We start from the raw sequence: 144,179 nt of genomic DNA, 5'->3' as shown, positions 1-144,179 counted from the left end.
CTGGACCATTCCTGGTCATTGAAGGGCCTCTGAAGCTCCCTTTCCCAGCGTTCTCTCGTTTGCAACTACCGCTTATTGATAGGTTTCAGCAACTGTTGATACAGTCTTGAGACCATGTGTCCCCCTTCTGATACATCGTACCATGCGTTCAGCATCCCCCAAGGTCCTCCCCATTTGGCAGTTCTGGCCATCTTTTCTTTATTGACTGAACCATGCTATTGTGTAGTATGAACTGACCGCTGTGTATGTTGTGCTCCTCCATCAGCTTTTGGAATTCCACCCATTGTCCTTCCTTTCTCAGGTCTCCTATCTGAGCTAAGCCTTTGGCTTCCCATTGGGATCTGTATATTGCGAGGGTCCCCGTGTCCGCTCCTACGAAACCCGCAAGGGGGATCTGCGCGGAGCAGGGGTTCTTCGCCCCCTGGCCTTTCCAAGTTTTGTTCCACAGGGTCAGGCCCAGTTTGACCATATTGGGTAGGGTCCTGGTCAGGGGCTTGTCGATCCACAACACCTCCCTCAGGTAATGTTGCTTCAGCGCTGGCTGGAAGAGAATTGAGTCTACTGAAGTCTCATCCCCTAACCACCTAACCACGAATTACAGTTGCCCTGCAAGGTAGTATCTTTCTAAGCCCGGCAATCTGATGCCTTCTGCTTCATGGTCTCTTTTGCAGGGTATTCAGCGCGATCCTGTTCTCCCTCCACCCCACAGGGATTCCCTTGCCATTTTCTTCAATTGTGTAAAGAAAGCCTTAGGTATAACATGTGGGATGTTTGTGAAATAGTATAGCATGCGTGGGAATACGGTCATCTTCAGCAGGGCTGCCCTCCCCACCATTCCCAGCAGTAGTGTCTTCCAGAAGGTCAGGGCCTTCCGTGTTTTACAGAGGGCTACCTGTGTATTGAATTTGTGTGTGTGATTGCTGTCATGATACACTTCTATCCCCAGATAGTGGAAGGAGTGCGGTGCCCATGTAAGTCCTAGGTCTGGCAGTTGGTTCGGGGGACCCATCTTAGATCGGCCAGGGGGAATAGTGAGGACTTATCTTTGTTGATAGCTATCCCTGACAGTCTGGTGTATGAATCTATTGCTTCCAGTAGATATGATAGGTGCTCACGCGGGTTCCCCATGAAGAGGAGCATGTCATCTGCATATAACAAGGTTTAGTGTATGTCCCCATCTATGTTTATCCCGGTGTCCCCATATTCGGCCCTGAAGAAAACCGCCAGCTGTTCTAGGGCCAGTATACACAGCATCTGTGACAGTGGGCATCCCTGCTTCGTGCCTCTATAGATCCCCCAAGCCTCTGAGATATATCTCCCAGTTTTCGCTGTCGCTGTGGGATTTTTATATAGCAGCCTTACCCAACAGAGGAACCCCTCCCCATTCCAAAGTGGGCAAGGACACTCAACAGCCAATCCCAATTCACAGAGTGAAAAGCTTTGACAGCATCTACTGACGCTATGGCGCATTCAACCTGTCTCTGGTTCGTCTGGTCTACCACATGGTGGAATCTTCGCAGATTCCATGTCGTGCTCCTTCCCGGAACATAGCGCGTTTTGTCAGAGTAGATTAGCCTGGGTACCACCTGTTGAAGTCGATTGGCGAGCACTAACGTGAGGATTTTGGAGTCTTGATTAATCGGGGAGATCGGCCTGTAGGAAGCACAGTCTAGTGGTGACTTCCCAGGTTTCAGGATGTGTATAATGATCGATTCCGAAACAAAATGCACCAATGAATAGGTTCAAGGGTACTCATACACGAAGGGCTCCCACAATTGGTTTGAAAAAATGACTCTTCGAAATTGTTATCATAGAGAAAGATCTCTAGAGGACTTTTTATGTTGTAATTCCATGAGTCAAAAACACAACAACACAATTTACAGAGAGAGAATAGACATCATCAATGGTTTGTTGGACCATGACAGAACATAAACGTAAATGCTTTAAAACACAATTTACCACCAATGTTCGGGACAAAGTTGAAAATGGTGTGTGTGCAACAAACCCAACCTCTGTGGAGGTTTGTCAAAACAGACACAGTTCAATTGTGAAACAATTCAAAGCGGAATTCTAAAGACAACGTAAAACAACTAAGAGGCAACAGATAAGATTTTTCATGTGTGAACAGCAATCAATGTGCTGTGAATTCGGGGAGTAGTATGTCTACACCAGGTGTTTCGGCCGTTTAGAATTGGGCTAAATGAGCCTCATCTTTGGGACAGCCATCATCAGGACAAGGTTCTGAAGACACAGGACGTCTAAGCTGTGGGGAAGGGAGATCACAATCAGGTGGGTGTATGAGCCGCAGAACTAATTTAAATTGACTGAATCAAAAATGTGTAGTCACAAAATAGAAAACACACAGTTTACCTATGTAGCAATTGATAGGCACTGTATTAGAGATCCATACGCCACACTGGGCTGGTCTCTAGGTACTCCTGTTGTGTTAAACAGAAAAAAGGAGGGGGAGTGAGTCTAAACCCCAACCGTTATGTACATAATAAATATAAATGTACACAAAGCATAAAACGTGTCTTACCTTTCACCGAATAACTACAGGTGAAAAGGTCCAATGTGTTGTAAAGCGGTCAGCCATCAAAGGTATGGCTGCAAGTAAACAGAAAGTCACATTTAAGTGTCTGAATGTAACGACTGCTCATGTGGAACTAAAAGTGCCCATGCTGGCGAATTTACCTTTGGTGGTGGGCCAGATAGGCTGTCAAAAGGCTGCGTGCAGAGAGCGGGGCATCTTCGAGTGACTGAAGGAGCACACTGCACAGCGTGGGAAAAAGCTGTTGCCAAGGCGGCATGAGTGTTTTATATGGCAGCCATGTTAGGATCAGGCTGAAATCGAGCAGCCAGAGAAAAAATGTATAGCGCTCGAACTGGTGGAGCATAGTGATAATAAATCAATTTAGAGGGCACACGGGATAAACATCTGTCTTAAAAATTAATTTAGGAGCTAAAATTAGCCAACTGGTTGTCATGGTAACCGTCATGTGACTCATACAAAAAAATCATGCATCAACAGAGTGTAAGATTACCTCATGGGGATGTTAACAAATTCGTTGAAAAGTCGGCGCATGATTAGAAAATGGGCCCAATATGTACAGCTCTTGGAATGCATAGGCAAATAGTAAAGCAATAATAAATACATGGCACATAATGCAGGTACATAATTGCATAGTCATAGAAAGCCGCAAAATGCATTAATAGGTACAACTCTTGGAATGCATAGGCAATAGTAAAGCAACAATAAATACAAGGCACATGGTGCAGGTACATAATTGCATAGTCATAGAGAGCCACAGAGTGTACTGATTAAATACCAGCCGTGGGCAAAAGAACATATAAATTGTACTGCTATCCTAAATAGATGGCAAAAGAGAGCCGCAACAAAATGCTCACTAAATGTGCACACAGACATAAGAATTGGACTGGATGGAAATCGATGTATAGAAAAGCGAAAAAACAGTGGCATTTTTTGGAAAAGCATTCTAGTAGGCATACCGGACACATAATTTGGTCTAGATGTAAAAATATCTAAACAAATGAATGTTCAAGAAACCAAAACACAACATTTTTGAGAACAGTGTTACAATGGACATTCAAGTGTGTCAAAGATGGTTTAAAGAAAAACTTCTATTCCACTGAAATGTTTAAGCCAGAATTTACGGTGTTAAGTCTGTGCACCCACCGTTGCTCTAACTGAGTCAATGTTTTATTCAAATCCCCACCCCTCCTTGTCGGGTTCACTTTCTGAAGAACAAACCACCTTAAATCTGTGTCTTTGTGATTTTTACTAGTAAAATGTTCTACTAGGGGCTTGTCTGGTATTTTGTTCCTGATGCAGGAACGATGCTCGGAAATGCGCATTTTAATTGCACGTACTGTTTTCCCCACGTATAGAAGATTGCATGGACACTGTATGATGTATATAACACCCTTGGTGTTACAATTGGTGAAATCATTCATAGTCCATTGCACCTTATCGTGTTCGAATGATTTCTTTTGTAGGGTCAGAGGGCAGGCGACACACTGGCCGCACTTATGGTGTCCAGAGACAGGTGGTAGATCCCAGAGTGTGCGCTGTGGTTGGGAGGGTGGCTCTATGAAAGTATGGACGAGAGCATCTTTTAAAATCCTGTTTTTCTTAAATGCGAAACATGGTACATGCTGCAATGTGCCGGGATGGGTTACCAAGTGCCAATTCTTTTTAATCGTTTTCTGGATCAGTGGACTCAAGGGTCCAAAAGTGGTGACACACACAAGTCTACCCAGGTCTTTTTTTGGTTTTGTGCTCAAACAGTTCTCTCTGGGAGTGTATCTTGCTCTTTTTTTCGCTTGGTTGATGGCTTTTTTTGGATAGCCTCTTTCAATGAGTCGTTGGGTTAATCCTGGGATTTAATCCTGGCAATTAAAATGCGCATTTCCGAGCATCGTTCCTGCATCAGGAACAAAATACCAGACAAGCCCCTAGTAGAAATTTTACTAGTAAAAATCACAAAGACACAGATTTAAGGTGGTTTGTTCTTCTTTTCTTTAAACCATCTTTGACACACTTGAATGTCCATTGTAACACTGTTCTCAAAAATGTTGTGTTTTGGTTTCTTGAACATTCGTTTGTTTAGATATTTTTACATCTAGACCAAATTATGTGTCCGGTATGCCTACCAGAATGCTTTTCCAAAAAATGCCACTGTTTTTTCGCTTTTCTATACATCGATTTCCATCCAGTCCAATTCTTATGTCTGTGTGCACATTTAGTGAGCATTTTGTTGCGGCTCTCTTTTGCCATCTATTTAGGATAGCGGTACAATTTATATGTTCTTTTGCCCACGGCTGGTATTTAATCAGTACACTCTGTGGCTCTCTATGACTATGCAATTATGTACCTGCACCACGTGCCTTGTATTTATTATTGCTTTACTATTGCCTATGCATTCCAAGAGTTGTACCTATTAATGCATTTTGAGGCTTTCTATGACTATGCAATTATGTACCTGCATTATGTGCCATGTATTTATTATTGCTTTACTATTTGCCTATGCATTCCAAGAGCTGTACATATTGGGCCCATTTTCTAATCATGCACCGACTTTTCAACAAATTTGTTAACATCCCCATGAGGTCATCTTACACTCTGTTGATGCATGATTTTTTTGTATGAGTCACATGACGGTTACCATGACAACCAGTTGGCTAATTTTAGCTCCTAAATTAATTTTTAAGACAGATGTTTATCCCGTGTGCCCTCTAAATTGATTTATTATCACTATGCTCCACCAGTTCGAGCGCTATACATTTTTTCTCTGGCTGCTCGATTTCAGCCTGATCCTAACATGGCTGCCATATAAAACACTCATGCAGCCTTGGCAACAGCTTTTTCCCACGCTGTGCAGTGTGCTCCTTCAGTCACTCGAAGATGCCCCGCTCTCTGCACGCAGCCTTTTGACAGCCTATCTGGCCCACCACCAAAGTTAAATTCGCCAGCATGGGCACTTTTAGTTCCACATGAGCAGTTGTTACATTCAGACACTTAAATGTGACTTTCTGTTTACTTGCAGCCATACCTTTGATGGCTGACCGCTTTACAACACATTGGACCTTTTCACCTGTAGTTATTCGGTGAAAGGTAAGACACGTTTTATGCTTTGTGTACATTTATATTTATTATGTACATAACGGTTGGGGTTTAGACTCACTCCCCCCTTTTTTCTGTTTAACACAACAGGAGTACCTAGAGACCAGCCCAGTGTGGCGTATGGATCTCTAATACAGTGCCTATCAATTGCTACATAGGTAAGCTGTGTGTTTTCTATTTTCTGACTACACATTTTTGATTCAGTCAATTTAAATTAGTTCTGCGGCTCATACACCCACCTGATTGTGATCTCCCTTCCCCACAGTTTAGACGTCCTGTGTACAGAACCTTGTCCTGATGATGGCCGTCCCAAAGATGAGGCTCATTTAGCCCAATTCTAAACGGCCGAAACACCTGGTGTAGACATACTACTCCCCGAATTCACAGCACATTGATTGCTGTTCACACATGAAAAATCTTATCTGTTGCCTCTTAGTTGTTTTACGTTGTCTTTAGAATTCCGCTTTGAATTGTTTCACAATTGAACTGTGTCTGTTTTGACAAACCTCCACAGAGGTTGGGTTTGTTGCACACACACCATTTTCAACTTTGTCCCGAGCATTGGTGGTAAATGGTGTTTTAAAGCATTTACGTTTATGTTCTGTTATGGTCCAACAAACCGTTGATGATGTCTATTCTCTCTCTGTAAATTGTGTTGTTGTGTTTTTGACTCATGCAATTACAACATAAAAAGTCCTCTAGAGATCTTTCTCTATGATAACAATTTCGAAGAGTCATTTTTTCAAACCAATTGTGGGAGCCCTTCGTGTATGAGTACCCTTGAACCTATTCATTGGTGTATTTTGTTTCTGATTTAACCCTCCTGGGTAGAATAGGTTCCATACCAGGAGCCCGAATTTTTTTATTTTAATGATCGATTCCGACATACTGTCTGGCAACTGCTCCCTCTCGAATGCCTCTTGATATGTTTTCAACAGTCTCACTGCTAAGGTGCCCTTGTATTCCTTATAAAACTCACCTGGGAGACCATCGGTTCCCGGGGCTTTACCAGATGGGAGCTCCGCAATTACAGTCTCTATCTCTTCCACAGTGAGGGGAGCCTAATAATAATAATAATTTGGCATTTATATAGCGCTACGAACCCTCAGGTATCTGAGCGCTGCTTATATTACCCACGGTGTGTGGTGCTCATTTATCGACCTCGGAAGGATGAAACGCTGAGTTTGGCGCTGCCGGGATTCGAACCTGCGTTCGCAGGCTCTGCACTGATGTCAAAGCGAGCGCTCTACTCGCTGTGCCACTTGACAGCCTAGAGTATCTGGACCTGTTCTTCTGCTAGTTTGAGTAATCTGATCTCTGCCAGGGCGTCAGCTATATCACCAATCTCTACTGCTGGGTTGGGAGCATATAGCTGCTCATAAAATTGGGAAAATATAGGGGGTGAGTGGGTGGGTGCAGGTAGAGGGGGGTGAGTGGTGAGTGGTGGTAGGTAGAGGGGGGTGAGTGGTGAGTGGTGGTAGGGAGAGGGGGGTGAGTGGTGGTAGGGAGAGGGGGGTGAGTGGTGAGTGGTGGTAGGGAGAGGGGGGTGAGTGGTGAGTGGTGGTAGGGAGAGGGGGGTGAGGGGAGGTCGGTGGGGGTAAGGGGAGGAGGGGTGGATGGGGGTAGGGAGAGTGGGGTGGTGGGTGGGGGTAGGGAGAGGGTGGTGGTGGGTGGGGGTAGGGAGAGGGTGGTGGGTGGGGGTAGGGAGAGGATGGTGGGTGGGGGTAGGGAAAGGGTGGTGGGTGGGGGTAGGGAAAGGGTGGTGGTGGGTGGGGGTAGGGAGAGGGTGGTGGGTGGGGGTAGGGAGAGGATGGTGGGTGGGGGTAGGGAGAGTGGGGTGGTGGGTGGGGGTAGGGAGAGGGTGGTGGAGGGTGGGGGTAGGGAGAGGGTGGTGGGTGGGGGTAGGGAGAGGATGGTGGGTGGGGGTAGGGAAAGGGTGGTGGGTGGGGGTAGGGAAAGGGTGGTGGATGGGGGTAGGGAGAGGGTGGTGGATGGGGGTACGGAAGGGGGTTGGGGGAAGGGCAGGGGTAGGTGGGGGTAGGGAGAGGGGGGGTGGCTGAGGGTAAGGGGGAGGGGGTGGGTGTGTGTAGGGAGAGGGGTGGGTATGTGGGGGTAGGGAGAGGGGTGGGTGTGTGGGGAGGGGGTGGGTGTGTGGGGAGAGGGGGTGAGTGGGTGGGGAGAAGGGGTAGGGAGAGTGGAGGTGGGTGGGGTTGGGGCGAGGGGGTGGGTGGGTGCTGGTAAGGCGAGTGGGGTGAGAGGGGGGTGGGTGGGGGTAGGGTGAGAGGGGAGGTGGGTGGGGAAGGCTGGATAGGGGGTTGGTGGGGGTTTAGAGGTAGAAGGGGGTCTGGGGTAGGGTGGGACTAGGGATGGTCAGTGGTAGGGAGAGGGGGGTTGGTTGGGGGGGTAGGGTGAGAGGAGGGTGGGTGGGGGTAGGGAGAGAGGGGAAGTGGGTGGGGGTTTAGTCCAGAGAGGGGGGTGGGTGGAGGGAAGGCTGGATACATGGGTGGGTGGGTGAGGGTTTAGGGGTAGAAGGGGAGGGCGGTGGGTAGGGGTAGGGAGAGGGGGATGATGGGGGTAGGGAGAGGGAGATGATGGGGGTAGGGAGAGGGATGGGTGGTTGAGTGTAGGGAGAGGGGGTTGAGTGGCTGGGTGTAGGGAGAGTGGAGATGGGTGGGGTGGGGGTGGGGCGATGGGGTGGGTGGGTGCTGGTAAGGCGAGTGGGGTGAGAGGGGGGTGGGTGGGGGTAGGGTGAGAGGGGAGGTGGGTGGGGGAAGGCTGAATATGGGGGTGGGTGGGGGTTTAGAGGTAGAAGTGGGTCTGGGGTAGGGTGGGACTGGGGATGGGGGTGGGTGGGTGGGTGTAGGGTGAGGGGTGGGTGGGTGATTGTAGGGAGAGGGGGGTGGGTGGGTGAATGGGGGTAGGGAGAGGGGGTGGGTGGGTGAATGGGGGTAGGGAGAGGGGGGTGGGTGGGTGAATGGGGGTAGGGAAAGGGTGGATGGGGTAGAGAGTGGGGTGGATGGGGTAGGGAGTGGGGGTGGGTGGGGTTGAGGAAGAGGGGTGGGTAGGGAGAGGGGCGGTCGATGGGGGTAAGGGGAGGAGGGGTGGGTGGGGGTAGGGAGAGGTGGTTGAGGGTAGGGCAAGGGGTGGGTGGTACTAGGGCTGGGGGTGGGTGGGGGGGCAGGGTGAGGGGGTGGATAGTGGTAGGGAGAGGGGGTGGATGGTGGTAGGGAGAGTGGGAGGTGGGTGGGGGTAGGGAGGGGGGTGGTTGGGGGTCAGGAGGGGGGGGTGTTTGTCAGAAGAGGGGGGTAGGTGGATGGGGAAAGGGAGAGGGGGTGGGTGGGGGTAGGGAGGGGTCAGTGAGAGTGGGGGTGGGTGGGTGTGGGGAGAGGGGGTGGGTGGTGGTAGGGGTGTGGGGAGAGGGGGTGGGTGGTGGTAGGGAGAGGGGGGTGGGTGGGGGTAGGGAGAGTGGGGTGGTGGGTGGGGGTAGGGAGAGGGTGGTGGATGGGGATAGGGGGAGGGTGGTGGATGGGGGTAGGAGAGGGTGGGGGAACGGTAGGGGGTGTCAGGTACTGTCAGGTGGGAGCGACATATTCTTTACATACAGTATCATATACTCATTTACATTGGGTTAGGGGAGAAACATATTTAGTATAGAAAGGTTTTGGGAAGTTATTATGGGTTATATTTTTAAACAGCGAATTGTGCCCTTAACCTTCATTGCAGTCTATGGAAAATGCCCCAAGCCAAGATGGAGGTTCTCAGTCTAAATTCTAATTGGCTGGAGATTGTTTATAGGGAGGACAGTGAACATTCTAAACTGCCTTTCATCGTCTTTGCCCAGCTGAGAGGTCGTGTGCTTTGCTGCTCCTGCTTAACTTGTTCAAGGGTGTCAAGTTTCAAGCAGTCGAGCGGCATCTTTGAAAATAAAACAGGAGTCGTGTATGGAGTTTGGTGGAGACACAGGACAGGAGTGAGAAATTTCCAATTTTCCGAGAAAAGAAGTTTTCAAGTCTCAATCACAAGATAAGTGACTTTCCATGTTTTGATGAACTTTGTAAAAAGGTTATATTAATTTAAAAGGATTTAAATCGCAAATCTGTATCTAAAAACTGAAGCGCGTACTTTCGTTTTCTTTCCTACGTATCATTTCAAACTAGCGCGTGATTTTTTTCCTGCTACTTTGAGCCTGTGTGTGTGACTCTGCGCGTGAGAGTGAAGCGCGAGCGTGAACTTTGGACTCGCGTTTACTGTTCATATACGCGAAGGTTTTTTCTACGTGAGTTCGCGTGTGTGTTATATTACGCGTTTCGTATCTGCGCTTGCGCAAGAACAAATCTATGTGGAGCTTTCGCGCGAGCTCTCAGAAGTGTCACGTGATTAAATAAAAGCGCATGTGCTTTTTCCCGCGATTTGGTTTTTGCGCGTATGCGTATTTTTTCGTGGGTTGGACTTTAGCGCGAGTGAGTTTTACTTGCGTCTTGGACTTTAGCGCGTGTGCGTCTTACCCGCGATTTGGATTTCCCGCGACTTGGAGTAAAGCGCGTGTGTTTTTTCTCCCGCGGTTTGGATTTTCAGCACGTGTGCGTATTTCCCGCGACTTGGATTAAAGCGCGTGTGTTTTATCCCGCGGTTTGGATTTTCAGCGCGAATGCGTTTTACCCGCGGTTTGGATTTTCAGCACGTATGCGTTTTACCCGCGGTTTGGATTTTAGCACGTGTGCTGGATTTTCCACGTGAAGATTTCATCGCAAGTTTAAAATTCGTTCCTGAGTAAAAGATACTCTAAAAAGAAAATATAAAAACAAATACAAGAACTTAAAAGAACTTCCTTAAACTTATTTGAAGAACTTTAGACCTTGTTCAAGAATCTTGAGGTTGAGAAGACGAACTACAAAGTTAAATATTACATTCATGAACCTGCTGAGAAGGCTGAATGATCTTTAAGATTCTGGTCAACAAGTAAGGAAGTCTTGTCTGCTTATCACTTCTCTGGGCATACTGAAGAGAAGTACCAGGTATGGTTTTTTGACTATTTTGGTAAAGGATATAGAGTTTAAGGTTAGTATAGTAACCCATTGAGTAATGAGGTGTATTACATGTTTATGTTTTAACTACAGGTGAAGAACCCGTGAGTTGATATCTTCCAGCCTAGTGTTTGTTTATTTGTCCCTTCCCCCTTTCCCCTGGAAGTGAGCTAAACTGAGCGGTTATATATATTATCAGCTCAGAGTGCCTCATTTTGGGTGGATTGTCGGGGGTTCAGCAGCTTCCGCAGACACCAGGATCTCAGCCTGTCAGAATGAAAGGCCTATAAAAAAAGTGTCTGCCCAAGCTGTTATGAACCCCGACGAGACAGCCATGGAGGCATTGGGAGTAATGGTTAGGGAAATGAGAGAAGAGTTACGAGTGGCTCATCAGGAATATTCAAGTCTTTGTCAAAGAATGGATGAGTTAAATTTAAAGGTAACTCAAATACAAGAAAGAGAAGTTGAAGTTTCGGAAGGTGCAGGAAACCCACCTGAGTTGGTGAGAGTAGGAGAAGAACAAGAACCTAGACTTCCCAGAGGGGCAGAGGGAGGTTTAGGAACTTTAGTTATGCCTGTTCCTTTGGCCACTCCCGAACTTTTTTTAGGAGATTCAAGAAAGTTTCAAATTTTTCAGACTCAGTGTGAATTGCATTTTTTAAGTCGTCCAGAGTTGTTTTCCACAGATGCTTCAAAGGTAACATTCACCTCATCATATTTATCTGGAGAAGCTTCTGCGTGGGGAAGTCTTTTGGTGAGTCAAAAGAGTTTGGCTTTGAATAATTATTCCCTTTTCCAGACCGAATTTAAGAAAATGTTTGATAAGAGACAGTTATCTTTAGAGGTTGATGGAGAATTACTGGAACTGCGCCAGGGAGGAAAGGAGTTGATTTCTTATATCACTCAATTTAGAACTTTAATTTTAGAAAGTAAATGGCCAGAGGAGAAGAGGGCTTCCTTATTTTATAGGGGCTTAAAGGATGAGTTAAAAGATGCTCTGGCTGGAGTTTTGGAGCGAGCAAATACTTTAGATGCCTTAATTGATTTGGTAGTTCAGTTGGATTTTCGTTTAACAGAAAGACGTTTAGAGCGTAGACGTTCTCAGGGAGAGGTTAGGTTTCCAGGAAGAATGGAGAGGCCTAAAGTTGAGGTGGTGAACAGAGAAGTGAAGTCAAAGATAATTGACCAGCAGAGCCGGGTGAGAGGTCTGTTGTCCAAGGAAGAGAAGGCAAGAAGAAGGGAGAATAATTTGTGGTTATACTGTGGTAGGAGTGGCCATTTTCTTGAAAACTGTCCTTTTACCCCCAAGAAGATCTCCAAATCTTCAGGCAGAGTACAACAAGTGGCTAACACAATACAGACAGCGGTTCCTCACATAACTGTGAACGTATCCTTGATGTTTGAAAAAGTAATTTTAGGTTCTGGGCCAAATATTATTGATTCAGGAGCTACGGGTAATTTCATGGATAGGGGATTGGCAAAAACTCTAGGTGTTCCTTTAGTTGCAAAGAAAGAAATGGAGCAGGTCAGGGCAGTTGATGGGACATCTCTTTCTTCAGGTCCAATCACTCATAATACAGAGTTACTTGAGATGGAGATGACTGGAGGTCATAAAGAAAATATCTCTTTTGAGTTAATTGACGCGGCAATCTTGAAAATTATTTTGGGTATGCCCTGGCTTACACTTCATAATCCCAGAATTGATTGGAGTGCAAGAATTGTATCCTTAGAATCAACCTTTTGTCTGGAACATTGTTTTTCAGGAAAATCTTTTGAAGAGAAAGAAAAAGTTGTGAATTGCGTTTAATTTTCACTTGCAGAAAGAGGGGCAATAGGTTTTGACATTGGAGCAGTTGTGGGTGAACTTCCAACTTGTTATCAGGATTTTTGGGATGTATTTGATGAAAAGGAAGCTGGAGAGTTGCCTCCTCATAGACCTTTTGACTGCAAGATAGAGTTGGAGCCTGGAGCTATTTTACCTAGCAGTAGGGTTTATGCCTTGACAGAAAAAGAGAATGGTTATTTGAAAGAATATTTAAAGGAAAATTTGGCTAAGGGATTTATTCGGCACTCTCAATCACCGGCAGCCTCACCATTGTTCTTTGTGCCTAAAGCTGATGGTTTTCTCAGAACTTGTATAGATTACAGGGCGGTAAATAGAATGACAGTGAAAAATCGGTATCCTCTCCCTCTCATTTCAGAAATGTTAAATCAAATCCAAGGTGCTACCATATTTTCTAAGTTGGATTTACGTGGAGCTTATCATCTTGTAAGGGTCCAAGAGGGGGATGAGTGAAAGTCGGCATTTAAGACCAGATTTGGCCTGTACGAGTACCAAGTGATGCCTTTCGGTCTTTGCAATGCCCCAGCGGCTTTTCAATTTTTTATCGATGAGGTTCTTTGGGAATTTCTTGATGTTTCTGTTATCGTCTTTATTGACGACATTTTGATTTTTTCCCAGAATTTGGAGAAACACAAAATTCACGTTCGACAGGTCTTAAGAAAATTGAGAGAGAATAATCTTTACGCTAAATAGGAGAAGAGTCAGTTCCATACGGATTCAGTAGAATTTTTAGGATTTGTGATCACTCCTTGTGGCCTGGAAATGAATCCAAAAAAGGTGGAAGCGGTTTGTGATTGGCCTACTCCAACTAAGGTGAAGGAGATCCAGAGCTTTTTGGGATTTGCCAATTTTTACCGAAGTTTCATTGAAGGCTTCTCCAGTTTAGTAGCTCCAATTACTCAACTTTTAAGAAAAGGAGTTCCATTTGTTTGGGAAGCTAAAGCTGATGAGGCTTTTCAAATTTTGAAGGAGAAATTCATTACCTCTCCTATCTTGATTCATCCTGATACTTCCAAACCATTTTTTGTAGAGGCTGATGCTTCCAATGTGACAATGGGAGCAGTGTTGTCTCAGAGGCATAATGTTACAGGACAATTGCATCCAGTGGCCTACTTTTCTAAGAGATTTTCACCTGCGGAACAAAATTACACCATTTCAGACCGAGAGCTTCTTGCTATCAAAGCAGCATTTGAAGAATGGCGACATTTTTTAAAAGGAGCACGTCACACTGTGACAGTATTAACTGACCACCGAAATTTACTTTGAAGACAGCAAAAACTCTGACACCTCGACAACTTAGGTGGTCCTTATTTTTTGCGGATTATGACTTTATAGTTACTTTTAAGCCAGGTAATCAAAATAAAAAAGCAGATGCTCTGTCACGGCAGTTTCCAGAAAGTGAGGTTAAGTCGGTCTGTGAGCCTCTTCCATTGATCGCTCCAGAACGTTTTGTTCTTGCTGGGATTGAAAAGGAGAACGAAATCTTCAAGAAAGTACGGGAATCCATTTCTGAGACACAACTTGAAGATTGGGTTCGTTTGGATCCAGCTCGCAAAATTAAAGATGGTTTACCTTATTTAGATGACAGACTCTATTTACCATCAATTGAACTTAGAGAAAAAATGTTGAAGGAGTGTCACGAATCAGTTTTGGCAGGACATCCAGGGTATCAGAAGACTCTTGAGTTGGTCAGAAGAAATTTTTGGTGGGAAAAAATTCGACAAAATACCCTTAATTTTTTTAAGACCTGTGAAGTTTGTGCTAGATCTAAGAATCTCATCGGAAAGCCTTCTGGGTTATTGGAGCCGTTACCAGTTCCACCGCGGCCTTGGTACTCAGTGTCCTTAGATTTCATCACGGATCTTCCACAAGATAAAGGGTGTACATCGGTATTGGTTGTAGTTGATTTACTCATTAAAGAAGCACATTTCATTCCAATGAAGGGAGAGGTTACCGCTGATAGTTTAGCTCACAGTTTCTTGCAAGAAGTGGTAAGATTACATGGAATTCCCAGTCAGGTCATCTCAGATAGAGGGTCTCAATTTATTTCTAAGTTTTGGAGAGCTTTTTGTAAGAGATTGGGAGTTGAGGTATGTATTATCATCAGGTTACCACCCCGAAACCAATGGGCAGGTAAAAAGGATTAATCAGGAGTTGGAAAAATATTTGAGGTGTTATCTGCAGATGGGTGAAGAGTGGGTAGATTTGTTGTGGGTTGCAGAATTCGCATATAACAACTGTTGTAAGGATGCCACCTCTATGTCTCCGTTTTATTTGGGACGAGGTTTTCATCCTCGTTTTCTTAGTATTGAGATCAATAATGATTCAGGAAACCCAGAAGTCGAAAGGAGTCTAGAAGTCATGAAAAGAAATTTGGAAAAGGCAAAAGGGGTGTTGGTGGAGAGTAAACAAAAATACAAAGGGTTTGCTGACCGTAAAAGAAAGATTAGTCCTCAATATAGTGAGGGAGATTTGGTGTGGTTATCAACCAAGTTTTTGAGAATTAAAGGAAGAAATAAGTTTTGTCCTCGTTTCGTAGGACCGTTTGTTGTCGAAAAGGTGATTAATCCAGTGGCTGTTCGTCTTAGATTACCCAGACATATGAAAACTCATCCAACTTTCCATGTTAGTTTATTAAAACCTGTGGTTAAAGGAACTAGATTGAAACCTACTCCTTCAGCAGTTGTGATTGAGGAAGATGCTTCCGAAGAATTTCTGGTTAAGAGAATTCTGGACTCTAGAAGAGTAAGAGGAAAGCTACAGTATCTCATTGATTGGGAGGGTTTTGGTCCTGAAGAGCGCACTTGGAAGAAAGCAAGTGATGTGCATGCTCCTCGTTTCGTTGAAAAATTCCATAAAAAATTTCCATTGAAAAGTGGCCCAGGGACTGGGCGTTAGGAGGGGGGTACTGTCAGGCACTGTCAGGTGGGAGCGACATATTCTTTACATACAGTATCATATACTCATTTACATTGGGTTAGGGGAGACACATTTAGTATAGAAAGATTTTGGGAAGTTATTATGGGTTATAATTTTAAACAGCCAATTTTGCCCTTAACCTTCATTGCAGTCTATGGAAAATGCCCCAAGCCAAGATGGTGGTTCTCAGTCTAAATTCTAATTGGCTGGAGATTGTTTATAGGGAGGACAGTGAACATTCTAAACTGCCTTTCATCGTCTTTGCCCAGCTGAGAGGTTGTGTGCTTTGCTGCTCCTGCTTAACTTGTTCAAGGGTGTCAAGTTTCAAGAAGTCGAGCAGCATCTTTGAAAATAAAACAGGAGTCATGTATGGAGTTTGGTGGAGACACAGGACAGGAGTGAGAAATTTCCAATTTTCTGAGAAAAGAAGTTTTCAAGTCTCAGTCACAAGATAAGTGACTTTCCATGTTTTGATGAACTTTGTAAAAAGGTTATATTGATTTAAAAGGATTGAAATCGCAAATCTGTATCTAAAAACTGAAGCGCGTACGTTTGTTTTCTTTCCTACGTATCATTTCAAACTAGCGCATGATTTTTTTCCCGTTACTTTGAGCCTGCGCGTGTGACTCTGCGCGTGAGTGAAGCGCGAGCGTGAACTTTGGACTCGCGTTTACTGTTCATATACGCGAGGGTTTTTTCTACGTCAGTTCGCGTATGTGTTATATTACACGTTTCTTATCTGCGCGTGCGCAAGAACAAATCTATGTGGAGCTTTCGCGCGAGCTCTCAGAAGTGTCACGTGAATAAATAAAAGTGCATGTGCTTTTTCCCGCGATTTGGTTTTTGCGCGTATGCGTATTTTTTCGTTGGTTGGACTTTAGCGCGAGTGAGTTTTACTCGCGTCTTGGACTTTAGCGCGTGTGCGTCTTACCCGCGATTTGGATTTTCAGCACGTGTGCGTATTTCCCGCGACTGGGAGAAAAGCGCGTGTTTTTTCCCGCGGTTTGGATTTTCAGCGCGTGTGCGTATTTCCCGTGACTTGGAGTAAAGCGCGTGTGTTTTTTCTCCCGCGGTTTGGATTTTCAGCACGTGTGCGTATTTCCCGCGACTTGGATTAAAGCGCTTGTGTTTTATCCCGCGGTTTGGATTTTCAGCGCGTATGCGTTTTACCCGCGGTTTGGATTTTCAGCTAGTATGCGTTTTACCTGCGGTTTGGATTTTAGCGCGTGTGCTGGATTTTCCACGTGAAGATTTCATCGCAAGTTTAAAATTCGTTCCTGAGTAAAAGATACTCTAAAAAGAAAATATAAAAACAAATACAAGAACTTAAAAGAACTTCCTTAAACTTATTTGAAGAACTTTAGACCTTGTTCAAGAATCTTGAGGTTGAGAAGACGAACTACAAAGTTAAATATTACATTCATGAACCTGCTGAGAAGGCTGAATGATCTTTAAGATTCTGGTCAACAAGTAAGGAAGTCTTGTCTGCTTATCACTTCTCTGCGCATACTGAAGAGAAGTGCCAGGTATGGTTTTTTGACTATTTTGGTAAGGGATATAGAGTTTAAGGTTAGTATAGTAACCCTTTGAGTAATGAGGTGTATTACATGTTTATGTTTTAACTACAGGTGAAGAACCAGCGAGTTGATATCTTCCAGCCTAGTGTTTGTTTATTTGTCCCTTCCCCCTTTCCCCTAGAAGTGAGCTAAACTGAGCGGTTATATATATTATCAGCTCAGAGTGCCTCATTTTGGGTGGATTGCCGGGGGTTCAGCAGCTTCCGCAGACACCAGGATCTCAGCCTGACAGACAGCTGTATTATGCTCTTTACAAGTCTGTTCATCCTCTCCACCAATCCGTTTGATATAGGATGGTATAGGGATGTTGTTAAATATTTGATGCATCTGTGCTTGAGGAATTCTTGAAACTCAGACGATATAAACTGGGATCCGTTGTCTGAGATCAGTTCCTTGGGATCCCCTTCTCTGTTGAATATTTCTGTCAGGAATTGTGTTACTTTCTTGGATGAGACGTTAGTTTCAGCTATTCCCCATTCAGTCCACTTCGAGGTATAATCTACGAGCACTATTATATATATTTTCTCACTTTCAATGTTCTCGAAGGGTCCCATAATATCTATAGCAACTTTTGACCAGACCTCCTTGGGTGGTTCTATGATTTGGAGAGGGACTAGGGCTCGGGGTGGGTGGGGGGGCTAGGGAGAGGGGGTGGATGGTGGTAGGGAGAGGGGGTGGATGGTGGTAGGGAGAGGGGTGGATGGTGGTAGGGAGAGTGGGAGGTGGGTGGGGGTAGGGAGAGTGGGAGGTGGGTGGGGGTCAGGAGAGGGGGGGTGTTTGTCAGGAGAGGGGGGTGTTTGTCAGAAGAGGGGGGTGTTTGTCAGAAGAGGGGGGGTGTTTGTCAGAAGAGGGGGGTAGGTGGATGGGGAAAGGGAGAGGGGGTGGGTGGGGGTAGGAAGGGGGCAGTGAGAGTGGGGGTGGGTGGGTGTTGGGAGAGGGGGTGGGTGGTGGTAGGGGTGTTGGGAGAGGGGGTGGGTGGTGGTAGGGGTGTGGGGAGAGGGGGTGGGTGGTGGTAGAGAGAGGGGGGTGGGTGGTGGTAGAGAGAGTGGGGTGGTGGGTGGGGGTAGGGAGAGGGGGGTGGTGGGTGGGGGTAGGGAGAGGGGGGTGGTGGGTGGGGGTAGGGAGAGGGTGGTGGATGGGGGTAGGGAGAGGGTGGTGGATGGGGGTAGGGCGAGGGGGTAGGTGGGGGTAGGGAGAGGGGGTAGGTGGGGGTAGGGAGAGGGGGTGGCTGGGGGAAGGGGTGAGGGGGTGGGGAGAGGGGGAGAGGGGGTGAGGGGGTGGGGAGAGGGGGTGAGTGGCTGGAGAGAGGGGATGAGTGGGTGGGGAGAGGGATGGGATAGGGAGAATGGAGGTGGGTGGGTGCTGGTAATGGGGTGGGGGTAGGGCAGGGGGTGGTGGGGCTCAGGAAAGTGTGTAGGGAGAGGGGTGGGTAGGGGTAGGGAGGGGGTAGGGAGAGTGGAGGTGGGTGGGGGCAGGGAGAGTGGTGGTGGGTGGGGGTAGGGAGAGGGGGTGGGTGCAGGTAAAGAGGGTGGGGTTAGGGAGGGGTTATATGGAGGTCAGTGGGTTGCAGTTAGGGGAGAGGGAGGTGGGTGGGTGGCTAGGAGGAGAGGCAGAAGGGTGGGTGGGGAATATGGGGAGGGGGAGGGGGAATGGGTGGGGGGTAAGGAGAGAGGGGGGTGGGTGGGTGAGTGGGTAGGTGGGTAAGGGGAGAGGGGGTGGGTGGGGGGTGGCTGGAGATGGGGGTGGGTCAGTGGGGGTTTAGTGGTAGAAGGGGGAGGGTGGTGGGTGGGGGTAGGGAGAGGGTGGTGGATTGGGGTAGGGAGAGGGTGGTGGATTGGGGTAGGGAGAGGGTAGGGAGTGTGGATGGGTGGGGGTAGGGAGTGGGGCTGTGGGTGGGGGTAGGGAGTGGGGCTGTGGGTGGATGGGGGTAGGGAGTGGGGCTGTGGGTGGATGGGGGTAGGGAGTGGGGCTGTGGGTGGATGGGGGTAGGGAGAGGGGTGGGTGGATGGGGGTAGGGAGAGGGGTGGGTGGATGGGGGTAGGGAGAGGGGTGGGTGGTTGGGTAGGGAGAGGGGTGGGTGGTGGGGTAGGGAGAGGCGAGGTGAGTGGGTGGGTGTAGGGAGAAGGGGGTGGGTTGGTTAGTGGGGGTAGGGAGAGGGGTGTGCGAGGGGGGTTGGTGGGGGTAGGGAGAGGGGGTGGATGGGGTAGGGAGAGTGGGTGTGGTGGGTGGCGGTCAGGAGAGGTGGTGGGTGGTGGTAGGGGAGAGGCGTGGGTGGTCGTAGGGAGACGGGGGTACAGAGGGGGGTGGATGGTGGTAGGGAGAGGGGGGTTGGGGTAGGGATAGTGGTGGGTGTAGGTGGGTGGTGGGTGGGGCTAGGGAGTGGGGGGTAGGTGGGGGTAGGGACGGGGGTGGGGAGTTGGGGGTTTGGAGAAGGGGGTAGGGAGAGGGGGTTGATGGGAGTAGGGAGGGGGGGTGGGGGAGTGGTTGGGGGGTAGGGGGAAAGGAGGGTAGGTGGGTGGATGGGGGTAGGGGGAGAGGAGGGTGGGTAGAGGGGTGGGGTAGGGGGAAAGTGGGGTGGGTAGGTGGCTAGGGAGAGGGGGGTTGGTTGGGGGGGTAGGGTGAAGGGGGTAGGTGGGGGAAGGGAGAGAGGGGAGGTGGGTGGGGGAAGGCTGGGTACGGGGGTGTGTGGGGGTTTAGAGGTAAAAGGGGAGGGTGGGGGTAGGGAGAGGGGTTGGATGGGGTAGGGAGAGGGGGGTTGGTGGGGGGTAGGGAGATGGGGTGGGTGGATGGGGGTAGGGAGGAGGTGGGTGGTGGTAGGGTGAGGGGGTGGGTAGTTGGGGGTATGGAGAGGTGGGGTGAGTGGGTGGCTGTAGGGAGAGGGCTGGTGGGAGAGGGGTGGTGGGAGAGGGGGTAGATGGGGGTAGGGAGAGTGGGTGGATGGGGTAGGGAGAGTGGGGAGGGTGGTTGGGGTGAGGAGGATGGGTGGGTAGGGGTAGGGAGAGGGTGGTGGGTGGGGTGGAGAGGGGGTAGGGTGGGTGTGGGGAGGGGTAGGTGGGTGAGGGAGGGGTGGGGGGTGGTGGGGGGGTGGGTGGCAGGGGTTGGGTAGTGTAGGGTAGGGGGGGGGGTGGGGGGGGGTGGTGGGGTGAGGGGGTGGATGGGGTGGGGGGGTGGTGGGGGGGGGGGTGGGTGGGGGGTGGGGGTGGCTGGTGGGGGTAAGGGGAGGAGGGGTGGGTGGGGCTAGGGAGAGGTGGTTGAGGGTAGGGTGGGGGATGGGTGGGACTAGGGATGGGAGTGGGTGGGGGTAGGGTGAGGGGGTGGATGGTGGTATGGAGAGGGGGGTGGATGGTGGTATGGAGAGGGGGGTGGATGGTGGTATGGAGAGGGGGGTGGATGGGGTAGGGAGAGTGGGAGGTGGGTGGGGTTAAGGAGGAGGGGTGGGTGTAAGGGGAGGGGGGTACGTGGGAGGGTGTTGGGAGAGGGGGGTAGGTGGATGGGGAAAGGTAGAGGGGTGTGTGGGTGAGGGAAGGGAGAGGAAGTGGGTGGTGGTAGGGAGAGGGGGTGGATAGGGGTAGGGAGAGTGGGTGGTGGGTGGGGGTAGGAAGAGTGGGTAGTGGGTGGGGGTAGGGAGAGGGTGTGGATGGGGGTAAAGATGGGGGTGAGGGTAAGGGGATAAGGGGAGGGGGGTTGGTGGTGGTAGGGAGATGGGGGTGGCTGGGGTTAAGGAGGGGAGGTGGGTGGGGGGTCGGGCAAAGGGGTGGGTGTGTGTAGGGAGAGGGGTGGGTGGGTGGGGAAAGGGAGAGGTGGTGGGAGGGTGGGGGAAGGGAGGGGGTTGGGAGAGTGGAAGTGGGTGGGAGTAGGGAGAGTGGGGGTGGGTGGGGGTAGGGCGAGGGGGTGGGTGGTTTCTAGTAAGGGGGGGTGGGGTAGGGCAGGGGGTGTTGGGGCTGAGGAAAGGTTGGTGGGTGGGGGCTAGGGAGAGGGTGGTGGGTGGGTGGGAGGTAGGGAGAGGGGGTTTGGTGGGGGTAGGGATGGGGTAGGGAGAGTGGGGGTAGGGAGACTGGGGGTGGGTGGGGGTAACGAGAGGGGGTGGGTGGAGGTAGGGAGAGGAGGGTTGGGGTAGGGATAGTGGGTGGGTGGGTGTAGGGGGGTGGGGGGTGATGCTGGGGAGATGGGGTAGGGAGAGGAGGGTGGATGGGGTAGGGAGATTGGTGGGTGGGTGGAGGTGAGGTAAGTGGGGTGGGTGGGGGTAGGGAGAGCGGGGTGGATGGGGGTAGGGAGAGGGGGGTGGATGGGGGTAGGGAGAGGGGGGTGGATGGGGGTAGGGAGAGAGGAGAGGTGGGTGGGGGTAGACAGGAGAGGGGGTGGGGGTAGAAGGTTTAGGGGCGGTTGGTGGGGGTAGGGAGAGGGGGGTGGGTGGGGGTAGGGAGAGGGGGGTGGGTGGGGGTAGGGAGAGGGGGGTGGGTGGGGGTAGGGAGAGGGGTGGGTGGGTGGATGGTGGGTAGGGAGAGGGGCAGTGGGTTGGAATAGCAGGGTTGTGGATAGGGAAAGGAGCAGTGGTGGATGGGGTAGGGAATGGTAGGTTGTTGGGTGTAAGGGGCGTGGGGGTAGGGAGAAGGGGTGTGGGGGTAGGGAGAGGGGTTGGGGAAGGGAGAGGGGCTTCGGGTAGGGAGAGGGGGTTTTGTGTAGGCAGAGGGGGAAGGAATTCATGGCAAAAATTAATGGGGTGGGGAATTGGAAGAGGCTAATTGGAAGTGGGGGCAAGAGGTAAAGTTTGGAGACAAGGACATGAGGGGATATGGTGCAATGGGTTGGTTAATTAATTAGTGGGAAGGGTGAGTGTGGGATAGAGCAGCAGGATGAAGAGAGGAAGAAGAGGGGAGAATGGGGAGAGGGAGGGTGAAGGTTATGAGGGTGAAGAGGCAAAGGGATCGTAGATATATTGAAGTGGGATTGGGTTGAGTGGGATCAAGAGGGAAGAGGGAAGGCAGGGAAAGGGTGAGTTGGAGGGGACACAGATGAGGGGAAGAGGATTACAGATTAAAGGAGCAGGACAAAACTAGGGTAGTGATAGGATTGGAGAAATGGGGTGGGAAGAAAAAAGTCAAAATTCAGAATGAGAGAGTTTAAAAATGGTTGAAATGTGAGAATTGAAGATTGAACGTTGGATAAGAAAGACAATACTGAAATAGGGTTAGGTTAGGGGATTGGGAGGTTTCAGTGGGGAGCAGGATTTCAGGGTAGGGGTCAAAGGAGGTTTCAGGTTGGTATTCAGTTTGGTATTCAGTTCAGTTCAGTTTCATTTGGTTCAGTTTCTTTATTTACTTACCTTCTTCCCCTTGCCCCCCACCCCTTGCCCTCTTCAGGTCATTGGTTCTGGTTACCTCGATGCAGCTTGCCCAGCAGTGATCCTTCCTGACCAAGGCCCTGGTCCCCAATGCTACAACTCCCTGGCAACCAGACTTTTATACCAGGAATGTGTCACAATGGGAAATGTATCACTTGTCATGATGACATTGCTTCAGTGTGGGTGATACCATGTGGCCCCTGATTGAAGGGGGAAAAGAGCAAAACTAGAAGAGGATCTACCACTGGCAAATCTACTGAAGATAATCAGGCTATGTTTGAAACTGAATAGAAGGCTTGCTTGTGTATTGTTTCCAGCCCCAGTGATGCTCATCTTCCCTCCACTGCAGTTCATGTCTCTCATGTGCACCCTCTAATGTCTTCATGTCCTCTACACCTTGTGACATCACAGAGCTATGCCAGTGACATCATCAGCGTTCTGATAGCCTGATACTGCTGAAGAGACATGGAGACATTTAAATGCATTTTAATTAATGGACACTTCTCAGAGATCATTTCAAACGAATGCCTCTACAGTCACTGTCCTATCTTCTCTCATCACATTGTTCAGGATCTGCCTCCAGGTGCAACTGGGGTAATGAGCTTGATGACGTTTCAAACTATTCTGCCAGTGTGCTTGCTCCCAAATCTTTAATAATCATGAAACAAACCCTCTTCCATTGAATCCCACACGTGTGTGCCTCCATTTATAGAATAAATGTGAACCACGCACAGAAAATCCGAAATTCAGTTTCTGTCCTGTCCATTTCATTTACATTTACATGTTCTGACCTTTTGGCAGTTTTGTATGAAACCTATTCCTAAAGCTCTCGTTCACCTGATCAGCCTCTTGGCACAAGTGCCCTGGCAAAACTAGGGGGAGGATGCACTCACATCCGGACCTGGAATCCAATTCCAAGCAACATCTTCTGGCTGCTTCATATCCGCTGAATACACCTCAATGTGGACAAGCTTCTTTTTGGGTGAAAACTGACCAATTTCCTTTCCTAGCCAGGGAAATGGCTTAAGAGACTTGTGCTGAAAAAGCCATTATTCCCTACATCTCACTTTATTACACTCTATTTCCTACTTATTTATGTTTCCAAAATACCTTCATGGTAATATGGTGGAATAGCTGAGTGTGGGGCTCACTTCACCCCTCCTGCTTCTAAATGGAGGCCTTGGTTGTCCACTTGTTTCTAGTTCAGCCTATCTTTGGGTCTGGCAGCACAGATCCCCTTTGCCTGGTTGCACTGTGTTTCCCTCTTTCAGGTAATACTTGTGATGTCGGGACTCTAACCTCAGGGCCAGCTGAATATGAGGACCAATTTTAAAATCTGTATATTTATCAAGTGTACAGAGGGCATCCTAACAGTCAAAGGGTAATGCGGAACTGTGAAATATTTAAAAAATAAAATGACAATTTGCAGAATGAGATCGATTAATAGCTGACCCAAAGCAAAGGAAAAAGTAAATGAAAGGATGAAAAAGCAGGCATAAAGCAATTTATAGAAGTATTATTGACAAATGATTGTGAGAAAAGGCAAACCCATTAGAGCCAAACTATTGAACTTAGTTCTCAAAGGAAGGGAAAGCAACACAGAAAAGATACGTTTTTAAAATCCTTTGCAAGAGAAGAATGCTACGCGACAGAGATTCGCAGCCAGGGAGCAGAGGCTAAAGCCTGATTGTGGTTATTTGGAATGGTTAAAACAAACAATGTATACAAGTCTAAATATGGATTTTCTATGATTTTTCTCCATCTCCAGGATTAATGAGCCTGATACATGTTCTCTGTATGTGCAAGTGCTTTGAAAGCATTGCATGTTAGCTTAAATTGAAGATGTAGCAAGTAGATTAAAATGGTGGTTATGTTTGGAATTCTTCATATCTCCCAGCAGGGATCGGGTTTAGAGTGTTAATGGACACGGAACTTTAATAGTGCATCAACCTGCTATGAAAGTCAGAATCTACTGAAATATTTATGAAAAATATGCTATTTTTGAAGCAATATTTATTCCTTATGCCTCCTGGACCACCATCAAGCACTGTCCCCCAATATTCCAGGGCCAGAGTTAAATTAGTAATTTAACCCAGTCTTAGAATATGTTGCAAGTGGTTTTCGGCACTATTTTAACAAAAACACTCTCTAGGATGTGAAGTCATCATGAAGGAAGACATAAACAGATTCAAAGTTCAAACAAAAATAGTTTATTACATTAAATGCCAGGATGGTAGAAGGCCTAACTTGCCATATGCTAAGGTGGGTTTTCCCTACCTAAAGAGACTAAGGAAAATCTGAGTCAGTAAGTTCAACTTAAAAGCCTGTACGTTTCCAAAACATATGCTTTCCCTCACAACTAAAGCTCAATAATGTGTAGAGATGTTAACAACAAACAAGTAGTGTTTCTAAGTAAAGTTCTGAGCTTCTTCTAGCTCTCGGCTTGGTTTCCAGCTCCCCTTCACCAAGTTCAAGACAGTTCCACAAAGTCTTGGGGTTCCCTTCCCCAAGAAGAAAATGCTGTTCCAACAGGGCCTCCAGGTTCCCTTCCCCAAGGCCACAGGAAAATTCACAAGGTCGTAGGTTTCCCTTCCCCAAAACGTCAGCGTGTCCAGCTTGTCAACCCACACTTAGTCTCAGTCTCTTAATATTCAAAACCAGTTCCAGGTAAACTTTACACTCCTTCTGATTCCTTGCCGGTTTACACAGATTGATTTCTTCTGCTTCACTTCAGCAATCTCTTCCATACATGCAGATTAATGGTCTGTATGTTTCCTTGTTTTTCACAGATAGGGTCTCCTCAGTCTAGGCGCAGTGGTCAGACCACATGGCCCACCCATTTCAGGTCACGTAACCAATAACCCTAGGCTTTCTTGCCCATACATGTTTTTTTGTAACTGCATCTGTGTTCGGGTTCACATTCACTTTGCTTTCTCCTCACCAGTCTTTTGGCTTTGCCACAATGTGTTTTCCTCCTTGCCAGTCTTTTGGCTTTGCCACAATGCGTTCTGTCATACAGTTCACTCCGTGGTGCTCTCTTTCCTTCACCACATTACTTTCACACTCTTTGTTAATGTTGATTACTTGCTTGGCCTTGTATTTCATAAGATTAGTTATTTGCCTTTTAATGCATGTAACACAAGCATGCCTTCCATTCATAGGCTTATCAAAACTTTCCTTTAGTTTGGTATTCAATAGTTCTCAATTCACGATCTTTAAGTTACAGTTCAACTTATTTGTATTGTTCACTACAGCCCCTCCCTTTGGGTTCACTTTAACTTTCATATTTAATTTAATTCATTCTGCAATTACATTTGCCCTGTAGTAGCCCCCAGGAGTGCCCCTTTATGAGTGTTTCCCTTTGCTCACTCAGAGGTCCCTGGCAGCTCCTCCTGGCGGCTTCTTTCCTCTTCTTCTGTTTTGCATACATGTCTCCGTAGTACTGCGAGCTGCGCCCGTACCTTGGAATTCTCTCTGTGGGTGGCCATAAGCTCTGCCCGCCTGTCGCAGATGCTGCCGGTACCTTGTAGCAATAGGGTCTCGTCTGTGCCCCACAGCTCCTACTGGGGGCACCAGACCAGAGAGGCTCTAACCACTGTGACCCTTCCATGGCCCTATCGGGACTCGGCATCGCAGTCTCTCTGTGGTCTTTGCTGGCGTCCTGACCTCCAGGCAGGACCCTCCTCAGTGGCATCCTCCTCAACAGGATTTCTCTCCTCGCAGACCCAACATGCTCGGCCCAGCTTCTCTCCTGCTGGCCTCCCCTTCCTGATTATCTGCTCTACCTTTTACACACCAGCAATCATTTAATAGGTTGCAAGTGTGAGTCCTCAAGTCCAGTTGCCTGACCATAGTTAGTGGTGTTCTCTGTACATGCCTGACCCTCACAACAGTCTTCAGGTCTCTTTCTCCGTCTCAGTATTAGAGTGGTGAAATGACATGTTAGTGTGTACCACTCCTAGTCGCCTTTTCCTCGTCCCAGAACTATAGTGGTATGAATGAGGGGAAATGAAGGGACGCGATTGGCTAAAGCCTATAAAGGCAGGGGGAGGGTAAGGTTGGTTATTACAAGGAAAATGGGGATGCCATGTCTCGCCTGTGGACATCCTCTCCCCAAACCCCAAGGACCCTCCACCCAGGTGGTCCTCCCTCGCATCTCCAGGGTCCGAATCCAAAAGTGATGGCCTCTCCCTGGTCACTTGAGAAGAGGATCCAAGCGGAGTAGATGTGAGGATACCCTCAGGGTTCTCACAAGGGCTAATCATTAAAAGCATTTCTATAATCCCTAAGATTAACCTTTTTCTTTCCACCATATACAGATAAAAATGGACACAAAACATTTAACACTGAATTTGTACCATTTTTAAAAATGTTAAAAGTATAGAGATACATTTTCACATAAAACGTCTTATATCTAAAAATACACCACTCTTCAGTTTTTCAGTTGTTTTGAAAAGATAATCAAAATATGGCAGCAATACAACTCCTAGTCATACATGCTCCAGTCACGTCTATCGTTCATACCGGAGCAGAATTCCTACAAAAGAAAATAACAGTCTACAAACCAACGAGACCCCTCCGATCGAGCAACAAAATCCGCCTGGAACTCAAACCATACCTCAAGAAAAAACTTGGAGGCACCTCCTTCTACCACTTAGCCGCAAAAACCTGGAACAACATCCCAAAGGAAATAAGAAACACTGAAGATCACCTAAAATTCAGGAAATCACTAAAAACCTGGCTCTACAACACCACAGACTAAACCTGAAAAACGAAACTGGTAAAAAAGGATAACTAAACCGAAAAGACACGGACATCCCTGACCGGGGACAGTAAAGCCCACGGCAGCTGGACGGGTGACATCGGATAGAGAGGAACACAGGCGGCACACACGGAGATTGAGTCAACTGACCCAGACAATCCCACCAACTCCTTCGCCCGCACCGTAATTTAATTACCGCCAAGTACCACGTTGGGGTGGAATTATAGAGACATTGACAATCCCCACACTACCTGAGAGGTTGTCATTAGCAGAAGCACTGGCCACGAGAGTCTAAATGGAGGATAAGGGGAGCCACAAGAGAGCATGTTAGAGGTGGGGGCCAGAGGAGTAAGGAACTTGTAGACCAGTCAGACCCAGATCAGGACAGAGTCGCAACAAGGGAGACTACGCAAGCCGAGCGCTTCTATTCAGGATAGAGATGCAAACTAACCAACCCTACTAACAACTTCCCTTTCTGCATACACCTCTTAAACCCAAATCCAAACACAAACAAAACCTACAGCACAACAAACTGCACAAACTTCACTACATTGCAACAACAAAACAAAACACACATAGCCTTGCACAACAGTACACAACGACTACCGGCCGCAAACACCCCAGGCCCAGCCAACGGACCCACCGGGCTGAGGCCGCCAACAGCACATCACTGCTCTCTTGCATTTTCCCTGCTTCCTCCCACTAACTCAACCCCCCCTCTCCCTTTTCAGAGCTGCCAGAGCGCCAAGGGACCACTACGGTGGTGATAGTGTGCGGTACAAATGTCCTTTAACATTAACATACCTAAATCCATATTTAAAAAGTTTATTTTCAAACAGAACAAAAAGTCAAGGTCTAAATTCCTATTTCGATAATGTGTAAATACGTAATTTCTAGTGTAGGCTATATATACACACACGTTATGGTTAAGTTGCACTAGTAAAAACCTATGCAATTCAATGGACAAACGTTGTTACATGGACGTTATAGTTACAGGTAAAACCGGAAAACCCCAGAAATTCACCAGTTATGGTAAGCTAAGCAACCATAACTCGTGCTACCCCTCTGCACTGCAAGGACTAACACTCGTGACATCAAAGATGACATCACAAATATCATTCATATGTACAGATGTTGCCAAAGGTATCTATGCTGATATTGCGTTTGTTTCGAAGTAGTGGTTGAAGTTTTCCAATTAATTTTGTTAGTTAGTTTTCATTTCAGGAGCATTGCACTGTCTACAAGAACTTCCAGGATTACTTTTCTGCGGTAAGTTTTAAGGGTTGAGTGTGATTTCTTCCCTCTATGTATAAGGTTCTGAAGGACTCCGTGGTGGAACATTTTTTGTAAAATTATTTTTTTGGAGTGCTTCCTTGTGGTGACATTACCATTTGTACATGCTCTGTTATCCGTAGTGCGAGTTTCACTCTTTTTAGTGCATTTCTTTTCGGTTTCCTTACTTGTAAGGTGCTTTTGTTTTAGTTAGTGACTGTATTCGCTCTTCTCTTTGGACTTTCTGTACAAATTCTGCCTGGGGTGGATGACTACATTCTATGCTTTTAGGTTGCGCTGATCTATTTCTGCGTTGTTTTCTATGGAGTTGCTGTTTGGTAGGCATTTTGTAGTAGCTGTTGGAGAAAAAAAGAATGTTTGGGTAAGCAGATTTTGAAATGCATATGTGTGCAATGTGCATGAGTGGTTGAATATGAGGGTAGGCATATAAATGGAAGTGTGTCACTGTGTAATGGGCTCTATCTTTTGGTTGGGAACGCTATATTACTATCTGAGGGTTAGTATACTGGTGGCGAGATGATATCATAAAGTGAGGAACTGTAGAGGTGTCATGAATAAGAATGAAGCAAATACTGATGGGTTGACGCAATTATGTATCTTACAATACAAGAACACTGCACTCTCTCAGTAACACGTAAAACACTACAATGGTATTGTACTTACTTTGTTCGTTGATGAGAGTAGGTTTATTCTAGGTTGTATTTTCAAGTTCACACGCCAGTGGCTTTCAGGACACAGGTGGGTACTGCAACTGTACAAGAAGATCGTAAGAAAATATGTTTGGTAATGGCATAGCGATTGCATTTGGAGAATACATTATTTAAAAGTGTAGGGGGTGTCTTGGCAGGAAGAGATAGTGTGTGTGTGTATAAATGGATGGCTTTGTATATGAATGGGGACTTGGGAGCATCAGCATGTTTGGTAAGGGGCTAAGTGGGTTATTTGTAAGTGTGTTGTATGACGTGCACTTTAGCAAGTGTATGCATTGGTGTAGGACTATTTAGCTTGAAAATGGATTAGTTCTCATTGTAGAACGGTGAGAAAAAGGTTTGGAATGATTTTCAGATTAGAAAGGAGAATGTTTTCGTGTGTGTGCAATTCCACGTACTTTTCTGCACATATATGCTTGCCACATGAGTGGCGCAATTATTTCAGTTGTTGAATTTATTTATGCACATTTATGAATGGTACTGTTGTCAATGCACACATACATTTATTTGGTTTTTAAGTAATGTTGCATTCTGTGAAGTGTGCAAGGTAAATGGCAGGCACCCTGTTGGTATGCATGCAATGTATGTACTTGGCTTAGTTTGATAGGATACATTCACTGATCCTTTTCTGTGAGATTTTTATGAATTTTATAGGAGGTGCATTAGTGGGGGAAAAGGTTGTAATATTGACAGAAAGAAAGAGTAACCATTTGGATATTAAAATGGCTGATATGGGCAAATGCCAACTTTGAAAGCACATACCACTGTAGGTGGTATTTGATGGTAGGTGATGGGAGAAATGACAGTATGCTTTTGAGTACGTTATGGAGGTTCAGTGGCAGGTACCCTGTTGGGAGGCACTTATAACAGAGTTGCAAATGTACTGTATACAAAATATTGATACCTCCAGGTTGTGGTGATGGGTGGCGATGTGGATGAATCTGGATGCAGAAATCGTAGATAGTTTTACAGTACTTTCCAGTGGAGGTGCTTTTGATTCACAGGACACTTGTACTCTGAGTGTTTAACGATTAGTATGGATTGTTGAACAGAGATGGTAGTGTTAGATGCAGAGGTCTTGGATGTGAATGGTGTATGAGTGTGTGACTACTTAACAGTACCCAATGAGGGAATGCTGCAAAAAGAGTCTTGCAAAGGGAAGAAGGACTTCCCCTGCTTTACTGGGGCACGGCCATTTACAGTAGTTGGGGAAGCGCACATGCCACATGCTGTCCTTCTTACTATGCATGGCATGGAAATGGGACTGCGGATTATCCAATCAGGTGTTGAGGTTGTGCTTAACAGGAAGGGGTGGTAATACTTTTTTTATTGCTGTGTACTGTGATGATGGCAGTGATGCAGAGAGTGAGAGTGCTCACAGTCGATGATTTGTTTGTGGGTGAACTGCACAGATATGCCCAGGTTAGCAGCATTGATGAACATTGTGGTGTGGAAGGATTGCACACTTTGTGGTGCAGTTTGGCTCTACCGAGTTTGCAAGCTGTGATTGCAGAGTGAAGAGATATGGCCACTTGGAGTACTGTTGACATACTAGTGCTGCATTGTGGAGCACTGCATGTGGCTTTTCGCACTGCTGCAAGTTTGCTTGGTGAACTGAAGGAGGTGATGAAAGCAGTGATGCACCTATTTCCCACTGCAACAGTCATTTTCTCATGCATACTACCAAGACCAGTGTGGAACATTTGCGATGTACTTTCTTCCGAGGTAGAGAAGGAAAGGTGTCTTGTAAACGGCAGCATGTCTGCATTTCTGTTCACTGCTGGCATGTTCTTTTGTGCCCATGAGGACCTTAGTGCATCTAATGTGAGGTTTTTCAGTGGAGCAGATTTGTTTTGTCCCCCATTGAAAATGCTCTTGTGTTCCAAAATCTAAAAGCTATTTTGGAGAAACTTGTGTAATAATGTAAGGAGGAGAAGAAGAGAACAATCCCCAACCAATACAAAAAAGAGGTTTGTTTACATGCATCTTTAAGAAAAAGAAAAAAAAAACAAAACACTTTTCACAGCTACCAATAAAGAGGGATCCTCTAACCTGGTTGAAATGTGTTCCCGCACCCACGCATAAAGGACAATATACTGTGGCATTTGAAGATGCGCACATGCCACGTGAGGGTCTTTTGAGGGTGGCTGGCATGGAAATGGGACAGCGCAGGTGTGGGGATTGGTCAATAATGTTTCCTGAGTGTTGTGTGTAAGGACAGATTGTGCCAGAAGGTCTGTTTGCAAATAGGAGTGCACATGGCTATGGTTATGGCTGTGCCATTCAGGAGGCAGAGTGTATGGCTTTTGGGCGACTCCTGGATACATTGGTTGGAAGTGTATGCAGAACGCTGTGGAGTGGCTGCACACCTTGGGTTCCATCATGTGGATGTCCACTGGTACAGAGTACGTGGGATGAAGTGGCTGCATGTGGGTCCTCTTTGTGCCACTTTGGTGACGCTCGATCATCCAGACATTATTATTACTCATTGTGGAGTGAACAGTTTAGGACATGTTACCGGAATCTCACTGCAGTTTGCGATAAAGGAGACACTTCGGCAAGTCATGAAAATCTTTCAAAAGTCACGAGTAATTTTTTTCTCTCATTGCCAGAGACAGATGTGGCTGCGTTCTTCCTCATTTGGGCCGCAAAGGGAGAAAGTGAGGCACATTGTGTACAAGGCTGTTTGCGCCTTTTTGTGAGACGTTGGCATGTTCTCCTTCCACAATGAAAACATTAAGTTTCATAATACCAACATTTTTCATAGAGATGGAGTCCATCTTACTGATGCTGGCAATCAGCTGTTTCTGCGTGATATCCAAAATGCAGTGCAGTGCTTCTTGCAAGTATTGCAATCATTTCCCCAGTAGGTGTTCGCCACTTCAAACCTTCCAAACACAAACAGCACAAAAAGGCTCTTTTCAGAGCCACCACTTGCGTGAATGTGTGAAATGTTTGTGACGGAGCCACGCCTCGCATTTTTTACCATGCTGTCCGCAAAGTTTATAGGTTGCGCGGTGGCCTGTACCCTTTCATTGGAATTCTAGTTTTTGAACTGTGACAGTTGGCTATGAAAAGAGCCTTTTTGTTTTTTTTTTCTTTTCTGATTGTTTTGTATTTCTCCTGTTCTTGGAACACACGGCACAGAAGGAAAGGAAGGGAAGGGAGGTTAGGGAAAGTGCACCAACCACAGGGATAAGAAAGGCCAAGTGGAGAGAGTAAGATGTTGGTTGGCCCTTACTTAGGTAGGGGGCAGTCCTTGTGATGCTCCCAGACCGAAGCTTCGAAAGCACTTCAAAGTTGCTCTCCCCTGCAGAGAACCACGTCGCAGTACAGGCACAATATAGTGACCTTTGAAAGTTAAGGGTCTGCTGTGGTGCGTGTTGCCTGAAAGGCTGGTTTAGGGATCTGCTGCCCCACTGTAGTGTCCCTAGTGGTGGCAGGTGTAGATGCGGAGGATGCTGTAGAGGAAATGAACCTACTGACTTATTCGAAGGGGACAACCCTTCAAACTACTGCCTTGTGGTTCGATTTGAGGTGTCTCCGCATGGAGGAGGTGCCGTACTTGTACTCAGTGCATCTCACTTGGTTAGCATGAGATTTGGGCATATCTCCTACAGTGGTAAATAGTTTCCACACCCAGGACTCAGGCTGGCTGCAGGCAATGGGAATTTCTCTACTTCATCCTCGTTCTCCTCTTGATCTCTATCTACATTACCACCCATGTTCCCTTGTCCAGGCCCTTCAGAAGGAGGTGGTGGTGGTGGTGAGGGTGAGGGTGTGGGTGCTGCTGAGGTAGAGGCAGTAGCAGCAGCCATGGTTGCCATTAGTTGCAACGGTAATATAGCACAGCAGAATTGCTCAGAAAGCAATTTCAGCACGAAGCAATGTGCACCGTTGCTCTGTTCTGGAAAGCCAAACACAGAATGCAGAGCAGCTCTGGGGTGTGGCCTTTTATAGGGCTTCTGTGGAGCACCTGGAACCGGAAAGCAGACCTAAATCTTTCCCAAAAATAGTTAGATGTACAAGGGCAGAGTGCGGGACCTCTGTAAGTGTGCACTTACAGAGTAACACTCCATACATTGCAGAAAACAGTACTTTCTTGATGTCCAGGGGCCCGGATGGTGTCCGGCAAATAAGGGCCCACATGCAGTGTGGGTGCAGTCCCAGGGTGACATTGCGAATGGGACGGCTGTCCGCAGGACGCGTATTGGACGGAATACTTCGTGCGCATGTGCATAGGTGTCCTTTGGACACTGTTGGGATCTCCGGACTAATTAAAAGTGCGACACATGTGCGGCAAACAATTTGGGACAAGCTGGGTGTTTGTAGGGTACAGCAGGCTGGATGTTCATGTGCACAGCTACCCGTATGACGTTGGTGAGCGCCTCGAACTACCAAAAGTATGTCACAAGTTTCACTCATTCTGGACAGGGGCAGGGTTGCCAGGACACAGACGCAGAGATACACATGCGCGTAGCTGTGCAACGGACAAATGTGTGCACCCACAACTGATTACAGGTGGTTCACAAGATGTGGCTGTAAGGGAGAATCCTCAAGAATGTGCTAATTTCCCTTACCTTTTGAGACCCCCAGCAGCTTTGCTGGATTTCTAGGATTTGATGTTTTACCTCGGAAGAGTGTGAGCCTTTTTTTCCCACTCTTTCGTGTATTTTGATGTGTGTTTTACTTTTGACTTTAATAGTCTCTTTAAATTTACAGATCCAGTGTTAGGGAGATTTCTCACAGAAGTGCTAAATTCTCTCTACCTTAGAGCCCTCCAGCTCTTTTGCTATATTATGGGGCTTTGAACTTTTCATTTTCAATGTGTTTTACTTTTGTGTTCTTTGGTTATCGAGTTTTAAAAGCAACTCCAGTGGCATCATCTTCTTCTATGTGTCACATAGCACCTTCAGTGTAGTGGCACAGTGGTGTCTTTCAGACTCCCCAAGGTTTAAATACCTTCCCTGAGACTGACTACTGTTTCCCAGGCCATGTAAAGTTTAATTGACTTTACTAGTCTCTTTAAATTTACTGACCCAGCACACCCTATCTTACTATAGATATAGTACTCATGTAATAGTAAAATGTTACCCTTTCCTACTTGAAATGACTGGTGGCAGTGGTTTAGATCACCACTAAATCAATGATTTTCCAGACCGCGAACAACGGTAGCTAAAAATCGGGTCAGCCATGTTTTTCAATATGGCGCCCAAAACCTATCTGTAAAAACAGACTCTGGTCAACTTTTTCGCCATTTCTTTTTGGAAAGGTCCTTCTTGTGTTTAACCCTGCATGCCAAACCAGGTTTGGTCCCTTTGTTCGTTGGCTTTTGGCAGGCTTCAGTGCTGAAGCCCTCCTCTGGCGCCTGAGTGTCTGGGGTGGACAGGATGTGAGAGAGGAGCCCGAAACTCCCTGAGCTTAGTCTCCTAGGAGACCTGAATGCACTCTGGCGTCATTGGCTAGCTGGCTGTCCGGCAAGGACAGCCACCCTGCTGTGTGAGTGACAGCCAGGCTGGAATGTATGGGGGAAAACTGTTTAAAAGCAGGTCTCTGGGACTTGGAAAGCAGAGTCGACCACTGGAACGAAAGAACCGAAGACGAGCTGAAAGAAGATGAATCCTGCAACTCCTGGACGACCGGTGAAGCCCTGCTGCAGGTCCGAATTGCCTGAAACTCCATTGACAGAGAAGCCCTTCAAGGTTAACTTCTTCCCTTGAGTTTGGTGGAAACAACCAACTCGCAAGCCACCTGGACACCGTCCCCATCCTGGTCGAATTTTCTTCAGAGTGCTGTTGAAAACCGGATAGCCAGGGGGATGGAAACCAGCTCGTGGACTTTGAGGCACTCACACCTTAAACCAATGTTTTGCCAAGCTTGTGGCCTCTTCCTTGGGCAGTGCAGGAACCTCCTGACGTCCTCCTTCTTGTCCCCACAACTGAAGCTCAGGAACAGCGAGATCTGCTTGAACTTCCAGGAACAACTGCCTCAGCTACAGCTCTTCTTCACTTTAAAGGTACTGTGCAAACGCGATCCGGAAATCTTTTTGGCCATGGTGAAAGTTTGTGAAACTTTCCCAACTTCAAAGGATGGTCCTTCCCTAAACCAACATCTAACTTTTCGTCTGACCAAATTCTTCTAAGATCTGTGGAAAAGACTTAACCGTTTACTACCAGAACTGTGCTATCCTATACAACACTCTGAAACATTGACTTTGGCCCAGGCCTATTGAATTGAATTGCTGGTTGTAGTGAACTGAAACCCTTTGCCCTGCCTATGAAAGTATTTGTGCTGTTGAGTCTTATAGCCTTGTCTTTTTACCCCTTTTTAAAGTAACTGAAGTGCCAATTTGCTCCCACTTCAGGGGAGCTGAACTTGTTCAGAAACTGATTGGTTGTGTATTGTAGTATATTAGATTGTGATATTGAGCTGCTCTTACTAGTGGGATGTTTTCCAAATGACTTTGTAAATAAATGTATATTCTTTTACCAAGAAATCTTGAGTAAGTGTTTGTTTGTATCACTGTATTTGTAGGTCCTTTGTGTAACTTGTTCTACTGCTCACTTTACTCTTGAGTTAAGTCTGGCTGCTCAGCCACTGCTACCACATTACTGTGTAGTACAGGCCTGTACCAAAGGTGAAATTGTACTGACACCTGTAGTCTTAATTGTGTGTAGTGTTCCCACTGGGTTCTGCATATGATTCTGCCTAACACTGGTGTACAGTGGTGAGGATACAGTATACTTGTTACATTTAGAGTGCTACTCTTACCTTTATTCAAATAACCTTCAAAAGGCTAAGCACCACTAGAAAAGCAATTGTTTTATCATGTCTGATATGGATAACTACAGACAGGAGACCCTAGTCACTTTAATAATAATAATAATACTTTAATGTGATATAGATTGAAAAAATTCAAACTTTACACATATTACTTTTACATAATCAGAATCAAAATACAAAATACATAATAAAACATTTAAAACATTTCACTCATTTTTAAATCCGGATGCCCATCACTTTTTCAATCTGGAGCCATACTTTGAATAATGCTATAAAGAGATGCATATTTGCTGTCTTAGTACAATGCTTGGCTGTCTCCAGTCTTTCAGGTAGATTACATATACGACATATTCGTTCATCAATTGAGATAATTTCCCTAGGTCCCACATTGCACAAGGTCGGTAGTTGCTCCAGACGGAAGAGAATAATAAACCGTCTTAGCCTTGTGGAAGGGCATAGACATAGATATGCCTGAGGTTTCATAAAGTTGTAGAGTCGAAACTTTACAAAGGCACATGACTTTAGACACCCTAGATGAGAAAAGTTTTCCAACCAATCCCAGAGATCTATCTTTTTCCCCAGTGCTGTCTTGATCTCCTGGGAAATAGATGTCCCTCTGTCAGTCCAGCCAATATCTCTCAGAAATTGGGTCATACTTTTCTGAAGAGGAGAGGTAGTATCTTTTTTGCTTAATTCTATCTGCATGGTAACCAACAAAGGGTTAGAAGAACTATTCTTCATCTTGAGATAATAGCCCGCTCTCTTTTTCAATACCATTGCTTTAAGTGAGGGTAAGCCCAACTCCAGCCTTATGAGGGCCATGGGAACACTGGGGGGTAATCCCAATATGCGTCGCCAAAATTTTCCCTCTACCACTTGCAGCCAGGCTAAGTCAGAAGAGGTTAGTGCTTCTAGGCCATACGTAATCATAGGCGCAAACTCCTGTATGTACAGGTGTCTCGTCCCCCATAGTGTAAAACCAGCCTGCCTCCTGGAGAATGACGCAATAAGAGCTGTAACTTGCTGCGCCCTAGTTCTCCTATTTTGTCTACACAGTGAATAATCATCCCATGGTTCAATTTCAACTCCTAAATATCGATAGGAAGGGGAATACAATATATTATTATTCTGCACCCAAAGCTCAACACGAGAGGCTTTTTTCTTCGTGAATCTAATCACTTTGGTCTTGTCAAGGTTAATATCTAACCCATTTATCTTTGCGTACTCCCATAATGCTACCGCTGAGCGCCTAATACCAGCAATAGTGTTGTCGAAAATGACCAAATAATCTGCATATGCCAGTACTGCACATGTTGTATCCCCTACTTTAGGTGGGCAGTTATTCACTTCTGCCAACACTATTGGGATGTCATATACGTACAGATTGTACACCAGTGGAGCTGTTACACATCCCTGTTTTACCCCCCTATCTTGTCTCACTTGTCTAGTCAAGGATCCCTCTTGATTTAGTCTGAGGCACACCATGGTGTTATAGTGCAGCTGTCTCAAATAGTGCAAAAGACTAGGCGGGCAACCCATAGCTTCCAGCTTTTTCCATAACCTGGCTCTCGGTATAGAATCGAATGCGGCCTTAAAGTCGATATAAAGGGCGTATAGCGGGGGCTGTCCTTTAGTTAGTGCTCTAGTTCATAGTGTGTCCATCACCCACAAATTATTTGTGGTAGAGAAACCACGCCGGAATCCACATTGGAACCTACTAAGAATATTAGTCTGTTCAGCCCAATTCTGTAGTTCCGTAAGCAATAATGCCGCAAAAAGTTTTCCCGTGGCATCCAGCATGGAAAGAAGCCTGTAATTATTTGGATCCTTTCGGCATCCCTTCTTAAACACCGGCACCAGTATCGCCGTTTGCCAAGAGCGGGGAGTCATCCCCTGCGCAAATACCTTTTTAAAAAGTATTGACAAAAGAGAAGCCCAAAACGCCGGGTGTGTCTTAATAACTATATTGGCTAGCCCATTCGGGCCAGGAGCTCTAGATGCTTTCAAGGTTGCTATTTTATTCAGTATGGCCTCTTCCGAGGCCTCAAAGGGGGGAGGGAAGGGATTCTGAACTCTAGATATTATGGGTACGTCTACCTCTCCAGTGTTGCGGTCCAGCAGAAATCTTACCCAGGTTTCCTCTCCTATAGGATTGTCCAGCTGACCCTTGGCCTTCTCTCTGTTCTCTTTCAGAAGCTGCCATATATTACACAAATTTCCAGCGCAGATAGTATTAACCAACCTCTGATTTCTAGCATTCCTCTCTGAATCTCTGATAGTTCTGATACTGGCTCTGTATTTATTTTTAGCTTTTCTGACTTTGTTGTAGTAAAAGGAACCCGCTATATTCAGTCTCCTAAGCCCCCGCAATTCTGCTCTTAGCCTTCTCTTAGCATCACGAATATCTTTATTATAAGGCTGAGTGGTACTTCCGGGATTAGTCATAGCGTTTTTCCTTGAAGTCGCATGGAATCCTGAAAATTCCAGGATCCATTCTTCTATTTCATTTGCGGTCAGCTGTTCAAAGTCGGGTAGGGGGACCTGTGCCTGAGAAGAGAGTGCTTCCGTAGCCTTTTGAATGTTTCTCTCCGACCAGATAATTCTAGTGCCTGTGCAATTGGTTTGTATATTGCCTATATTACACTTTGTGGCGGGAGAGAAAAAGAGTTGCAGGGAGCACTCAAGAGCCGCATGGTCACTCCATTCATTGGGTATGATTCTCATATCATTTACTATCGGCAGCATTTCAGGACACATAAATATGTAGTCTAGAGTGCTGTAGGAAATGCCATTAGACCATGTCTGTTTCCCCGGACTATCACCCATTGTTCTTCCGTTAATCATGGATAAGTCCCATGTCTCAAAGAATTGTAGCCATCCCAGCCCTTCACTCTCTCTTTTGTCATGGATCATGAGACATTTTTCATTCAGGGCTGGGTATTTGGCGACCAATTGGTCATCCTTCATATGACAATTAAAATCACCCATCACCACTACCGCTAAATTGCCGGTTCTTTGAGTCCAAAAAATCAATAACTCATGAATGGCTTCTTGTAGGGTTTCCCTTATCAATGCTCCCGGGGGATTATAGAGGTTGATCAGTAAGAATCTACTGTGTCCATTATCCGTGGGATAGTCAACCTCAACCGCCAGATGGTAATCAGTGGCGTTGACTAGGATCTTCCGCGAGTTGACCGTGTTTACCACCCCTATAATAAGTCCCCCATAAGGGCGACCCTTATCCCCTCTTTTGGCAAATGTCTGATGTATTACAAAACCGTCCAATAATAGGGGATTCATTGCCCATGTTTCCTGGAGACATATACAACTATGCTTCAGCAGTAAATCCATTGATCCTTCTGATCTCAAGAGATGGGCAAAACCCCGACAGTTCCAAGAAACGAAGGAAAAGCTTCAGCGGTTCTGTATCATTCTCGGTAGAGCTTCCATCAATGTTTTGAGGGCTTGTTGTATTTCAGCCATCGCCGTATTTTCTGATGCCTCTTGATTGACCACATTATCTGGTTCCACTAGCTTGTCCAGTGGAGTTTGTAGCTCCTTGGTCATATAGTCCTTAGTTTCTTTAGTAAGATCACTCTCCTGTGGATCTACATCAATAGCAATATCTACGGTTAGTAGTTCTTTTTTAAATTTTCTGATCAGCTGAGCTGAGGCTAGGAAAGTGCAATGGATGGCAGAAACATGTGGATTAGGGACCTGCAAAGGTTCGATGAAAAAGAAGTCGTCAGATTTCATGACTCTTAACTGCGGAATATGATGTAGTCGGGTTAGGAATTCTGATCTTGCCAGCCAGGGATTTTTACTGCTCGGGTAGAGGTTCTTAATGTAGCAGATACGATTCATGTTGCATTCCTCATCCGTGCTAATTTGCTCGGGCCGTACCGGCTCTGGTGTTACTTCTATGCCAGCTACGCCGATTTGATCCTCCAATTCAGCTGTGACAGTCTCATCTTGGACATTGTCTTCATCAGTGACGCCATCTAGGACTGCCTCCTTAAATTTTTCTCCTGGTACTAACCAGTCGGCCAAAGGCCCCTTGGCTTCTACGGCTCGTGCTGCTGCTCTCGCCTTTCTTTTTCTAGCTTTTTTGGAACATGGTTCCACGGCTGCTTTAGGTCTTACACTGGGGGATATGGGATTCGTTGCTACTTTCTTGCTTTTCAAAGCCCTTTTGGCCAATTTTCGTTGTTTCCTCGTAAGAAAAATCCCGGGGCTGTGCATGATTTCAAGATCCTCTACAGTTATTACTGAAAGGTCTTCTACAGGGGGATTGACCTCCGAGATCTTGTCTAGGATCATCTCTTCCACCCCTTCTTCCATTCTCTCCTCTGCTGCTTTCATCTCCTCCATGGTATGAATCGCATCCGAGAGGTTCGCTTCTGTCTCATCCTGCAGGAATTCCTTCTGCTCTAATGCCCTCGTAATATTATTCGTATTTGTCAGTATACTCCCCGTCATTTGCAACAGTATTTTAAGTGCAAATTGTAGAGACGCTATAGATGATTGAAGCTCCATAATGGCCGTGTTGTTAATATGCGGATTTGAATCTTCATTATCCTCCTTCTCAGGATCATCTTCCATGGAAGCCATCGCTAGATTAGGAGATGGCGAGAGACGTCCACAGCTAGACACAGGATTGGCTTCCTCTAGTGTTATATTATTACTTTCTTTCTGGTAAATAGTATTGTTCGATGCCTTTTCTAAATTCTGCGTTACCATCCCTCTCTGAATACTCAAGCAGAGATCAAGAAGTGAGTTATTATCAATATCCTCATAATTTGAGGAGTTACTCTCCTTGTTCCCAGGCTCGGCTGTTGCCTCATTTATTGTTGAGTTAGTCTCTGGATGTGAATTTACTCCAAAAAAGTCTGTGATGGCTCCTTGTGCCACAGGCGTTGTGTTAAAATTCTGCCGGTTAGAGTAAAGGACCTTCCGTCCACAGAGTCAAGCCGCACTGTCATTCAGCCACAAACCGCCGCACAGCCGCTTCCGACTCCCTCACAATAGTTTAGTCACTTTAACAGTTGATAAATTGAGAGAAATGTCTAAAGCTAGGAATCTCACTGTAAAAGGCAAAAAGGTTGAATTGATAGAAAAAATTGTTGGAATACCAAATTCTGAGGAGTGGGTCTGAAAGCCCTAACCCTATAGCAAATGTGGAAAATGTTGATGGGGATGATAATGTTTCTGAGGGTAACTCAAATGTTATTGATGAGTTAGATGAGGCAGAAGTGTCTCAAAATGTAGGCCCGGTTTTACCTCTACCTGCTCATAGCCCTCAACCTTTGACCACAGGGACCCCATCAGGTCCAACACTAAGTCCTGAATTAGTCTCTCTGGAAATGATGAGACTAGAATTTGAGTTTAAAAGAATCCAAGCCCAAACTGAAAGTAAACATCAAGAACTTAAGCTCAGAGAAATGGAGTTGAATCATGCACTTGAAATGAAAAAGTTGTCTCTTGAAACTGGTTCTCTCCCAAAGTCTTCTAGATCTTCCAGTCCTAAGAGGCCTTGCATGCCCAAAGATGCAGTAAGTATGTATGAGGTTAAGCTCGATATTTTGGATTGGTTGTCTGCTTTTGAATATAACCATGGGATTCAAGACATTACAGGGAATCAGCTGACTCCTTGGATTTTTTCTAGGCTACTCTCTGTTACAACTGATGTGGTAATGGAGTTGGGGATATAGACAGAAAGGAGTATGAAAGTGTAAAACTAGCTTTGATATCTATGTCTGGGAAGACCCCTTCCCAGTATCTTAAGAGGTTTAGAACCCTCAAACAGCATGATGGTACCCCTTTGGCTACCTGGGTGACTGAATGTTTGAAAAACGTAGATGGATGGGTTAAGGGTTACAGAGTTAACACTTGTGAAGGTATGATAAATCTGTTTATGTTGGAATCTATTTATGATGCCTGCTCTCCTGGGCTAAGACAGCACTTGGCTGACTCTAAGGAAATTGATCCAAAGAAGTTAGCAAGGGCTGCTGACTTGTGGGTTACCAACAGGGCTACTCACAAGGATTCTGGAGTAACTCAGAAGAAGGATGAGGGAAAGCAGCACAAGAAAGATACCAAAGAGAATTCCAATACCTCTACTCCAAAAGAGGGCCCCAAACATAACAAGGATAAGCCACAAGGGAAACCAAATCAGGCTAGTGTACCTCCTGGTGCCAAACCAGAGGGAGGTCAGAACAAACCCCCATTCATAAAGACATTTGGAAAATGTTATGCTTGTTGGTCAACTGACCATGTGAAAGGGGATCCCAGATGTAAGAGTAAACCTTCAGGGATCCACACTGTGTCCTTAGCCTTCTCCCCAGAGGATGAAGTACCAATGGCAAGTGGAAACTTTCACTTACTGGCTGAGGAACCCATGAAAGTCTCAGTCAGTGTTTCTTTAGTATCCCTGGGTCTGTGGGAACAACATAATTTAACTGTATCCCAGATAATACTAAAGATTATTACAAAGACAGTGTTCTTGTGAATGGTCAGGAGACCCCTGCCATCAGATACACTGGGTCCAGCATTACTGTAGTTGATGAATCTTTTTTCAAGGTAGAGGATGTTGCCAAGGCCCTCAAATACCTAACTAAGCTTTCTGGAGGCCCTATCCAAATGCATCCATAGTTACAAGCTCGCATCCAGTGCAATGACATGACTGTCAAGATACCTGTAAGTGTGCAGAGTGAAGTACCTGGGAGAGTCCTGTTGGGGAATGACTTAAAAACTCTTGGAGTTGTACCAAGCACCCACAGGCCCCCCAGCAAAAGAAAACAGGAGAAGACTAGGAAGGCCAGAGAGAGTACCTTAAAGGGCTCTCAAGAGGAGATTATAGAGGAAACTATAACTCCCAGCACACAGGACTTACTGACTGCAATTTCAAAGAAGAAGGAGGAAAAGGGGAAACCTAAAACCTCCAGGAAGAAACCAGCCAGCACAACTGTGCTACCAACAAGGACATGCCCGAGAGGACTGTCAAAAGGCACACATGTGACTCCTCCACCAGCTGAGGCTGAGTGTGTGGAACAACCTTGTGTGATTGAATCAGCTGCTGAGGAATCAGTGCTGGAAGAGGACCTTGCTCCTGTTGGAGATCTGGATCCTGCAGACCATCCTGAGCTGCAGTCTTTACTGGCAGAATATGGACCCTGTAGGGCAGACCTCAGCAGAGGTCAAAGAGAGTGTCCTACTCTTGAAGGTCTTCACCAACAGGCAGCTTCCCAGCTGGATGGGCAAGAACCAGGGAAGCATAGGTTGTACTGGGAAGATGGCCTCTTCTACAGAGGACTACAGAAGACTTGTAGTGCCTCTTGAAAGCAGACTCCAGTTCCTACAGTTAACCCATGAGATACCTTTGGCTGGTCACTTGAGTTTTAAGAAGACCAAGGAAAGGCTCTCTTCATATTTCCACTGGCCTAACTTGGGGTCTGATGTAGATAGGTTATGTAGGAGCTATCACACTTGCCAAACCTCTGGCAAGAGTGGAGCCATGAATGTGGCACCCTTGGTGCCTCTCCCAGTGGTGGGAGTCCCTTTTGAGAGGGTAGGAATCAACATTGTTGGTCCCTTAGACCCTCCAACATTTTCCGGAAACAGGATTATCCTGGTTGTCGTAGACCATGCTACTAGGTATCCTGAAGCCATACCTATGAGGACTGTTAAAGCACAGGCTTTTTCTAAGGCCCTACTTGGTATTTTTAACAGGGTAGGTTTTCCTATGGAAGTTATCTCTGACAGGGGATCTAATCTTATGTCCCACTACATGCAGGCCATGTGGAAAACCTGTGGAGTAACTTACAAGTTCTCAACTGCCTACCATCCTCAGACAAATGGATTGGTTGAGAGGTTCAACCGTACAATGAAGAGCATGATAGGGGCTTTAGAGGAACCCCTTAGGAGAAAGTGGGACCTTCTACAGCCATGCCTTTGTTTTGCTAATAGAGAAGTCCCTCAGGAGGGAGTTGAATTTAGTCCCTTTGAACTTCTCTATGGCCATCCAGTTAGAGGGGTTGGAGAGTGCTCCCTCCCCAAAGCCAGTGAGAGTCACTGATTATGTGATAGGTCTCCTGAGAAGATGTCAGAAGCATCAGATAACTTGAAAGCAGGTCAGGCTCTGGTGAAGCATTAGCATGACCAGAAGACCAACATGGTTGAGTTTACTCAAGACCAGCTAGTTCTAGTTATTGTACCTACAAGGCAGAGGGCCTTACAGGAAAAATGGATAGAACCCTTCAAGGTTGTGGGAAAACTTGCAGGGGTCAACTATCTGGTGAACTTAGGCAATCCTAAGGAGGTTCCCAGAGTCTTTCACACCAACCGTCTAAAAGCTTATTTCTCAAGACCAGAAGTGGGAGCTTTGCTTCTAGCTTCAGCTCAAGAGGAGGAGGAGAGTGAACCTCTACCTGACCGACTCAGAGGCCAGCCTTTAGATGAGAAAATAGAAGGAGTTCATCTCTCTTCTAATTTGACACCTGAACAACAGGAGGAGGGCACGTTTCTGTTAAATCAGTTTGCCTCCCCGTTTTCACTATCACCAGGCTTGACCCCTTGGGGACAGTATGATATTCTCACTGGTGACTGTTTACCTGTTAAAAGCAGAGGTTACAGGATGTTAGACCATGTAAGAACCCACATAAAGGAGGAGGTTAACAGGATGCTTGATCTCGGGGTAATAGAGCCATCTACAAGTCCATGGTCTATTCCAGTTGTACTAGCGCCAAAGGCAGGATGCAAGGAGTTGAGATTCTGTGTGGACTATAGAGCTCTTAATACAGTCACCAAGACTGATGCCCAACTTTTACCCAGGACAGATGAACTGGTGGGCAAACTTGGTTCAGCCAAGTACCTCAGTACATTTGATCTTACTTCAGGCTGTTGGAAAATAGCACTGACAGACCATGCCAAGGAGAAAACTGCATTCTCAACCTGAGCAGGCCTCTACCAGTTTAAGGTAATGCCTTTTGGACTAAAGAATGCACCTGCTACATTCCAAAGGATGGTTAATCAAGTTCTAAATGGGATGGAGGACTTCTGCATGGCATACTTGGATACCATTGCAGTGTTCAGTCCTACTTGGAAATAACACGTTGACCACTTAGGCTATGTTTTGCAGGCCCTTGAGCAGGCCCATCTGACCATAAAGGCAAGTAAGTGTCAAATTGGTCAGAGTAAAGTAGTCTACCTTGGACATGAGGTAGGAGGAGGTGAAATCAGGCAATTGCCTAGCAAAGTACAAGCTGTACAAAACTGGGCCACCCCTACTACTCAAACCCAGGTGAGAGCCTTCCTAGGCCTCACTGGTTACTAAGGAACTTCATAGAGAACTATGGGACCATATCTTCTCCCTTGAATGGTGTCTCCTCTCCAAATTCCCTAAAAAGGTCAGGTGGAATGAGGACAACACTCAAGCATTTGAAGGCCTAAAGAAAGCTCTTTGTCAAGCTCCAGTCCTAAGAGCGCCTGACTACAACCAAACTTTCATTGTGCAGACAAATGCTTCAAATACAGGTATAGGTGCAGTTATAAGTCAGCTGGATGAGAAAGGTAGAGAGCACCCCATTTGCTTCCTCAGCAGGAAGCTGAGGGAATCTGAGACAAGGTGGGCAACCATTGAAAGATAATGTTTTGCTATTGTGTGGTCACTGAAGAAGTTTAGACCATACTTGTATGGATTTACTTTTGTGATTCAAACTGACCACCAACCCTAGAGATGGTTGTTGCAACTGAAAGGGGAGAACCCTAAACTACTGAGATGGTCAATCAGCCTTTTATTTTACCATTGAACACAGGTCTGGGTGTCATCACCAAAATGCTGATGGTCTCTCCAGGATGTTTGACCGACTGGAGTAAGAAGATTCATCCAGGAGTGGATTTAATCCTCCTGTCCCTTACACTGGGGGGGGGGGGCGAGTGTTAGGGAGAATTCTCAAGAATGTGCTAATTTCCCTTACCTTTTGAGACCCCCAGCAGCATTGCTGGATGTCTAGGATTTTATTTTTTATCTGGGAAGAGTGTGAGCCTTTTTTTCCCCACTCTTCCATGTATTTTGATGCATGTTTTACTTTTGTGTTCTTTGGTTATGGAGTTTTAAAACAACTCCATAGGCATCATCTTTTTCTGTGTGTCACACGGCACCCTCAGTGCAGTGACACAGGGGTGTCTTTCAGACTCCCCAAGGTTTAAATACCTTCTCTGTGACTGACTACTGTCTCTCAGAGCATGTAAAGTTAAATTGACTTTACTAGTCTCTTTAAATGTACAGACCCAGCACACACTATCTTCCTATAGAGTTCTGAAGGGGTTGCCTAGCATCCCCTGAGTCAAAACACTCATGTAACAGTCCAATGTTACCCTTTCCTGCTTGAAATGACTGGTGGCAGTGGTTTAGATCAAACTACCATGATTTTTCCCGACCGCGAACAACGGTAGCTAAAAATCGGGTCAGCCATGTTTTTCAATATGGTGCCCAAGACCTATCTGTAAAAACAGACTCCGGTCAACTTTTTTCACCATTTCTTTGGAAAGGTCCTTCTTGTGTTTAACACCAAACCAGGTATGGTCCCTTTGTTCATTGTCCTTTGGCGGCTTCACTGCTGAAGCCCTCCTCTGGCGCCTGAGTGTCTGGGGTGGACAGGATGTGAGGGAGGTGACCGAAACTCCCTGTGCTTAGTCTCCTAGGAGACTTGAATGCACTCTGGCATGATTGGCAGGCTGGCCGTCCGGCAAGGACAGCCACCATACCGTGTGAGTGACAGCCAGGCTGGAATGAATGGGGGAAAACTGTTTAAAAGCAGGTCTTTGGGACTTGGAAAGCAGAGTTGACCACTGGAACGAAAGAACCAAAGACGAGCTAAAGGAAGACGACTGTTGCAACTCCTGGACGACCGGTGAAGCCCTGCTGTGAAACTCCATCGACAGAGAAGCCCTTCAAGGTTAACTTCTTCCCTTGAGTTTGGTGGGAACAACCAACTCGCAAACCACCTGGACACCGTCCCCATCCTGGTTGAGTTTTCTTCAGAGTGCTGTTGAAAACTGGACTGCCAGGGGGAAGGAAACCAGCTCGTGGACTTTAAGGCACTCACACCTTAAACCAAAGTTTTGCAAACCTTGTGGCCTCTACCCTGGGCAGGGCAGGAACCTCCCAACGTCCTCCGTCTTCTCCCCACGACTGAACCTCAGGAACAGCGAGATCTGCTCAAACTGCCAGGAATAACTGCCTCAGCTACAGCTCTTTTCCCTTTAAAGGTACTGTGCAAGCGTGGTCTGGAAATCTTTTCAGCCACTTTGAAAGTTTGTGAATTTTCCCCGACTTCGAAGGCTTGTCCTTCCCTAAACTAACATCTAACTTTTTCGTCTGACCAAATTCTTCTAAGATCCGTGGCAAAGACTTAACCGTTTACTACCAGAACTGTGCTATTCTATACAAGACTCTGAGCCATTGACTTTGGCCCAGGCCTATTGAATTGAATCGCTGGTTGTAGTGAATTGAAACCCTTCGCCCTGCCTATGAAAGTATTTGTGCTGTTGATTATTATAACCTTGTCTTTTTACCCCTTTTTAAAGTAACTGAAGTGCCATTTTTCTCCGAGAGATTAACCTGTTCAGAAACTGATTGGTTGTGTATCGTAGTATATTAGATTGTGATATTGAGCTGCTCTTACTAGTGGAATGTTTTCCAAATGACTGTGTAAATAAATGTATATCCTATTACCAAGAAATCTTTAGTAAGTGTTTGTTTGAATCACTGTATTTGTTGGTCCGTTGTGTAACTTGTTCCACTGCTCACTTTACTCTTGAGATAAGTCTGGCTGCTCAGCCACTGCTACCACATTACTGTGTAGTACAGGCTTGTACCAAAGGTGAAATTGTACTGACACTTGTAGTCCTAATTGTGTGTAGTGTTCCCAAAGGGTACTGCATATGATTCTGCCTAACAGTGTCCAGTAGTGGCGTCCTACGGATGCCTCCATTGTGATTGCGGATAGGCCGGGCAGGTGCGGTGTCCGTAGGACACCTCCATTTTTGCTTAGTTGCGGTCATCCTCACCAGTACTGTGCGCCGCTGAGTCATAATGGGATTTAAAAAAAAGGAAAAGCCACACATACACTCAGCAACAATTTACATACAAACCTTTATTTCCACACATTCATAGATACTATCAGGAAAGGGAAGGGGTAGCAGAAATGGATACATGTACAGGGGAATTGGTGATTTGTACAAGTTGGTTGTGAGGGGAGGAAGGGATTGAGGTCTCATCGTAATATCTCTGATCACACGAAATTTGCAGGGATGGCGGGCTGGGAAGTGGGGAAGGGGTACACGTGCAGGTTGGGCAGTGGTATTTTATTTTCTCCATAATATGTCCTTGTACGAATTTTGAGTAATTCCTCCATTTTGGCATCCAGACTGTCCAGTTTGCTATTTACAGAGTTTCCTTCACTTCCTGTGGTCGTGTGCTGTTGTGGAAGAGGTGCTGCTTGTGGTGCATTCCTTTCATTTCCAGTACGTTCTGTTAAAGAAAAATAAATCTGTTAGGTGTACATGAAGCAATATACATTAAATGTTTTACTTTTCAGACTGTGGTGCTTACCAATGGGGTTACTATCGTCACTCATTTCGTCATGAGGGAAATTCTCTTGCAGCCATTCTAGGGTTTTGCCATTGCCGAGTAAAAAAAGATACATCATGTTTTTCTACTACTGTTCACTGCACGAACAGTGCAATTATAAGAAAAACTTTAGTGTACTTACCACGTTGCAGTGACGTTCTGCTCTCAGTACTTTGCAGTCCTTACTCTGCCAGTTGGTTCTTTGTTCCGATGTAAAGCAGCAGTGCAGTAAGATTGTTGAATGCAGACGTTATTTCTCTTGTTGGTGCATTCCATTATGGTGCATACCCTATGCATTCGCTCTGTTTGTTTCATAAGTACACAGTTTGTAGACCTACTCTATTTTCCCTTGCAATGCACATGGTGCTGTTTGTATATGTTCCTTGTCTGTGCTGAATGGTACCACTATGTAAGAGAACCCCTGCCTTTCTCAGCAGGTTGGATGCCACCCGATGTCCGCGAACAGATGCATAGTCTGCGACCACTGTACTCATTAACATGGAGCCAGCGGGTTCAGTATGTTGTATGATACAGCTATACAAACTAAGGTTATCCTGGTAAAAACCTATGAAATTCAGTGAAAAAACGTTTTTAAAAGGGACGTTATGGTTAGGTTGCGCTACTAAAAACCTATCGATTCAGTGAAAAAACTATGTTAAAGGAACGTTATGGTTAAGGTGTGCTACTAAAAACCTATCAAATTCAGTGAAAAAACGTTGTTAAAAGAGACGTTATAGTTCAGTTGCCCTAACAAAAAGCCAACAAATTCAGTTCAAAAGCTTTTTTAAAGGGACATTATAGTTACTTTGCACTAATAACAACCTATCAATATTATGCTTACAAGTAAAACCGGAAAAAAAAGAAATTTGGCAGCTATGGTAAGCTATGCAACCATAACTCGCTCCACCACTGTGCACTGCAAGGACTACCACTGATGACATCAAAGATGACATCACAAATGTCATTGATAAAATCACTGATGACAGAACATGTCGCTGGAAGTCGGATGCAAACGAGTCTGTGCGGAGTTCTGTCAGATATGCTAGCGCCCCCTGGCGAGAGCACTGAAATGTGCCACCCTCACCTTCTGCGACCTCCCACGATCCTCCTGCACCAACGCACACCTCCTCCACGTGAGATGGCTTTGCAAGCGAATACCCTCCCTCTTTAAGCTCATTTGCCTGGTTATAAATTCTGCCCATGAACTGGAGCCGCCGCAATCTGCCTTTGACTCTATTTCACGCTCGATCTCCTCTCGAGCCCAAACCTTCCTTAGGCTTACCCTCGTCGCCCCAGTTCCGCCAGCGCAGCGTCCTAATCTTACTTACTGTACTGTCTCCCCGTCAATGGATGCCAAAAACTTTCTCGTGGTGGAGGGGTTTGCAGTCGCTCTTCAGTGACACCTACTATCAACCGAAGGAGCAGTGGAGTAACTTTGCTGAAAATGCTGGGGCGGGGGCATGACATCTGAAGAAAAGGTACCCCAGCCAAAATGAATGGTGACAAAATGGTGTGCCATGAAAGTTGGGGGGACAAACACCCCTGTCCCCCCCCTAAAATGACAGGTACGATGAACCTCCGCGGCCATTGGCTGTCCCCATTCTGCCTCTTTCGGTGTTCCCAACCACCCCTCTACCACCGGTTCATGTGTCTTCCATATGTTCCCTGCCTAGCCATTATAAAGCGCCTAGAAATGGGATTTCGCTCTCCACCACCTGACCTTAGACACGTTGCTTCCTGTCCTCAGCAACACCATTGTCACATAAATACATGGACATAAATACATTGAATAGAGCTCAGGCAATCTTTATTCAGAGAAATAAAATGTTTCCAGCAAAGCCTGTGGTGTAAGCGTGTAGCGTTAGGGCACTATATTAATGAACTAAGTACATCAAAATGTAACAAAATACAAAAAAAGACTGATAATAAAAATGTCCCTCTAGGCAATACTAAAATATCGCAGTTGCGATCATTGTGAAAAATATCTCAGTCGGGTATTTTCTGTACTCATGTAGATATTTCTCGTGGCTAACTATTCGCTCGGATATTCACTGCGCCGGCTAAGCAGCGCATCACCAGTAGCGGGCAACGTACATAGCACTGCAGAGGTCGAAGGTTATGCTTCTTAAATTAGGGAGATAACACGTGCTACCTGGGGAGAGAGAAGAGGTTACATCATAGCATAAAGTGCATTACTGTGTGGGGGTCTCCAGGAGCAGAGAAGCATTGAGGCTGTAGCTCATCCTAAGATCTCCATTCCCGCTTCTGTGATAATGATGGCAGAAGGCCCAGGCTAACATAGCTGGGGCACTACAGGCATGGCAGCGTTCCCCCTGAGAATACTGCCAAACAGTTACTATTGGGTCTATACCTACAAATACAGGTTCCAACATGGTGAGTAAGAACTTGATTAGTACTTATTGTTTTTTTGTTCAAAAGGTTTTTATTGTTAACAAAGACCATACAAGGCATAAAAAATAAAATGATGATAGAATACATCAACTGATTTGAGCATTTGAGTAGTCAATGAAAAAAAGAATATAACATTATCAATTAAGATACACAGGAAAATTGCTTGGTTATGGAACCGAAGGGGATGATAACCCCAAAGCATGTTGATATATGGGGAGGGAGGGAGTTGGACATACACTACGAACGAGACAGGACATAACAGACAGACACAGGAAGGAAAGAGTGGGATTAACAGAAAAGGAAAGAAGGAAAGCGAAACAATGCGCAAAGATTAAACTAAATATACGTTTGTTAATCAAAGGTAAAACATTCTATGAAGGGATTCCATTTTGAGTCATATTTTTGTAATAATGGAGGGGTATAAGCATTACATTTCTCTAATCTATGCATATTGCATATTGCATTCAGCCATATCTTGAGATGGAGTTGTCCAGATTTTTCCAGTTGGATGTTATCATTTTGACCTTGATTGGTACTGATTGATGAATTAAAGTGCGCAGTTACGGGTATCCACGACTGATATCCCATGGAGCATTTCTGGCATAGTGATCTAAAAGGATACTTGGAGAAATTACTGATTAGGATTTTCCATTGTGGGTTTTAATCACACAAACAATTTGATATAAAAGAATCAATTCATGTATTTATTTATTTATTTATTTAGCCATTTATATAGCGCACCAAGCCCGCAGGCATCTAGGCGCTTTTCTTGGCAGACAACAAGCATAGCGAGTTGTAATTGTTAATGTGCCTATAATACAGAAAAACAGAGATCAAAAAGTACACCAATAGATCAAGCACCGACAGTTATTGGTCTATATGGCATGGTGCAAGTATCAGTGCCATGCACTCCGAGTGGGTGTATACTTAGGGACCGAACCTAAGTAGGAAAGGACACGGATGTTGCCTAGAAAGGATAAAAGATATTCGTGAGATGCAGTAACTTGAAGGTTCTGCATGATTGAGCCATGTGGACCCTTCAGTTATCCCCCCTTTTTTTACTCCAATAGGACACTATGTGGAAATGTCACATTACTGCATGCAGCACTATGGCACGCGGTAGTATCTTATGCAGTTGTGGGTTTTTTGTGGAGGAAATTTCATCTACACAAAAGCAGGCGTAAACAATGAGTTTGGGTAACTGGCTCTTAGTTTGGATGAGCGCCAAACATGTGGTATATAGAAATACTTGTTGTACCATCACCGCCAAACATGAACTCAACCCCTATATCTCGTTGTTCTAAACAAGTCACAAGTGGTGTTCAATTTCCTTGTTGTGGTGCCAGTAGAAGAAACTTCAGAACAGACTTTTTCCTGAGGTCCCTCAGCTCTCAGGTAATTGTTAAAAAAAGACCTTTCTAATTGGAGTCTTAGGTTTCAGGGAAATGGTCTCCAGTGAGACAACGCTGGGGTCATAGCTAAAGTCAGCTAAATTGTGATTAAGCCAAATGCAGATGCACAAAATTAGGGGTAGGGCTGCTAACTAATCGGCAAGCTACGGTATGTCCAACTTGTGGCACGTGTTGTACACAGCGGTTGAAATGAGGTCCCTTAGTAAAAAGGAATGCGCGGATTGGTGGGCATTGTGTGAGCTGGTGGTGGAACAACCTCATGGAAGGCACCAGGGAACCCCCAGGCCCAGCAAAGACAGCTTGTAACGTGTGAGCTACAAAGTGAATATTTGATTTCCTCCACTAAAATAGTATGTTATTGTGCCTTAAGACTGCCAGTATCAGGGCAGCTGGTCGCCCTCCCACCCCCCCTTAGGCTCAAGACACATTTCAAATGAAAAAGCTGAAAGGCCCTGACACCTCTCTGGGACTCTCTCTAACTCCAGACACTTGTTGCAGCATTGGGTCAGCACCATGGAGCAGTGTGTGTCAGAGGTAGATTCCATGGCTGCATGCCACAGGAATGGCCTCTAGTAAGTGCTTCTGCAAGCACTGTGTTGATGTGAGAACTCAGTGCTTGCTCCCGAGCAGCCCAAGAGAATGTACGAGGGAGTGTGAGTCTGTAGGCAGAGAGTGAGTGCAGGAATGGGTGCAAGCGCCCACCACGCCCTGATAAACTTGCAGCAGCGAGCACCGCCTGCACCAACCGACGTATAAGACTTTGAATCCCGCCTCATTAAGAAAGAAACTCAAAAACTCATAGTATTCCTCCTGATCTTCAGACCACCAACTTACAACCCCAACTTTGGAGCCAAATTAGCTAACGCCACCACCATTTTATCAACCTACCACAACAACCTAGTCATACTGGGAGATTTCAACATCTGGTTCAGAAAAGAAAATGAAACCACAGCAAACTCACTCTGCACACTCCTGGAAAGATTGCATTTCAAACAAATAGTAAATGGATCCCCTCACAACGCCGGACACACCTTGGACAGAATTTTCTGCAGAGGACTATGCACACCTGCACCACCTACATTGATGGTATGGAGCGACCATTACTTGATACCATTCTACATCACATTCCAAACCTGCCTACCAGCCAGAAAGGTACTATGCCGTGCCAGCAAGAATAGAAACTCAAAGAACCTAGACCTGGAGACCTTAAACTTACTAGACTCAACTCTTCCCAGCAGAACTGAGCCCACCAAAACAACTGTAGATGCAGCAGAAAACACACTCAACAGCTGGATCACCAAGGCCTTAGACCACCTGGCACCAGCAAAACCATTCAAGCCACACAAAAAAAACTGGAAACAAAATAGTTCACAGAAGAACTCAAAGAACTAAAAACATAACAACCGCAAAATGGAAAGATAATGGAGAGAACAATGCAACCGACAAGACCAAATAAAATACCAAAGACAGCTCAGACTATATAAATTAACAGTCCTCAAAGCAAAAAAATACTACTATGCCACAAGAATAGAATTAGCAAACAATCCACAAAAGAACTCTTCTAAATCATCAAAGAGATTTTAAAAAACTCATCTTGCAAGAATTCCATCATCCTGACACAAGCACTTTGTGACAACATCACCCAACCACCTGAGATCAAAAATAGATACAATCCAGGAGACCATCAGCACAGCCCGGGCTAATACAACCAGAATGCCGAATCAGAGACACCGGGCGAAAAACGGACAACTGCAAACCTCACCTGCCTAGAACCAATCACAGAAGAAACCTTTGCCACACTGATCAAGGACACCAACCTTGCAGGATCCCCAAGGGGCCCCTGCCCCACTGGCATCTTCAAAGGAATCCTCAACCACAGAACCCCAGCGACACACTTCCAGAACCTAACGAACCTGTCACTCAAACGACAAATCGTACTGTCTGCCGTCAAATCAGCGTACATCAAACCACTGATAAAAAAGGAATCAGAAAGCGTAGAGGACCCGAGCACCTACAGACCGATATCCAACCTGCCCTACCCAGCAAAGATCTTGGAGAACCATTTATACAAGATCATACTTAAATACATCGAAACAAATGAAACATACTTGCCACCATTCAACTCAAACACCAAAAATATATCCTGTAGAGTCCCACAGGGATCCAGCCTCTCTACTCTGCTTTTCATCATCTATATGCAACCAATGATGAAAATCATTCGAACCCACAGTCTATCCGCCTACATCTACACAGACGACACACAACAGATTGTGAAAACAAACACAACCCAGGAACAAAATAACCGCCTCAACAACTGCCTCACAGACATCTACAATTGGATGAGAACAAACAACCTTAAACTTAACCTGGCTAATATGGAACTAATGCTCTCAACCACAGGATTAGACGTAGGCAAACCGCAACTGGACTGGCCGGCCGGCATGGGAATGCAACCAGAGACTACCGACATAGTAAATAACCTAGGAATACTCATGGACAACAGAGTATCCCTGAAACCGCAGGTCAATGCAATCACCAAAAAATGCTTCTTCCTCCTAAAACTACTCAGAGCATTACTGTCCTACCTCTCCTTCCCTCACAAAACTGTTGGTGAGGTATGGTATTCCAGAGGTCTGGGCGTTATAATGAGCTTACCCATTCAGCTCCCAGTGCCCAACAACCCTTCCCAGAACAAACGGAGGACTCAGGCAAGGGCAAGTTAGAACTGTTGTTTATTACACAAACCGACATGGATCATACAGGACATTCAAAAATCTCGAGTAAGCAGTAATTTTGCAAATATGCACAGCCCTATGTATTGAGAAACGATTTCATTCAGCTAGACATCCTCAAAGCGCTGGGTTGGTGGAAAGACACAACGGTATTTTAAAGAATAAACTTGCAAAAACATGTGCTGATACCAAACTAAAATGGCCAGATGCCTTACCTATTGTGTTATTAGCTATGCGTACCACACCTCAGACTAGAACTGGGCTTTCTCCATTTGAAGTAGTAATGGGGAGACCTGCTAACATTTGGGGTCTCCCAAAACCTAAAGCCCTGAAAGAGGTGGAAAATGTATTGCTTGTAGACTACTGTAACCAGTTAACTAAAAACCTGTATTTCATTTATCACCAGGTTTACTCAGCTTTACCTGTACGGTTCACGGGCCCAGGACACGATATACAGCCTGGAAGTTGGGTCCTAGTGAAGGCCTACGAGAGGTCTTCCTGTCTCGCGCCTCGCTGGCGGGGACCCCATCAGGTGTTGTTCGTCACCAGGACAGCAGTGCGGGTGGCTGGAAAGAAGAACTGGATTCACGCAACGCACTTCAAGAAACTTCCTCACCCGACGCCACACATTACAGAAGAAGCAGAACCCCTCGCTGATGCTACAGTCTCTGATCTTGGAGTAGCAAACAGCGCTGTGAGTGCATCGGAGAAGTTCTCTGAGCCTGAGGAGCTTGGGGAACAGTCCATTTCATCTCCGCACTCTCTTGAAAAATCACTTCCGGAAAACACTGTTTCGAGCTCTGCGACTTCCGTCGCCACTGACACATCGCTTCCCTCAGGAAGTGACGATGTGCTTCCGGACCAAACAATTTTGGGTACCATCAGGTACAACCTTCGACCAAGGAAATAGAACTACGGCACGAGTTTCGTGCATCTGAAAAAAGGAAGTGATTGGAAAATTGTCTTGTTATGAGAAAGTTTTGTTGAACAAAAAGGGATCCTGCTGGCTAGGGTTGGGAAGGACTAAGAAATCATGCGACTGTAGTGTCGCCAGCAACGAACATTGGGGCCGTCTTTTACCATAATCTTTGCAGTGGTCATGGCGGTAGCAGCTTTGACGGGGAAAGCCTCGACCCATTTACTGAAGGCACAAATAATTACAAGAACATATTTTAGATTATTACATCGTTCCATCTCAATAAAATCTAAGTGAATAACCTCGAAGGGAACAGAAGGGGGCCCAAAGCTTCCCCTTGGAGTCACTGTCCCCTTACCCACATTGTGCTGTAGGCAGATCATACAGTTCTGGACGTGCCTCTTTGCAGTTTCCAGAATCTTGTAATTTACCCAAACCTGTTCTAACGTTTTCGTGATCTGCTGGGCACACACATGCGTAGGACCGTGTGCCATCATAACCATTGCCAATACATAAGAATCAGGAAGCAACCATTTCCCTTCGGATGTATCCACCCAACACCCTTCGTCATCCAGTTTCCCCATTCCTTCAGCCCACTTTTTAGATTCTTCCATTGTGGCATCAGTTTGAATATCTCGCACAGACCCAATACCTTCATCCATTATGCGACCGAGGTGAGGTGTTGCGTTTGGGTTTTGTTCAATAGAATATCAACAGAGTGAGGTACCATCAAAATCAAATCATGGCCTAGGACCATTCCCTCACTCTGTTTTACAGACGCGGCAGCAGCAGCGACAGCCCGCAAACATCTTGGCAAAGCGCATGCGACAGGATCAAGGGCGGAGGAGTAGTAGCCGCACGGCCTATTCTTCCCTCCGTGTTCCTGTGTCCCGTGTTCCTGTGTTAACACAGCCAAAGCACATCCATCACGTTCATGCACAAACAACACAAAGGCCTTGTCATAATTTGGAGTACCCAGAACCGGTGCCGAACATAGCGTGGTTTTGAGAAGCTCAAATGATCATTGAAGTTCTGATTCCCATGGCAGTGGCAGAGAAATGCCCTTCTTCGTCAGAGCCAACATCGGTTTTATCACTAGTGAGAAGTTCGGGATCCACAACCTACAGTAAGAAGCCATACCTATCAGGGCTCTGACTTCCTTCTGTGTATTTGGAACAGACATGCCAGAAATGTGTTTTATTCTTTCAGGTGTCAATCTTCTCCCCTCCTTTGACAGGAAGTAGCCTAAATAGGCAACCTCCTGACAACAATATTGAAATTTTTTAAGCGAAGCTTTGTGACCATTTTTAGCTAGATGAACGAGCAACAGTACAGTGCCTTCTTTACAGGCACTCTCAGAGTCTGCAGCCAAAAGCAAATCGTCAACATATTGAAGCAGCGTACAACTAGGTGGCAATTCAAGGGTGTTGAGCTGCTCTTTCAAAGCTCTACTATAAATACTGGGACTTTCAGTATACCCTTGAGGTGCCCTTGTAAATGTAAATGAGCGTCCCCCCAAGGTGAACGCAAACAGATATCTGCTTTCTTTATGTATAGGGATACTAAAGAAAGCGTTTATTAAATCCACAACGCTGAAGTGCATAGCCGTAGCAGGGATCATTGTCAATATCGTCGTCACATCAGGCACAATTGGAAATTGTGGGGCGACCACTCGGTTAATAGCACGAAGATCAATTATGAACCCGTATGGAATTGCATTGTCGCCTTTCTTATATACGGGCAAGATCAGACTGTTACACAAACTACCTGTAATCTCCTCGATCACCCCACGATGTACAAAATCGGAGACAATGTATTTCAAAGCACGTTCGCCTTCGACTGATATTTTATACTGCGGGATGCGTGGCAGTTTCACCCCATGTTTCAGAACTATTTTAACGGGCTCAATCTGTAACACTCCGACATCATTGTCGTCCACCGCCCACAAACATTCCGGGACAATGCTGAACTCGGGAGGTAAAGGTCGAATCAAGAACTGAGAATTAGGAAGTTGCTGTGGTGAAACCGTTAGCCGTACTCCATCCGAAGAACAATGAATTACGTTCAATTTCTTTAACAAATTCAACCCCAGCAAATTCTCTCCACAGTTCGAAGTGAGAAGAAAAGGACAATGGTCCGTGAAGGGACCCAAAGAAACGGATACCGGTGCAGAAACCGGACAGACAGTTGGTACACCAGAAAACCCTACAGAAACATTTGTTTGCCCTGACAGTGGGATGTTTGGAACCCGAGAATGATCAATGGAGCACTTCTGTGCTCCAGTGTCAATCAAAAACTGGTGTTTCCTGTTCCCTACTAATAATTCAACGTAGGGGCCTTTCTGATTAACGGGAATAGGTGAAGGTTCCAAACCCTGCTTCGGGCAATCCTAATGAAATAGAGCCTCGTCAGAAGGAAGCTCTTCAGAAAGGTAGGCAGCAGAAGGGTGATCAAATATGTTCCTCGAGTCCATACTCGAGGTCTGATTTTCCCGTGAAAAAGGTTGCTGAGAATCTTGTCAAAGCTGACCTCTGTCAGGGCCCCCTGCTCCAGGGCGGCCCCTAGGTCGTCTTCCCATACCCCCAAACGCACTGTTTGACCTCTGGCGAAGGACAGGGCACTGTGCTCGCCAATGACCTTCCTGGCGGCAATAAGCACATTGATTAATATTCACAGGACTCAAAGGAGCATTTCCTTTTGGGACGTACTGATCTCTAGTCTGTGTCGTGCCTCCTCTGGGGTTTCTAACAATTTGCTGTAATAATACTTTGGTTTTCAAATCTCCCTTTCTCTTTTCAATTTTTTCCTTCTCATTATTAACACGGTTCTCATAATACTGAGCCATGTGCAAAACCTCAGATTGAGATTTTGCCTGCCAAGCGCTCTCAGAGAACATAATCTGTGACTGGATGTCAGGTAACAATCCACGTACAAATTTGACCACGAACAACCTCTTCCCCGACTCTGTACCTAAATCCTGTCCACTGAAGTCAGAAAATACCTGCTCGAATATATTAAAGAATTTGGTGGCGCCTTCAGTTTTCCCTTGGACACAGGCCGTAAGCTTGTCCCAAATAATCCTTTTCTCTGGAATTATAGTTTTTAGTTTTGCAACAATTCTATCAGGCAAAGTAAGTATTACCTGTGGTGGTTTCTCACCAGCTGGCCTTTCTCCATCAATTCTAATCATATTAGCCCACGTATCTCCCAACCCCGGCACATCGTCTATTGTCCGAACCTGTTTCCATACATCTATGGGTAGGAGTACAGGGAATAACAAGTCAATGTCACTCAAGGTGAACACAGAGGACTGTAAAATGGACTCTATTTCTTTGTAAAACCCCGTCGGGTTTTTCCTGATATCGGGGACTGATTGTCTAATTGTGTTCACTTCCTGTCGTGAAAACGGGATGTGAACAAATTGCGATACATAATGTGCAGGGATATCCACAGCGGGGGCACCAGTCCCAGGGTTGGCGGGGATCTCAACTTTTGGGACAAAGGTCGGAGGAACCTCTCTTATAGGCAACTGAGATATAGGTACCTCCGGCCGCTTACTAAGCAACAGGGCCAGGTCGAGCACTAAGGCAGCTGTAGAAGTATCGGGCGAAAAAGCCCTTTTACAAATCCCCAATAATTCTATAGGGCAGCTAACCCTTTTTCTTACACATTCTTCTTGCAGGTGCTGTACCATCACCTGAATTACCTTTCTTTGCATTTTTACTGTATACTGACTATACGTGTCATATACTTCATCTGGCGGAATCGATGAATCCGAGATCCATCGAACCGCATCTTTGGTACAAATTCGTACTTCTTCAGGTGCCGATCTACGGCACGGAAGGAACCGTTTCTGTACATATATTCTATCGTCTTCATCATCCTCATCTCGTGATTTTTCGAAGTCTTTCCTAAACTCAAACAATCTTTCAACATGCCCATCTACTTTCTGCTCTGTGTCCCTCGAAAGTGCCAAAGCATTCAGATCTCTCACCCCTTGTGGAAGATCCGAATTTTGTAATCTACCCCACATCACACACAAATGAGTCCCCAAACCTTCGATAAAAACATTTTTCTCGGGAAAACTATTCAAATTAGATAATGTGGAAAAAACATTAGCTTGATCACCTTTCTCCATGCAATGCTTAGCCCATGCAAACAATTCCTATTTCTGATCTGCAGAAACAGTACTACGAGTCACAATCTTTGATCCTGCACATGGATAGACTTCAGTCGATACGGGGCCACTCGGGAGCGGATGTATAGGTAAATTTAATAAAGGTGTAACTATCGGTGCAGAGGGAAGGGGCGTTGCGATAGGCGGAGGAACAACAACCAAAGGACTAGGAACAATAGGTTGTATAGGGGGAACAGGAATAACAACAGGAGCAACAGCAGGAATGGGCAGAGCGCCCAAAATAGGAGCATACGGAGGTGGCGCTGAGGCATCAGGCCTGCATTCATTTAATAACTTCTCGATAAATTCTTCAGAAACATGGAAATCTTTAGAGGGGTAAATTTTCTGGATCCCGAGTGAAAAGGCTCTATCCATATTTTTAACTGATTCTGACTGCTTTTCTTTATCATATAATAATGCTTTTTCAGCGTTTGTTTTATGACGACGTGCATGTTTATCCCTACTTTTAAGCTGCTGTAATGCTTCTTCCTTCCAATTCTGTAACACATCAAAGGCTGCTGGTCTAGCCTTTTTCTTTAACAAGATCGATTCTAAGTATTCAATACGGGGGATCTCAAAACTACTGTTGATTGGCCACTGAAATTCGGAGGCATGTCTGGTCTGTCTGTGCCAAATATCATTAAATACTATGCTTCCAATGCCATACTTACAGTACATAGTACACGCCGGCGACCCCTCCTGTGGTGCCGGGCGGCTAAATTCCAAGAATTGTCGATCGCTGCGGAACAGAGCCCTAAAGCAGCTAGACAATTTCCCAGGCATTTCACAAAAAAATTGGTGTTACCTGGTCAATAATTGTGTCTGCAGATACAATACGCCAAATTCAAATTGTCAGGGTTAAATTAAGAGCCGGGTCACGACTGCACCTGACCAAACCTAAGGAGGACCTTACGGTTTACCAAAGAACTTACCTAACGAATTTTACCTTGTGTTTGGTGGTTTCGGCAAATCTGCCCGCCTCAAAATTGGACCCTCGTCAAGATGCCGTGTCAGACCACACGACTATCGTCCAAGGATCGGATCGTGCAGCGCTGCCGAGGTATAGCTTCTCGATCGGTCGGGCCCGCAGAATCACACCGTCCGATAGTCTGCGTCAACCTTCAATGATCCGGCATCAATCTTGAGGGTCCCTATTCGGGCACCAACTGTGGAAACAGAGAAATTGATATGAGGCCGGGAAGCCCAAAGGAAACACACCAACACAGGTTACAAAGAACATACAAAGTGCTTTATTCAAAAGCTACAACAATTACCAAAAGTCAATTGACAAACGGATAGCTATTCGGCTCTCAGAATAACAGAACGAACTTTCAACGGTAGTTCGCTGCATTAGTGTGAGAGACCGTACATTGGGATACTCAGGTTTTTATACTTTTTATCCAGCTCTGGCCAACCACCTCGCGGGTTAACCATTCTTAGAACCAGGCCTAGAGTTCGTTGCCAGGTCGATCCCATAAAGTATGCATTTTGATCAGTTCCGCTGATACAGTTGTTCATTTACACATAGGTCAGGGATAGGACAAGGTCTCAGTTCGCGACCCCAACAAGTGGCCTGCAGGCATATTACTTATTCATGTGTGCGGAGGTCACAACGGCCAGAATCCCACTCGAAATGTCATTCGGCCTCCATTTTGATGTTCAGGGTGACTTCCACACTACAAGAGAACCTAAAATGGCAGCTAAATCCAAGATGGAGATTTACACAGTACATTAAGGTCAAGACCTTGCAGCGGAATCTATTTACACAATGTTTTAGACAACTTGGCGTAGGCCAACACACATTCAAACAATGCGATAGGAGGTATAATATTATTTCGATTCCGGCAATATGATCCTGTAGTTCCATAGGGTTAGTTGCCATAAGCATCTGCAAGCTTGCTCTGCATCTCTTCGCTGCCTTGCGTTTAGCGTTTCTGCACTTAGCAAATGAGAAAAATAATAAAAGCTTCGACAGTATGTATATGTATCTGTCCTCTATCTACATAACTGTGTAAGCATGTTCTTTGTGTATACAAGTGTGTGTTTGTGTAACTCTGTGCATGGCTGCGAGTGTACTTTGTGACTAACGTGGCTACGTCGTGGTGTCACTAATGACGTCAGCACAGCGGTTTCTCTGCATTAGTCAACGTCAGCCATTGAGGCATTTCGGTCCATGACCACTGTTGAAGCACCTGTATCCATAAAGACATTGGGCCTCATTACGAGTTTGGAGGCAGCCATGGAGCTATTAGCTCCATGGCTGCCTCCAAACCAGGCTCCTTTACCGGGTTCCTGCAATGAGGAATAACCGGGTCATTCCGACATAGGAGGACGCGGTAATTCCTCCTTGCAGGAACCCATCCCCATTCCCATTTGAGCCCCCATAGGGCTCAATGGGAATGGGGAGGGAGGTAATAGCAGGCAGATTACATCTGGCCCGTTATTACCTCCCTCTTCCCCTCGCGGGACCCGGAAAAGACATCTGGTTTCACCAGATGTCTGATCCGGGTCCCGCGAAGGGAACCTCGTAATACGTGCTCCCAGAATGAAGGGGGCTGGTCCCGTACCGGCCCCCTTCATTCCGGGAGCACAAGGGTCGTAATGAGGCCCATTGACTGGATAAGGTTTGAATAGCTGTCTAAGAGAATATCCTCCTGCATATGTGTCAGTCACTGGTCCTCCTGGGGGCTGTCCGAATAGTGTGTGATTTGGTGTGTTTTTTACTCTTCATTCCAGGGACCCTCTCTTCAGAACCGTCACAATGATATCCTTTATACTCACAAGAATTGACTACGCATACAGCCTCTACCTAGAAAGACTCACCAAGAAATTCCAAACGGTGAAAAATACAGCAGCCAGGATCCTATTAAGACTAAACACGAGAGACCACATTACTCCAGCAGTGAAAACCCTAAACTGGTTACAAGTAAAAAACAATCAATTTCAAAGCACTCTGCATCGCCCACAAGGCCTTGCAAAGACAAGGAGCTGAATTCCTCCAAGACAAGATCAGCCGGGACCACCCAAGAAGGGACCTAAGATCCAGCAACGACTTACAAACAGAGACGAAACATTATGAAAAAAGGACATTTGGCTCAACGGTGTTCTCATGTCTAATTACAAAACACTGGAACACCATCCCCAAAGAAATTAGAACCATCGACGACCACATCACCTTCATGAAATGACTCAAAACCTAGTTATTCAACAGACAATGACAATCACAAACAGACACTGCCAGCAATAACATCACTCACAACTATAGAGGAGGCGAGATGGGCAGATGAACCACAATCAATAACGTGGGTAGATGCCATCAAGCGGCAACCAAAGAGTCACACCAGAGGCTCGAACAAACAGTCCGACTTACTAACCCTCCCACTTCCTAAGCATAACCTACATTCACACCCACCATCTCTGAGATCGTGGAAGCACACCTAGAGTGAACCACCCGCCACATAGTCCATAAAACCGTCAACAACACAAGTACACACCAAGACACCAGATAGTCATACAGCAACAGCCACCTCCGACTCTGGATCCCTTATGGACATGATACAACCAGGGCGCACGACCACAACCCACACCAACATCACACGACACACAAACACTAGCACACACCCGAGGCACTGAGTCTTAGATGGTGCAGTCTGTGGGTTGTAGTCCTTTGTTTGCGTCTGGCCTTTTCCAAGTCCCACCCTCCCCTCTTGCAATTGGTTGGAAAAGTCAGGTGTGTTTGTGCTTTGGCTCCAGCAGCCATTTTCCACTTGCTTTGTGGACTGCCATGAGGAAGGATGGGGCAGGGGAACCAGTTTGGAACCAGCTTTAGGGGCTGGTTGATGCTGAGTGAGTAGTTACACTTTGTGTCACATGTTTACCCTATCCATCCTGTCGCTTTAAATACGTATGCTGCTATGTACACCCCCGGTCCTGCTCTCGTGCTTGGTCGCAGGCGCTTTACTGATGACCACCATATCACACTACTATGCTTACTCTCTCCTATACACCATTATTCAACTAGAACACAGCTATGCTATGACACATTCGGCCTAACTCTTCTGATACTAACATGACCACACGAACACCTCATCATCCTAATAAAACACAGCTAGCTGAGCACATACCGGCTAGCTTAGGCGTCTCCTGAGGCTTAACGCAGCCAGAACTCAGTTTGGGTGTCCACCCTCCAGACTGAACACATCCAACTGATTTCCTCAGCGCCACACCTACTGCTAAGAAGCGGCTATCATGCAGCAATCACACCAGCTGCACACATATCCAGTGCACCCAAGCACCATACTACACTCTCTCTCTACTGACTTGAACTGCGGTTTCCGAGGTCGTTCAACCTACCAGCACTTTGAGGTCATACCAATGTGACATAAGGCGCTATATAAATGCCAAGTAACATAACATAACATATAGTTACAACGCACGGGACCTCCCACACCAACTGCCACATACAAAATAACACCCACAGATGCCAGTTCCTCCGGGTTCTGAACCATATCCTCACTAACCTCTCCACTCTCCCTCTCTTGCAGAGCCACACGAGCGCCTGGAGACTGCCTGTGGGTGGTAGTGGTGCACAGTATGAATGAACATAACGTAACATACAAATGCATCAATCAATAAAAGTAAACACAAAAAACAAGAAGAGCGTGATAAGTCACTCCCTGCAGATAAATGACACCTTCGGCATCATCCTTCAATCCCCACGACCATCTCACGTCTATGCAGTAGGGAAATGGGTATAATACCAGGGCTCAAGTCGAGGGTACACGCGTGGGGACGGAGTCCACCCACTTTATTCAGAGGGTGGACTCAGTCCCCCCAGCTAAAATAGAAATATTGGATGTCCTCTTTGAATTTATGAATGAAAGCCGACCTCAGAGATCAAACCACAATCGTCAGGTGTGTAGGCCAGACACGTCATCACTGCACTATATAATCTGCTAAAAAATAACAAACAACTAAAGATGAAATAGCCCATTTCGGAACTGCAAGTCCCAAGGTAAACATTTGTATTGGTTCTTGAAGTTTAAAACAAGCACAACTTTTAATGTTTTCAAAAACACTATTTGAAGAAAATATCCTGTCTTGGTTTTGTGTGTGTTGATTTTATGAAAGGCAAATGCCATTTGTCCTGTTCCATTTAGGCGGCTATGCCAGGCCAATTTAATGAAATGTGCATATTTCACCTTGATATGCAATTTTTTGCACGTCACATCCCATTGCGTTTGTTGATGAGTCCCCCCACTTTAATGTTTAGGACTTGATCCCTGTATATTACTATGGGCCTCATTACACGGAAGGCGGTAAGGGTTAACGGTCACCGGTAATGGTACCGGTGACCGTTAACCCTTACCGCCTTATTACGAGGTCCCTTTGCGGGTAGGTACTTTAACGGCTGCTTTTTGCAGGTGTTAAAAACCAACCCGCAAAGGGACCTCGGTGCTAATTAAGGCACCGAAAATTTGCAGTACCGTAATTAGCACCTTCCCCATTCCCATTATGCCCCATGGGGCAAAAATGGGAATGGGGAAGGGCAATGGTGGAAGGGGGAATTACTGGCCCGCCAATCTTGGAATAGGGCGGTAATTCCCCTTTCCACCAAGGCGGTGCCGGTATTTTACCAGCATGAACCATGGCGCTAATAGCGCCATGGTTCACCGCCTACCGTGTAATGAGGCCCTATGTGTTATGGTCACGCAAATTGCAAACATTTGTCATGCAATGTATATTTAGATTATTCCAATTTACAACACAACAAAAGTGTATGACTCAGCACTTGGGGGAGACCAACCGGTGATGGATATACGTGTGCAGGCACACTGTAGCTGTGCGTTGGGTGCTGTGTCGGATTAGGGTTGATGCGTCCCTCCCACATCTTCTTCCTGTAAAGCACCACTATAACCCCGCCCGTTCCTGCCACTCCCTTTCAGCCCCCGCCCTCGCGCCCTGAAGCGACGTGCTGCCATTGCGAGCGGTGCACGTGAGTACACCGAGGTCGTGAGTCACCGTGGCCAACTTGGAATCGCGCGGCAGTGAAACCTTTTTTTGTCTCTTGGAAACGCTGGGGGGTGCGAGTTACCCGTTGTGTTGCTCTGTTGCTAGCCGGCATCCACCGCACAGGCCCTCCGTGTCGTCGCCTCGCAGCAGAAACCTGGCAGCTGATTGGCAAGGTGGAGACCGCCGGTATCTTCTCGGGCTGACCTACATTCCTGAGTGGGATGGTCCCGCAGGCACGGGCACAATTACAATGTGTAGAGGTTATTGTACTTCCTGAACGTTCTGCGTATATATAAACTAGGAAACGAATTACGAAACGTAAAAGCAAGTCTTTGATCGCTATGGTCGCGGGAGGATAGCTCAGGGGCAACGTGCTCGCCTTGGAAGTAAGGCGACAGGAGAAACACAGGTTCGATCCCCGGGTCCGCGCTTAAAAACCTCTGGTGTATGAATAACCTGTCTTATTACATTGATCCCACATTCATAAAAGTACGTGTATAGTACTAGTATGTATGAGTAATCGGAAGTCAAGGTTCTTCAAGAACCCTGTCCAGATTTTCTAAGGTAAGTCGGAGTAACTTCTTTGTGAATCGACTCGTGTGCCTGTCAGCCAAATAACGGTCTTCTTCATACCTAAAACATAGATATTCACATATGCCCCCCCCCCCCTAAACCAGGCTTCATGTTGATCAACCTCGGCTCCCAGTAAACCCCTAATCAGCACCCATGACAGTTTTATCCTTCCTTAGCTTACATCAGATCCCCGTCAAACGCATATATGCTTCTAGGACTCTCAGCAGGTAAACGGTTCTCTAGGAAAAAGGGGGAGTCGATGGCATGACAGAATGGCAGTATTGCAGGTAACCACAAGGGGCTTGCGGTCAGGAGCTGCAGGCCAGAGCCCTTCGAGCCCCACAGGGTTAAGCTGTGAGTGCAATATTTTAATGGGGGATGGGCGGTGTAATTTAACTCTGTGTGCACAAGTTATGCAGTTCAGACACAGTCTAGCTACACAGGAGGTAGTATAAACGTACGGACAGAATGTTCAGTTTGTGCTGTGCCCCTTGTTTTTTTTAGAGATGTCTTCAGAGTGTCTGGCTTTGCTACAAGGGTTCTATGTAGGAGTAGGGGTCAGGTCTTAACAATAAAAATGGGGGGACTCATCAACAAACGTAATGGGATGTGACGTCGCCAGTATCAAGGTGAAATATGCACATTTAATTAAATTGTCTTTGCATAACCACCCAAATTGCACAGGACGAATGGCATTTGCCTTTTATAAAATCAACACACACACAAAACCAAGAGAGGATATTTTCTTCTAATAGTGTTTTTAAAAACATTAAAAGGTGTGCATGTTTTAAACTCCAAGAACCAATACAAATGTTTTCCCTGGAACTTGTACTACCGAAAAGGGACATTTCACCTTTAGTTGTTTGCCATTGTTCATCAGATTATATAGTGCAGTGGTGAAGTGCCCAGCCTGCAAACCTGACAACTACAGTTTGATCCCCAAGGTTGGCTTTAATTCATAAATTCGAGTCCACTCTCTGAAAAAAGTGGTTGGACTCTGTCCACTCGCATGTACCCTCGACTTAATTCCTGTGTAGGAACAAAGTTGGCTGCTGATGCCTATGCCATCTGTATAAACAGCTTGTACTGTGCATGTTCTATGTGTACTTGCCTCCAGTGGAAGCTGGTGAATTTTTTGAGCTGTAATTGTATGTGTCTAATATGTGGGAGTGACCAAGTGCAGTGAGGGAGCCTGAATCACACAAGGGGGTTCAAATGGCTGCTACCGCCGAGATTTTTCCCAAAAAATGAGTTAAAATGGTGCATTTCACAGGACTGCCTGTAAAAAATTGGATAAAAAGCAGAAAATGTTGTATTGTAGCTGTGGCAGGCCCTCTAGGAAAGCCCTGTCATAGGAGGGAGGCAGCCCTCACCTCGACTCCCCTTGTATGTGCCGTAGTTAGGGCAGAACCCCTCCCAAATGCTCCTTACCTTCTGCAGTGAGGGTAATCAGGCTGCAGAGACCCATTCGAGAGGAGGCAGTGGCAAACACAGACAACGGAGCCCACGGGGAGCCGACACCGCCAGGACTTCGGCAGGACACAAGCGAGGCCGGGCTGCGCAAGCCGCCCGGCGTATTAGCAGCCAGGAGATGGATTGATTAGGCTCAGGACGTGGTGAACACGGTGCTGAGTTTATCTTTGCTGACGGACTATGCAAGCGCATCCACACCGGACGCCACTGGGGGACAAAGAGCGTGACTCCAGCTGGCAGTGTCAGCGGGAGGCCGCGCATATAAGTGAATCCACTTAACCACCAGGGAATTTGTTTTGTGACAATAAAGACCTCTACCCTGGCCTTAACCCATTAAACCAGGAGGGATTTTAGAGACCTTTACAACGGTCTCATGAAATCCAATATACCAACACGGAAATAATATTAAAAGGCCTACCAGACAACCTTAAGCAACAGGGTCTCCAGTCCCCCACAGACTCCTCTACTCTTTATGTCAAACATGCTCTAAGACTGCATGGTGCAGTGGCAGACCTTACTAGCCCCAACAAAGCCACTTCAAGCCCTTCCCCAGTCAGATACCCTCAAGTAAGGGAAGTGATTTGCTAAGATAAGTTGGCAATCCTGATAGATGGTGGGGTATTTAAGTGAGCATGAGTGAGTGGTATAGTGTGGGTTAGTTAGTTGAGGACAGGAGGTGGCGGAGGACGTCGAGAGACCAGAGGAAGCGAGAGCGAACAGAGTGCTGAGGCTATTGTTAGGAGGTTCTCTGAGGAGTGTTTGTGTGTGAGAGTGGAGAGTGTGAGTAGTAGATGTACAATAGTAGTAGCGGAGCAGAGTGGTAGTAATGTTAGAGGTGGTAGTAGTTGGAAGTAGAGACAGCAGGTAGCAGAGTAATGAGTAAGTGGAATAAGCACTAAAGTGGTTGTTGGTCTGATTTGGGCCCCTAGCTGATGTAAACTCATCCAGCTTGGGCAGGCTCTTTAGATCTGTGCCCACCTGGCCCTCCACCTCAGGTTCTGTGGAGGAGCAGTTACACGCCTCTGCATGAAATCCCACCCGCTGCAACTTATATGTTGGAAGTCAGAGACTGCGCCATGTGTGACACCAGCAGTTGTGCCAATTCCGCAGCAAGTGTTTGAGAAAAGGTATCCTCGGAGAAAACCCTATTGAATGTATCCCTGAAGAGACGACAATCTGAAAGAGGATCTCCCTGAAGGAATATAAAAAAAGAGTGAAAGAGAAGCCAGTGACATCACAAGAGACGGGGGTGTGACGCACTGACAATACTGGCTGATGAGAATGTATGGAACTTGCGGAAACTGATGACTAAGTTAAGAATCGAGTAAACTTTAATATGCAGAAAAGACGATTGCACGCATGTGAAGTGCTATAGAAATGCAACTGTTCAATGATTGTACAGACGCTGAAGCGCAAGTAGACTAAGTGATCATAGAAGCTGGTTGTATGTAGTGAATAGACTGCAGGCAAGCCACCATTGTATAGAAGCTGGACATTGGTGTCATGAATTTTAGTAAGCTGAAACCCATGAAGAAGAAAGGCTGGGAATTGTGTCACAGCACGAATAAGCTGAAATCCTGGAAGAGCCTGGCAGTGATGTCTGGCCTGGCATCAAAACAGAAGTAGCCAAGGTCGGTTATCGATTCTCAAAAGCAATAAATGTTAGAAGGATGAATCATCTCTAATTGATGGGCAAAGAAAGAACACCAAAAATGCCAAGTTTTATTCATTTAAGACTTTTCAATGCTGCAGAATAGACCAGAATCATGGTCTCTTGTCAAGTGAGCTGAGGATGGAGATAGAGTTGAGCTTGGAGTCCTAGACAACGATAGTGAAAGACTGTACTCCCATATATTCCCACAGACAAGGATACTTTGCAAGGACACATTCAAAGACAATCTTCATGGCAGAAGGCATGGGTGATGAGAGATGTTGGGCTAATTAGGTGGGGAGGTAAAATCAAGTCCACCTTCTGGCACCTGGGTATGAGCTTACGTGAACCGAATGTTCCAGACATGGCACAAGCATGCCAACCAATTGTAGAAAGCTGTATAATGAAGGGCCTTATAGTTTGAGAGCCAATGATATACTGTGTACTTAACAGTGTTGAAGATGACATGTTTTAGAGGTAGGCATGTTGTCCATCTGACAGCAGATAGCCAACCCCAGCCCTTATAAAAGTATACTTAGATTTTCCCCTTGAATGTATCACAATCCCTCGTAGGTTTTTCTTATTTTCCACGTAGTATGAAGTCACTGCTGATGGATTTTTTTGTATATAAGGATGTTTTTATGTGAAATTTGTCGAGAACCGAGCAAATGTCTGTTGTAACCTCCCTGTTTTAGATAATTGTTAATAAAACAGCAACCTTTGCAATCTTCCTGAGTTGGTTCGATTATTTGGACTTATTCTGCAAACCCCATCCATTGCATGCACAATACTAAAGAACTGTAAATTCAGTTCCTGTGCTGCACCAGGCAACTCTGAAGTCACGGAGTCCTCTGCTGCCAAAGTAGGGTCCTCAGAGTCTACTGGCCCCTCTCCCACAGGAGTAGGTGACTCAACAGTCTGTGGAACTAGACTAGGGGCTACCAGCCATGTCGATCTTTCCAAAAAAGCCCTCTGGAAGCACTCCAGGCCCTAAGGCTTTGAGAGTTTCAATCCGGCGATCTCTGGCCCTCGATCGGGTAGCTGCTGCGACTATCACACGATCAGGAAGATCATTACCCCACAGACATGGGACAGGGATGGAGTCTTTCACCGCTACACGGCGCTGGGTCATTTCACCTCATCAGCTGAACTCTACTATCACCAAGGGCACTTACTCTTTCCGTCAAACTGTTCTAACTTGATGGGTCCGACTTGATGGTCGTGCAGTTATGTAATGCCTCCGTCCCCAAGTACCGCTCGAGCAGAATGTAAAATACTGCCCTAGCAATCTTTGAGGCCACAGGTGGGAATGTCGTCGTCAGCCTGGTATTGGGAACGCCAGAAGGACCCCTGAGTACTGTAAGGCAAAGGGTTATAATCAAAGAAACACTCAAAAAAGGCACTTGCAATTGGCAGACGGAGTAAACAAGATGCAGTGACACCAGCTTACCTAAAAGGGGTGGAGTGTAGGTAAGGAACCTATGCAGGGGAACCCACAGCAGGCTGGGATGATGTAGTTGACACTCCTGAAAGCACCTGGTGGAGCAAGACTGAAGCCGTGGCAAAACGTGAAGCAATCCGAGGGTTGCAAAAACAGAAGGGCAATCCAAAAGCAAGTCCAGAGTACAAATAGGTGTCAGATGTCCGGAAAATCAGAGAGCACCCCAGAGTCCAAGGGTAATCCAAGAGCAGTTCCAAGAAGCGTTCCAGGGTCGAAGCAAGGAGAAAAAACAAGAAGCAAAGGTAACGCCTGGCAGTCCTCCGTAGAAGTAGCTGTGAAGCAAAGAGTCTTGTTTGCCGGCTTCTTTTGAAGAGGCGAGCGGTATCACGTGATGCATCACGTGACTGCTCGCGTACGTTGCGTGGAGCGCAACGCGGCCAGCGATCGGGGCTGTCGGTATGTCCTGGTATCCTGGCGTCGCCGGCTGTGCAGGAGGCGCCATGGCAACCGCCAACGCGGAAAAGGGCGAAAAGAGGCAGGTCCGCCCAACATGGTATTCCGCCTGCCGTGTTTCCCCCGCTGGTGTGAATGGGAAATACGACGGCGAGAAGCGCCTGATGAGGGAGACAGGTGTGAGGGGGGGAAGTGAGAAATGGGTTGTGTGAGAGGGCGTGACACAAACGCACTGGCGCTACAATCAGGCCCATCAATATACAGGCCTACAGTGAGGCTAGCCGTGGTGTCTCAGACTACAGGAGATTTGTGTCCATTGATATACACATGTTCTAAATACAGTTGAGTATTATTGGGAACTGGTATCTCTTCTGGAGACCTGGTATCATTCCCACTAAATGTAACCAATCCACATTCAGAGACTCCTTGGCTTAGTGGGAAGTCCTCCTCTAGGAGGCACACACTAATGATGGCATCCTCTATGAGTCCAACATTCACTATGGCTTGCTTGGCTAAGCCCTTGCAAACAGGATCCCCTTTCCTATGGGCCAGCTCCTTACACACAAAACAACCTTTGGGTGGTAAGAACGCAGGTGTCCCAGTGTTAGGGGTGCCTGCGCTCATCTTTTCAGTGTTTACAGCTGAAATAAAGTTTTGGGATTTTCCTTCATTCTTTTGGGGACCTGAATTTGAAGAGGAGTGAGTTGGACCGTTGTCCTTCCCATCCTTGTTTACTTTTTTGTCTGAAGATTTCTCTTCCGATTTGGGTGTGCTCACCTGAGCCTTTTTCTGGACTTGAGTACTCACAAACCTGTCGGCAGCCTTTGCAAGCTCTGTAGGGTCTGTGATATTCTTATCCACAAGATGCTGGTGTAGGTCAACCTCACAACTCTTCAATACATGCTGACACACAATCAAATTGTACATTGTTTTACATGTGTCAACTTTGTTACCAGCCACCCACCCGCTCAGATATTTCAATGACAAGTGTGTGAACACTTCATATGTCTGGCCACTTTTCTTTCCGAGCTCTCTGAAGCTCTTGAGATACTGTTCTGGGGTTTTACAGAACTTCTTTAGGGGGGCCACCTTCATGCTCTCATAAGCGGGCCTTTCCTCGGGAGTTAACTGAAGAATTGCACCAGTACCTGGTGTCGGTAAGCGAATCATCAGGGCTGAACCCGCAGCGTCTCATCCACCTCTTGTAGCTGAAAAGCAAGCTTGAGCGCTTCAAACCAGTCAAAAATATCCTTCCCCTTTCGTAAGCCTGCACTAAGTCTAGGGGATGTGCCACTGTGGCTTATCCCGGGCACTCTGGTTTGAGCCACTACTGCTGCATTTCGCTAGAGGTGGATCTGTTGGCCTCCTTCTTCTCTTCAAGTGCCAGCTAGTGCAGCTCTATGGTGACCTTGCCCTGCTGTTTCTGTTCCTCTAGCGCCAGTCTCCTCTCCTCCTGCAGGGGGTTTCTAGCCACTACCTCCTTAACAGCCGGGACAATTACTGGGCCACTTAGAGACTGTGCTGAGGCCTGGAACCAGTGGGATTCCGCACTATCCCCTGACCTCACTGACACTCTAGAGTGTTGAGAAACCACGCGTGGCCCCCAACGGGATGGTTGGCGTGAAACACTGCTCATGCTGTCTTCCACGGCATCTTCCACTTCCCCCTCTGGAAGGTCTTTTCTGTTCTGGTAAATGGGCCTGGGGTCTTCGCCCCAACCGCCCTCGCTTCTACCCAAGCTTGGAGGCTGGTCAGCAACCCAGGTTTATTAACATTAGTGCTGTGGGGAAGTTAGGATGCCCTTGGTCATGCCTTTTACAGTTTCTATGTCAAGATTCATGATTATTACAAATACCTAGCAGTGTCTAAACGTTGCCTGCAAAAGTACTTTTATCACTGGGTCACTAAGCTGTGCGCAAGGCTCCAACTGATCTGACCGCTTGCCACCAATGTGACAAATCAACTTCCGGGGCACCAGTGGTCCAGGGATGAATATCGGTTTCTAAACCATCAATCAGCCCCACACCTCTAGTACACCGGATGGGATCCGAACAGATTGGAAACACAAGTGAATTATAAACATCATTGTCCAATTTGGTAACATGGATGAAATGGCAGTCTTATCTGTGCAAGGTTGTGGATCATTCGTTAGTTTGCAACACAGCAAACATAGAATTATCACCCAGTGATAAAAAGGGACTGTCCAGTCATGGTTGTATACAAATATCTACTTTATGCTCACTGTGCTTAGAGAGGCTCAGCTTCACCTCACTGATGATGCCCAACAAGGCTGAAACACATGTATGGGGTTGCTGTTGGTACTCTTGTTCAGAGAGGAATTGCCATAGCATTTCGGTGTTGGACTGCCCATTTGGGTGGGACAAAGACTGATATGCAAATGGATATTTCCCATCTGTGTAAGGTACAGTGAGCAAAAAGCAGATGGCTGCGAACTCTCAATGTGGTTAACAACCACTGAACAGGTTATCATGCCTTTTTCTTCCGAGAGAGGGGTGCCTGCTACCTTTGTTGAATTATTATTATTCAACACAGTTCTAGCACACTACAAAATACAATCCACACAGTAAAGGAATGCAGAGGACAGACAGTATCAAGAAGGAAAAGGGATGCACTCTGGATACTGACAGCAGGGTAGTTGGTAAAGTAATACATCTCAATAGTTCAAGGATACTTGGTTTCAGCACAAAGGGAGCAATGGGTCAAAAAATGTCACTAGGGGCCTTCGGGGAAGTACTAGGGGGACAGAACCACAATGTACCCTGTGCTTGTAGAAGTTCTTGGTGCTCAACAGTGTAGAGCCAGCTTCAGGGTGTTTTGCAGCTTCTGCTACAGAGTTCAAGATGGGAGACAGCTGCAAGTATCAGGCAGCAGGCAGTCCGGCGAGCGAGGCTGGACGGACGACTGCAGGCTGGCCTACACAACAGCTCAGGGTCAGGAATCGTTGTCTCAGTGCTGGTTGGGGTATCTGAAGCACTGGTCAAGGCATCTCGGATGGTGTGAGCGACTGTGGCGTGACGAGGGGCTTGACTGGCTCAAAAATGTCCTTAAGGCAGACGCTGGTTGATGCTTGTCAGTGCACTCCTCCTAGCTCGTTGGCTGGGCTTGTGTCATCCTTTAATGGTGGATGGTCCAAAGCTGAGAAGAGTGTTGAAGGCAACAGCCTTGTCCTTTGTTTGGTTCAGAGACTCTCTGGCACTTCCCACCAGGAAGCTTGCTTGCACAGCCTAGCAGGGTGTATTTTGTGCTGGCTGGGTACCAGTTCTGAAGCTGCTGGAAGGGTCTTCTGAGTTCAGTATCTCCCCCTGTTCCCTGAGAGATGTTTAGGGGAAGGAACTTGCTTCCCTCTTGGATTTCCTGGCCTTCCTTCACTGGTGGAAGCTGTAAGGCAGACTGTACCTTCAGCCAGGGTCCCAATTAGTTATTTTTGCTACTATTTGCAAAGTCTTCAGATGATCTGCTAAGAGAAGGGCTCAGTCCTCTTTTAAAGCCAAATGGGCCCCAGTGAATGGTGCAGGCTAAGCCTACCTTAATGAACTAATCCTGGGTCCCCACCAACAATCTTCTGTTATGTGTGAGGTCATAACCAGAGTGCTTTGCAACAGGATAAGGTAAAGGGGTGAAAACATGTACTACTAAGTCCCACCCATCTTCCTGTCTATTGTGGATCAGTGGGTCTTTCTGGTTAATTGAGCTCTCTGTGGTCCCTGATCAAAGCACAGGTCTCCCTTGAAGTTGTGGCGAGAACAGACTTTATGTTTCAATCAAATCACATACTTCTACCCTCTAAAAGGGGGTACTCCTGTGGGAGATGCCTACTGTAAACAGTTGCCCCTGACATGGCATTTCACTGCCCTTGATACTAAGGGGTGGGAGCTGACTTCAGGCTGACATAGATGCATATCAAAAGGTTGGGTTTCCTGTCCCCTTTGTCAGCTCTACGACCAGGCCTGCTTCAATTAACTCATCAGTATGCGCTACCACCAGCAGAACTGACAATGTGCAGGGCGTATCCATGGAACCTTTGATATTTAATCAGGCTGGCTGTGGCAGGAGGAAGGTTTTGTCCTCCCCCTTTTGTGATGCCTCGTGCTCCTGGGTGTCACATTCCAACTAAATGTGACAGGCAGGACTGTGCCCGTATGATATGATATGATAAGGCATTTATAACGCATCTGTACACAAGTGTTTCTAGGGGATAAGTGCCAGGGGAAAGGGGAAGTGCAGCCAGCAGGTGGCTCATAAGTACAGAGAGAAGAGTATGCAGGGTTGCAGGAACAGACCCTTAAGCGCTGGGGGAGCCCGGAGGCAGTGCAAGGGCAAATGAACATGCAGGAGCCTGGCCCAGAGTTCAGAGGGTATCCAGGTAACCAGTGCACGGAGCAGTCAGGTACGTCAGAAGGGGAGAGGAAGAGAGAAAGTGGAAGCGAAAAGGAAGGTCTTGAGTTGCTTCCGGAACCGGAGGTGGTTCTGCTCAAGTTTGAGAGAGGCTGTGAGGCTGTTCCATGTGAGGCCCCAGCGGAGGAGAGAGATCTGCATGCAACTCTCTACTTGGAGAAGCGTTTGGCCCTCAGAGAGTTGGAGGTGAATGAGCGGAGAGGTCGACTAGGATATTTTGGAAGAGAAAGTTGGAGGTAGAGTGGTCCAAGGCCCCAGAAAACCTTGTGGACAATGCAGAGGGTCTTGAACTTGATCCTTGCATCCATGGGGAGCCAGTGAAGAGATTTCAGTGCTGGAGGGATACGATACCTGGGCTTGAGGCCATGGGCAAGTCTTGCAGTCCTGTTCTGAATAAGTTGTAAAGGACAAAGAGTAGAGGCAGGCAAATTTAGAAAGAGGCTTTTGCAGTAGTCCATCCTAGAGAGGCCCAGAGCTCTGGGGACAGTGAGCCTCTGGGGGAAAGTGAGAAAAGGAAGAATACCTCCGAGGAGGTGCAGCTAATAGTTTGACTTCTTAGAGACTGTAGGCTATGTCCACGCAGAGTACACAGGTCTATGGATTTGTCGAGCAGTGAGCATAGGAAAATGTGTGCAGTTTAGCCCCACACAGTTTCCGAGGTTGAGCTCCCTTCATTCAATTTCTTAAAAAATATCAAAAAAGCCCAGGCGAGTGCACAACCACCGTGCAGATGGTCAAATTCCTCACCGAGAGACACAACAGATGAGGAAAGAAGGAGAACAGCAAAGGTTGTAAGGAGACAACCAATGGAGACAAACAATGAAAGCAGGAGAACAGCAGCGCTTGGAAGGAAGGAAACAACAGGTGGGGAAAGAAGGGGAACAGCAGACGCTGCAATCAAACGTGATCATGGTCGAGTCTGCCAGAAGCAGCAGGACCCCAGGAGGAGGGGGGAGCACTAGTGTGGCCAGAACTAATAAGCAGAGAAGGCTACAAGAGGTCGCAAATTGCCCAGGGCATGCCTTGGGATGAAGCCCTGATCCGAAGAGGCTAAGCCCAAGGTGGGAGGAGGAGCAAGCATATGGCTCGCATGGTGAAGAGGATGTCCAGGACCAGATCAGGAATAGTGAAGCAGGGCAGAGGGTAGACATGAGGACCATGGAGAAGGGAGGTGATAAAATCCTCAGCATTCCTCTGAGTAAGCGGAGCTCGAAGGCCGGCATGGTTCTCTGCCTGTAGATGTAGGGACCTCCCATAGGCAGCAGCAGAAACTACCAGGAGAAATTGTTGGCAACTGAACATCCCTGGGGTTCCCCTGAGATAGATTTAGCCTGACCAGTTAAATCCCTTCCAAGAAAGAGACAAAAGAAGGGGGGAACAGAAGAGCTAAAGTGGGGCTCCACCAAGGTCAATTTTTGTTGGTCTTCTGTTGAAATTTGAGTATGTATGGAAGAACCAAAGAATAAAGAAAACACTCAAAAAAATCAAGACCGGCCCAGTCCAGTCTGTTGATTCATATCCATTGTATGACACTACCAAACACTGTACCGCACAGTGGTGTTTAATGTCGTTACTATGTGATGCTAGCTTTTATCGTCCTCTCAATGTCTGTTTGCAAGTAGGAACATGTGGCATGTTTTCCAGGCTATCTGTGGCAGTTCCTCTACCTCCTGAAACATAGGCTGCATACGTTGCATTGAATGATGGCTCGTGTGTGAAGGGGCATGTCATCTGTCTCCTTTATTCGTGGTTACTGGCAGGGAATGATTTAAAACAAACAGAAACCCTAGAGAGTCGTGGTAGCTCCTGCATCAGCCATGCTGCCTTTTGCTGATTCCATTCTGGCCCCTGATCCGGAGTCCCTGCAGCCCTCGTCTCTTCTGATCTGAATCGGACAGCAGAGCAGGTCATGGCCAACCAGTTCACCAGATGCCCCAAGGGGGCTGGTTACCACAACCGTGCCCCTCTCACATTGCCTTACCATGTTCCACCTCACAATACTTGTGTCATGTTATCCCTCTTAACCCTCAGTTCTTGTCTAGCGGTCATTGAGATGGCCACCTCCCAATAGCGCAATCATTAGACGAGCAATGGGGTGTCCTCTTTTTTTAGGGGCTTGTTGGGAGAGGACACAGTAACATGTCAAAACAACCAAGGTCCAGAACAAACTACCTGCTAATGTCGTATTTGGCTGAAGATTGCATAGCACCAGAGACAGGCGAGGTCAACTATCATCTTTCAGAACAAATATGAAGAAGATAGGGTCGGAGTATACAAAAATATATATCAGGTTTTATTTCTTAACTCATAAAAAGCAAATGGACAAAAAATAATGATGTCCAGTTGATGAAAACAAAAACAAAACAATACAAAGTACTTGTCCTAGACCCACAAGGTGGTGTTAGTAGATAATGAGTGACTTAATAGGCATTTCCTTTTACAAAAACACAAGTACCCAGTACAAATGTGTCGACAGTAACAAATCTGTTTCCAGCCTTAGAAGGGGGCCCCAAATGACCAAAAACTCGGGGTCAATAGCAGTTGTATATTTTTCCCATTAAGGCTTTCATCAGGACACTTGGAAACCAAAGTGAGAAGTTTTTTGGATGTCGCTTCGATGGTCTTTAAACACTTCCAACCAGTGTTTCTAAAAAACTCATAGAAAAAGATTTTTACCGACCAATTTACAAAAGTGATGATTTTCACCATATCATACAGAAGTGACAGTCTCAATTCTAAAACAGCCAAAAAGACAATTCTTTATACGCATCAGCGTGTTTATTTATGTATAGGCAAGCTCAACAAAAGTGGCATAATTTTGGCCCATGTGACTTCAATGTATCATCACCTTATTTTGTTTCATTTATGAACCATGCATAATAATTTACAGAACACCCGTGTGGGGGAAGGAAGGGGAAAAGGACAAGGGTAGGAGGAGGGGGGAGGGGAAAGGAAAGACAAGAAAGGAGTTAGTGACTTAAACATTTACCAGACAAATCAATTCTGTGCAAAAAAACGAACAGAATCAATATGTACCTATCGGTACTTTCCACAGTCATCAGTCGCGATTCTTCTATTTCAACGTCCACTTCTCGTGCCCAAAAGAACTATGTGTCTATTGCGCATTTAACTGGAGAAAAGAAAGGGAGAGGGCCACTTTTAGTTATTTAACCCAGATTTAATTTCCTATTGTGGGGTCTGTTGATGACGAAGAGAAATCATTCTTGATCAATAGACAACTAGTGACACCGGCATTCTATTGCCTCCCCAAGATGCATAAAAACTCTACCACACCTCCAGGACGCCCCATTGTGTCAGCAATAGGCTCATTACTTGAGTCCTTGTCAATATATGCGGATATTTTTTGAGACCTTTTGTAAAGAAAATGAAGTCCTTTGTGCAGGATTCAAAATCTATGATTAAAATCTTAGATGCTTTGACTATGGAGACCCAAGAGCTTTTTGTCACCCTTGATGTAATATCATTATACACCAACATTCCTCAAATGAAATGCATTAATGTAATGCTTAAATTGTTAGAAACCAGAGAGCAAAAAAATCCTCCTTCGGCCTTCATCGCCGAATGCATTCATTTGGCTCTCACTAAAAATGTCTTCATATACAGCAACACCTATTTTCAAAAACTATATGGGACAAGTATGGGGGCTACTTTCGCCCCAGACCTAGCCAATTTATACATGGATTTTTTTTTAAATAACCATGTATATGCTGAAAACAATCCATTCCTGGCAAACATCCGAGCCTGGTATTGTTACATTGACGATATTTGTATGATCTGGCGAGGCACCAGTGAAGATCTCAATTCCTTCAACATACGGCTGAACAATCAGGAGCCAACCATCAACTTGACTTGTGAATCACACAAAGAAAGAATTGCCTTTCTAGATCTTCTGATCTACTGTATGCCAAATAAGTCTATTGGCACGAGCCTTTTCAAGAAACCAAAAAACACCCTCTTACAATTTAACAGCTGGCATCCCCAAGCATTAAGAGAAAATCTGCCTTTTGGGCAGTGTTTGCGCATCAAGCGCAACTGTACTGATATAAAAGACTACACACTACATAGTGAGTCTCTAAAACAGAATCTGAAGGATAGAGGCTATCCATCACACATCATAAGAAGATCTTACAAAAAGGCAAAGAATATACAGAGAAGAGAATGTTTGGAAAAACAAACTAAAACTGTATTAGACAAAATCACGTGTGTTTCATCCTTGACCCCAATCAGTAATGATTTGAGGAAGTCCATACTAAAAAATAGGAAGATGATTAATACCGATTCTTTCAATATTCCCCCACCCCCTGTTTTGCTTTCAAAAGAATGCAAAACCTTGGAGATAAATTGGTCCATACATATCTGCAACAAGGGGATGTGACGACCACACAATCTACATTATGGAACCTCCCACCGGTCACAGGTCACTATAAATGTGGTAAGTGCCTTATGTGCAAATTCACAAAAAACCTAAAATCAATCAACCTCAAGGGCAAAACCCGGCAGTTAAAATCTTTTACCAACTGTGCCACAAAATGGGTGATTTACTGTATCACCTGCCCATGTGGCCTTTTTTACATTGGGAAAACTAAAAGAGCCATTCGCACTATAATAGGAGAACATCGATCTTATATGAAAAATGGTACAACAGATAAACCCCTGGTGGAACATTACAAAAAAATGAAACACACTCATGATGACTTTTTCTGGTGTGTTTTGCAAACCCTGGGTCCACACCCGCGTGGTGGTGACAGAGATTTGAAGCTCCACAGACTAGAACAGAAATGGATCTATAATCTCGACTCAGTCAATCAGGGCCTCAATCTTTATATAGAATGGAATCTTTTTCTGCGAAAATAATGGGTCTCCTCCCTCCCAATGTTTCATGTATTTTGTATTTTCTACATATACACACTCTGCCTTGCGGAAATTGCTTTCCCACTTCTGGTACTGTTTTCTGGGCCATGCATTAGTGTCAAGTTGAACTAAACACCTTGAGGTGTGAATCTGGTCACAGCTTCAACATTTGCCTTTAACTATAGTGCTCCAATTTTAAAGGCTTTACACACCTTTGCTGGGCGTTTGGTACAGCCAGTAACTGTGTCTTATTGAGTGCTCCCCCGTGAACTCTGTTACACTTCTGTCGGGTGGCAGCCTATATGCAGGGTAAAAAACCCAGTTTTTTGCATCACTGCCTCCATATGGCAACACACCAGTGGGTCACTGTTACGCCTCCCCCTCTAAGATGGAGGAGCGCTTTATTTGTTTCGAAGCGGAGATCGCACAATCAGACGCGCTCCAGTCATTCCTCACGCGGTCACGTGACTGGGCTTTCAAACACCAGATCACGTGACCGCAGTGGACGAACTTTGATTATTTCTTCGGAGACGCCGGCAACAGACAGCGACACGCTGTGTTTGGCTTTCGTCGAAATTCCAAGTAAGTTTTACCCGACGCGTGTGCTATGCTTGATCTAAAATGGCGCTGGTGCGCAATGCATTTTGGGAGCGCTCGGAGCCATGATGGATGTTTACTTCATGCCGCAGTGAAATGCTGCACACATTTTGCTGAGTGTTAGATTCACGGTGTCGAGAAAAACATGCTTTCCAAACCTGGTATGCAGTCAAGGACATTTCTGCTGGGAAAGCTAACTTTCTTATGGTTTGCTACTGTTCTCCGTGGAGCGTGTTTTTAGAGAAGGGAGGCCCTGCACTTCTTGGGGGAGCTCTCGATTGACCCAGCTGGCAACCGACGGCTGTTCCTCCACTGCGCAAGTGCAATTTCCAGAAGGTTCGAGAATTGACTCCCCTTTGTGGAGTGTGTATATATGCGGAAGCCCGGAGGTGGTCAGGTGAGACTTCAGCCGGAGAAGGACGCTTACGTCCGGCCCTCCTGTGAGTTGTGGTGCTCTCGGCCTGGCTGTTCCCGGGGTCTTCCAGCCGCTTCTGGACGAGATGAGGAATCCTGTTACGCTCACGGTGATGTATTTCCTTTTGACTTCTTTACCTCTTCTGTGATCTATGTCCATATTATTTTTGTGAGTTATTTCTATGTACTTCTAAGATTTGAATAAATATCCGTATAAGAGCTGATTATCTTCTAAGAGTGCGTGGCTGTGAGTTATTGTGTCTGTCTACGTTCAAAGTATTTGCTCTATAATTGCATTGATGATTTATGGTTGTTCCGTGCACTTTTGGGGGAGAGCAATACATTTTTGGCGTCACGAACAGGATGCTTGTGATGAGTTGTTCCGAGTATTCAAGAATCTGTTGAAACGTAGATAGGATTTGGTTGTTTTGTAAGTGAAGTTTTTGAATAGTGAAGTTTGTTTTCTCTTTTGTAAGTGTGTGAGTGACTGTGGGAGTGATTGCAGTGTGGAGAAGAAAATATATAGATTCAACGAGGATTTGTTTTGTTTGCGATAATGAGTAGTTTGTTCAGGAAGAAGAACAAAACCGCTGGCGGTGACTGTTCTGATGTTGTTATTCCAGGATGGACTAAGGGCCCATATGATAAGTTGGCTCAGGCGTGGGCATGTGGTGCCGGTTTAAGTGAAACATGGGATCAATGATTGGGAGATGCCGATCCGGCTGATGTAATGGCATGCTTGCAGCAAGTTCCAGTAGAACGTGGCAAAGAATGTGCGGCATTAGGTAGGCGAGGTTGGGTTCTTTTGCATGCTTATAGGAAAATACATCAAATGAAGGTGGAAATGAAAAATGAGGTCTTGCGATTAGAGAGAGAGCTGGCTGCAGAATGGCAGACTGCGTTAATGCAGCAGATTCAAATGAAACTGTTTAAAGATAAGGCCGACACATATCAGGCGGCAGAAGTCAGAGTAGCCCGGTATAAGTATAGGAAAAGACGGGGAAGGATCAACAAAAGAAAGGTGGCAACGGTAATCGCTACCACTGGCATAGACTGGGATCTGGATAAGTGGGATGGTGATATTTTTGATTCGACCAGTCTAGAAAGGAGTTCCACAGATGAGTCTGACCCCAAACCAGAGGCGAAACATAAAACAGTGGCGGCTAAACCCATTAGAAGACGGCGAGCCGGACCCCACCCGCAGAATCCTGCTGGCGGAATGGTGGATTTAACCACGCTGGAGGATTACACACAACAGGAGGTTGGGGAAATTATTACCTATTTGAGGCAAAAATCAAGGGAAGCTTTATTGACATGGATGGTGAGATTACTAGATGGGGGTGCTGCAGGGTTGTTGGTAGATTCTACGGATTCACCGCGTTTTTTACCCCTGTCAATTGACACCAATGTACAGGAGGTCTTAAGAGCAGGACCGCCCCCTGATGCAAATGGTCAAGATACGCAGGTGTCTTTGTTCCACCTGGTAGCCCAAACATGTAACCGTAAATACCCTATTACCACAGATTGGCCTAGTGAAGAAACAAAATGGTATACGTTGAGAGAAGCAATTCAAAAAGTCAGAGAGCATGCAATGAAAGAGGCGATTCACATAGATGCTCCTGATCACATGGGAGCCGTGCCGTTCTCAGTTTCAACTCGAAACATGGTGATTAGAACTGCGCTACCCACATACAAAAGTGTCATTATGACTTTGCTCGTAGGTATGACGGGCAAGGCCACTGATGAGGTAGCAGATGCCATTCAGAAACTTGCAGACTTGGGAGAGTGGGATAAGAGTGATAACAAGCCACGGGAGAGAGAGGGGCGTAGTGAGAGAAGAACCGAAGGCAGGTGGCAAGATAGCAGAGACTCCTGAGTGTCCCGAAAAGACATGTTTTTTGGCTTTGTTAAAAGACGGCGTGCCACACGAGGAAATTGATGGCATTGAAACCAGAGTAATGTATGAATTATACAAAAAACGAGGACTTGCAGCCAAAGAGCGCTATAAACAGGTTAAGAAACAAGTAGTCACCACGCCACTGGGGGACACCTCACCTTCTGCTCCCCCTGCGGAAGAACAAGACAAAGGGTCTATGGGGACACCTTCCCCGTACCAGCTGCTAGAGGTGGAGTTGAGTCACACTCATTCGAAGTTTGACTAGGGCTTCGGCCAAGCTCCGGCAGCGTCTGCCCGCATAAAAGTGGATAGGCGGCCTCATGTTGATGTTAAGATTTTTTGGGGGCCATGAAATACGAGCAATGCGAGCATTGATAGACACCGGGGCGGAGGCCTCTTTGATTCATGGTAATCCAACACGATTTAAAGGTAAACAATTTACTATTACAGGTTTAGGGGGAAAGGAGACACCCGCAGTACAAACGAAAGTGGAGATGAAAATAGGCAATTTGAAGAGGCAGAAATATCAAGTGTCGATTGTCCCGATACCTGAATATATAATTGGCTTTGACATTAACCTTGGGACTTGGCGGTAAAACGTACCAGTTTGGGGTGAGTGCATTAATTTGTACACTCATTACCGTAGGGAAATTGAAGATGCCCCCAGTGCAAGTGCCAGTGGCAACCAAGCGAGTAGCAATGAAACAATACCGCATTCCTGGGGGGCACAAAGAAATTTCAGACACCATCAAAGAGTACGTGGAGGCGGGTGTATTATGCCCTATTACCACCTCATGGAACAATCCTCTCTGGCCTATTAAAAAGGGAGGTGGGTCATGGAGGATGACGGTGGATTACAGGGAGTTGAATAAACATACTCCTCCCTTAGTGCCCACAGTCCCAGGTGCTATTACCTTGATTGAAAATGTCCAAAAGTTTGAGGGGACTTTGTATGCAGTGATCAATTTAGCTAATGCATTTTTCTCCATGCCAATTGCTGACGAGTGTCAAGAACAGTTTGCATTTTCGTGGAGTGGACGTCAGTACACTTTCACGAGGCTACCTATGGGGTACATGCACAGCCCGTCTATCTGTCACTGGCTGGTGGCAGAGCACTTAGACAAGATACCGTGTAAACCTGACATACAAATCTCTCATTACATTGATAATATTTTGATCCAAGGCAAGGATGAGCACAGTGTGCAAAGCCAGTTAGATGTCCTTATCGAAGGATTGAAAAAGGAAGGGTGGGAGATTAATCCGAGTAAAATTCAAGGCCCAGCTGAAACAGTGATATTCCTAGGAATTCAGTGGCATCATGGGCATCGAGAAATGGTGCCAAAAGCCCGACAGAAAATACTTGAATTTACCCTTGGTAACTGTTTGGGTTTTGGAGACAGCACATTCCTCATTTAGGGCAGATATTAGCCCCTCTCTACAAGGTGACAAGAAAGAAATATGAGTTTCAGTGGGGGGAAGAGCAGCAGAAAGCCTTTGAGATGGCGAAAGACACCGTGCATCAGGTGCTTGATTTATGGCCCTTGAAGGAAGGCGAAGTGGAATAAATGTGTCTGGACAAGACAATTATGCTAACTGGAGTGTGTGGCAGAAACAAGACAGGAAACGTGTGCCATTAGGGTTTTGGAGTCGTAAGTTGCCCGACGCTGGTAACTCAGACACTCCGTTTGAGAAGCAATTGCTGGCATGTTATTGGGCTCTTGTTGATACCGAGCAGATGACGATGGGCCATGATGTATTCATGAGACCAGAAATACCAATAATGCAATGGGTACTGAGCTCTCCTGAAACGCATCAAATAGGACATGCTCAAGAAGACAGCATAATTAAGTGGAAATGGTATATTCAAGACAGAGCCAAATCAGGAAAGGGTGGAGTGGCAAAATTACATGAGCAAGTAGCCAACATACCGCCCTCAGATTACATACCACCGGCAGTGCCTGAAAAACGTGAGTCTCCCGTGAAATGGGGAGTACCTTACAGCGATTTGACCGTGGAGCAAACAGAGCATGCTTGGTTCACGGATGGTTCAGCTCGATATGTGGGAACTGAGCGGTACTGGAAAGCAGTGTCGTACAATCCCAAGACAAAAAAGATGTTGACAACGACAGGGAAAGGAAAGAGTAGTCAGTTCGCAGAACTTTACGCAGTTTACCAAGCATTGAAACAAGAGACCCCTGGTCAGTGTTATGTGTACACAGATTCCTGGTCAGTGGCGAATGGACTGGCAGTGTGGTTGCCAACTTGGCAAAATAATGGGTGGAAGATTCATTCAAAAGAGTTGTGGGGAAAAGAACTGTGGCAAGATATTACAGAAATGTTATTACAAAGTGAAGTCACTGTATATCATGTGGACGCACATTGTGCCACAGACTCATTAGAACGTTGGTTTAATTCTGTTGCAGATGAACATACCAAGATTTCATCAGTGGATGTAGAGGCTCAGGAAGACGATTTGGAGGGTTTGGCCAAATGGGCCCATCAGAAATGTGGGCACCTTGGAGAAAAGGTTACTATCAGGTGGGCACAAGCTCGAGGAATCAGTCTTCCTTTAGAAGTAGTGAAAACGATTATTTTGTAATGTCCCGTGTGCCAACACCAATTGCATAGACCTATCCCTCAAATTGTTCGAGGCACATTGAGAAGAGGAAAATTGCCAGGTCAAATTTGGCAGATTGATTATATCGGTCCCATGCCAATCAGCAGAGGTTGTCAGTATGCATGCACTATTGTGGATACATACTCGGGATATTTGATGGTTTTGCGTGCAAACGTGCAACCCAACTAAATACCATCAGGTTGTTAGATCAGATCATATTACATTATGGAGTGCCTTTGCAGATTCAAAGTGACAATGGGTCACATTTCAAAGGCTAACTAATCCAGGAGTTTTGTCAGGAAAAGAGTATTGAGTGGCTATATCACATTCCCTACCATTCAGCTGCTGCAGGGTTAATTGAACGAATGAATGGGTTATTGAAAGAACAGTTGCGCAAATCTGGAGACGGCAGTTTGGCAGGCTGGCGTGATCGTGTGTTTGATGCGGTGCAAGTATTAAACAATAGGCCTGTGTATGAACATGAAACTCCTTTGATGCGATTAATGACTCCTACTTTACAGGTTCAACACAATTCAGTCAGAGAAACACTATTTTACTGGGAAATGACTCCAGGTTCTTTAGCTCCCTATCGAGCAACTCCAGAGTCAGCAGGGGTAGACTTGCATTCCCATGAAGAAATCAGATTAGATCCAAGAGGAATAGTTGTAATTGAAACAGGAATTGGAGTACAGATTCCCCCAGAGCATATGGGATGGATTGCCCCTAGATCTGGCCTAGCATTGAAAGGAGTTCAAGTGTTGGGAGGGGTAATTGATGCTGATTACCAGGGTGAGATTGGAGTCATCCTAATGAATAGTGGGGATCAATTGTTATCAATCCACAAGGGTGATTGAGTAGCCCAATTGATAGTCATTCCCATTAAGTTGTCCATGATTAAGAAGGGGGAGCCTCCTACAGTGTTAACTACCTGTGGGGATCGTGGTTTTGGCTCTTCAGACAGTATGGTACCGGGTGCAAAGGTGTGGGTGGAAAAGCCAAGTGGCCCACCAGTGCCCGCAGATGTCATTGCATCAGGCAAAGATCAAGTAGTTTTAGTTATGGAGCCTGGTAGAAAGAAATGGCAATATGTACCCGCAGACAAATGTTACCTGAGAGAGTGATGTGCAACACTGATATCTCTTTTCTGGGTTTGCTTTGTAGATCCTGTGTCTGGTTGGTGTAACTGTGGCACTAAATGGACTCCATTTGTGAGAGTTAAACAGTCTGCTACTACCAACGAAAAATGTCACATCTGTGCCAGTGATCAAGGGGATTCTGATAGTGATGAATAATGTTGTCCCCAAGCAGCCTTATGCCAGTGCCGAAAAGCCACCCAGACAGAAGACATGGATTCGTGAAATGCGACAAACACATCAGGAGCCAGTGAAAACAACCTTGATGCCAGTCGTGCAAGACACGTTCGTAGGAAGGCGGAAACACTATCCTATGATTACGCAAGAGGAGAATATGTGGATATATCTAGCACAGCAAGTACTGAACATATCACACTTTTGTCTTACTGATGTGCCTAATGCTGAAGCTTTATTGACTACGTGTTTAGTAGCGGTGCCAACGCCTGTTCCGGTTTTGAAGCATATCTTCGGCGTCACACACAATGATTCTTTAGTTCAAGACTCAGCTATTAGACAATCTTTTTCAGTTTATGAATACTGTCGGTTCTGCCAAGAGACTGACCGTAAATGGAGAAATTTGACACCATTTTATTACCTACAATATAACCCAAGGTGATGTATGTTACGTTATGACCTGCAAGGTACAAGAAATTGGCAAATGCCGACAAATAGAGTTGACCAATCAGCGCAATCATACTATGTTCAAGAGGCGACTGTGTTCGCGAGTGTCACGCAAATGCACCAGTGTAAATAACACTGTCCTGCAATCATACAGTGATAACTGCTAGTCTTTTGAATCATGTGAAACTTCCAACAGGATGGCTCTTTTCATGTGGTAACATTACATATACTTATATTCCAGCTAACATTTCTGGAGGTCCATGTGCTTTAACTCGATTAGGACTAATGATGCTTTCTTTACACCCAGCGATAACTCGAGGTAAAAGGTCAACTTTTGAATCTGTAGGTCTATCTCCTGACTGTGATTCACATGTACATTTGTTATCAGAAGCTGAGGTTCTAGCATTAACCCTTTCATTAGTGGGAGTCTGGGGTTTAGCTGCTGGAGGTTACAAATCTTTGATGAAATTAGCATGTTTAGTAGTTAAAAGCCTTAATCATACTTCGCAGGCTTTAGAAGAATTACTCCTTGATAGTCAAGTTATTAGAAAAGCAACTTTGCAGAACAGAGCTGCTGTTGATTATCTATTGCTAAAACATAATTTAGGGTGTAACGCATTTGAAGGTATGTGTTGTTTCAATTTAAGTGACCATTCACGATCTATTGAAAGTCATATTCGAGGTTTGAGGGATCTCATTTCTCAAGTGTCTCAAGATCGTAATAGAAATTGGTGGGATTGGTTATTTTCATGGATACCTGATATTGGGGGTACATTGCATTACATTTTTGCTTGCATTTTTATTATATTATAGATCATAATTGCTTGTTGTTGTTGCATTCAATGTATTCCCAATTTAGTTTTAACATTTCGTAGGTTTCAGAGACCGGTTCCTGTGCCACCGGGGTATGGAAGGTAAATATCCAAGGGTGGAATTGTTATGCTTGATCTAAAATGGCGCTGGTGCGCAATGCATTTTGGGAGCGCTCGGAGCCATGATGGATATTTACTTCATGCCGCAGTGAAACGCTGCACACATTTTGCTGAGTGTTAGATTCACGGTGTCGAGAAAAACATGCTTTCCAAACCTGGTATGCGGTCAAGGACATTTCTGCTGGGAAAGCTAACTTTGTTATGGTTTGCTACTGTTCTCTGTGGAACGTGTTTTTAGAGAAGGGAGGCCCTGCGCTTCTTGGGGGGAGCTCTCGATTGACCCAGCTGGCAACTGACAGCTGTTCCTCAACTGCACAAGTGCAATTTCCAGAAGGTTCGAGAATTGAATCCCCTTTGTGGAGTGTGTATATATGCGGAAGCCCAGAGGTGGTCAGGTGAGACTTCAGCCGGAGAAGGACGCTTACGTCTGGCCCTCCTGTGAGCTGTGGTGCTCTCGGCGTGGCTGTTCCCGGGGTCTTCCAGCCGCTTCTGGACGAGATGAGGAATCCTGTTACGCTCACAGTGATGTATTTCCTTTTGACTTCTTAACTTCTTCTGCGATCTACGTCCATATTATTTTTGTGAGTTATTTCTATGTACTTCTAAGATTTGAATAAATAGCCGTATAAGAGCTGATTATCTTCTAAGAGTGCGTGGCTGTGAGTTATTGTGTCTGTCTATGTTCAAAGTATTTGCTCTATAATTGCATTGATGATTTATGGTTGTTCCGTGCACTTTTGGGGGAGAGCAATACAGCGTGTCCATACACTTTTAGCCAGGAACCTCTGGTGGTCTTGCATGCGTGGCTTCTATTAATGCAAGCACGTCTTGTTTATTTAGGTCATCTGTGAGACCGTGAGACGTTTTGAAGTTGATGCGGTTGATATACCGCTCACGTGGAAACACTGTATCCCCGCATCCGAGTAACAAGTACCTGAGATTCGCAACACTGCGTTTCCCAAGCGGCATGTAGCCCACATCTCTTTGGTTGTGGCTAAGGTAGGCTCTTAGAATTTTCAAACAAACAGACCCCACAATAGGAAATAAATCTGGGTTAAATAACTAAAAGTGGCCTTCTTCCTTTCTTTTCTCCAGTTAAGTGCGCAATAGACACATAGTTCTTTTGGGCACGAGAAGTGGTCGTTGAAATAGAAGAACCGAGACTGATGACTGTGGAAAGTACCGATAGGTACATATTGATTCTGTTAGTTTTTTGCACAGAATTGATTTGTCTGGGAAAGGTTTAAATCACTAACTCCTTTATTGTCTTTCCTTTCCCCTCCCTCCCTTCCCCCACATGGGTATTTTGTAAATTATTATGCATGGTTCAGAAATGAAACAAAATAAGGTGATGATACATTGAAGTCACATGGGCCAAAATTATGCCACTTTTGTTGAGCTTGCCTATACATAAATAAGCATGCTGATGCGTATAAAGATTTGTCTTTTTGGCTGTTTTAGAATTGAGACTGTCACTTCTGTATGATATGGCGAAAACCATCTAAATTGGTCGGTAAAAATCTTTTTCTATGAGTTTTTTTAGAAACACTGGTTGGAAGTGCTTAAAGACCATCAAAGCGACATCCAAAAAACTTCTCACTTTGGATTCCAAGTGTTCTGATGAAAGCCTTAATGGGAAAAATATACATCTGCTATTGACCCCGAGTTTTTGGTCATTGGGGGCCCCCTTCTAAGGCTGGAAGCAGATTTGTTACTGTCGACACATTTGTAATGGGGACTTGGTGTTTTTGTAAAAGGAAATGCCTATTAAGTTACTTATTATCTACTAACACCACCTTGTGGGTCTAAGACAAGTACTTTGTATGGTAAACAATACCAGTTTTTATGCTTTTCTGTTGTGATTTTGATGTTATTTGTTGTTAAGTTTTCATGAAATGGACATCATTCTTTTTTGTCCATTTGCTTTCTATGTGTTAAGAAATAAAACCTGATATATATTTTTGTATACTCCGACCCTATCTTCTTCATATTTGTTCTGAAAGATGATAGTTGACCTCGCCTGTCTCTGGTGCTATGCAATCTTCAACCAAATACGACATTAGCAGGTAGTTTGTTGAGGACCTTGGTTGTTTTGGCACCTCCCAACAGCGCCAGCTCTACTAAAGAAAGTGGAGGCAAACTGCCATCTAAGATGGCAGTGCGCCAGTGCATGTCATTCAGCTGTGTAGCAACCTGTCCAGCCAGTAAGAGTTTAGCTGAGCACATGCTGGTTGTCCACTTTCCACCACATCCGATACTTCAAGTATGTCTGCATGCACCCTTTCACACGCCTTGGTACTCAAAAAGCTCTCATCCTGTTGCTTTCCTCCCACCTCACAATGAACAACACAACACATTCTGCCCAAAGCACAGTCTTCACCACACCCACAAACATAGTAGCATTTATTTTTCACTGCCTCCTCTCTCCCGAGGCCTCGTTAAACACTGATAACTGAGATAGCTTCTCCCAGATAGCTTAAGTTTGCATACAGAGAACAGGTGCAAATGCAAAACTAAGTATGATGGCTGCGACCTGTAGCTTGTCACAGGCTCCCAAAGTCATTGAGCTGACCGGGATGAAACCCCACCCCCTGAATTTTTAGCTGTGGGGCATGGCTTCTGAGCCCTTTAACAATTCAAAGGATCAGGAACATGCTTCTGGGCGCATTTTGTTTCTTCTGAGGCAAATCTACTATCTGCTCAGCTCATCAAGCGCTGACCGTTCCCCAGAGTCACAGCCCCTCTGACACACACAGGCTGCGTCCCTGGCTCTGCATCCAGTGCCGTAATGAAACCGACAACACGTTTCTTTTGTCATCAGCAGCATAGTCTTTCTGGTTTATAGTCATAATGTCGACAAAAAAATGTCGACAGACAAAAATGTCGAAAAAATAATGTCGAAAATAATAATGTCGACATTCTATACTTTTAATGTAAAAAGTCATAATGTCGAAAAAAAAATGTCGACATTTTTTTTTCGACAATATGACTATAAACCCTTAACACTATCAACACCTCACCCAACACCCTCCTGCAACCCCCCCACACCCCACACCACCACCCTCCCACCCCTCATATGCAACACATTCTAATTATTTATATATTTATTTATTTATTTTTTCAATAAATAAATAACCAACAAAAAGTATCATTTACTATGGGGGGGTCCCCCCCCAACCCCCCCTCACCCAACACCCCCCTGCCACCCCACCACACCCCCTAACCACCCTCTCACCCCTCATACTCAACACAATCTAATTATTTATTTATTTATTTATTTATTTTTTCAATAAATAAATAACCAAAAAGAGTCTAATTTACTATGGGGGGGGTCCCCCCCCAACCCCCCCTCACCCAACACCCCCCTGACACCCCCCCACACCCCCCCCAACCACCCTCTCACCCTCATTCCCAACACATAGTAATTATATATTTATTTATTTATTTATTATTCAATAAATAAATAAACAAATAAATAAAAAGAATATTATTTACTATGGGGATGTCCCCCCCAACCCCTCTCACCCAATACCCCCTGCCACCCCCCACCCCTCATACTCAACACATACAACACAACAATAAATATATATTTATTTATTTATACAACATTTCGAAAAAATGTCGACATTAATGTAAAATGTCGACATTTTTGTATGTCGACATTATTGATTTTCGACATTAATTTGTCGACATTTTGACTGTCGACATTATTGATGTCGACATTATGACTGCACACCAGTCTTTCTTATGCATGATGGTGAATTTCCAAGTGAAAGACCACAAGTCACCTTGCAAATTTGTGACAGTTAAAGCGAGCAACACAATAAAGCACCCTTTGAAAATGTTTTCATTCGCATAACGTCTAATAGATTCATATGCTAAAAGTAAAGTTTGCTTTGATGTCCTTAGTTGAATGTTCTTAAAACCATACATAACAACACGCTGGAGGTTTGTGACGAATCTCCAAACCTAAGTGAGTTTATGACACAACTTATTTTATTGTGTGTCTTAAAGTGCTGAAAATAAAGTGGGTAAATAGATATTTTGCCTTTTGCATCTTATAGTTTTCCATTCAGGATGTGAAAAATAAAGGTACACTGATATTATTTTGGCCCAACATGCTGCTATAAGGATTTACATGTTGTCATGATGCTTTACTGTGCAGTTTGTGTGTTTTGCAAGTAAGCTCTATAGGACAGTATTATTGTAGGTCCTGACACCCAAAACTTAAATATGTGTTCCAAGTAAAGTGTGGAAGAAGGTGGCCGTGTCCAAATTGCAGTGTGGGTTAAAATCCCTGCTTCACTGTTTAGCGTGTGTGATCCCAGACAAATAATGTAATCTCACACTGACTTGAACTGCAAAAATTGGAGTGCTTACACGTGATTATGTTTACACCCTTACAATACAACAGTTTTAATGAATGTAGCGACACATTGGTCTACCCTGGTGCTCCTCTTCCTCTGCTAGTGGCTCCAATACTGATGCATCTAATTACATTATTGCTGCACTGGCCCTCCCCCTGTCTTCTATCACTTGATCTGACAGCAGACATACACGGTATTTCATAGATTTCAGCGCAGAGGCAGCGCACGCAAGGAGCGCAGAGAGCTAGCATGCGCCAGCGTGCGCCAGCCGTGTGCGCCAACCAGCCTTCTGGCGCAACTCGTATTCATGAAATAGCCAAGCCATTTAGAGCGCTGGCGCAGAGAACATCCCGCAGCGCCAGTTACGCCCCCAAGAACGCCCCTTGCGCAAGGATAAGGCATTGAAATGCCCAATGCAGCGCAAAGGGCTACGCTAACCCTGCACCAGTTCACAGGGCTGGGACAGTGCATTTGGGGGCTGCGTGGGTAGATTCACACGTGATAGGCCTTGTGCAAGCGGGGTACGTGTATTCTGAGGGGTGCGCATGGAGAATCACACGAGATAGGCCTTGTGCGAGGGGGGTACATGTATTCTGAGGGGTGCGTGTGGGGAATCACATGCGATAGGCCTTGTGCGAGCGCGGTACGTGTATTCTGAGGGTTGCGCGTGGAGAATCACACGCGAAAGGCCTTGGGGAGCCGGGTACGTGTATTCTGAGGTGTGCGCGTGGAGAATGACACGCGATAGGCCTTGGTGAGCTGGGTACGTGTATACTGAGGGGTGCACGTGGAGAATCTCACGCGATAGGCCTTGTGCGAGCGGGGTACGTGTATTTCAGGGGTGCTCATGGAGAATCACACGCGATAATCCTTGTGCGAGCGGGGTATGTGTATTCTGAGGGGTGCGCATGGAGAATCACATGCGTTAGGCCTTGTGCGAGCGGGGTACCTGTATTCTGAGCTGTGCGCGTGAAGAATGACACTCGATAGGCCTTGGGGAGCGGGGTACATGTATTCTGAGGGGTGCGCGTGGAGAATCACACACGATAGGCCTTGTGCGAGCGGGGTACGTGGATTCTGAGGGGTGCGTGTGGAGAATCACACGCGATAGGCCTTGGGGAGCCGGGTACGTGTATTCTGAGGTGTGCGCGTGGAGAATGACACGCGATAGGCCTTGGTGAGCTGGGTACGTGTATACTGAGGGGTGCACGTGGAGAATCTCACGCGATAGGCCTTGTGCGAGCGGGGTACGTGTATTTCAGGGGTGCTCATGGAGAATCACACGCGATAATCCTTGTGCGAGTGGGGTATGTGTATTCTGAGGGGTGCGCATGGAGAATCACATGCGTTAGGCCTTGTGCGAGCGGGGTACCTGTATTCTGAGCTGTGCGCGTGGAGAATGACACTCGATAGGCCTTGGGGAGCGGGGTACATGTATTCTGAGGGGTGCGCGTGGAGAATCACACACGATAGGCCTTGTGCGAGCGGGGTACGTGTATTCTGAGGGGTGCGTGTGGAGAATCACACACGATGGGCCTTGTGTGAGCGGGGTACATGTAGCTTGAGGATGCGCAGGAAGTTTCACACGTGATTTGTGGGACCTCCCAGGTGTGCCCTCTCCCCCCTCCCCAGGCCCTGTGGGCATCCCACACCACAGGGGACTACCCTGCACCCCTTTCCATGCCCCGCAGGCAGCACACCCACCCAGTCCATGCCCCCCAGCCAGCCCACATGTCACCATCCACCAGTGAGCACCGACTCATGTCCCCCTGCACCCCCACCCACCCAGCATTGACGGGCACCTGCCAGCAGGCCCCGACTCATGTCCCCCTGCACCCTCACCCACCCAGCAGTGACGGGCACCTGCCAGCAGGCCCCGACTCATGTCCCCCTGCACCCCCACCCACCTAGCATTGACGGGCACCTGCCAGAAGGCCCCGACTCATATCCCCCTGCACCCCAACCACCCAGCATTGACGGGCACCTGCCAGCAGGCCCCGACTCAGGTCCCCCCAACACGTCATCATGATCCACAATCATGGGCCTCATGGCCCCCCAAATCCCACCGCACGACCCATGTGCAAAGACCCAACCAAGTATCCCATCCACCCCACATTGAAATGCCCATTACATGATACAACCCAAATGGCAAGAATGTACATCAACACAAGTTTGTCACACACACACAATGGGTGCTGGTGATTGTGAAAACCTACACCGTGACATGCATGAAACCAATGAGAGAATACCACACATTAAAGTAATGAACCAAAATGTATTGAACACAAAACGAATGTAATCAAATGAAAACATAAAACATTTTTTTAAAAAAAGATGAAATGCAGCATGTCCAAAACACAAAAAGAAAAGTCTGAATCCAAATAAATCCAAATGAAAATGTGTCCAAAGTCTCCGGCCACCAAAGCAAATCCAAAGGAAACGGAAATAGTAAAATCCATTGCTCCATGGTGAGAAAAATAATAATAGATAAATCCACTGTTCAACTATGTACAAAGAAGTAATCCAGGGTCCATGAGCCCAACGAATGAAATGAAACCTAGCAAAAAAACTACCTAATAAAGAACTATATACAAAAAGGTGGGGCATAGTCCAAGCACCCCAAATGAATGAAAAAGATAAAGGAAACCTAAAACTATGAACTATATACAATGGTGGTGGGCAAGTCCTACGGCTCACTTTTGGATTTCCCGGGCCAGGACATCATCGAACTCCTGGTCTATGTCCTGGAGGCGAGCCTGTTCCATGGCCCCGAGGTTTTGCAGGGACAATGGGCCTCATTCCGAGTATGGCGGTAAGGGATAGCGGCCACCGGTAACGAGACCGGTGGCGGTGATCCCTTACCGCCATACTCTGAGTTCCCTTTGCGCCCTCGCCCTTAACGCCTGCTTTGAGCAGGTGTTAAAGTCGAGGCCGCAAAGGGGCCTCCAAGCCAATAACGGTGACCGTAATGAACGGTCACCGTTATTTGCATCTTCCCCATTCCCATTGAGCCCTATGGGGGCTCATTTGGGAATGGGGAAGAGCCTTGGTGAATGGGGAATTACTGCCCCGCCAACCTTGGAATGGGGCGGTAATTCCGCTATCCACCAAGGCGCTGCCGGTCCAGGTACGGCGTCAACCAAGGCGTTAATAGCGCCATTGGTTATCGCCGTACTCGGAATGAGGCCCAATGCCATGTCCACCTCCAACTCCCTGCGAATTGCCTCGAGGCACTCGGCCCGCCTCAGCGCCCTGCGCATGGAGTTCTCCGCCCTGACCATAGTGAGCCATGCCTCTTCCGCCCGCTGCCGCTCAGCATCTACGTGCTGGCCCAACCTCTGCCACAGGGAAGACACTCCCATTCCGGGGTCCTCCTGCCATCCGGCCGATGCCTGCCCCTCTGATGTTGATGGCCCCGAGCCATCATCGCTCCCACCTTGTGCCTGCTGCTGCTGTGCCTGTGCCCTGCCTCTTGCTGCCTGCATGTCCTCCTCCAGCTGGGGTGCAGTTGTTGGACGTCCAACTCCCGACTGTGGCAGGGATGTGTCCTCCACCAGCCTGGCCGCTGGGTCAGAGGCAGCTCCACAGGGTACCCAGGTGATACATGGGCCGGAAGATGGCACGGAGGACGGCTGGCGCATAGGGGGTTCAGGTGAGGAGGGGGTCAGAAAGAAGGTCCAGCACATGGAGGAATCCAGCACTGGTGACCCGTCCTAGTAGGTCAACGCGGTCAAAGAGGCATCCGAGATGACGTGCAGTGTCTTCATGAAAACACTGCAGGTCAGCTCGCATGCCCCGTTGACGCAACGCCATCCCAGCCAGGACAGGCTCAGCCCGGACCTGGATTGCCACGTCCACAGGGAGAGAAAAGCCAGTTGTTGTGCGCTCATTCCCTCCCTGAAAACGGTTCTGGACGTAGGCATCCCTGCTGGTGCGGGATGATGCAGTCACAGGATTGGGGACATGATTACACACAGGCACCTCCGCGGCAGCCTGTGCTGCCTCCTGTCCCTGCCCCTGAACTGCACCACTAGCACCAGTGGAATCCCCCCCTCCAGACCCCGTGTGTGTCCCTTCTACAGCCTCCTCCTCCACCAAACCCCCCACCAACCTGGATGACTCCGTGCCATCTTCCTCCGTCGGACCCTGTGGGGTCTCAGCTGCCCCTTCTGCTGCCGAGGAGTCCACCTCCAACCTCCGCCTCTTGGACCTACCCTCGGCAGCAGCGGCCTGGGACGCGGCACCAGACTCCTCCCTCCCCGACGAGATGACAACATGGGAGGGGAGCTGGGCCTTGCGTCTCCGGCAGGCGGTGCGATCCCTGCTGCTTTGCTCCACAGCACCCTCTCCGCCCTCTTCATCAGTTGACACTGCAGACAGGGAGAAATTGAACACAGGCATCAGGGCACTGTACAATGGTCTGATACACACATGCAAGTTGTACATGAGTGGCAGTGTCAAACTTCAGACATGGCATCACACTCCCCAACACACATGTCATTTCAACTCACACACATGAGCAAATCAACAGGAATGTTGCACCAGGCAGCACCATCCATACACATACAACAGCATGAGCAGCCGAAGGTGAGCCTGACATCACATGCAACACGGGGAGTGCAGAACACATGCACACACGCCACCAGACTTAAATGCATCTGTACATCTCCACTTCCTGTCGCAGTGATAACATCGCCATCCATGTCACATCTGGCAATCAGCTTCCTACATGTCAGTGTCACATGCATCCATGTTGTATCACAGTTGCACACTTGTCAAATACACACACCTGCACATGTACATAGTGCAGATACATACAGCTGGAAACAGCATCCATGTGTGACACCACAACCATGTCACAGTACATACACAGAAATGTTAACATGTGTGCACCCACACATGCATTTGCCCAGCATGCATTTGAACACATACACCATTGATGTGTCTCACACATGACAGGTTTCACATGCGGCAGCCTCATGTCCCTGTACATACACAACCATACATGGGCCTCCAAAGACATATGTTGAACCTGCACACTCCTGGCACACCTCAACATGCACAGCGTCCAATCAGTACGCATGTACACTTACCGCTCGACTCCAGACGCCAGGTCCTGGATGTGGAGCGCTGGGTGTATACGTTGCAGGACCCTCATCTGGTTGCTTGTTAGGTGGACCCGGCACCCCTCAGCATCCGCTGCCTTCAAGAGGCCCTGAGCCTTGTTGAGGGTCCTGGACCTGAAGTCCTCCCAGCGCTTCCGGACGTGTTGAATGTCGCGGGCTGCCACCCCCTCGACGTGGATGGCAGCCACAATCTCCATCCAGATCCTCTTCCGTCCTTCATTTTCGGCGCGCAAAAATCCAAAGAGGGCATCATACTGCCCCAGGACTGGCTCCACGAGGATACCAACTTCATTGGCACTGAAGCTGGTAGCCCTCTGCCTCTCTGGCTGGGGGTTGCCAGTGGTGCCAGATGGTGTTGTGTCCGACATGGCAACCCTATAGGCAGGTGTGGGTGGGCAACTGGGTCCTGGGGCTGGGCTGTGGAGCGATGGTATCCCAGTCAGGAGTCTTCTGTTCCAGCAGGGGTGGTCACAGCAACTGGACCCCTGCAGATGGCTGACGTGCAGGCACCAAACAGCAGAGCACGCAGGCAACAGGCAGGCAGGCAGCAGCAGATGGCAGGTGGGAGCGTGCTCGGGGCTCTGGGGGGCAGGAAAATGGCCTGCTGGGCACGAGAGTGGGCTTCCGTGTGTTGTCACGTGGCCAGCTTGATATGGAGTGATTTGGCACATGAAAAAACTGCACGTCAGCATGTAATTCGAGGAAAGGCCCTTAGCGCGTAAGCGCTTCTGTGACGTTACTTGCACAGGCTTTTCCCACAGCACGGGTGCATGTTCATTATACACGTGAAAAAACTGCACGTCCGGGTGTCACTGCCTGTAATTGGAGGAAAGGCCCTTAGCGCGTACGTGCGTAAGTGACGTGACACGTGTGGGCTGGCTTAAAAGGTACGCGTAGGACGCCATTTCCTTGTACATGCTTTTTGTGGAGAGCGAGCGGGTGATTCTTGTACTTCTTGTCGATTCACATGACATTAATTCACAACAGTTCCAGTTCATACTCCCTATTTACTCAGACAGCGTTCAATTCTTCTTTTGGCAGTGGTGTTGCCAACGCGCACATGTGTGTCTTTTTCACGTTATTTTTCCAGGCAGACGGTGAGTCGTGCACATATTTTTTAACTGTGGTTGCCCCCGTGTGTCGCGTACCCATTCAGAGGTCATTGTAGGCTGCGTGTATCACGCGTACGCTTAATTTTGTGTTTCTGGGTGCCACAGCGTAGTGCAGGTTCATTTTTCCACGCACGTGGTCTACCAGGGTTCGCGTGCATGTTACATTTTGTTTTCGGGGTGCCTGAGCGTTGCATGACCTGTCATCTTCCCCCAGGGGTCACAGACAGCCTTGCTAGAGCACTAGGGTACGAATTCCATCTAGTACCCTACCCCTTTCACCCCAATTGCCCAGGACAATTGTTTACTGCAACTCCCATACGCACAACATCAGTGCCATGGTTGGGAAGCGACCAAGCAGTAAGGGACGCAAAGCTGGCCAAGCTCAAAGAGGTGGGTGCGGTAGGGGACTTGGCCAGGATGTGGAGGGTGGCCCAAGAGGCCAGTGTGTGGAGGACCAATCGGGGCCACTTATGCCCCCACCCCACCCCCAATGGTTGGTGGAAATGTAGCTGACACCATCCCAGCTCAGCCCTTGTTAAACCAGCCCATATTGTCAACAGACCCGGCACAGGATGACTTCTGTGTCACCAAGTCTAAGCCACGTGTGGCGGTGAAAGTTGCTGTCACCAGGCCACGTGGATCTGGGGCAGCAATGTCAACTGCTGCCCCAAGTAGCCAGGGTGAGGAGGCTGCAGGGGCAGCTGCAGCTCAATTCACCCCAGCTCCGAGTCACCCATCCGGGACAGTGTTGGTCCAAGTCCATCACACTGAGGTTGGTCCTGCCAACATCACCCTGCAGCCAATGCCTTCAGTGAGACCTTTGGACATTGTGCCTTTGGAAACTTCCAGTGCCCAAATCACCTGCACTTCTGCCCCTAACAACCAGAGCGGCGTAAGCCACTCAGGATCCGCACCACCTTCCAAGAAGAAGAAGGGTGCTCTTGCACTACAGGCTGGGACCCCAGACACGGCTACACACTCCGGCACATCAAGGAAGCCTAGTTTCAATGACGCCGAACTAGATGCACTTGTGGCCTATGTGTTGGCACATAGCCGCGAAATGGTGGTGACTGCAGGGTGCAAGACTACACCTGCTCAACGTAGGGCCCACTGGCAGACCATCGCGACCCGCATTAGTTCCCTTGGATTTGTGAAGCACACAGCTGATGATTGCTATAGCAGTGGAATGACCTGAAACGCAGAGCAAAGAACAAGCTGGCTTCCAATCATGCCTCTATTATGGTGACGGCGGTGGGTCTCCACCAGAGGATGACCAACTCACTGAACATGAGTCTGTCGCTGGAGGCTTCATCACAGAGGATCAGATCCGAGGCGTGGGAGACCTACCAGATTTTCAAGCATTGTCCAGTGAGTGCCCATGCATGTGTGTGCAATCTGTGTGTATGTTGCTTGGGTGATGTCTTCTGATTGAGTGCCAGGTGAGGCTGTGTAGTCATGACTGGTATGGGTCACCCATGTGCTCCCTCCAAACTATTCCCTGGGCCTTGGGTTTGGGTATGACAGTATCCCTTCTGACCACAGGCCAATTTGCACCTGATTACTGCAGTTGATCTTCAACTGTCATCTTGCAACAACATTGTTCAAAATGTTTTCATGTTCATTCAGCCTGATTGTTTTCAACCTTGCCATTTTTACCACACATTTTCTTCCCATACTGCCACTAACTTAACATACTTCATTCATAGATTACACCCCACAATGGGCCACATTTATTACCTTGTTATGGGAATGATTTCAACATTCAGGCTGATTGAGTAATGGCCTGCACACAATCATTTTTGGACCCTGTTTGAATGTTGAACATGACTGTTGTCTTCTGTCATGTTGAAGTGAGCAACCATTGATGTATCCATCTGCCTGCCATCACTGCATCACGGAACACTGGATTTGTTGCTGCGTGTGGCAATTGCGTGTTTTCTCACACTAATTAGCATGTTTTATCTCATGATGTCCATCTCACATGGATGGGTGGCAGTGCTTATTTCCTTCCATATGGCTGTACTTGTCAAATGTACCATGGCTATGCTACGTGCCATCTGTGTGCTGGCATGTGTCATGTATCTGTATTGGACATGCCACTCACAGGCTAATGTGTGATGCCAGTGCTATCCAGCATGCAGCACATGTGTTGCTTTTCCATCTTGGAGTCCTCAGTGTCTGCTTTTTGCCTCCCCTTCCAACTCATTGACAGTGCATGCATGCCAGGGTTATTGTCATGTGGGACATGTGTCATTTATGTACTGGATCTCTGCCTCGTCAGGCCTATGTGTGTGCTATGGTGCTCATGCCTGTTTCCATTTGTTATCTTTCATGTTTTTGCAGGTGATGAGGCACTTGATGCTGTTGAGGAGAAGGAGATGGTACAGACACAGGAGGAATCACAGCCAAACCCGAGCACCAGTGGAGGACGTGGGCTGGTGGTGGGTGAAAACCCATTAGTCCTACAGACCATGCTGTCCATGGGTGTCTCTGGGTACACCTCCGCAGACCTCTATGAATCAGGTGCTGAATCGGACATTGAAACATATGTGCCGTCGCAGGTGAGTGTTTCTGGCAGGGATGCAGTTCTGTCCAACCCACCTGCACCGGGGGTAGACCCTTCTATGGGGATTTCAGTATTGGAAAGTCCGCCTTTGGCGGTTACGTATGCAGGGTCACACTCCACAGCAGATCAAAGGAGGAATGCAGTCCTGCAGCCTCAGGCAGTGCCAGCACAGCAAGGTGCAGATCGCCTTGCCCCAAACAGGTGTGGTGCCCGCCAACGCGGTGGCCGTGCGCCACCAGGTAATACTGTGTGGGAGAACTCCATGTACAGTATAGCAGCACAACAGGGGGCATCATGTGAAATGATGGCTCAGGCAATGGATAGGGTGGCCACTTCCATTCTCCCCCCTGAAAGGCAGATGGAGCTCCAGCAGCAGGCAACAGACTCCATTTGCCACTCACACAGGGAGGACATGTTGGCGTCCAACAGGGACCGATGGGCTGGACTGGAGACTCTGCGCACAGCCATATCTGTAGAGTCCCAGGCCCACAGGTAAGCCCTGAGGTTAGAACACAGCTCCCTCAGAGATACTCTGGGAGAACTTGAGGTTTCCCAGAATTTTAGGTCAGAACAGCAGCTGGAGCAGCTCACACGTTCACTCTCAGCTGAGCTCCAGGCAACCCGTGCGGAGATCCGGGCATCACGTGAGACCATGCAGGCAGAAATGCGTGCTACCTGTGAGGTTCTGCATGGGGATCTCTGTACCATCATCCTGCAGAACCAAACCTTCCAGACCTGCATGCTTGCTGCCATGGAGGACCATAGCAGGGCTTTGCATGGGCTGCCTCCCATATTACGGCCACCTCCTGATGTAGCAGCAGAGGGTGATGACAGCGACGGCAGTTCTCCCACTGTAGCGTAGCCGTGCAGGCCATGAGCCCATGGAGGTATTTTTTTTCTCAACATCCACGCATGTGGGTGTTGGGGTGCACCATGTACCTCATCCTTCCTGGGTGGCCTCCCCCCCTGGTCCACACATGCAGGCTTGTCCTGTCTTTGGGTTAGATCCTTGGGTTCCCGACACACACACCCCTCCTGCTTCCCCTTTCCATGGGCTTGCAAAGGGTGTGACCAAGTGACAGTAACTTACACAGTGACATTGGGCTCCCATGAGTTGTGTGGGCAGTCTGTAGTCAAAACTGTGTGTACATCCCTAGTGGGGATTGTTGTTGGATTCTACACTGCATGGTGTATTGATATATGCTTGAGCATCCATGTCTTTCTCCTTATAGACATGTAGCTTCTTCATGTCTTCACAGGTCTGTCTCCTTTGCAGATGCAGTTCATGTTGTATGCAGTACACTGACACATTTGCCTGACAGCAACACTCTGCAGTTGGAAGGGGTCGATGTGCTGCCTTAGTCAGGTTGTGAGACTTGCACTACTTTCATTTTATACTGTCATATATTGCCACTGTTTCATCCTTGTGCTGCTGTTTTGTGTTGCTGGTAAGTATTTGTTCATGTGTGCTGGTTTTGATTGATTACTGGGAGCATATTGTCTGTGGCCTGTTTCCATTTGGGACAGTGCACTTTGTGACACTTGTGTCATGTGTTATGCATTCATTTGGTTGCTTTCACATTGCATGCCATGCCATGGTGTGTTGGATAGCTGAGATGGGCAGGGGTTGGGTGACATCCACTATTTTGATGTGGTATTTTGCAAGGGGGTAGTCGTTCATGCTGCATGAATGTGTGGCTTTTTGGGACACAGCATTGGGTGTCTTTAAGTAGCTAGGGATGCACACAATGTAACACTTACAGGTGAACAATCACAGGCTGTATGGTTGTGACAGTTGACTGTCCCTTTTGTCATCATCATTGATTGTCAGCTGGTATGTTCCAGGACTGTGTGCACTCCGCAGGTGGCAGGGGTGGGATTTTAGGAAAAGTAATTTGCCACTAGCTGGTTACGGGCTGCCTCACCACATGCCCTTTCACCTCCCATGCGCAGCGGCCGTGCATGTGATTGGGGATGTGGGGGCACCACCATGTCCACCACCACACCCCGCCGGGTTGCAACATTGTGCAGGACACATGCTGCCACTATGATCCTGCACACTACTGGGGGCGCATATAGCAGCTGCCCACCAGAGCGGTCAAGGGAGCGAAAGCGTGACTTCAGCACTCTGAATGTGCGCTCCACTATGCCCCCGGTTGCAATATGGGCTGTGGTGTATCTTACCTCGGGTGGTGTGGTGGGGTTCCGAATTGGCGTCATCATGTAGGTGCTCAGAGGGTAGGCACTGTCCCCTGGGGAGGTGATGATGGCTATCATTAGTGGTGTTTTCACATTAGTCAGTATCTGACATGCATGCATGTGCAGAGGCATTTATACTCACCAATCAGCCATGTGTCGCCATGCCGCCCAGCTTCCAGGTTCCAGTTTAGGGGTGACATTCTGAAAATGAAACTATCTTGGCTTGAGCATGGATAGTTGGCATATACTTAAGTGATGATTCCCTTGGCATCACATACTACCTGCACGTTGATTGAATGCCAGTGCTTGCAGTTTCGATATATGTGCTCAGTGGCCCTGGGAGGACATAGAGCCACATGGGTGCAATCAATGGCACCTAGCACTTTGGGGAAGTGTGCCACCCTGTAAAAGTCCTGGACCACGGCCTGCCTTTCTGCAGGTGTTCTGGGCATGTATATGTGCCTACGGACTGAGGGGCGTGCAGTCATGATGACCAACACCTGGTGTAGGCAGCATGACTGCATGGCCTGTGACACCCCCCCACTATGGCACTTGTCTGCTGAAATGACCCAGTAGCCAAGAGGTGCAGTACGTTGAGCACCTTTTCCAAGGGGCTCAGTGCTTGCGAGCACAGGGTGGGTGATGTGAGGTCATCCTCCTACTCCCTCACCAGGTCTAGGATTATGTGTGGTGGAAACCTGTACCTCCCATACACCTGGTCATCAGGCATCCCAAAAAGGCTGGTCCTGGGTAAAAAAAATGTGGGGCTTGGCTATCCTCCTCCTCCTGCGGTGTCCCACGACCACTGCTGCGAGGAACGGTATATTCATTGTTGCGTCTGAGCTTGTTTGTTGTTTGCATGCACTTTTATGCTGCGCGGGGCCGCTTACGCCTGCTTCCTGCTGGCGTACATGTTTCCGGATTAGCGCGTCTTTTTTGGCGCACGCCTTTCCCCTGTTCGATTCCATGAATACGTATTGTTGGCGCGCGTGCGGCCGTTGCGAGCGTTTACCTCCTGTACTTCCCCCGTAACGCCCACATTTTCACGCGTTGCTCCCCATTCTGCGTGTTATGCCCCGTGTTCCGTCCACTTCTGCTGTGTGCACTGCGCTATGTGCGCTTTCCCTGTGCGCGTAGCGCATGCCGTTTAATGACGTGTGCGCCCGCGTGCGCCACCCATGATTTTAGCGCACATCCCAGGATTTACATGCGCACTAAATTCCATGAATCAATGTGTTTACTTTGGCATGAGTGCGCTGCGATTTTCACGCTTGCGCTGCGATTTTCACGCTTGCGCTCCCCTTTTCGGTGCACATTTATTCCATGAATCGGCCACACAGTCTCCAGTCAGTGCACCAGAGATTCTAGACTAACTGTGGTAAAACCAACATTACATTTTCTCTCCTGTTTCTCCCAGCCACTGAAGTTGCTTGGGCTGTCCAGAGTGCTGCCCCACACTCTGCAATGTCCTGTTATGCTATGATATTGAGTCTTTCATTGCACACCATCTGCCATTTTCACACTTTCTAGGACCTTCAGGATCTGCAAGAAGTGGGTTAAAGGAGAGAGTTAATGGATTGTAACATCGAAGCTGCACTAGAATAGTCTCATTACAATGAGTAAAGAAATTAGATGCCCCTACACCAGTGAGTTTGCCACTCATCCACCATCTCTGAAGTTAGCGCCTCCCCCAACATTTGAAGGGTTAGGCCCCACCTCAATTTTAGCCTAGGTGCACCCCTGGATGTGTGCACTTGCATTTTGATAGGTAGAGGGGTAAGGGAAGCCTTTCCCCGAAATTGGCGGTATTAAAGTTTTACTGTTTGTTACAAAAAATGTTCTTGAACAAACGCAGTAAAACTTTAAAGCTGCTGCTTTCAAGAAAGACTTCAATCGCTTCCCGCCTATTTTCTGAAGTGGCCCTTCCATCACCACTTAGCCCCCACCTCCCACCACCCCCCAAATGTAGGTTTTGTTGCGCCCCTGGCTTGTCATATGGCAAAATAGCCACCCAGAAAGCTGTTAGCAAATGTTTGAATATCCAATAGGGTGGCCAATTCCCTGATACTCATGTGTTTACTTCTAAAGTAAGGCTGCACCTCTACCTACACGCCGTGCCAGTCAGAAGCCTGTCACTGCATTGCTTCACTGGCACAGATCACAGGAAAGATGCGCTTCGCTCCTCCCCCTCCTGAACCACCGTCTTCTGTCTCTTCCCCCACAAAAGGCTGCTGCCGTGCTCCACCTTTTCCCTCACCCGGTATGAAAGGCGCTTCGACCCCACGCACGTACAAGTCAGAGTACGGGTAGACTCTGCCGCCCTCTCTGTTTCCAAGTCAGGGAACGAAATGGAACACAACGTAGCAAAGTACGAATCTGGTCACAGGGAAAGGATGGGTGGAAGGACTCCTAGAACTGGCCAAAGAAAAGAAAAAATACCATCAGCCTGTTTAAATAACTTCTCGGGCTCCACAACTGGAAGTCTCAGCAAAGCACAATCTATGCAAGTCTTTCACTGCCTGGCTCCTATTATTTGAATATTTTTGGCTTTTCCGAACAAAAAACGGATGTGCGTGCTGATGACAGGTTTGCACTAGTGCCGGCCTGTGTGAATTTAATAGCCAGAGGCTTCTAAGCGCGGACGCGGGGATCAAACCTTTGTTGCTCGGTTGTCTTGCTTCCAAGGCGAGCACGTTGCCCCTGAGCTATCCTCCCGAGACCTATCGCCTGTCTGTGCACGTGACTGCATTGGTGTAGGCATACAAGGGGGGGGGGGGGCTGTGAGTATGTGTGGTGGTTTGAGTATACATCGGTGTGTGTGTGTGTGTGTGTTGTAAATACCTGTGCCAGTGAGGGCAACATATAAAATATGGTAGATATAGTTGGCATATCAAATGGGTTTCGGGTGGTATTATGACAACATATTAACTACAATGGGATTGTGAGAGCATAAGATGGTAAACATGATGGCAGTGCATGACAATATCAGGCCACACTTAGGTCTAGGGTATCTGCGTTCGGTCGTAGTCCTTCATCTAGATTTATAAGGGTATAATACGGCTATTTGAAGACTCTTCCAGCTCTATGATTCTACCCCCATCCTGCTTGAAAGTATTCCTACCCAGGCCTAGTCAGGAAAGAAGGGGGCGGCAGAGTCGGTGTGAAGGAGTCCGAGGCCTGATAGAGTGCTAATCACATACAAGGAAGGGCTTTGTGCTGACCTCTGAGGTTTGTACGCTTCTTTATATTTAAAACATCAGGGGTTTAATGCTCAGCTAGCAGGGCAGTGGCCTAAAGAGGCTGGCCTGGTGGTTTTGGATGATGAACAGCGGGGGCGTTTTGAAGTGTCTGTGGATGTCCATGAGGTGGAAAGGACGGTCAATAGACTGTCCCGGTGTAAGACCCTGGGATAGATGGAATCTCAGTGGAAGTGTACAACGCGTATGTGGAGATTCTGGCACTTAAATTACTTCAAGTGTTTTTTGAAGCCAAAGAGAGAGGCAAATTCCCGGATTCAATGTTGTAGGCATTGGTAATAACCCTGCCCAAGGAGGGAAGGCACCCAATCGTCTGTGAGTCATACCGTCCCTTTTCTATGATCAATGTGGATACAAAAGTCATGTGTAACTTGTTGGCGGGCCATTTCTCGCCACTTATGCAGACTCTGATCCATGCCGACCACACTGGAATGCATAATTTAAGGTGGCTACCTTTGATCCTGGACAAGTACAGGCAGCCGGAGGAGAGGTTGGCGGTGGTTAGTCTGGATCTGTACAAAGCATTTGACTCTGTAACATGCGACCTTCAGTGGATGGTGTTGGAGGGAATGGGTCTCACGGTTTAATTTGTGGAGTTGGTGAAATTATTATACAGGGTGATTTCACCTCCATGGCAGGTGCGTAGGGAGACGCCTCACAACAATACGAGACTTGAGGGTTATTTAAGGACCACTTGTGCAACCCCTCAACAGGAAGCTATCCTTACAATTACACAAATGCCACGAGGGTCTAGTGGTAAAGGAGAAGGGAAATAGTCGCAAACAGAAATTACGCAAGATCTCAATCTACAAAAATGACAATTTATTGGTACACAAATATTTTATTACATTCAATACAATTCATTCGCAAACATGTTGCCTTACTACTTCTTAAAAATGTAGACAGTCGTTTAGCTCCAGTGATGGTGTCTAAACTACCAACGCCACCACTATTACTGTACTCCGGAACATAGAAAAACTGTTATCGGGCTCTTCAAAACTGTTAAACTAGTCAATTACTAGTTTTCACACCACAATAACTTGGCTAAAAGCTCATCATTGCTATTCACTCATGCCTGCCTACACTCAGTTCACTCATTCAATAATTCATACCGCTTTCACCCAACATGTTTCATTCCTCTCTATACACATTAAAAAACTTCAACAGGAATTTCTTCAGGGGTTCGTCGACTCCCGCTCCAGCTCAGGTAGCCATCTTTATAGCCTTTGTGTAACCTCTAAATCCAGCCACACGCGTCACTTCTTCTCTTTAATATGAAGCTGTACACTAATATTATTATTCCTGAGAGGCTCTTTCGCCTCTTCTGAAAACGACATGAACACTGGTATTAATGACCATGTATTAGTTTGCTTTTAATTGTTGGCATGTATCCGACCCCATCTCGTATGTATCGGACTCCATCTCGCACATCCCTTCTTCTGTTTATAATTACTCTGTAAGATTATTTTGAAAATTGTTCAAAAACCTTTTTTATTTCAATGGAAACAACACACTCCTTCGTTTGTTGTGGAAGGCCTAGGTTGCTAAGATTCACTATTCAATCGGCGGGTATCCGTCTTCCTACTTGTACCTGAATTGTTCATTCGAAAACAGCTGCCCGTTAGTTGACACGTGTTTTTTTTTTAGTCTCGTCAATATCAGGATCTACCTCCCATATGTATGAAGTAACAACCCGTAAACACTACATTACTTGTGTTGTCCTAGAATAACAATTACACATTGGTCACTTACAAGAGTGACAGTAGGCCCTTTAAAACTTGTATAAACATTGTAGCTTACGTATTTGCTACGGCACCATTCTTCCAATGTTTGGCTTCCTCGCTTCAGTTAATGCCTGGCCGTTTGCTTGCACTCAGTCTGCAGCTTCTGTGCCTCCGTGCTAAAAGGCTGGTAAACACAAGGGTATTATTAGTAGCGATCCCCTATGACTGGCAAGACTATAACCCTCAGGATATAGCAGCTTTTATTCCATTTCCAAAAGCGGCTTACCAGTGATCCTTAGTTGATTCCGAGGCGGCTTTGTTCAGGTCGTGTCCTCGCTTCTGATGGCATTCACGATCTCCTAGTCCTACTTCTATGTTCTATAACGTCTCTATCATTCTTTTTGCATAGAAGTAGCGACGGCTCCAGGTGATTCAGTGGTTGAAGTGAGCGGGAGCGGTTGGGAGCGGTGCTCTTCTACTTTTTTAAATTAGGTTTTACAGCTCCTACACTCTTACTTTAAAAAGAAACCGTTCTGGAACGGTTTAGTTTTTAAAATAACACTGTAGGAAGAAGTTGAAACTTGCACTTTCAGTGCACTGCACTGAACATTCCCTTAAACAGCAGGCAAATGTGTTTGGGGGGTTGTATTGTGTGTGGGAGGGGGCAGGGCAATGGGGGTTGTGAGGAGCGGGGCAGGCTAGCAGGGAACATAGTTCCACTACTTCTTTGCTTACACTTCGACCACTGGGGAATTTACATAGACAGATTTTGCCGACGCTCTCTGTTGCATCGTGTTAGAGTGTTCAGCCTGTTTCTGAGTCTATGGGTCTGCCACCTCGCATATATTTCTACTTGATGCGCATGTTACATCAATGTGGTGTGCTTGCACACCTCTGCAGTATAATTTCTCTCTCTCATTCAGTATGTCTATACTACGGTAACATTCTATTTCAGGAATGCTGCACATAGTCGGTTGATGTGCATTACGGAATGGTAGCGGGACACCGATTCGCACCAAAGGGTCAGGGGTACTACACTGTAAGTATTCATGCATTTGTTTTCATTTTATCAAGGGTCTAACCATTAGATCTGTTTGTTGAGGCCTCTCTCATTACTTCCAGTCAGAAAAATCATATGTTGTTCATTAGCCCATAATTTCCTTTTTGCATTGTTCAGATCATTCCTGATTTTCACTTGGGATAAGACTGTCCACATAATTTGATCTGCAGTATGGATGAACTCAATGCAATGGTCCACTAAGGATGCAGTTTGCACTCGATTCTATGTCAAGACGGTGGCGAGCATTATGCTTCATCTTCTTATTTTATTACTCTCCAGCAGTTTCAACAAATTGATAAAAAAATTTCAATACTTTCATTGAAACGTTTTTTGTTTTTTTTTCTTTTTCAAAAAACTTCATTTCCCATCAGTCTTAGGTCCCTGTCCCCAGTGTCCTGGTCATGTGACCTAGTCCTTCCTCTTTGTGTAACCTCCTCTTCTTTTCCTGCTCTCCAAAGAGAAGTATCCTTTTCATTTAGCTGCGAAATTAGACAGCATTTGTATTAGGGTATTCATATGGTTAACTGGATAAATAAAGATTTCATTGTACTAGAGTGGGCTTCACGCTACACTAGGCGCAGGGACCGCGCAGCATAGAGGATTATACTTAATAGTAAACTTTAGATCATCCGGCGGCCCGTGCTGCATTTCCAGCACTCCAGGGACATGCCAGAGGCCTTCGTTCTCACTTGCGTACGACGCGAGTGAGCAGGGAGCCCGCACCCTTGAGGGGGCGGAGCCGACTCCAAGAGCCTGCCAGGGCCTTTCTCCCCACTTGCGTAAGACACGAGTGAGTGAGGAGCCCCCACCCTTGTGGGGGCAGAGCAAGATGAGAGTGCAGCTCGCGAGGGCGGGCTTAATGCCAGGAAAACCAGCATAGTGATTAGAAGAGCGCGAGGCCCCCTCCTTTGGAAAGGAGGGGCCAAAACGCTTTGCGGGCAGTGCGCCCCAGACTCCTGACAGTGACAGATCATAAATCATAGCTAATACACACGAAGATTCCGAAAGGAGATAAAAAGAAAATACATCATTACAGCTCGAGCAAAGCATACCATTAATACAGTGCTCAGCACTGAGTGAGATAGAAGCTGCTTGTCAATAAAGGTGCAGCCTCAATTGGTCAGAGTGAGTAGTGGACGTGCCACCCCACCTGAGAAGGTATTTCTAGGCACCTACCAGCACACAGCATGGCTGAGTTTGAATCAACAAAGTACTTGGAAAACTGGCACGCGCTTTCCAACGACGCTTGGGTGCTGCAGTCGGCCAAAGGCTTACACATAAAAAGAGAAATAAGGAACTGCCTCAGCAGACCAGTCACATCACTGTGAACGATCGCACGGATTGTAGGCCTATTAGCGGCATCAATTCAAGTGATATTTCCAGGACCCCTGCATTATCGGGCACTACAGAGGCTGAAAATAAGACATCTACAGCAGGGCCTCTGCTACCACCAGCTAGTGCCTCTAGACCAAGAGTCCAGAACAGAGCTGGAGTGGTGGCTACAGAACATGGAGGCATGGAACGGCAAAGCCATTTTCGGCGACTGTCCAGACATAGTAATGAAATCAGATTCCAGCAGAGCAGGCTGGGGAGCCCGGTGTGGGGAACTCCAAACAGGAGGCAGATGGAGCTCGGAGGAACTCAGACTGCAAATAAACTGCCTAGAACTGTTAGCCGGCTCTTTCGCGATCAAAGCCTTTACAAAGGACAAAGTGAATTCATGTATCCTACTGAAGATGGACAACATCTCAGCGGTCAGTTACATAAATCACTTAGGTGGAACCAAGTCCAGATTATTAGCGGAGATAGCCAAGGACTTCTGGCACTCCTTCCTGGAGTCGGGCATTGCAGTAATAGCAGAATATTTACCAGGCGCTCACAATGTAGTGGCAGACTGGAATTCCAGACATCTAACAGACTCCAGTGACTGGATGCTGGACAGAGCAATCTTTCGGCAGATAGAAGAGCTCTGGGGGCCAATTCACACAGATGTGTTTGCGTCCAGACTGAACACACAGAAGAACAGATTTTTCATGGAGGCTGGATCCAGCGGCAGCGGGGTCGGATGCCTTCCTACAAGATTGGAGAGAAGAGACAATATACGCGTTTCCTCGTTTCGTAATGATAAGCAGAGCCTTAACAAAAGTACGCAGAGAAGCAGCAAATCTGATAATAGTAGTTCCGATATGGAAGTCCCAAGCATGGTTTCCAGCACTTATGGAGCTAATATCCGACTATCCAAGAATGTTGCCTCAAAGAAAAAAACCTTCTAACGGACCCAGTTGGGTCGTGTCACCATCTCTGAGAGCAAAGAGGACACTGCCGCTGATGGCGTACAGGATAGCAGGAGACGCTGAAATCTCCCAGGAATTTTGGTGCAAGCTGCGAGCATCATCGCAGAGTCAAGGGCCCCGTCGACTAGAAGGAGCTACGACGCAGCGTGGAACAGATGGTCAAGGTGGTGCAAAACGAGAAGTTTTCATCCCGTTTCTGCCCCTTTAATAGAGATATAAAATTTCTTGGCAGAACTACTACAGGACGGCAAAGCCTACAGAATGATAGGATTATATAGATCTGCAATATCAGCAGGACATACTCCTATTGAAGGAGTCCCAGTAGGGGAGAATCTGGCAGTGATTAGACTTCTAAAAGGGATAAGATTTAGGAAGCCACCGCAACCAAGATACGATTTTCTATGGGACGTAACAGTCGTACTACAACTATTAGCAGACTGGCCCAGCAATAGATACCTATCGTTAGGCAGACTGTCGGGTAAATTGGCAATGCTACTATGCATGGTATCATGTAGAAGAGTAGCAGATGTCAGAGCACTAGAAATAGACAGAATGGTATATGGACCAGACGGAGTGACTTTCCATCTGGCCAGGAGAATGAAGACAGATTCCTCCACAATAACATATCCATATATGCAAGAACATCCGAAATGGTGCGTAGCCGCATGTATAAAAAAATATGCAAATAAGACAACTGAGCTGAGACCGATGGGGACGACCCAATTGCTGATAGCGCGCACGAAGCCGCATAAAGGCGTAGCGACAGCCACTATAGCGAGATGGGTTAGAGAGATTATGAGTCTAGGAGGTATAGACAAAATTTGGAGAACACTCAGTGCGAGGCGCAATGGCATCCAAGGCACTGAGGCAGGGTGCAACGTTGCAAGATATATTGAAAGCAGCTGATTGGGCGAGTGATAATACGTTCAGAATGTTTTATTTTAAACCTATTAACACACTAGCAGAAGCTATGGTAAGAAGCTTTGAACAAGCATAATGCTCGCCTCTGTCTTGACATAGAATGAAGAGTCCCCCTGCTAATAGCACAGGGAGCTCTTGATTCTATTAAAGACAAGGAGGCGAGCATTACTTTCCCGCCCTAGATACACAGGCAAGACAAAATGATAACAAGGAAATGTACTGTGATATGTATCAGAATAATTAACAGGATTCCCTCTCAGAATAGGGTGTGTATCCGCCGCCCTAACATGTACTGTTGTTTGGAGATGATCAGAAGAACAGTTGAAGACGTACAAGAAAACAATGGGACACGTTGACCAAGATCGCAAGTTAGAATGCGAGGAATCGTCGCAGCAGAGCTCTACAGTTCAGAGACTTTGTGGAACAAGTTGACAGTTCAGTCATGGTTAAGATTGCAGTTGGAAGCAGTCAAAGAAGAGGTTACAGGAAGAGGAAGGACTAGGTCGCATGACCAGGACACTGGGGACAGGGACCTAAGACTGATGGGAACATTTTTTTTTAATTAATTTGTTGAAACTGCTGGAGAGTAATAAAATAAGAAGATGAAGCATAATGCTCGCCTCCTTGTCTTTAATAGAATACAGAGCTCCCTGCACTATTAGCAGGGGGAATCTTCATTCTTAATACAGCTTTTGTGTTCTGTCATCCTTATTTTAAATCTTTCTTTCTGTTTTGCCTATGTAGAGTTTTTTACACGGATACAAAATGCCATATATGACAATTTTCATATTGCAAATCGTGAAGCTCATCTGTTTCCAAGGTCTACACAGTCCTATGTCTATCTCTGAGCTTCTAAATGTCTGGGAACAACATGAGCACGTCCCACATGGTGAATGACCGCTTCATGCCCATGACTCTGTCAAGGTCCTCTGTCTTTCTGGTTGCAAACTGATGTCATTACGTTTAACCTGATCTTTCAATTGTTTGCTCCTTTTAAATGCTTTGATCTGTTTCTCAATCGGACATGTGCCCTTTTCCATGTTCTTTCAGTTGTTGTTCACAATTTCTTGATGTGATTTGACAGATTACTGAAAGTATTCACAAACACAAGTTTCTCACCCTCTCTTTTGGATAACTGCGTTTCTCTGTATTCCAAAGGGGACTCGCGGCTGTTGTTACTTGTCCTTTTCATACCTTTGGCAGTCAACCTACTCGGGTAGACTCTGTTGTGTAACCTCTCTCTAAGGTCAAATGCTTCCTTTTTTAAATCTTGTCTCAGCGTGCTGTTCCTTTTCAGTCTCAGAAATTGCCCCAATGATAAATTGTCTCTCATGTATCGTGGGTGGTAGCTACTGTAATGTAACAATACGTTACAGTCTGTCACTTTATGATAGGGTCTTACAAACAGTACTTTGTTCATGTCATTAGCCATAATGCTAATATCTGGAAAGTTCAGTGTATTTTTACTCATGTTTAAGGTGAATTTCAGGTATCTGTCTTGCCCATTAATCCACTCAAAGAACTGTCTTGCCTCTTCATTCGGTCCCTCTCCATACAACCAGAATGTCATCTATGTAACGTCACCATATACGTACCTGGTTTTTAAAGGGGTTGTTGTCTCCATAAATTCTGTTGATTTCGAAGGCTTCCATATATAAATTGGCAACACTTGGTGCTAGTGGTGCCCCCATTGCCGTCCTGTGTACCTGATGGTAAAATGCTTTATTGAAACTGAAATAATTTTCGGTTAGCGCCATGTGCGTGTTGATGTCTGATATTCACAGTATGATATGATATGATATGGCATTTGTAACGCGCCTATATGCAAGTATTTCAAGGCGCGATGAAGCAGGGAGGGGGGAACAAGGGGAAGACAGACAACGATCCTACTAGGCCAGGTGTCATTTAGATCGCGCAAGTGCAGGGGTAGGGGGAAGGGAAAAAGTGCAAGGGGAAGGGGAGGAGGGAAGTGCAGTACAAGGTAAGTAGAATAAAATAAATAAATAGGGCCAGCAGGTGGCAAGTGCAAGGTAAGTGCAGGCAAGTGCTGGGAAGGGGGGGCTGTAGGGATACAGAGACAGTCCCGTAGTGCAGGGGTTGCCACGGAGGCAGTGCAAGTGGAGAGTGGCTGGGCCCAAAACCGAGGTCGGTGAGAGTGGCCCAGTTGAAGATTCAGTGCAGTTTCAGTGAAGAATTTAGCAGGGGAGAGGGAGAGAGAAAGCAGAGGCAAAGAGGAAGGTTTTGAGGTGCTTCCGGAACCGGAGATGGTTCTCCTCAAGTTTCAGGGAGGCAGGAAGGCTGTTCCAGAGGGAGGCCCCTGCTGCGGAGAGAGATCTACCCCTAGCTGGTTGCTTCGAGAAGCGGCTGACCCTGAGGGAGTTGGAGACGGATGAGCGAAGGGCTCGGGAAGGAAGATATTTAGGAAGAGAGAGTTGAAGGTATTTAGGCCCCAGGCCCCAGAAGGCCTTGTGGACAATGCAGAGGGTTTTGAACTTAATCCTCGCAGCCACTGTGAGCCAGTGTAGAGATTTCAGTCCTGGAGAGAAACGGTCCCTGGGCTTGAGGCCAAGGACAAGTCTTGCAGTTCTGTTCTGGATGAGTTGCAGAGGGCGGAGAGTGGAGGCAGGCAGATTAAGATAGAGGCTGTTACAGAGAACCAGGGCTCAGGAGACAGTGAGCTTCTGGGGGAAGGAGAGGAAGGGAAGAATACCTCTGAGGAGGTGCAGCTGGTAGTGTGACTTCTTAGAGACGTCCGATATATGAGGAGAGAAGGAGAGTATGGATTCGAAGATTACCTCGAGGTTTTTTGCCTTGCCGGTAGGAGCAGGAAGAAGGCCAAGAGAGGCTGGCCAGAGAGCTGCAGGGAAGGAGGGAGTGGGTGAGCCGATGAGTAGAATCTCAGTCTTACTGGCATTAAGGCAGAGGTAATTGGCGGCACACCATTCCTGGATAGCAGATAGACAGTCAGAGATGAGGGAAGGAGAGGAGGAGGCCGAGGGTAGCCTGAAAGTGAGCTGTGTATCGTCCGCATAGCACTGAAAGTTGGGGCAGAGAGCGGCGATGCGGTGGGCAAAGAGTGCCAGATACTGGTTGAACAGCCAGGGAGAGAGATTAGATCCCTGGAGGACACCAGAGGTGGAGAAAAAGATGTCAGAGAGGAAGGACCCCAGTTGGACCTGGGAGGGTGAATTGGAAAGGAAAGAGGTCAGCCACGCCAGAGCCTGACCAGTGATACCCAGGTTATCACGGAGACGGTTGAGCAGGATGGCATGGTTGACAGTGTCAAAGGCAGAAGAGAGATCGAGCAGAATGAGAACACACAGAGTGTTGGAGTCGAGGTTCAAGAGCAGGTCCTCACGGATTTTCAGGAGAGCAGTTTCCGTGCTTCTGGCAGCTCTGAAGCCAGATTGATGGTCATGAAGACTACCAACAGATTCAGCATGGAGGTTAAGCTGGGATATGGCCAGTTTCTCCAGGAGCTTCCCCAGGAAGGGAGTGATGGAGATTGGGTGATAGTTAGCCGGGCAGGAGGGGTCGGAAGAGGGTTTCTTAAGAAGAGGGTGCACAAGGGAGTGCTTAAGGGGGGATGGGAAGACTCCAGAGGCGAAGGAGTGGTTGCAAAAGTCAGCCAGGGCAGGAGCCAGGGAGGCGATGTGGTCCTTGATAGTTTTGGAGGAACAAGGGTGAACCTGTTTAGACAAGACCTTCATAGATCGGACTTGTCTGGAAACCTCGTCAGCAGAAAAAAGGTGAAAGGCAGAGAAGGAGGGAGGAGGGGTGGCTGCAGAAGGGCCAGAGGAAGAGCCGGGAAGAGAGGGAGGGAGGTGATAGGAGGAGAGTGAGGACAGGATGTCCTGAGTTTTAGAGATGAAGTGAGAGGCCAGTGCAGTGCAGAGGGCCTGGGAGGGGACAGGAGAGGTAGAGACTGCAGCAGGGTTGGCAAGCTCCTTGCAGATTTTAAAGAGTTCGGCCGAGTTGTTAGATGCCGCAGAGATGCGGGCTTGGATAAGGGCTCTCTTCTTGGTGAGAACGGAGAGACGGTATTGCCTTTGGAGCAGGCGGCAGGCCAGTTTGTCAGAGGATGAACATGAAGCACGCCATTTCCTCTCTGCCACCCTGCACTTGCGTTTTAGGGTGACGAGATCCGAGTCATATCAGGAGTTACATTTGGCTTTGGGCTTCAGGCGGATTCTCATGACGGGGGCAAGGATATCAAGAGTATCAGATATAGCAGAGTGGAGCATGGAGAGGGCTGTGTCAGGGTGGGAGTCAGCCGAATGGGAACGGGGGGCGAGAAGGTGGCAGCGAAAGCCTCAACTGTCACGCGCTTCATGGGTCGGATGACCGAGAAGGTGGGTGGCAGTGATGAGGGTGGCTTTGCCTGTGGGGTAGGGAGGGTGAGGTGGGAGGATAGGAGAAAGTGATCACTCCAGGAGAGAGGAGTGGAGAGAGGGACGGAGAGGGGAAGGTCAGAAGAGATCAGAGCATCAAGAGTAGGCCCAGACGGGAGAATAGAGAGTGGGAGAGAGTCACAGAGGTCACGAAAGAGTCCAGAGGAGGGACAGGAGGCATCCAGGTGGATGTTGAAGTCACCAAGAAAGAGGAGTTGAGTGGTTGAGGACAGGAGTGAGGAGGAGAGGTCAGCCCACTCAGAGAGGAAGGAGGAAATTTGACCAGGTGGCCGATAGATAGTAGCCATGGTAAGGGAATGGCTAGGAGAGCGAGAGAGTCGGCAGACAAGACATTCAAAAGAGGAGTAGGTCTGCGTAGGAGTGACAGTGGCAGGAATCCACTCAGGGAAGATAAGGGGTACACCCCCCCCTGCACGGTTGGGCCTGGGCACAGAGAGGATCTTGTAACCGTCAGGTAGGAGTGTGTCAAAGCTGGTGACAGAGCTGGCCGTGAACCATGTCTCAGTGAGACCGAGGACGTCAAGGTCCAGTTCCTCAAGAAGGGGACAGATATCAGAGGAATGTTTGAAGGCAGAGCGAGAGTTAAGAGTGGCAATGTGGAGAAGGTTGCCATCCTTGAAGGACTTCCGGGGAGGGTTACAGATCAGAGGTACGCCCTGCAGAGGTATAGAAGAAGGAGGTGAAGTAGGAGCACGAGAGGGGGCAGGGAGGGAGGGTAGAGGCAAGGTAGCCGAGGACAGAGGAGGGGGGACAGCAGGAGAGGAATGGAAGTTGATGAGGCGTGGGAAGCGTCTATCAAAGAGGTGAAGGTTGGCCTGAGGGCCTTGGACCAAGACGGTCCCATTAGCGTAGACATTAATGATGGCCTTAGAGGAGCGGAAGGAGGCCAAGAGGACATTCGAACGGGTGCCACCATTAATGGGAGAAGAGGAGAAAGGAGAGAGCACAGAGACCATACGAATGGTCCATAGGTCAGGCGAAGGCACGAAAAAAGAGGATGTCAGTGAGAGTTTCCTTGGAGCAGGCACAAGTGTAGGTGTCAGCGATAGGGAGGCCTGGGTTGGAGACCAGGATGTCCTTTTTAAACTTTTTCCTACCAGATTTAGTGAGGAGAGCAGGATAGTCAACAGAGAAGCAGTTAGAGAAGATAGGCGAGATAGAGAGCACCATGGAGTAGGAGGTAGTGGGGGGGAGACAGACGATACAAGAGCACGCAGACAGGAAGTGAGCGGCAAGCCCAAGTTTACCACATTTCAGAAAAAACAACAGGAAATGCGTATTAGGTACACAATGGAGAGGCCACCTAGGTTTGAGAATCCTGTGAGGGGAGAAGACCCTAGTTTACCACATTTCAGAAACAACAGTAATGCGTATTAGGTACAGAGGCCACCTAAGTTTGAGAATCCTGCGAGGGGAGAAAACCCTAGTTTACCACATTTCAGAAACAACAGTAATGCGTATTAGGTACAGAGGCCACCTAAGTTTGAGAATCCTGCGAGGGGAGAAAACCCTAGTTTACCACATTTCAGAAAAAACAGTAATGCTATTAGGTACAGAGGCCACCTAAGTTTGAGAATCCTGCGAGGGGAGAAAACCCTAGTTTACCACAACTGTGGAACACAGTGAGGTGAAGACACCATGCAAATGAAGTGACCAGGTGTAGGTGGGGTGGGCCGGGAGAAGGTGGAGATAGCAAAGTGAAACTGGCGCCTGGTGTCCCCTGCAGACACCTGCAGACACACAGGAAGCCGCAGTCGTAGGAGCCGCCCTTTGCCTAAGGGGCCCTTAGCCGAGGGGGCTGCCGGGCAGGAGGCTGCCCAAGGGGTCAGATTTAATCAGAAGGCACCCAATGGGAGGGGGAGCAAGGGGGGGGTGTGGGCGGGCAGGTAGGCGGGAGGGAGGGAGGTCCAGGAAGTGGCTGCAGGGGGAGGGGGGAGGGAGAACAGCGCTCGGAGCACGGGCCCGTTAATAATTTTAAAAGCACACAGAAATACTCACTGGAGGCCCACAGGGGCCAGGCAGGGATTAAACCTGCAGGCTGGGCACGGCTGACGGCGGCTTCTCACACCCGCTCTGCTCGTGGAAAGTAGCGTGTGTGTGGGTGAATTTGCATTGATGGGTGTGTGAGTGTTGAGACAGGTTTGCATCAGTACCGGCCTGTGTGTGCTTGAGTGTATCACCTGTGTGTGCACATGATTACATTGGTGTAGGCAGACAAGGGTGTGGTTGTGAGCATATGTAGTGGTTTGAGTATACATAGGGGGGGGGGGAATACCTGTGCCAGTGAGAGCAACACATAAAATATGGTAGCAATAGTTGGCATATCAAATTGGTATCAGGTAGTATTATGACAAAATATCAATTACCCCCATCCCGCTTGAAAGTATTCCTATTTCAAACAAAACAGGGATAGTGGGGATTCTTTAAATATCACCTCAGAAATCTGGGGTGTTGTCCACTTTGTTAGCATTTAGTAACAGTATCACACAAAACAATGGACATGTCGGGCTATCATTCTGACGTTATTTATTGCACTGCTATTGTGTACCCTAACACTTGCCCTGCACAGAAGAACATCCTCTCCCTGGGTGGTCTGGACAGACCCTAGGTAGTGCTGTGGCATCGCCTAAATAAGAGAGATAGGTAAGAGGGAAACTCGCCCTAATTCTACAATGAATACAGCTCTTGGCAAGGTGATACTTTCTTATATGCAATTAAGAGGTTGTGCATTAAGAAGCAGTATTTATTCATATACTGCCTGTCTCGGTAGGACAAGCAGTTCACGCGGGACTATAAGTCAGGAAGACAATTTATTTGCCCTCTGTGAAGTATGCCTGTACCACTCGAGAGTTTAGTGAAAGACAATAAATATATAAAAATACATTTTAAAAAAAAATTATATATATGTATAGGATTTGCACTGGATTTCAAGAATGTGTAACTTTTAAATAAATCATCAGTTCGGTTTACCTGATATTCACACTTTAAGGAGATGTTGAAACAGCGGCTGGTCATGCTGTCTCTGTTGTGTGACTCTGAATCTTTGTCCGGCATAAGCACGGTCAGTTTATTCTCTTTTTGCGCTGTGGGAAACACAGGGGAAATAGATTGTATCTTATGGGCTTCGGAATCCCAGTCTCAAGCATATTGTCATCCACTTTCACCCTGTTTACCTGTAGGTGCAGTCTTCTAATGGCAGTTCAGCAGTTGCCCTCAGTGTGGACGGACTCTCACGATTAGTTTGCAGTCTCTTTTAATGCTGTCATCCGCTTCAGATGTATGGGGAGCTTGTTACGGGGTGATACTATAAAGGAATTGTATATAGATAAAACAAGATGGATGGTTAGTCTATTATGCCCCCGTGTTCTCGGGGTGCATACGGTCTCTTAAGAATCAGGAGCTATATCTGGCTATGTTTTCAAAATAGGATAGATCATTTGTGCTAGTATAGTGTTCATAGGTGGCCCGGTGCAGCCAAGGAATTAATGTTTTTTTGCAACTGGCATGTGGTATCCTACATCTATTAGTCCTATTCATCAAGCTGTCGGCACAAGTATGCCCACGGTTTGGGTATGGGGGAGGGGTAAGGGGGAGTGGGTCTTACCTGTTTCTCCTCCATATTTCTTTGCGAGCTGGCAGCGAGGCTCCCACATTGGAATCTCGCGCTGCTCGTATTGATGCTTACGGGACCTCCCTGGTATGCCGTGTAATATAATTGCTTCTCAGGATCGCGGGTCGCGTCACGTGATCGATTTCCGGCCGCCATCTTAGGGCGGGCTTGCAGTATATATTCGAAATGAGCTCCACGTATTGATCGCTGGCCCTGTCAGTGGCCATAGTGGTGTGAGTGAGGTACTACATGATGTGTTATTCCCCATGGGCTGTGTTGGATGTTTTTCTTCATGATCGCGCAATCGAATTCGCGTCACATGGTCACTCTGCTAACGCCATCTTGGGGCTGGCTTTTAGTGTATGCTGGGGTCTGCTGTGCGCCATCTTGGGACTGGCTCAAAGTCTAAGTCTCTGGCCCTGATAGGTGCCACAGTGATGCGTGGCATATATTTTATGTATCATACATATAGTCGTCAACAAAATCAGCGGAATTATTTGGGCCTCATTAGGAGTTAGGTGGAAATTCAGAGGTAAATCCTCCAAAAAATAGCCCTGAGGAATTACCGTTACCAGCACTTGGTCAGGCGGAATTTCCACCTAATTATAAGTGGTGGTGTGGGTGTAATTCCCCATTTATTTTGGGGTCCATTATACCCAATGGGGCTCTTCTTTGCGGAATTATCACGGAAGAATTACTGCTGCAGTAATTCCTCCAATTCTGCTGATTTTTTGGCGTTGAGTGGGAAGATTTACCTCCAGGGTTTTGCTGGAGGTAAATCCTCCACTCAAAACCAAAACTCATAATTTGGCATAGTGGTAGAATTGGTGGTAACTCAGTTACCACTAATTCTACCACTAACCGCCTAACCCGTAATGAGGCTCGCTATTACCGCCAAATCAGCCAAATTACCTCCAGAAATTGGAGGGAATTCAGAAAAAAACTCAGTGCAGTTACCTCCATCAAAAAGTTGGAGGTAAATGAAGACAGATGACTGAAATCAATGCACAGGTGCACCAGATCCACTCAGGAGAAGCAGGAAAGGGCCACACCTACCCCCAACACACATCCAAGCAACATGCAGCCCCAAGCAGACGTTGATTATGGGATCCACAACCTACTACTATACATCCAGCTACAGCTGCATGCAAGACCCCAGCAGGGAAGGAGACAGGCACCACAAAGGCACAGGAGACGTGTGCTGCAGATGGTACCCATACCACGTGTCCACCCATCCGCAAGGCCACTGACGGACATCCAATTAGTAACCTTCTATCGTTTGGATCATCCCACCATCACATACCTATACCTGCTCACTCTGATCCTGGCCGATCTCCAGAGTGCCATCGCAATCAGAACTGTCCCACCCCCACACTGAAGCCTGTGTCAGTCCTATATTTCTGTGTCACGGGCGGATTCCAGCACACTGTTCATACACTGCATGGGATGTCCCAGCCCACTATTTCAAAGGTGCAGGACCAAGTTCTGGACGCGCTCATAAGGCATGCCAATCAGCACATTTCCATGCCCATCACACAGGCGCAGGTGCATGCAGCAAAGACACGTTTCTGCACCATTGCCCATTTCCCCAACACTATAGCGGCATTGGATTGCACACATGTGGCATTGGTGCCCCCACAGGCAATGAATCAGGCATACTGGAATAGGAAACAGTACCATTCCATGATTTTCCAAATGACATATGGCGCAGACCTCACAATCAGCCACTGCTGCGCCTGATACCCTGGTACCACACATGATGCCATGATACTGAGGAACAGCACCCTACTAGCGTACATGGATGCATACAGAGGATAGCTTACCTGGCTTGTGCATAAGTAGTAGTCAATCCAAATAAAACATAACACTGTCACTCACATGGCAGAATGATGAGTAATGTGCCACAATTACAAGTCCCATGATACATCAACAATAACGCACTCAACAGGCGACAAACCAAAACTGACCTACCCAGTACACAGACTGAACACAGGACCTTCTAGCATGCAAGGCAGTAGAACGCAATCAGGGCACCCGTCAAACCCATTCCCTGACAAAGCATCGCCATGGTCCGTACATGACCCACTGTCACATCAATAGTGACAACTACATTGGTGATGGCATAGCAAAGACAAATAAATGATGAATGATGTACCATACAATGTGAAGGACTACAAGTGTACCATGTAGGACAATTTCCATCCACTGCATTGTAACCAGGGTGCACCATCCACATGCAATGATGTGCGCACATTGGCCAACATCACATCAGGACCATATACATGTACCCTGACCCACACAGCACTACGTCTCACACAATCTATTCATTTATTGCAGGTGACGCAACCTATCAGCAGTTACTGGGGCTGATGACACCCATGAGGAACCATGGTACACCACATGAGATAGCCTACAATGAGGCCCAGAGGCGGACCAGGTCATGCATTAAACGCTCATTCGGATTGCTGAAAGCCAGATTCAGGTGCCTCCACCACACAGGTGGTCCCCTCATGTACAGCCCTGAGAAAGTAGGCAAAATAGTTGTCATATGCGCTATGTTGCACAACTTGTGCATACGAAGGAAACCAGAAAGGTCTCCAAATTATGACAATTTCCCCCAGGCTCAGATGAGGAAGATGTTGCAGGTGACTACAGGGCACCACAGGACATACGGGTGAAGTGAGGGAAAGAAGAATCGTCTGCCAGGAGCTCATGGACAATTTCTTCTGACGTGCACACATGCACCCCTAGACGTCAATGTACATTCACTGAATGCACATTAACAAGACCTGGGCATCCTCATCCTCGTATCAGGTACCCTAGATTTCCCCTTTCCTCCTGACATGATTCCACTTGTCTGGGGGTTCGATAGCTCTCCTCCGGCCTGATTTTTGACATATTGTGTTTTCCAAAAGGGCTGCCGCAGTGCTTCCTTTTCACGCATTGATGAATTTCCACTGGTCAACACACCGGTAATAGCAATTCCACTGGATATCGCAAGAATTATCGCTGTGACCTGGGTTTTTCAGCAAAATTCCACAGGGCAGAATACTGATACTGCTATTGTTGTGCGTGCCGCCCGTCATATTGTAATCCGGCCATAATACTGATGCACAACACGTCGATAACGGTAATTCCGCAGCAGAGAACATCCTGCCAATTCTAGACCAGACTCCTAATGAGGCCCACTATCCCTTATTCCTAGGCCATGAGCCAGAGGGACCCCTTTATAGTTAACCTTACCAGGCATCACAGTTCTGAGAACATGTGGGGAGTCGAGACAGGTGCTTATCTGTGTCCAGTACTAATTAATTATTATCTTGAATTATCTTGTGTTTCCATGAAGCCTCAAGGCCTTTCATTAATTTCAATGCGTGCTACGACTTCCTTTTTGAAAAAGATGACTGCCCAGTACTGTCATGTTTCTTAGTTAGTGAACTATATGGGACACCCCTCACCCTTCTGTCAGGCAAAAAACCTAGGTGTCATCTTAGACTCCTCTCTCTCCTTCTCACCTCACATCGTGGACCATGCCAAGAAGGCCCCTGTCCGCTGCACCTCCTCAGAGGCATTCTCCCTTTCCTCACCTTCCCCCAGAAATTCATTGTCTCCAGAGCTCTGGTCCTCTCTAGGCTGGACTACTGCAACAGCGTCTTCCTCAATCTTCCTTTATCCTCCCATTGCCCCTTCAACCAATCCGGAATAGGACTGCAAGACTTATCCTTGGCCTCAAGCCCAGGGACCACATCTCTCCAGCCCTAAAATCTCTCCACTGGCTCCTGGTTGCTGCTAGGATCAAGTATCAAGTTCAAGACCCTCTGCATCATCCACAAGGCTTTTTGCGGCCTGGGAACCAGCCACATCGTTCTCTCCCAAAATACCTCCCTGCTAGAGCCCTTCAGTCTTCTAGCTCCAACTCTCTGCAGATCAGACGCGTCTCTAAGCAGAGAGTGGGGGTAGATCTCTCTCCTCTGCAGGTGCCTCTCTCTGGAATGGTCTCCCTGCCCCACTCAGGCTTGAGCCAGACCTCCTTAAGTTCCGGAAGCTCCTCAATACCCTCCTTTTCTCTTCTTCCGTCCCTCTCCCCATCCCCTGCTAACAGCTGCCATGGACACTAGATTCCTGGTTCCCTATGAGTTCTGCAGGGCACAAGCCCCCACCGCCCAGTCCCCTCCTCCTCGCACTTAGCAGGGGGACCCTCTCCCCTGCACCCATGCAAGGGGAGAGGGGCACTTGCCCTCCAGTCCTCCAGTTAGCACTTTCCTAGCCCCTGTGACACTCTTCCCCCTCCTCCATCCCCCCTTCACTTGTACTCTCTCCTCTTTTCCCCGCACCTCCCTTGCACTTTGCATTTTGCATAGACTGGCACTCCTCTGCCCTTTCTCCCTCACACTTCTTGTTACTGCACTTGCACAATCCGAATGTCACAAGGCCCTAGTAGGACCGTTATTGTATCTTTCTCAAATTTCCAATAAATAAATAATATATGTGTATCGTTAGTGTTGCATTCAGCTTATACATTGCTTATGATATGTTGTTCATGTCTTTATGGTTGCAAGCAATATACTTCCTGTTTGAATGCATATTCATACTGGTGTCTGTGTTTCCTTATCAAAGTGCATATTTGCTTTGTGTCTAGTGCAGGCAGGTGTGTCAGTTGTGAAGTCACCATGAAGTAGACACAGACAACTGAATAATGGTTGGGCTAGAAACTTTTATTAAATCAAAAAGAGGGTTGGAAAAAGGCTTAACTTGCCCTAGGATAAGGTGGACTTTCCCTACCTAAATAAAGCTGATAGTCTGTGTCAGGAAGTCCAAAGTAAATGTCTGTCTGTGCCCAAAAGCTATGCTTGCCCTCACATCTAATTGTATACAATGTGTAGGGATGGCAGTCTCAAACGAGAAGTGTTCAAATAAAAGTTCAGAGCTTCTTCCAGCTCTTGTTTGGAAAAGGGGGTTTCCCTTCCCCAAGGTTCAAGATAGTTCACTTTACAAAAGAGGGGGTCCCTTCCCCAAGCTTTTAAGTCTCTCAACTTTCCAAAACAACTCAATTCCTTGGGATGCTTCCAACTCTTCTGGCTTGATTGCCTTTCATCAATTTCATAAAGTTCAGCTCCTTAATTTCAGATCACACAAGTTTTCCTTCATTCAATCACAAGCTTGTGGATGATTAAGTGGCTTTTCCTTAGGTGGGTGTACTCGGTCTAGGCGCAGTTGTCGGACCACGCGGTCCACCCATTACCGGTCACGCAACTGACATGCCTTACTTGCTTCTTCTTCATAGGTACATTGCCACTGTTTCAGCTTCAAAGTGGTCCTTGACGTATTCACTGCTTAATTTGCCACCAGTCAATTGTTGTCCTTTCACATATTCTCAGGGTTCTTGCCACTGCTTATATTCTCAAGTTACACAGTTCGTTGTATTCTTATGGGGCTTGCCAATGCTGGTTCTCTCAGGTTACACAGTTCCTTTTTGTGAGGGAATTGCACAAAACTGCTTTCAATAACATCAATATTCAATAAGACTCTTCATTCACATCAGTTACTTTGTAGAAACCAACAGTTTTCTCTGGCCCTTCCTTGGCCCTGCAACAACATATTCAAAGTTACACCTTCATTTAATGCACCCTGTGATTTTACTCAGCTCCAGGTTAGCCTTCCCTTCATCTCTTTCACTCTTTCAAAGTTAGGCATTCACAAAACCTTTCACTCTGTTTGTTTAGCAGTTTTCTTTTCATCGTGATTATCACAAGTATTCAGTAACTTGTCTACCTTCAAACTCTACCGGCATTCATATTGCCCAAAGGGTCTCTCGCTGACTCGCGAGCAACCCACCTGCAGCAAACAGGTCTATACCTCAGCATCCCAGAGTCACTCAGGCTTCTCTGTCTCACCTGGTAGGCTGTCTCCAGGTCCTCTTCTCCGCATCGACCGGATCACTGTGGATCTCGCTGCTCCCACCTCGGTGTGCCTCTTCTCCAGGTTCTCTGCCATCTTGGCCATATAGTGAGGATTCTCTCTGACTCCAGGAGGTATGCAGACCAGCTCTGCTGCCAGAGAACTCTCGAATGCTCCCGACACACTCTGCAGCTCATAGGCACTTCAGGCACGCTTCTCTCTGGCTTCACCTCCAGCTTCTCCAGCAAGAGTTCCACTGTTTATTTCATTGCCCTCACCTGAGCCGGCCATTTATCCTGTCCCCTTGGCTTCAGATGCAGACAATGTTCTGTGAAGGGGCAGCAGGGGCCCTCTTAGCAGCTAACCCGATACCAGAAATCATTTACTTGGGCCACAACAAAAGCCCTGCCGCAAGAACAGAAGACTCAACCATTTGGCAAACTTTACAGTCTTTATTATCCCACAAAATGACAGGGATCACACTAGAGCAGCATGTCATTTTCAGAGCTCCCGTCCTCCGAACGCGTGTCACACCGTTTTAACTATAAGTAACGTCACAAGAACAAGTAACGTCCTTCCAAACCTATCAGGGTAGTTTTGGGAAACTAAATATATATTATATAGAGGGGTTCATTTGGTTATTGGATCACCATATCTGGTGGCTCCTCCTAGGACACCTCTACAGGTAACAAATACAAAGTTTCTGGAAAGTGGAGAAGCTATTGGCCACTGCAACATAATATGTCTTAACGTGAAAGGTGGCTACGGACTGGGTAAAACGTGTCTTCCCAGCCTTGGGACTTTGGACAGCTACCAGACTGAGTAGACCTTTTTCAGGTGATGGGAACGATCACGAAGGTGCTGTGAGTCCCCATCATGTTGCCATCTCTGATCGCCTAAGCCGTGAGAGAGTACATTCAGTTATGGACCTGTGCAGCAATTGGATCTTACCACCTCTGGTTTGATAAGAACAGCTTTCCTCCATCTACCTCGAGTGAATAGGCATTGTCCTGCTCTTCCAGGTCACGTGTGTAGAGACCACTCTATTGTTTGTAATTATGAGGATTTTAAGCTAAATTCCTTGCAGGTGTTTTATCGTCTTGGTAAACTGGAAACCTTCCATCTCTCATCCTTGGCTAGGATGTGCACTGTGTCTGCGTTGGAAGCTCGGTCGGCCCGCCTTTAGCTGAATCAGGCTGTCAGCCTTTCCATGTATTCCAAGTCTGTCTCACCTTCCCCTTCACTTCACTGTGCCAATAGCTTGCATTTTTTTCTTATGGCTGTCTGTGTTAGTAGCAATTAAGCATGTGCAAGCTGGATATATGTATTCTCTGAGTCTTGCTGTTTCTGCTTTAGCAAAGGGCATATAGATATGTGTGTCAGTCATCTATCTGTGTGAGGTATAAGCATTTGTTTTATGTCTATCTGCGATAAAGTAATGTGTGTTTGTGTAGCTTCATGCGTGGATGCCTATATGCTTCATGTCTACGTGCACCTACGTCATGAAGTCAGTGATGATGTCATTGGTTTTCACGGTTGTAGTCAGTCAACTTGTTCAATTGATGGCAACGCTATTTCTTCCATATCGGCAGTTGGGTATGGTTTGAATGGCTGCCTGAGCGAGTAATATTTCTCACATCTGCGATAAATCGACAATGGTGATGAAGTACCCAAGAGTGATGTACATCAATTATTTCTCTGCCTTGAGGCTGTGAGTCGGGTGGAGGTCACGAGGGCCACACTTGGACCTCCATCTTCAGTTTGTTCATTAAATAATGATTGTGGTACTCTGCATCCCTCTTCCTTGTCACAGTACCAGAGTCTCTGTGTGTGTAAGAGTCAATAAAGAGATGATTTGTGGCTCAGGTTTGTCTCTGACTCATCCCAGTACCTGACTGGTGTTTACTGGGAGATGATTTACTGTAAAGCTAGTGAACGGGCTGGTAAAAACCTGCAAAGGCATGGGGGGATATTGAATTTGTCAGAAAAGGGAAATGGGGAATACTGTGCCTCACCCAAGGGTGCCTCATTCCCATTCCCCAAGTCTCCTCCAGGTGATCCGCCCTCACATTTCCACCCCCAGGGTCAGGATTACAATAGCGGTGGCCTTTCCCTGGCCACCTGGGAGGAGGATGTATTGGGTAAAGAAGTGAGGATGCCCTCAGATTCTTCACACAGTGAGTTTGCTTATTCTCACCATCTTAGTTACATTAGGTCCATTTCCTCTTGTACCTTCCTGGGGTACAGCCGCTATGGTTACCTTAGTGAGTAACGCTTTGCATCTTTGTGATATTGTAGAGGAGAAAGGCCATAGCTATGAATGACGTATTCATCTGCCTGTCAACATTCCCCCCTCTGGTCGAGTCCTCGACCATGTCCCTTTTAGTGGCTTCCCCCCACATAAAGTACCTTGAGAGTCCATATCTTAATAACCCCCTCAGATTGCCTGCACGTCTTATGTGTTTGTCCATGCTCCAGGTCATGTAGCAGCACTCCCCGTCTAGCTTGCAAAATATCCATCGTCCAATGTAATTGCGTGGATCTTTGGGATAAGTACATTTTGATCCTGGAGGGGTAATAGGGCTTTCCCTTACTTGGGCATGAAATGGGTCATCTGTCTGGGTATACTTATGTCTAGGCGCATTTATGTTTATTACTATTTCCATTCCAACTGATCTTTTGGCAGCCTTTTGGCAACCTTTTATTGCTATCCTTACAACATAGAATGCCAATAGCATGAACACTACTATGGCAAGTAATATCTTAAATTCATTGGCTAACCAGGTGGGCATCCCGGAGACTAGAGAACTCAGCCAGTTGTCACTTACAGGTTCATCTACCCCCTCACCAACTTTGTGTGCAAGTATGTTAAGGTTGCTATGGCCTCTGTGGGGGTTCCATTCTTCCCATTGTGGGACGATATGTACATGCAGCAGGATGGCACAATCTTTGCGCACACGCCACCTTCCATGGCCTTTACTAAATTGAGGACATGCCGATTCTGGAGATTCATGAGTCATAATGCTCTCAGCTCTTCCTTTATGGCATTAAAGCATTTGACAGTCACATTTACAGTTTGGAACAACTCCCATCTGGTTATTTGCAACCAGATGGGTTGGCATTTGCTTTTGGTTGCAACCTGGGAGCAAATCAAGACGTAAAGAATGTTGTTGCTCTATTGAACAATTTGTGTTGATCTAGTATGTCCTCAAAGGCCGCTTCTGATTTAGTTGAAAAATAATCTTCTCTTTTATTGCATTTAAAAGTTTGGGATCTGAGAGACCTTTTATTTCTTTGATACCCATTAATTTGGGGGAAGTTTCCAATTTGTACTTCACTCTGAGGTACTACCAAAGCGGTTGTACTTGTCACCACTAAGAAACGTAGGCCTCCCCAACCTGGAGGTAATTGCATGCAAGCTTTTGAACCATGAGCCCAAACGTGGTCCATTAAGACAGTTGCTTGCTATTTTCATGCCTGGCACTTCGAAAATACAGTTGCACCCTTTATTTTCTCCCACCTCTAAGGAGCCAGTATTTTTAAAGCGCAACATAGCATTTTTTATGGGTATTATGGTAAGGGGGCCTGTTTTGCCTTCTACCCATGTGAGTAATTTGGAACATTCAGCCCAGTCTTTGGGCATAGATAATTTGCATTCCGTATCACGGTCAGCAGTGCCTTAGCTTTGCACCCCATCATTCCTTAAACCCAACCTTCTGAGGCAAATACATGTCCATATATATCTGGAAATGGGGCCTTTCCCAGCACCCAGGTCTCCAAGGGCTCTCGTTCTCTGCAGTATATGGGCACTGCAATAGCTTATGGTATGTTTCTGTAACGTCTCCTTGATTGATTCCGGTCTTTTTATATATACTATATCTCCTTATTTCATCTTTGCTTTGTTTTTTTGTAGCTATCTTCATACGCAAATGTCTCTTTTGACATCCATTACAGGGTAACCCGGTCACCTTGGAATTGTCCCCTAGTTGTGCAAAGTTCTGGGTTGGTTAGGCAGTGTGTTCTGTGTGCTGGTATTTCTGTCACTATAAAAAATCTGGACGCGCTCATGGCACAGGGGTTAAGAGAGCACACATAACAGCTATCACCAGATGTCTCTCTCCCCACTCGGGTCATATGCTGGTACCACAAATTATCAGTGACTTGAGTGGAATTAGTCATTTACGAGTTCATGTGCTCGAAGTCACTTTTTATTCTTTTTATTCGCGTAGTAACTGCAGGAAATATTTGGGGCTCATTTCATTTGTCATGGTGATGGGGGTTATATTGCTGTATACTGGTTTGGATACATTATAAAGGACCAATTCTCATAGTGCCTTGAGGATATTAAAATAGAGGCTGCAAAATGTAAGAAAACATTGCTATGAGCATTATCGCAATGTATCAACTTTTTTCAATCGACCATGAGCATTATTTGATCTACGTGCCAAAAGCAAATATCTAACAAAGTTGAAATGTCCAATTTTTCCTTTCCTTCCTGTGATAAATTTCTGTCTGGAGATCATGGGGAAGTATGTCCAAAGAGAGTGCTGCTAAACAACAGACAAGTTAGACAGTAGATGAAAGCCTGACATAAGTGGGGCGGAGCTTATCAATACCTTGGAGATACTTCCTGTTCATTGTCTGACCTGTATTAAGGTTCTCTTCTCTAACGGGAGTTTTTCTATCGTGTTTTGTTTTTTTGGTTGCTAAGAGACTGCACCGAGAGAAGAGGAAAAAAACGTCAGTTACGAGTGGGCATATTAGGTAATGCTCCACCGTAACATAAACTGTTTTAATCAAAGTTGCGCCGTTGCGCTGTGTCACTTGGCAGTTGAAAGTCTGTTAAGAACAGAAGGAAATTCGTTGCATTTGCACGATAGAAGAAACGCTCCGTTACGAGGAGGCTTCAAGAGCAGTCCCGAAAAGTGCCTGCTGTTAACTCATGAAACAGACTTAGACACGCCTCTGCCTGCCGAGCTAAGGAGAAGTGTTGTGACAAACCTCCGACGGTGAGAGGCTTGACATCCTCGGCGAATCAGATACACCGTCTGAGATAGGGAGGAGCCAAAGGATGGACATCCAACGGTAAGGGGCTGGGCTATCAGCGTTTACAAACTACGTACGCTGACAAGCTCGACTCAGCTGTTGATTCCCTGTTTGAACGGCATGGAAGAAGTGAGAGGGGAGGAGCCAGAAAAGAATATAAAGATAAAGAATCCCTATGTTAACTGAACATGACGCTGTGGTTGAGTGAAGGGGTTTTGGATATTATGGCCCTAACGTTACCCAGCATCTTCATACCTTGCTTAGTAAAAGTACTGTATGTCACAGAAATAATGAATTAAGCATACGCTTTATCAAAGACTGGGTTGCTCGAGATAAAGGGAAGCAACAACAATCCCTACCTGCATCTCTGAAAGTTCTTAAAGCCTCGTCCATAGTTTAACCCCTTCAGTCTAACAAGGAAGTTCAGAAGGAAAAGCAGAGTGTAAAAGCCCCAACGAGAGAAGAAGAGGAGGGCTTTCAAGACATATAAAGGAGATGCCAAAAGATGTCTGAATGGCATCCGACATGCTTGGAAAAAAACTAGACTGAAAAGGTAGGTTTTTTTGGGACATATGAGATTTCCTTCTAAAGGATGCTGGAGAAGTATTTGATCTACACCGTGATAAAAGAAGCCCTACCGTTCTCGAGGAGAGCTTCACATCTAGTACCCTTTTTGCAAAAAGGTAAATATAGTCTTTGAAATAAAGTTGTCTTGACCCAAGGATCCTGTGTACGTGTGTTCTCTTATTCCCACGAGAGGTGACACTTGCCAAAAGTTTCCTTCCATTTCTTCAAAATGTCAGTGTTCACAGAAATAATTGCAGCATTGCAGCAAGAGAAATCCTTTCAAAAATAAAATATGTCTTAAGATTCACCAGAATAGCAGCAAGGATTATATTTCTCACTCCTAAAGCAGGATAAGTATACACTAAATAAGATAAGACCATAAGAAATATAATTTTTAGAGGAAGCATTTAGTGTGTATATTTCTCTTACTTTTAAAGTGCTAATCCTTATCTCATGCATGTATAATTGGCAACAATGTCCACTAAGTCTCTTCTGTTACTGTTATTATCAAAAGGAACAATGTGTCTTTATAGTTCTCGTTGCTGGTTCGATTTTGTTACTGATCTCGTCGGCATTCATCTCATCTCTTCATCTTCAGATTCAGGCAGTTGAGGCAGGGGGTCTCTCCTTTGTAGGGTTTAATGCCACAGAGGCACAACCATGCCTACTTTATCCGCACCTTTACAGCTGTTGGTGTCACTTCTTCCACAATGAAAGGTCCTTCAAACCTCGGCTTATGCCAGCGTTGATTATGTGATGCAAATAAGGCTAAGGGTAGGCAATCGGGTCATCCTTTTTTCAGGGTCACTTTCAAATTGGCAATGCGTTCCTTGAGGAGGCAATTGAGAAGCTCACAAAAACTGTTTGCTTGTAGGTGGTAAGTGGAAGAGAATGTATGCTTAATACCCAACAGAATTGTGATGTGCTCAAAGACTTAATTTATGAAATGTGGTCCATTCTCAGACCGGAACACTTCACACACTCCCCATCTCGGGGAAACCTCACGTACTAGTAACTTTGCTGCACATGTGGTATCAGGATGTGTGCAATGCCCTGCTCCAATCCATCAGGAAAAGGGACCTATGACTACTAGCATATAACTATAGCCATTACAAATCTGGAGCATATCTACATAGTCTAAGTGAAAATGCTGAAAGGGTCCAGTAGGACGGGGTGTTGCTCCTCTCACTGTTCACAGCGTGTGCCCAGTAGTAAACTGCTGGCAAGTTAGACAGTTCACAATAAATTTGGCAACATGTTCTGCCAGGTTGGGCACAAACCAGCCTTCAGATATCAAAACTGCAAGACACTCTCATGTTGTGTGTGCCGGGTGAAGTAGTTGGTCTACTGCTACTTTGAGCAATCCTAAGGGCATAACTGGTTTCCCAGTGTTGTCCTACTGCCACATTGCATCTGTGGGGGACAATGAGAACCCTCTTTGTTTCTAGAATTCTTGTTCTGCTGGTGGGGCTCTTACCAGCAACCCAGTAATTTGGGCTATGGGTAGTGTATTAAAGCCTTCTTTCATTACCATGCTTCATGCACATGTGTATTCATCTGGTGCAGTGTCAAATTCAGATGTTTCAGGAAAATATTCTGCTTATTTTGCTTCTAGATCGGCCACCCTCATTGTTGCAAGAAACCAAATCGGTACCTTTAGTGTGGGCTGTGCACTTCACCATGGTGATGGACGATGGGAGTTCAAGTACGTTTATAAGCCTGCACAGTGGCAGCGCATGCTGCACTGGCATGCCATCTGCGCATAAGAAACCACGCTTTTTACATCGTGACAGTCCTGTGTGTACTGTTGACGTCACTTAGGCAGAGTCGGAATACACCATTACCACCCCTTCTTCATGCGTTTCAAGTGCCAGAATGAGCGCTACCAATTCTGCTGCTTGTGCTGATAAATGCAGTGGCAATCTCACACTTACCACTGTCTCAAAGCTGTCATTCAGTCTTGCTTTTACCAGTGATGTCTCAGAATGCCTTTCAGCCATGTATTGATCAATTTATGAGGACCTATCAATAAAGATGATTGTCCTCCCTCCTAAGGCCTTTTCTGTAATGTGTGGTATCTTATATATTCAGTGTACTTGGTGCAATCATGCACATTGTCTCTTTCTTCCACTGGTTCTGCTATGAATCTCGCTGGGTTCACTACTCTCTATTTGACAATTTTAATTGCTTGGTTTGATATCATTACTTCATACCTAGATGCTCTCTGTTTGGCTAATGTGCTTTTAGGCTTTTCAAGAATTGCAAACATGGCCTGCTCGTCATATAAGGTTACTACACAGCCCATTGTGATGCTAGCAGATTTTTCAGTTGCAAAGGCTGCTGCCGTCAATGCATGTTGACATGGATAATGACCTCTCATCTCTGGCTATGAGAACCCACTGTAAAATGCTAATAGTTTACTTCCCATGCTAGTCTTTTGCGCAAGGACTGCTGTCATTACTACTCATTACTACTCCATTTGGATTGGAAAATAAAAATAATTCTGTACTGTAATCAGGGATACCTAACAAGGGTTCTGTGCTTATTGCCATTTTTAATTCACCAAAGGCCTATGTTGTTTCAAATGTCCAGGCTTTGTCACTGTTTGAGCTCTTTCAAAAGTGGTCTGACATACGTCCCATGGTAGTCTTTTGCGCAAGGACTGCTGTCATTACTACTCATTACTACTCCATTTGAATTGGAAAATAAAAATAATTCTGTACTGTAATCAGGGATACCTAACAAGGGTTCTGTGCTTATTGCCATTTTTAATTCACCAAAGGCCTATGTTGTTTCAAATGTCCAGGCTATGTCAATGTTTGAGCTCTTTCAAAAGTGGTCTGACATACGTACTGTAGCCAAAGACCCATGCCCTGCAGTAATTGCAAAGGCCCATAAATTGCTGCAATTCCCTTACAGTTTTTGGTCTTGCTGTCTTCATAATCATTTCTGCTCTCTCAGCTGTCACTTTCCTTCCTTTCTGTGATAGTAGCTGACCTATATATAGGACTTCTTCCTAACAATGCTGCATTTCTTCTTTGTCTACCTTGTACCTCTTCTCTGCCAACACTGTCATCAACTGTACTGAGTCTATCCTATGCTGTTTTTCTGTGTCACTGTACACCAACATGTTATCTACATATTATATCACTGTGCTGTCAAGGTGTACATTTCCTAGGTCCTTTTGGAGTGCCCTGTTGAAGATTGAGGGGGACTCTGAGGTAAACAAGTATGTTTCACCTTCGTCCCATGATAGGGAAACTAAGTTAAGTCTTTGGACTCCTCATGCAGTGGGATCGAGAAGAAGGCATTCTTTAAATCAATCATTGTGAAATATTTAGCTTTAGATGGAATATTGCACAATATTGTGGCGGGGTTGGGAACCAATGGGAATTCTGCCCCAACAATAATGTTCATAAGCGTAAGTCCTGACTAAATCTCCATGACCTCGGTTGCCTTTTTTACTGGGTGCACAGCCGGGTTACATGGGTATTCTGATGGCACCAATATCCTTTGTTTCACTAGAGCAGCAATGGTGTCATAAATACCTTCATCTGTTTCTTTTGACATTGGGTGCTGTCTCACCCGTGGTAAAATAGCGTCTGCTTCAATTTAATTTTGACTGCCCTTACTTTTTTTAATAGACCAACATCAGATGGACTACTGGCCCACAATATGCTTGGTACTTGTGCCAAATAGTCCTGTAGAAAAGACAGTACCTTTTATACCAATGCCATTCTCTAAAGCACCTCTCTGTTTTCAATTTTTCATTGATAAGTAAGACGTATGTGAAACATTACTTCATCAAATGAGTCATCTTCTATAAACAAGTCTTCATCTGTCAAGTCAGTCAGCCTGTATCCCCGATCAAGAGATATCACTGTCCTCCAGTTTATTCCCTCATCATCAACTCTGTGCAAAATCACTCATTCTTACTATTGCTGCTTCTAGCTCTATTGTAATCACGTGCCCTCTTCCGCATCCGTAGGTACTTCTGGTCTGAACAAAAACTCTGTGGGTAATCAGAATAATTTGCCCTTTGTTCTTGTGAACCATGCTAACAGTCTGTGTGCTTCGTAAAGGAATACTTCCTGGTCTAATGGCACGTCCCTTTGTGCTTTCTGGACATAAAATGCTGATATGAATTCTTGTACATTTACATAATGGATTCCTGGAGTCGAACATATTATTCCCTGGTCATTAAATTATATTTTCATGTTCAGTTTGCTCATCAAATCAGTTCCCAGTATGTTGACTGGTGTCTTGCAGGAATAAAATAATGGCATGGAAAGATCGCGTTCTCCTATAGTAATAGGTAAGTCGTCAGTAAAAGGAACTGTACTTGTCACCCCAGAAAAACCTTGTGAATTCATGGCAATGCCTGACATTGTGTATTTTACCTCCCTAAACAGGATCGGGGCACCCTGTGTCTACAGGGAAGGAAAATATTTTGACACCTATGATTACCCCAACTCATGGTTCCTCTTGTGGGTCTGATGTAACTGAAAGGTTGAAAGCACATCAAGTCTCTCTGGTCTGTCCTATTGTGGGTATAGATTCAGTCATGTGCCGGTGAAAGGGTTCCCGCCAACCACTGTCACACCCTCTAGACTGGTGTGGGTGTCTGTGGCAGTATGTTTGCATTCCATGATGCCGCTGTATTCTGTTGTATGGGTGCTTGTGTTTGCAGTGGTATCTGCTGTGTCTGCATAGGGGATTGCTGTACTTGCATCGGTGCTTGTTGCATTTACATTGGTCTTCCTTGTTGTGTAGGTTGTATTTGTGTTGCATGTTTCTGATACTGCGTGTGATCTTGAGCACAATAATATTCAGGTGGTTCTGCGCTATATGGCAGGGATATGCTGTCCCGCCTCTTTGATCTAACCAATTCTGTTGCATCCCTCCCTTAGTTGTACACACCCAGGAGATGTGCCTCATTTTTCCACATGTCAAACATGGGTGTATCTGTCCTCCAAACTGGGTTGTCCTCCATTAAATTCTCCTGCCTGTCGAGCCTGAAATCCGAACCCTCTGCCTCTGACCGCCTGTATTGCTCTCCCCAGAATGCACGGAAAAACATAAATCACCAATGCAATTATAGAGCAAATACTTTGAACGCAGACTGATGCAATAACTCACAACCACACACTCTTTAAGATAATCAGCTCTTATACGGCTATTTATTAAAAGCTTAGAAATAACTCACAGAAGTAATATAGACATAAATCACAGAAGAAGTAAAGAATTCAAAAGGAAATACATCACCGTGAGCATAACAGGATACCTCATCTTGTCCAGAAGTGGCTGGAAGACCCCGGGAACAGCCAGGCCGAGAGCACCACAGCTCACAGGAGAGCCGGACGTAAGCGTCCTTCTCCGACTGAAGTCTCACCTGACCACATCCGGGTTTCCACATATATACACACTCCACAAAGGGGAGTCAATTCTCGAACCTTCTGGAAATTGCACTTGCGCAGTTGATGAGCAGCCGTCGGTTGCCAGCTGGGTCAATCGAGAGCTACCCTCAAGGAGCAGAGTGCCTCTCTTCTCTAAAAACACGCTCCGTGGAGAACAGTACCAAACCATAACAACGTTAGCTTTCCCAGCAGAAATGTCCTTGTCCGCATACCAGGTTTGGAAAGCATGTTTTTCTCAGCACCATGAATCTAACACTCAGCAAAATGTGTGCAGCTTTTCACTGCGGCATGAAGTAAATATCCATCATGGCTCTGAGTGCTCCCAGAATGCATTGCGCACTGGCGCCATTTTAGTTCAAGCATAACAATTCCACCCTTGGATATTTACCTTCCATAGCCCGGTGGCAAAGGAGCTGGTCTCTGAAACCTACAAAACGTTAAAACTAAATTGGGAATACATTGAATACAACAACAACAAGCTATTATGACAACTACTATAATAAAAAAGCAAGCAAAAGCATAACGTAGTGTACCCCCAATATCAGGTATCCATGAAAATAACCAATCCCACCAATTTCCAGTACGCTCTCGAGACACTTGAGAAATGAGATCCCTCAAACCTCAAATATGACTTTCAATAGATTGTGAATGGTCACTTAAATTGAAACAACATATACTTTCAAATGCGTTACACCCTAAATTATGCTTTAGCAATAGATAATCAACAGCAGCTCTGTTCTGCAAAGTTGCTTTTCTAACAACTTGACTATCAAGGAGTAATTCTTCTAATGCCTGAGAAGTATGATTAAGGCTTTTGACTACTAAACATGCTAATTTCATCAAAGATTTGTAACCTCCAGCATCTAAACCCCAAACTCCCACTAATGAAAGGGTTAATGCTAGAACCTCAGCTTCTGATAACAAGTGTACATGTGAATCACAATTAGGAGATAGACCTACAGATTTGAAAGTTCACCTTTTACCTCGAGTTATCGGTGGGTGTAAAGGAAACATCATTAGTCCTAATCGAGTTAAAGCACATGGACCTCCGGAAATGTTAGCTGGAATATAAGTATATGTGATGTTACCACATGAAAAGAGCCATCCTGTTGGAAGTTTCACATGATTCAAATGACTGGCAGCTATCACTGTATGATTACAAGACATAGCATTATTTACACTGGTGCATTTGCGTGGCACCCGCGAACATAGTCGTCTCTCAAACATTGTATGATTGTGCTGGTTGGTTAAATCGATTTGTCGGCATTTGCCAATTTCTTGTGCATTGCAGGTCATAAAATAACATACATCACCTTGGGTTATATTATAAGTAATACCACGTGTTAAATTTCTCCATTTACAATCGGTCTCTTGGCAGAACCTACAATATTCATAAATGGAAAAAGATTGCCTAATATCCGAGTCTTGAACCAAAGAATCATTGTGTGTGACGCCGAAGATATGCTTTAAAACCGGAACAGGCGTCAGCACTGCTACTAAACACATAGTCAATAAAGCTTCAGCATTGGGCACATCAGTAAAACAAAAGTGTGATATGTTGAGTACTTGCTGTGCCAGATATATCCGCATATTCTTCGTCTAGGTGATCATAGGAGAATGTTTTCGCCTTCCTGAAAATACGTCTTGCATGACTGGCATCAAGGTTGTTTTCACTTGCTCCTGATGTGTTTGTCGCATTTCACGAATCCATGTCTTCGGTCTGCCTGGCTTTTCGGCATCGGCATAAGGCTGCTTTGGGACAACATTATTCATCACTATCAGTATCCCCTTGATCACTGGCGCAGATGTGACATTTTTCGTTGGTAACAGCAGACTGTTTAACTCTCCCAAATGGAGTCCATTTAGTACCACAATTACACCAGCCAGACACAGGATCTACAAGGCAAACCCAGAAAAGAGATATCAGTGTTGCACATCACTCTCTCAGGTAACATTTGTCTCCGGGTACATATTGCCATTTCTTTCTAGCAGGCTCCATAACTAAAACTACTTGATATTTGCCTGATGCAATGACATCTGCGGGTACTGGTGGGCCACTTGGCTTTTCCACCCACACCTTTGCACCCGGTACCATACTGTCTGAAGAGCTCAAACCACCGTCCCCACGGGTAGTTAACACTGTAGGAGGCTCCCCCTTCTTAATCATGGACAACTTAACGGGAATAATTATCAATTGGGCAACTCGATCACCCTTGTGGATTGATAACAATTGGTCCCCACTATTCATTAGGATGACTTTAATCTTGCCTTGGTAATAAGCATCAATTACCCCTCCCTACACTTGAACTCCCTTCAATGCTAGGCCAGATCTAGGGGCAATCCATCCCATATGCTCTGGGGGAATTTGTACTCCAATCCCTGTTTCAATTACAACTATCCCTCTTGGGTCTAATCTGATTTCTTCATGGGAATGCAAGTCTACCCCTACTGACTCTGGAGTTGCTCGATAGGGAGCTAAAGAACCTGGAGTAATTTCCTAGTACAATAGTGTTTCTCTGACTGAATTGGGTTGAACCTGTAAAGTAGGAGTCATTAATCGCATTATAGGAGTTTCATGTTCATACACAGGCCTATTGTTTAATACTTGCACCGCATCAAACACACGATCACACCAGCCTGCCAAACTGCCGTCTCCAGATTTACGCAACTGTTCTTTCAATAACCCATTCATTCGTTCAATTAACCCTGAAGCAGCTGGGTAATAGGGCACGTGGTACAACCACTCAATGCTCTTTTCCTGACAAAACTCCTGGATTAATTTGCCTTTGAAATGTGACACATTGTCACTTTGAATCTGCAAAGGCACTCCATAATGTAGTATGATCTGATCTAACAACCTGATGGTATTCAGTTGTGTTGCACGTTTGCATGGCAAAACCATCAAATATCTTGAGTAGGTATCCATAATAGTGCATGCATACTGACAACCTCTACTGATTGGCATGGGACCAATATAATCAATCTGCCAAATTTGACCTGGTAATTTTCCTCTTCTCAATGTGCCTCGAACAATTTGAGGGATAGGTCTATGCAGTTGGTGTTGGCACACTGGACATTGCAAAATGATCGTTTTCACTACTTCTAAAGGAAGACTGATTCCTCGAGCTTGTGCCCACCTGATAGTAGCCTTTTCTCCAAGGTGCCCACATTTCTGATGGGCCCATTTGGCCAAACCCTCCAAATCGTCTTCCTGAGCCTCTGCATCCACAGATGAAATCTTGGTGTGCTCGTCTGCCACAGAATTAAACCAATGTTCTAATGAGTCTGTGGCACAATGCGCGTCCACATGATATACAGTGACTTCACTTTGTAATAACATTTCTGCAATATCTTGCCACAGTTCTTTTCCCCACAACTCTTTTGAATGAATCTTCCACCCATTATTTTGCCAAGTTGGCAACCACACTGCCAATCCATTCGCCACTGACCATGAATCTGTGTACACATAACATTGACCAGGGGTCTCTTGTTTCAATGCTTGGTAAACTGTGTAAAGCTTTGCAAACTAACTGCTCTTCCCTTTCCCTGTCGTTGTCAACATCTTTTTTGTTTTGGGATTGTACGACACTGCTTTCCAGTATCGCTCAGTTCCCACATATCGAGCTGAACCATCCGTGAACCAAGCATGCTCTGTTTGCTCTACGGTCAAATCGCTGTAAGGTACTCCCCATTTCACGGGAGACTCACTTTTTTCAGGCACTTCCTATGGTATGTAATCTGAGGGCGGTATGTTGGCTACTTGCTCATGTAATTTTGCCACTCCACCCTTTCCTGATTTGGCTCTGTCTTGAATATACCATTTCCATTTAATTATGCTGGCTTCTTGAGCATGTCCTATTCTATGCGTTTTAGGAGAGCTCAGTACCCATTGCATGTTTGGTATTTCTGGTCTCATGAATACATCATGGCCCACCGTCATCTGCTCGGTATCAACAAGGGCCCAGTAACACGCCAGCAATTGCTTTGCAAACGGAGTGTATGAGTTACCAGCGTTGGGCAACTTACGACTCCAAAACCCCAATGGCACACGTTTCCTGTCTTGTTTCTGCCACACACTCAGGTTAGCATAATTCTCTTGTACAGACACATTTAATTCCACTTCAACTTCCTTCAAGGGCCATAAATCAAGCACCTGCTGCACGGTGTCTTTCGCCATCTCAAAGGTTTTCTGCTGCTCCTCCCCCCCACTGAAACTCATATTTCTTTCGTGTCACCTTGTAGAGGGGGGCCAATATCTGCCCTAAATGAGGAATGTGCTGTCTCCAAAACCCAAACAGCCCTATAAACTGCTGGGCTTGCTTTTTGTTCATTGGAGTGGTGAATTCAAATATTTTCTGTCGGGCTTTTGGCACCATTTCTCGATGCCCATGATGCCACTGAATCCCTAGGAATATCACTGTTTTAGCTGGACCTTGAATTTTACTCGGGTTAATCTCCCACCCTTCCTTCTTCAATCCTTCCATAATGACATCTAACTGGCTTTGCACACTGTGCTCATCCTTGCCCTGAATCAAAATATCATCAATGTAATGAGAGATTTGTGTGTCAGGTTTACACAGTATCTTGTCTAAGTGCTCTGCCACCAGCCGGTGACAGATAGTCGGGCTGTGTATGTACCCCATAGGTAGCCTCGTGAAAGTGTACTGACGTCCACTCCACGAAAATGCAAACTGCTCTTGACACTCTTCAGCAATTGGCACGGAGAAAAATGCATTGGCTAAATCGATCACTGCATACCAAGTCCCCTCAAACATTTGGACATTCTCAATCAAGGTAATGGCATCTGGGACTGCGGGCACTAAGGGAGGAGTGTGTTTATTCAACTCCCTGTAATCCACCGACATCCTCCACGACCCATCTCCCTTTTTAATAGGCCAGAGAGGATTGTTCCATGCGGTGGTAATAGGGTGTAATACACCCGCCTCCACGTACTCTTTGATGGTGTCTGAAATTTCCTTGTGCCCCCCCAGGAATGCGGTATTGTTTCATTGCTACCTGCTTGGTTGCCACTGGTACTTGCACTGGGGGCATCTTCAATTTGCCTACGGTAATGGGTAATGCACTCACCCCAAACTGGTACGTTTTACCGCCAAGTCCCAAGGTTAACCCTTCCAAAATGTCAAAGCCAATTATATATTCAGGTATCGGGACAATCAACACTTGGTATTTCTGCCTATTCAAATTGTCTATTTTCATCTCCAATTTCGTTTGTACTGCGGGGGTCTCCTTTCCCCCGTAGACCTGTAATAGTAAACTGTTTGCCTTTAAATCGTGTTGGATTACCATGAATCAAAGAGGCCTCCA

The 144,179-nt window shown here is 46.4% G+C and overlaps 1 long non-coding RNA gene across 3 annotated transcripts; it reads right to left on the bottom strand.

Moving 5' to 3' along the window:
• Positions 1-50,958: 50,958 nt before the first annotated feature.
• LOC138580971 (uncharacterized) lies at positions 50,959-122,034 on the bottom strand. Of its 3 annotated transcripts, none has more exons than XR_011304384.1 (5): positions 121,921-122,034; positions 121,490-121,620; positions 121,287-121,399; positions 61,109-61,342; positions 50,959-51,549 (listed from the first exon to the last, which is right to left on the bottom strand). It is a non-coding gene; the product is annotated as an uncharacterized lncRNA (long non-coding RNA). The 3 variants fall into 3 exon arrangements; XR_011304383.1 differs by having other exon boundaries at positions 61,123-61,342; XR_011304385.1 differs by lacking the exon at positions 61,109-61,342.
• Between the last annotated feature and the right edge of the window lie 22,145 nt (positions 122,035-144,179).

The sequence above is a fragment of the Ambystoma mexicanum genome, chromosome 3p (genome assembly GCF_040938575.1).
Source record: "Ambystoma mexicanum isolate Mex_15411 chromosome 3p, UKY_AmexF1_1, whole genome shotgun sequence".
NCBI lineage: Eukaryota > Metazoa > Chordata > Amphibia > Caudata > Ambystomatidae > Ambystoma > Ambystoma mexicanum.
The sequence above is the reverse complement of the archived record's forward strand: the minus strand, read 5'-3'. Positions and strand labels throughout refer to the sequence as shown.